Source organism: Bidens hawaiensis, unplaced genomic scaffold (assembly GCF_021521415.1).
Source record: "Bidens hawaiensis isolate Kalapana, Puna unplaced genomic scaffold, B.hawaiensis_p1.1 tig00002553_1, whole genome shotgun sequence".
Classification (NCBI taxonomy): Eukaryota; Viridiplantae; Streptophyta; class Magnoliopsida; order Asterales; family Asteraceae; genus Bidens; species Bidens hawaiensis.
Window position 1 is genome coordinate 485,174 of NW_027491139.1, and position 144,179 is coordinate 629,352.

General features: G+C 36.9%; 4 protein-coding genes, 1 non-coding gene and 7 pseudogenes across 7 annotated transcripts; 6 read left to right on the plus strand and 6 right to left on the minus strand.

The window, feature by feature from the left end:
* The first annotated feature begins 15,652 nt into the window (after positions 1-15,652).
* On the plus strand, positions 15,653-19,001 carry LOC143620314 (serine/threonine-protein phosphatase PP2A catalytic subunit-like). Its single transcript, XM_077092014.1, has 11 exons — positions 15,653-15,800; positions 16,261-16,317; positions 16,859-16,942; positions 17,047-17,118; positions 17,214-17,285; positions 17,367-17,407; positions 17,636-17,702; positions 17,787-17,978; positions 18,173-18,262; positions 18,349-18,456; positions 18,549-19,001. The coding sequence occupies exons 1-11, from the start codon at positions 15,708-15,710 to the stop codon at positions 18,612-18,614; spliced, it is 942 nt and encodes a 313-aa protein (XP_076948129.1). The 5' UTR covers positions 15,653-15,707; the 3' UTR covers positions 18,615-19,001.
* A 739-nt stretch (positions 19,002-19,740) lies between these two features.
* LOC143620313 (phytoene synthase 2, chloroplastic-like) lies at positions 19,741-22,388 on the minus strand. Its single transcript, XM_077092013.1, has 6 exons — positions 21,878-22,388; positions 21,728-21,778; positions 21,164-21,336; positions 20,702-20,937; positions 19,977-20,169; positions 19,741-19,900 (listed from the first exon to the last, which is right to left on the minus strand). Exons 1-6 carry the CDS (start codon positions 22,188-22,190, stop codon positions 19,742-19,744), a joined length of 1,125 nt encoding a protein of 374 aa, XP_076948128.1. The 5' UTR covers positions 22,191-22,388; the 3' UTR covers position 19,741.
* A 2,459-nt stretch (positions 22,389-24,847) lies between these two features.
* On the plus strand, positions 24,848-24,919 carry TRNAG-UCC (transfer RNA glycine (anticodon UCC)). Its single transcript has one exon. It is a non-coding gene; the product is annotated as a tRNA-Gly (tRNA).
* Positions 24,920-29,245: 4,326 nt separating this feature from the next.
* On the plus strand, positions 29,246-39,877 carry LOC143620235 (putative polyamine transporter At3g13620 pseudogene; annotated as a pseudogene).
* LOC143620140 (uncharacterized) lies at positions 31,114-32,615 on the minus strand. Its single transcript, XM_077091891.1, has 3 exons — positions 32,570-32,615; positions 31,614-32,499; positions 31,114-31,120 (listed from the first exon to the last, which is right to left on the minus strand). The coding sequence occupies exons 1-3, from the start codon at positions 32,613-32,615 to the stop codon at positions 31,114-31,116; spliced, it is 939 nt and encodes a 312-aa protein (XP_076948006.1).
* Positions 39,878-40,369: 492 nt separating the features above from the next.
* On the plus strand, positions 40,370-43,343 carry LOC143620154 (receptor-like protein EIX2; annotated as a pseudogene).
* Positions 43,344-56,519: 13,176 nt separating this feature from the next.
* Positions 56,520-58,104, minus strand: LOC143620156 (putative polyamine transporter At3g13620 pseudogene; annotated as a pseudogene).
* Positions 58,105-59,492: 1,388 nt separating this feature from the next.
* On the minus strand, positions 59,493-63,776 carry LOC143620315 (lysine--tRNA ligase, chloroplastic/mitochondrial-like). Of its 2 annotated transcripts, XM_077092016.1 has the most exons (13): positions 63,509-63,776; positions 62,575-62,793; positions 62,381-62,492; positions 62,179-62,287; positions 62,034-62,091; positions 61,867-61,935; positions 61,685-61,792; positions 61,498-61,590; positions 61,291-61,395; positions 60,218-60,424; positions 59,962-60,147; positions 59,729-59,893; positions 59,493-59,655 (listed from the first exon to the last, which is right to left on the minus strand). In XM_077092016.1, the coding sequence occupies exons 1-13, from the start codon at positions 63,749-63,751 to the stop codon at positions 59,563-59,565; spliced, it is 1,767 nt and encodes a 588-aa protein (XP_076948131.1). In that variant the 5' UTR covers positions 63,752-63,776; the 3' UTR covers positions 59,493-59,562. The 2 variants fall into 2 exon arrangements, with proteins under 2 accessions (XP_076948131.1, XP_076948130.1); XM_077092015.1 differs by having other exon boundaries at positions 62,179-62,492.
* A 5,044-nt stretch (positions 63,777-68,820) lies between these two features.
* Positions 68,821-71,793, plus strand: LOC143620157 (receptor-like protein EIX2; annotated as a pseudogene).
* A 29,310-nt stretch (positions 71,794-101,103) lies between these two features.
* Positions 101,104-102,688, minus strand: LOC143620158 (putative polyamine transporter At3g13620 pseudogene; annotated as a pseudogene).
* Positions 102,689-104,052: 1,364 nt separating this feature from the next.
* Positions 104,053-108,358, minus strand: LOC143620159 (lysine--tRNA ligase, chloroplastic/mitochondrial-like; annotated as a pseudogene). The gene is made up of 13 exons (XR_013151298.1): positions 108,091-108,358; positions 107,134-107,353; positions 106,940-107,051; positions 106,738-106,846; positions 106,593-106,650; positions 106,426-106,494; positions 106,244-106,351; positions 106,057-106,149; positions 105,850-105,954; positions 104,777-104,983; positions 104,521-104,706; positions 104,289-104,452; positions 104,053-104,215 (listed from the first exon to the last, which is right to left on the minus strand). The product of XR_013151298.1 is annotated as a lysine--tRNA ligase, chloroplastic/mitochondrial-like (transcript).
* A 14,761-nt stretch (positions 108,359-123,119) lies between these two features.
* On the plus strand, positions 123,120-125,904 carry LOC143620236 (receptor-like protein EIX2; annotated as a pseudogene).
* Positions 125,905-144,179: the final 18,275 nt, after the last annotated feature.

Here is a 144,179-nt window from a genome sequence, read left to right on the forward strand (position 1 = left end):
TTCAACCATCGTTATCATCGCCGCCACCGCTCCTCCTACCCCGGCTATCATTACTGTCGCCAACACTGTAACCCCCACCTCGTACCACTACCACAATCCCTCGATCATTGTTGTCAACTTTGCAACTAAAACATTCATCAAATACCTTAAACCTAGGCTCTAATAGCTACTTGTAACATTATTTAAAAGACTATATATTATAACGAAAGAGTGGAGTTTGTTCCTAGATCTTTTTAAATTTGATCGCATATACATAATGAGTTTACTTACAAAATATTAACCTTGTATATTAACCTTACTTCATAATCCAACAAGGTCAGTCAAGCTTAATCATGTGTAACAACTAGGGCTGTCACTTTTACCCGAAATCCAAAACCCAACCCGAAAAAACCTGTACCCGAACCCGAACTAACCCGACTCGAAGAACCCGAACCCGAGAAAAGACTAACCCGAACCCGAACCGAAGTAATTCGGGTTGGTTCTCGGGTTTGATTTAGAAGATTTGGGTCAACCAGAAAAACCCGAATAAACTTTTAGTTTTGAAATTAAATATATTTTTATGTATAATAGGCTAAGTCTTAGTAACTAAAGTTATCAAAATCTGGCTCTAATCGACTGTTGACATTCTAACCATTATGGATCGATTGCTTATTAATAATTTATGAATTCCGTTTATTACTTATAGAGTTATAGCAACCATAATCGAACAACCAAATCACGCCCGATTGAATACGATTATGGTTCGAGTTAGTTTTACTCTTCTTTTGAATTGTTTTAACAAGTTAGGTTAATTTATTATTTGATTATATGTGTTATAAGCAAAGAAGACTATTTTGTTTTAATTTTAGCATTTTAGTTTTTAATTTTTTTTTGTTTTGTGTTTTTTTCTAGGATACACGAAACCCGATTAACCCAACCCGAAAAAACCCGAACCCTAAAAACCCGTGAGAGATTTGGGTCGGGTTTCGGGTCAAGATTTAAAACTTTGAAACCCGAATTACCCGAACCCTAAAAACCCGTGAGAGATTTGGGTCGGGTTTCGGGTCAAGATTTAAAACTTTGAAACCCGAATAACCCGAACCCTAAAAACCCGTGAGAGATTTGGGTCGGGTTTCGGGTCAAGATTTAAAACTTTGAAACCCGAATAACCCGACCCGAAAAACCCGAAACCCGAAGAACACCCCTAGTAACAACACCCCTCGTATACAAAAGACGTGTTCAACCCACCATCCCGATACCCAATCATGAACAACCTTTGGTTTTCGATATATTGCATAAAAAATTATATGTCAAATAGCATACCATAAAATTATTAAGCAATGCTGCTTATTATTAACCCAAACTATAACCATAAACTAAAAAACTAACGACCAAAATTTTAACAAAGACCTAATACGACGTTACGGGCTTATTTTAGTGTATAAGCAGTGTACAACAAAAACTTTCAACGTATACATGCCAACATGTGGTAGCCCAGTTGATGCTTATGCACATGTTATATGTCACTTTGGCCTACTCTCCATCTTTAAGCTTGTTAACATCAATCCCAAACATAAACAACACACGTGATAATATTTATAACACCATTATAAGTTATAAATCAGTTTGTCGCAAACACAATGATTTTATTCAATTAGAAGTGACCGCTAAAGATTGCTTGGCTTGAATTTGAACCACATTTGAAAAAGAAAAAAAAACACGACCTTTATCTCTTTACTCTTTACATCTCCATCGATTTTTATCTTCCCCGTTTTTCTTATTCAAAACACATTCATCTCACACTTAACCAAAGCTTGCCAACATTGAAGATACGTGGCTTACTATTTGAGATTTTGAGTCACTAACTCAGTTCACTTCTCCACTTTTAATTAGCCCCCCCCACTTGCAATACAATAAATTTTGTGTCTCCAAGTTTGGAATTTGTCTACATCCTCGTACTATTTAAATGTTATACTTAAACCCGACTTCAATAATAACAAACCACGTATTTCAACAAATCACCAAACACTACCGAAACTGGATGCAAGACATGCAACAATCGTTCGGGTAATTGGACAGGTATCTTTAATGTCTAGCCCGTTTGATACCAACAATATATATTTAAACCAATCTCATAGCCGACAATGAGTAGTAGGATATCCAACTCCTTTGATTGAATTGTCTCACAATTTTTAAAAGACGTCAGACAATTTTATATAAAGGAAATAAATTGAACTATTTCCAATTCATTTGCTAACTAACATATTTAAATAAAACTTAGATTCAAGTTCTAATTAACAAATTATATGAAACAAACACAATGAGAAATAACATTCAAATTTCAATCTTATTGAACTTACAAGCCGAATGCATATTGAAGAGGTATGTACCCGCCTCAACACCGAGCAAGGCGGGTCAACCCACAAGATAAACACATTATGAAGGCACAAAGCCAAAACCTATGCGCATGGCGCATACAAAACATGCTCAGGCATCATATGCCCAGGCACACATATGCTCGCGCATCACATATGCGCGCGGCGCATATCACATGCTTGTGCATATCACATCTGCCCAGGCACACATATGCTCGCGCATCACATATGCGCGCGGCGCACCAGCGCGCGGCGCATATCACATGCTCGTGCATATCACATCTGCGCATGAAATATCTGCGCGTGAGAATAAAGAGAAGACCTCGCGCATCCTCAGGATGGGCGCATATCACACATGCACATAATCGACCTCGTCCTTATCCAAATCAGGATTAGGGCAACCTTGATTGTGCACGTCAGACAACCTTCCAGAAGGCATCTTTTTAAGGAATAAGAATATGCTGATGTTGACAGCTGCCAAATGAAAGGTCGACAACTCAGCATGACACATGTGCTACCACGTGATTACAACCAACGAGAAAGCGCCAGGTGTCCCAGAGGACACGTGGCGCAGTGCAATTGGAGGAGGCCAACGAGGTTGAGCCTAATCAGTGGAAACCCTAGCACTATAAATACAGCATCAACTCCACTTTGATGGACACATTCATACTCAATCATTGACAGTTACAGACACATTGATTCACATTGAAGCATATTCAATCGCACAATCATACAGAGTAACATACAGTATTCAGCTATTAAGCAATACTCTCCCAATTCCCTTACTCACACATTATTATCTTCTCCTACACATACTTATTCTCACGCCGGAGGGTTACCCCAAAGAGGACCCCTCTGTCCCTTTCTGAGGGGTAAGTAACGGCGCTGTTCATTTTGTAGGTGGAAGAACACTGATCCAGAAGAACCATCGGTGAAATAGTATAATCACACCCGAGGAAAGTAGATCTGCTACCAGTGAGTAGATCCACGTTTCTTCATTGGCGCCATCCACTGTTACATCGGCAATCAGATCTAATCAGATCTACAAAAAAAATCAATCACCATGGTTTCTGGCATTCGTAACGTTGATCAAGCTCTGGAGGATATTGAACGTGAGGGTGTTAACGACGGACAGCAGGTTCTGAGGGTTCCGCGTGATTCTACGCGTACCACCAGCAACCGTCCCTTCGTCACAACCCCTCACGGCCAGACTGAAACTCCTCCAGACGATCTCGCGTTACAAAATATGGCCGGCGCGAAACTGAAAGGACCAATGGGTCCAGAAGAAGAAACAAATGATCCGAATGAATGGCTCATAAAAGAGCAGCGGCGTCTGATGGAAAAATACAACGAAATGGTCAAACAGAAGAAGCTAGCCGACCAAACACAAAGGCAAGCGTTTGATAAGCAGACTACAAAGAGGCCGCGCGCGCCGGAAGAAGGACATTCTGTTCACACTGCACACACTGAGTTCAGTGATGAAGAAGTGCATAGCATGAGGAAGACGCGGGATACTCATGCAGGAGGCTCACAGCTCCGCGCGCCTGTGAACATGGCGCCTGGAGCCAGAGCAGATCTGGATCTGCACATGCCATACAGCCCACCGGTCAGAGGGCAAGTGGACGTAACCACACCCTACAGACCAGCCATCTTGGTAAAACACTCAAAGTTTACTGCGCGCATCGCGCAGGCTCCCATCCAGCACAAGACCAAGATGCCAAGTGGTCTGGGCAAATATGATGGCACAACAGATCCAGATGACTTTTTGCAAGGTTTCTATAACACGGGAAACCTAGAGAGCTGGACGATGCCAACATGGTGTCATATGTTTGCTCGCTGCCTCACGGGCGCAGCGCGGGTATGGTTCGAGAGCTTGCCGACTGGGCAAATTGATGGGTTCGAGGAACTATTAGAAAAGTTCCAAGCCCACTTCGTACAGCAGCGCAGGCACACGCGCGATCCTGATGACATCATGCACTGCGTACGCAGGAATGATGAAACGATTGAAGATTACATCACTCGTTTCAATCAGGAGTCCCTGGCAATCGGGGGTATAACTGAGCAGCTCCTGCGCGTGGCCTTTATACAAGGCGCGCGCAGTGATCAACTCCGCCGAGCTCTCGTAAGCAAAGATGGTATGCCCACCACTTGGGCAAAACTAATGGAAGCCTCGCGAGTCTTTGCGAGAAATGAAAAACAGATTGCCCAAGATAGGGCAAGAGAAAGAGCGCATCAGGCTGAATCACCGCGCAGCAAAGAGAAGAGGGCCAAACAGAACTCTGTATGGTCCAGGTTGCAGCCAACAAGTTTTTCTTCCGCAGAAAAGCAAGCGCAACCAAGCTCACCCCAGCCCCAAAAAGATGCTCGTAATCGCGGGGATGGTGACAAGAGGGAGGGCGGCAGAGATCCTAGCAGACCTCTGCCAAGAATATGGACTCCACTCACTAAAACACCTTCACAGGTGTTAAGTACTGAGAATGTTCAATTCAAGCCCCCCAAGCAACTACACTACAAGGGACCGCAAAACAGTGGCAAATATTGTGAATTTCACAGGTCCCCGGGCCACAACACCGACGCATGCCATCATTTAAAGGATGCGATCGAGAAGGATGTAAAATCAGGCAGGCTGGCTCACTTGGTGAAAAACCAAAGAATAGAAGATGAGCAACCGGAAGGTGCCTCTGCCAGCAAGAAATACAAAAGAATCTGTGTGGCTGAGGGGGGACGACAAGGGCAGACGTCAAAAAAGAGAAGCGCGCAAATCCACGGAGATTGGCGTGAGCAGCAAGTCATCTTCCCAAGAATCAGGGGAGGCCCTTCAATAAGCAGTCCTCTCGTCATCACCACACACATTGCTCATTACGAAGTGTCAAAGGTCCTGGTGGACACTGGAAGCGAATCTGACATTATGTATGAGCAATGTTTCAGAAAGTTAGACCCGGCAGACCAAGCGCGGCTAGAAATTGTGAACGCACCAATCTGTGGTGTCTCAAATGAAATCATCCATCCCCTAGGCCAGATTCAGTTTGAACTAACTATGGGGGATGATGAGCACAAGCGAGCCGAAGTTGTCAACTTCTTGGTCTTGCCCACCACGTCATGCCACAATATGATCCTGGGTAGGGGAACGATTGCCCAATTTAATGCTGTACCGTCGCCAGCGCACGGCGCATTGGGGTTCCCTACACCAACAGGCGTAACATTTGTTTACCGCGATCATTTGTGCGCAGTGACAAGTACGCCGCGGGAAGGGAGAATGAAACTTCCAATGGCTGACAATGCGCCAGAGAAGTGGATTTTAAACCCAAAATTCCCAGAGCAAACGGTCACAATTGGCGCTACCATTTCAGACGAAACGAGATTGAGAATGAAAAAGTTGCTCACAAAATACGCGTCGGTTTTCGCGTGGCAACACTCCGATATGACGGGGGTCCCGCAAGACTTGGCGCAACATTCTCTTAACACGTTCAAGTCGGTGGAGCCAATTGCTCAGAAAAAGAGAATCATGGGGGATGAAAAGGCGAAGGCCATGAATGAGCAAGTGGAGGACCTGTTGCGCGCAAACATCATCCGCCCGATCCGATACCAGACGTGGGTAGCCAATCCTGTGATGGTAAAGAAAAGCAACGGGTCATGGAGGATGTGTATTGACTTCAAGGACCTCAACAAAGCATGTCCGAAAGACTGTTACCCCCTCCCAAACATCGACGCAAAGGTGGACTCCGTGGCGCCATTCAAGCTCAAATGTTTCTTGGATGCCTACAAAGGCTATCACCAGATTCAAATGGCACCACAGGACGAAGACAAGACTGCCTTCAGAACCGACAAGGGTGTTTTTTGTTACACAAAAATGCCCTTTGGTTTAAAGAATGCGGGCGCAACCTATCAGAGACTTATGGATTCGGTTTTCAGTGAACAAATCGGAAGAAATCTAGAAGTCTACGTTGATGATTTGGTGATCAAGAGCAGGGAGGAGAGACAAATGCTCAAAGACATCGAGGAAACTCTTCAGCGCCTAACGGAAGTTAACATGAAGCTCAACCCGAGCAAATGTACTTTCGGCGCGGAAGAGGGGAAATTTCTTGGTGTAATGGTTACTAAGGATGGTTTCAAGGTGAACCCTGAAAAGGTGGAAGCCATCCTTGACATGCCTTCACCATCCACCATGAAAGAGGTTCAGAAGCTGAATGGTAGATTGGTGTCAATCAACAGGTTCCTAGCGAACCACGCCAGCAAATCTACTCCATTCGTTAACACTTTGAGGAACTGCTTGAAGAAGAGCCAATTCAAGTGGACGCCTGAGGCTGAGCAAGCTTTCAGTGAGATAAAAGAATGTCTCATAAAGCTGCCCGCGCTCACAGCTCCACTTCCTGGCGAAACCCTTACATTGTACTTGTCAGCTGGAGACCGCGCCATCGGCGCAGTATTATTGGTGGATCGCAAGGGGATCCAAACGCCAATATACTATGTGAGTCGGGTGCTGACAGACCCTGAGACGCGATATTCCATCATGGAAAAGTTAGTTTTGTCACTAACACACGCGTCGCGCAAGCTTCACAGATACTTCAATGGTCATCCGATTGAAGTTCTGACAGGTTACAACATCCAGCAAGTCTTGCGACGCCCCGCGCTCTCCGGAAGGCTGACAAAGTGGGCGCTGGAATTGGGTGAACACACGATCACTTATAAGCCCCGTCCAGCAATAAAGGGTCAAGTTTTGGCGGATTTCATCACGGAAATCCCAGAGGGAAAGATTGAAGAAGCTCAGCGCGAGGTAGACCCTCCGCGAGCAAATGATGAAGAAGATGTTTGGAGGCTATTCACTGATGGAGCCTCCAACAGCGAAGGGTCCGGCGCAGGCCTCAAACTGGTGGACCCTGATAATCATGAATATACTTATGCTATTAGGTTGGACTTCAAGAGTACCAACAATGAGGCTGAGTATGAAGCCCTGCTGGCTGGTCTGCGCATTGCGCGCAAGTTTGGAGTTAAAAGGCTAGAGGCACATGTTGATTCTTACTAGGTAGCTGCGCAGGTCAATGGCCTTTATGATGCCAAGGAGAACACCATGCCTCTATATCTAGAGCAGGCAAAAAAGCTCGTTGAGCAGTTTGACTTCTTCAAAATCATACACATCTCGCGCAGCGAAAACAAGTCCGCTGACGCGTTGAGTAAGATGGCATCAACTAATTTTGATCACTTTGGCAAAGATGTCAGGGTGGAAGTGATGAGCAACCCGTCAGTGCAAACGCAATCGGTCCTTGTAATTCATACAACCCCTTCATCCTGGATAACTCCAATAATGGAATTCCTGAAGGAGGGGACGTTACCGGACGATCGCGCACAGGCGAGAAAGATAAGACACAAGGCGCAGAACTATGAACTACTTGATGGTACATTATATCGACGCTCTTATCTTGGACCGCTCATGAAATGCCTGGATGCTGAAGAAGCAAGCTATGTGATTAGGGAGATTCACGAAGGAATCTGCGGCATACACGCTGGCCCGCGCATGGTGGTTGCCAAGGCAATGAGCTCGGGCTACTATTGGCCAGGCATGTACTTGGATGCGCTAACAGAAATACAAAAATGCAAGGCATGTCAGAGCTACGCGCCAAACACCATGCGGCCAAAGAACAACTTGATTCCGGTGACCTCTGCATGGCCTTTCCACAAATGGGCCATTGATATCGTGGGGCCCCTGCCGCAAGCGCAAGGGCGAGTGAAATTTTTGGTAGTGGCGATAGACTATTTCACAAAATGGGTTGAGGCCAAGCCACTAGCAAAAATCACAGCTGATGCGATGAAGCAATTTATCTGGAGCCACATCATTTGCCGTTTTGGCCTTCCTATGGAAATTGTGAGCGACAATGGCAAACAATTCACTGACAGGAAGATATCCAGCTGGCTCAAAGAATTGCACATCAACCAAATCTTCACTTCGGTCTACCACCCTCAGGGGAATGGCCAAGTGGAGTGCGCGAATCAAAGTTTGTTAAATGGGCTGAAGAAAAGGTTGGAGGGAGAATCCCATTCTTGGGTCGAAGAGTTACCTAATGTCCTGTGGGCGCACAGGACATTAAGCAAAACTAGCAATGGCGAATCCCCGTTCAGCCTAACCTATGGGACAGAGGCTATGATCCCAGCAGAAATTGGATGCCCATCCCATAGGGTACTCATGATGAGCAAGACTGATAACGAGCGCGAAAGAAGATTGGACCTTAACTTGCTTGAAGGGCGCAGAGAAGCGGCTATCATCAATGAAGCCAGATACAAGAAAAAGCTGGAAAAATATTATAATCAGCGCGTGAAAGAGTGCCACTTCAAGAAAAATGATTTTGTCCTTCGAAACAATGAAGCTAGCCGCGCAATACCCCCAGGAAAAATGTCCCCCAATTGGGAGGGACCTTATCAAATTTCAGAAGATTTCGGGAAAGGCGCGTACACTTTAAAAGATTTGAATGGAAAAAAGATACCGCGCGCGTGGAACGCGGCACAACTTAGAAAATGCTTCATGTAAAAGTTCAAATATGTAATCAAGGCTTTTAAGCCATCATGAATGATGATTCGCGCTATCTTTCAATATTTGTTCTATTACCTTTGCATACATGTTTCACACTTCCTTTATTAATTTGGAGCAATATGACAACACTATATTGACTTCAAAACGAAATAAAACGAAGTAAAACATACATGCGCGAGCCTTAGCTCAAACGCGTTAACGAGTCTTAACTCTAAAACGTCAGGGCCTTAGCCCAAACCTACGAGCCTTAGCTCAAACACGTTAATGAGTCTTAACTCTAAAAACGTCAGGGCCTTAGCCCAAAACAAAGAGCCTTAGCTCAAAACACTCACAAACATCCATCTTACATCCCGCGCAGCCTGATCATAAAAATCCTTAAACACAACTAAGGCAAAGTACATGCCATATCATAGTTGTTAAGGTCTCAGGTCGAGGTCGCGCGCGGAATCATAGTGGATATCTGAGTAACACATGCTGACATGTAATGGCTAAAACTCATACTTCCATATTAAAACCGCGCGACCTCGACGCGCAAAAAAGGAATTGAGAAAAGATATCGCGCATGTCAGCATAAACAAGATACTGCGAAACCACTTACAAAATAGGACTATGGTTAAGTGAATAATTTCCTTACAACCTTGTTCTTATTTTAACGTGCAAGCATATCTTATATCTATACAAGCAAACATGAAGAGATGAATGGAAATGCGCAAGATGTGAAAAAGGGAAAACAAGTTTCATTCCATAGCATTGAAATTTACAAGTATGATGGGTTACAAATTACAAGTATAAAAAATAAAAAAAAAAAACTAGAAAGATGAAGGGCTTCTCAGGTCTCCACGTCGACGTCAGCCACTTCATCACCCTCATCATCTCCCTCAGCATCCGGCGCGGCCCGCTCCTCATCTCCGAACTGACCATAGTCAAGTTCTTCCTCCTTAATGGAGTCTTCTATCACGACGGTGTCAGGAGCAGATTCTTTCGCCGCGCCAGAGCCGCTGGCAGGGGCAACATCCCCCGCGCCACCATCATCGCCACCAGCCCTCTCGCACTCATCGAGCAACTTCTTTAGCGCGCCGAGGTCGGGCTGGTCAGCAAGCGCAGCAATCTGCAAATCAATAGAAAAGTATTGAGTACAAAACACTTGAAAAATTAATCAAGTAAAACTCATTAAGGTCAAGGTACCTGCATAAGGATGGGGATGGGAGTATTCATATACTTCTCCCCCACCGCGGCCATGTCCGCGCAGGCCGCGTCGCTCTTGTAAGGGTACTCGGATGGGTTCTTCTTCAACATACCATATTCGTACCCATCCGTAAACCCTTCAGCTCGACCCACCAAGCGAGCGGCAGCATTGCAGTCCATCACAAGGGCCTGAAACTCGGCGGAATATTTCATCGCCAAAGCGCAACGAGTCATGCCCTGTGACACCAGCCATTGGCGATCCTGCGCGAGGCCAGCAACAGACGTCTCGAGGGCAGGAACCTGTGAGTTTAATAACTCAACAGTTTCCTTGGTCTTTTTTAGCTCCTCTTTATCAGACGCTGCTGCCGCCAATATTTTTTCTTTCTCCGCCTGCGCAGCATCAAGTGCTTCCTGGCTGGACGCTGCCGTCGCCAAGGCCTCATCTCTATCGTCCTGCGCGGCCGCCAACTCCTTCTTTAGGCGCGCGACCTCACTCTCCAGTGATGATTTCTCAGTGATACTCTGGACGATAGCTTGGTCACGCGCCTTAGCCTGCTGTTCCAAGACACGCACTCTCCGCGCGTACTTGGCAACTTCGGCCTCCGCCACCTGCTGCTTCTCCCGCGCAGCCTGGAGCTCATGCCCGCGCTTAATAAAGGCGGTGTTGGCACTTGCTCTATTTTCGCTGAGCTCCGCCTGGAGTTTCTCAGCTCGTGCGCGAGCATCAGAAAGGTTCCAGGCAGCCACCTTAGCCTCTTGCTGGGCTGCCACAAGAGCATCGCGTACTTTAATATAATCGCGATGAAGCTCTTGGGAGGCAGCAAAGAAAGCTGACCCAGCGAAAATGTGATCGTTGAGCAAGTCAGCGCGGGTGCGCTCCTCCTGATACCTCCTTTCAGTAGGAGGCACGGCTTGAGCCCAGAAGTCCTCGCATACGCCCATGGATTGGAAGGAACTGTCTTCATTAATATTCCATCTCGGGCGGTAAACGTGGTCACCTTCCTGCAAAACACAAGAAATGTTTTAAGTCATAAAACATACTTATATGGAGGTACGCGCAGCGGAGCAACAAATTAAAACATACCTGCGGGGATGAAGCAGAAAAGTCAGCGCCAGCCCCACCAGAAGTCTGCGCTGCGAAGTCTTGTGGCATCGCAGGGCTGGCGCGGTCTCCCAAGGAGTCTTCAGCTCGAGCCCCCTCATCCTCCTCATCTTCTTCAATAGGCCTCTTCTCCTGCGACCTGGAGGGCTCCAAACCAGCCTCGCGGAGAGGGCTGCGCGTAGGAGGAGGCGAGGGAGGTCTCGACGCCGCCAGTTCGGCGCGCAATACGGCTTCCTGCTCCTTTGTAATCCCAATAAGGGGAGACTCAGCACTAGCAGGAGCAGGACCAGAACCAGCGGCGCCGGCAACGGCGCCAGGAGTGTCGCCAGCAACTTGTACGCCAGCTACAACTCCTATGAACAAATCAACAAGGAAAATTGGTTTACGACTGGATCCAAAAGAAAAAATTCAGGAGACAAATGTGCAAAACATACCTTGGCGCAATTTTGTTCGCGCGGCGAACATCGCCATAAAGTTCATTCTACCCTTCTCAGAGGGTAGAACGGGGGACTTCGAAGCAGACCCCGGCGCAGCCTCAGCACCTTGTGGCGCCTGCGGCTGATCTGCAACCGTCGCCGGTCCTGCAAACATTCAAAGGAGCAGAGGTTTAATAATAATTCAATCAGATGAAGATAAGCAAACTATACCTGTCGCAGGCGCGGCACTGCTTCTCTCTTCAGCCGCGCGAACGGAGGAGGTGACGCCACCATACCTCAAGTGGACAGGAGGTCTGCCCACTTTTACAGGCAGGGAAGCTAAAGAACCCATGGTGGTAAACACCTGGGTTTCCTTAGGTCCCTTCGTTTGAGCATGGGGATGAGCGACAGGGGTGTCATCTTTCTTTTGTCTCTTACTGCCCCCTGCGCCTGATTTCCCCTTAGCTTTGCGCTTTAGTAGGGGCGCCTCCTCTACCTCCTCCTCCTCCTCCTCCTCCTCCTCCGCGAGCTCCAGCTCGTAGTTCTCCAGCTCATCTACAATACATGTAACACAAGTGTTAGCAAAATTTGGTATTCTCAAGGAATAAACATAAGTGTGAAGGCTTACCAGGCGCGTCGCCATCAAAGTCAAATTCCAGATCCACTGGGATGAACATGTCATCGAAGCGATCTGGGAAACCAACCTCCCCAGCGCCAAGCGCGACGGAGCCACCCTCCACTTGATCATCATAAGCGGCGTGGATATAATCCTTGGTGACTGCGCAAAAACAAGTCAACTGATATCAGAAAAAGAATTATGTTCGCGCGGAAAAAGAAATAAAGCAATGAAATAAACTTACACAACCCGTCGACTTGGATAACGGGCTCAAGCGCGCTGTCGGCCCATAGCTTACTCATGCCGACCCCCACCAGCGCCTCCTCGCAAATTTTCTTCGCGGGGGATGGTTCATCGGTCAGTTTCTTAACCCAGGCGCCAGTTGGGTTCTTGAGGACACCCACATCCGCAGGCGCAGAAGAGATGGAGCGCATCGTCATGCGGATGGGGATTACACCAGCCCTGATGTAGAAGAACCTCTCAGACCAGTCATGAAGGCTCTTGAATGAAACAGTGGAGCACTTAACCTTCTGACTGCGAGGAATAAAGGAGATCCAAGAATCTTGGATCTTGGGCTTGTAAAAAAATTGAAAGCGCCGAGGGGTGGGCTCCTCGCGCTGTGATTTGCACATGAACTCGAAATGAGTCATGCGCACAAGTCCAAACGGATGGACTTGGGATATATGAATCCCGAAAAAACGTAACACCGCGCCTACAAACCTTGTCATCGGAAGACGAAGGTTGCAGTGGGTGAAAAAATGGGTGTACAGTGAAATATAGCCGGGAGGCGGGTCCGCCGCCGTCTGCCCGGCCACAGGCAACATGCAGCCAAACAGGGTGGGAAAACCCTGAGAGGCGATGAGGCTGTCGAGATCGACCTGCCTCAATTTGCAGGGGATTTCATTCCACCTTTTGGTGGCCTTGGTCCTCCCTACTTCCTCCGATGTGGTCTCAACAACCCTCTTCCCCTTCCCCTTTTGCTTCAATGTCGACATTACCACAGATTTCACACGGCGTCTTCGAGAGGCAATAGAGGTGATTGAGGGGCTAGACGAGTCTGAACTATCAGACATACAACTGCAGCAGCAGATAATCGAAGTTTCGAAACGATGAAAACACTCAATTCAGAATATGAAAGACAGAAATTCGAAAATTAGCAACAATGAAGATGAAGATAAAAAATTTTTCCTAAGGGCCTGCTTTTATAGGCCCAGGAGAGAGAAAAGTGGTAACTGATCGGATTTCACGCGCCCCCACTCGCAGGTGCAAGCCAACGAGAGCGCGGCACGTGTCCCTAACACTGTTGAGGGGACATAAAAATGTAACCGACCTGCCACGGAACAGAGACGCGCCCCCACTCGCAGGTGCAAACCAATGCGAGCGCGACACGTGTTCCAAACAGCTGTGCGAGGGGACATGAAAGGCAACTGTAGCACCTCGAGCACACGAAACGTCTGACACGTTTACGGCGCACGTCACCACCAACCAACCACGTGTTTGGATCCTTCGTTTCAACCAAATGGATAGAACTTCGCGCAACGATGAAAACAACCAAGAAAACGACAAAACCCCTTTAAAAGACCAAATCAGTAAGTCTAATATCTATCTTACCGCGCTCGCGCGAGATAAGACACACATTAGACTGGGGGGGCTTGAAGAGGTATGTACCCGCCTCAACACCGAGCAAGGCGGGTCAACCCACAAGATAAACACATTATGAAGGCACAAAGCCAAAACCTATGCGCATGGCGCATACAAAACATGCTCAGGCATCATATGCCCAGGCACACATATGCTCGCGCATCACATATGCGCGCGGCGCATATCACATGCTCGTGCATATCACATCTGCCCAGGCACACATATGCTCGCGCATCACATATGCGCGCGGCGCACCAGCGCGCGGCGCATATCACATGCTCGTGCATATCACATCTGCGCATGAAATATCTGCGCGTGAGAATAAAGAGAAGACCTCGCGCATCCTCAGGATGGGCGCATATCACACATGCACATAATCGACCTCGTCCTTATCCAAATCAGGATTAGGGCAACCTTGATTGTGCACGTCAGACAACCTTCCAGAAGGCATCTTTTTAAGGAATAAGAATATGCTGATGTTGACAGCTGCCAAATGAAAGGTCGACAACTCAGCATGACACATGTGCTACCACGTGATTACAACCAACGAGAAAGCGCCAGGTGTCCCAGAGGACACGTGGCGCAGTGCAATTGGAGGAGGCCAACGAGGTTGAGCCTAATCAGTGGAAACCCTAGCACTATAAATACAGCATCAACTCCACTTTGATGGACACATTCATACTCAATCATTGACAGTTACAGACACATTGATTCACATTGAAGCATATTCAATCGCACAATCATACAGAGTAACATACAGTATTCAGCTATTAAGCAATACTCTCCCAATTCCCTTACTCACACATTATTATCTTCTCCTACACATACTTATTCTCACGCCGGAGGGTTACCCCAAAGAGGACCCCTCTGTCCCTTTCTGAGGGGTAAGTAACGGCGCTGTTCATTTTGTAGGTGGAAGAACACTGATCCAGAAGAACCATCGGTGAAATAGTATAATCACACCCGAGGAAAGTAGATCTGCTACCAGTGAGTAGATCCACGTTTCTTCACATATCAAACACAGTTTGCTTTAACTATGCCACATAATACACCGTTTATCATGCATTGTTTCTAACTTTTATCAAACACCATATATGCAAATCAATAATGTAGAAGAAAAAAAATTAAAAGACCAATATTATCTATTACAATAATTTATTGTACATATTCAAAAACAATACAATCAATAAGCCTTAACTCAACTGATATTTGATGAGAAAAATAAAGATTTGGACCGAGACCATAGGGTTTCAAGTTCGAATCTGATCACAATCAGGTTTTATTTCGGATGGTGAGAAACAAGAGATGACATGCTTGAGTAACCCAACATTGTCTGTGATCATAAACGTATAAAATTGTCTTCTGCCACAGGGTTACCTAGGACGTTAAAAAAAACTACGCAAACAACCACCACCATGGATGAGATCGGTGCCGATCAATACAAGTACCGAAAACCCCAATCCCGAAAATCACAATTCTTGGTACTGGACCAAAATTTTTGGTTGGATACCAATATGATACCGATATTTAAGATGAAATTCATGAAATACCGATACTGAAACTCAAACCTTTATTACCGATTCAATATCAATATCAATATCAATATCAGTAACGAATTTGCTCTTCCCTATATCCCTAACCGCCACCGTTGATGAATGATACATACAAATCCACTTTATTTTCCCAATTTCGAAATATTTAGAAAGTTGAAAAAGGTAGTGGCGATCGAAGGCAGAAAAATGGCAAAATAACCCACTGTCTGTCTTCTTCATTCTTTTTCTTTTTGGGTATTATTGTTATTATTATGTTTCCCCCCACACAATTAAATTAATTAATTCATTTCCATCAAATCCATCAATTTGCCCACAAGATGAGCTCGGATCCAGTCACGCAGCGCGTTAATCACAATCTTGACGAACATATCGCTCAGCTCATGCAGTGCAAACCCTTGTCCGAACAAGAGGTTATTAATTCATTCATTAATTACCTTTCAATTTGATTTCTTTTGTAATCCATCTGGTGATTTACGGGTTAATTGATTCGATTTTGGCAGATCTGTTATCGTCAGATCTATAGCGATAAATTATATTTGTGTTTCTGCTAGTTATGGTGGATTTTAATTCTGGGTATATAATCTTGGACAGAATTAATTTAGGGTCAAAATTGGTTTATTTAATTTGTTTAGATGTATGATTTGAAAGCAAAGGTTTGATTTGATTCAATTACAGTTATTTAGTTAGTTAGTTAGTTATTTAGGTGTAATAAACTTTACCCTTTATACATACACTTGTGTTTGGGGATAAAGCTTGCAGCTTTTCACTTAATTGATAATTTTATTGTGAGATGAATGTAACAGACAGTCGAATGCTTCGGTTTTGTTGCTTTTCCGTTTAACATTTTAAATCTTGTCATAATGATTTTAGGTTAAGTCGTTATGTGACAAGGCGAAGGAGGTCCTGATGAAAGAAAGCAATGTGCAGGTATATTCCTTTTATTGTTATCAGATTTACGCTTGGGTGTAAACGAGCCGAGCCTGTATTTTTTGAGATATATTTCTAAAGCTCGAGCTTGGTTCATGAGTAATTTTTCAAGCTCGGGTTGAGCTCGTTATAATTTATTAATTAATTTATGTATGTTCATAATTGTTTTTATATATCTTTTTGTTATAATTTTTATATATAAGTATATAACATTATACACACACACATATATTAATTAGCTATTTATATCATATTAATATGTAAATATGTTTTTATTAAATAAAATTAAAATATATGAATAATAGACTCGATTGGGCTCTCAAGCTTATTTTTAGGCTCGAGTTGCTTGTTTAAGCTCGGTTCGGTTTGAGCTTTTAGCTAGCCGATCTCAAGCAGCTCATGAGCTGCTTGGCTTGTTTACACCCCTAGATGTACATGAATATGGTTGAAGTAGTGGACAATGTGTACTTTCATTTTATGATACTATCACAAAATTGCAATTTTGTACAAATAAGTCACCTTTTGCACATTTTTATTTCAGCCTGTTAAAAGCCCCGTCACAATCTGTGGGGATATTCATGGGCAGTTTCACGATCTTGCAGAGCTTTTCCGGATCGGTGGGAAGGTGTGTTTTCATGCTTCTTTTATCATATCAACATTTTTTATTTTTACGTCAAATAAAATTGTGATCATTTTAGCTAATCATGTTGCCCTCTTTTCTTTATTTAGTGCCCGGATACAAATTATTTATTCATGGGAGATTATGTTGATCGTGGTTATTACTCAGTTGAAACCGTGTCTGTAAGTGTCACAACTTACAACACCATCTGAACTCGGTGTATATGTGCTTTATTTTTTAATTTTGCATAAAAAATGTTTTGAAATTGTCATTTCAGCTTTTAGTGGCTCTCAAAGTGCGTCATCCACAAAGACTTACAATTTTAAGAGGAAATCATGAAAGTCGCCAGGTACATTTTCAGAATATATGATAATAACTTTCAAGAATTATTAAAATAAAAATAACAGTAACCACAATGTTGTTTCTGCAGATCACTCAAGTTTATGGGTTTTATGATGAATGCCTAAGAAAGTGAGTTTTCACGACATTCCTTTAATATTTGACTTGCGCTTAGTACAGTCAACTGTTTGACTTTCTTTCAAATGTCTAATATACCCTTATCAAGAATGTCAATATTTTGTGAAGATGACGATATTCAGTTTTTATTTGATGGAAGGGGTAACACTTATCTTGTTTATTTTCAGTTTTTAACGTCTATGATTATAGTTTTCTTCACGGGTCAACGGTTGGCTTTTGCAGATATGGTAGTGCTAATGTTTGGAAGACATTTACTGATCTATTTGATTATTTTCCCCTCACCGCATTGGTTAGTAACATTTGAACTATTTACCCCTATGTTTTACTGTTTGACAGTTTAACCCTCGTGATTTAATGGTCTTTTGTTTCATAGGTTGAATCTGAAATTTTTTGTCTTCATGGTGGATTATCGCCTTCGATTGAAACACTTGATAATATAAGGAATTTTGACCGTGTTCAAGAAGTGCCACATGAGGGGCCCATGTGTGATCTTTTATGGTCTGATCCCGATGACCGTTGTGGTTGGGGTATTTCACCTCGCGGTGCTGGATATACATTTGGTCAAGTATATATCTCTCTCGCTAAATATAAATATTTTTTATTTTTATTTACGGTTAATGGCATGAAAAATTAGCCAACTTTCTTTAATTTTCTGTTCTAGGTAAAAATATCATATTCTTACTTGTAAAAAGGTGCATAATTTAAAGTTGTTATATTATTGTGTTACTAATTTTCTTTTGTTTTTATATTGTAATTCAGGATATATCTGAGCAATTTAATCATGCAAACAGCTTAAAGCTCATTGCTAGAGCACACCAACTGGTTATGGAGGGATATAACTGGGGCCACGTAAGCATTTTATTAATTTCGTTCTTTGTTGGTGTAATTATGGTTTATAATTGTTTTTAAACAGATTATTCAATCGGTTATAACAGGAACAAAAGGTGGTTACAATCTTTAGCGCACCTAATTATTGTTACCGCTGTGGAAATATGGCTTCGATTCTTGAAGTAGACGATTGCAATGGTCACACTTTCATTCAGGTAAAATTAAAAATATATTAAACATGCGCGCTTGCATGTGTGCATCTCTCTAGACATACAGCGTGTCAACTAATAATAATATTAAATCACAGTTTGATCCGGCTCCAAGAAGGGGAGAGCCAGATGTGACACGCAGGACGCCGGATTATTTCCTATGATGCTGACATGGCAGTTTACATCGGCCCTGCATGGTGCTTGTGGAAAATAACGAGGGCAAAAAGGGAATATATGAAGCTTGAAAATGTGGCAGTGATGGTGGAGCACAAACATGAATTTGGTGATCTTATATTGTTTGTTCTGTTTGTAGAGGAAAGACAGTTAAAATGTTGGATTGGTGTCTTTCCTTTTCATGTTTTGTTTTTGCTGTTATAATTCTTTTTGACATTAGTTAAGAATTAAGAATGAATACTCTATTAATTTGTTATTAAGATTCTTTTGAAGAAATTTGTTGGCTTGACTCTTGGTCATTTAGAGCTCTTAAACTAGGCAATTACATGTGTAATTGTATATTGCGTGGACATGTAATAGATCTACCCGGTTTGATAAGTAGGCCGTGTGCGAGTTGATTTGTTTAATTCACAGAATGGTTTGTTTATGATTTGTTAAAAAAATTTATCTCAACCAACCAAGATATATGTGACTTGTTTCATACGTTCACAACTTGATTACAACCCACTAACCTGTATATGACTTGTCAACGTGTTTGATGTATTTAGACTATAAATAAGTAGATTTAAGGCAAAATTACCTTAATAGCCATTTTATTTTCTTAAATTTTATATATGAATTTCTTTTTCTAATTAAAAAAATGGTACCTGATGGAAGGAAGTCCGTTGAGTTAGATTGAAATCTGTTGCGCTAATATGATAAATACCACGCTCTGGTTGATCTCTAATTTCTAAAAGTCTTGGCAATTTTGTTTATTATTTTGGTCAACATGATTATTTTGGTGATTTTACCGTTGTCTAAAGAGCTGGTTTGGTTCATACGATTTTAAGCAAGTCCAGGCCAGAGTTGATGAGTTTCCGACGAATAGTCATAGTCATACGGGTTGTGTTACTGTTCAACGATTTAACTCGCCAACCCATCGACTTGACACGATTGCCACCGGCCACCGCTAGTCAAATACAAGAAAACAACTATGCTAAAGTACCAAAGTAGTCCATTGAGGCTAATTTCTTGTGTTGAAATTTGAAAGATCATTATGGCCAAATATACATTAAATAAAATAAAATTTATGTATAACATCAAGTTATCAACACATATTTTGCACTGCATAAATCTTTTAGAAGGCAAAACTGGTCGAAACAGATCTAGTGTACGATAAAGGCAACATAAGTAGTTTCTTAGTTCTACCAACATAAGCTCTCTTGGTCAAGTTATCATAGTCATTCTCCTCAATAGCATCCAATATGTTGCGGTACAACAACAACGATGACCAAACCTGTAATTACAATGCTCGCTTTTAGACGAAATGATTTCGTTTAAAATATAAATTTGAAATCTAGATATGAACATACCGGCCAACGACTATCTTTATCAAGCTTAGAAGCTCCTTCTTCTGCCTGGTTGAAGTAGAACCGAGCGCGCGTGATCTGGCCTTTCATGAATTCTCTCCAGTTATCGGTTACTCGCCTTGAGTAAACATCTTCGTCACATAGCCCGAATTGCGATAGTTCGTCTTGAGGAAGATAAACTCTACCTCTTAATGCACTGAGAGAAAGAAAGATGGGATTAGTTTAAGATACACACAACGCAAAATTTATCAAACCAAAATAAGTTATGTATAACTTATATATATATATATATATATATATATATAGGGTTTGTATCAAATACAAATGAAATTAACGTGCTAAACTTGAGAATCAAGTAGAGTACTTATATAATTATATAATAGAATAATTATGTAATTACTCTATGATGTAATACATAATTACTCTACTTGTATATATAATTTTACTACTTGATTCTCATGTTTATCACGTTAATTTCATTTGTACGTTAACCTTCCCCTATATATATATATATGTTAAAACTTGGGTTGTAATTAATCTATATTAAAATTTGGGCTTTAGTTTGCAAGAGCCAAACGAGCTAGCCAGCGAGCAAGGTTACCTTGGCTCTGGCTCGGGCTTGGTTCATTTACATACTTCACCAACGGATAACCGACAACAGCATCACTGTTTGAACGATGGATATATTCGACATAATAACAATGAAACGATTTAGAGGAATAACTTACTCTTCTCCAACATCTCTAAGGATATTTGTGAGCTGATTTCCAATGCCAAGACTAAGAGCCGAGTTATAGATGTTTGGTGCATCATATGATGACTCCGGTGCAATACCCATGACCGGAACACTCATCAGACCAACTGTCCCAGCAACATAGTAACAATACAAGTAAAGTTCTTGAAAGTCTTCGTATCTACTTTTCTTGATATCCATTCTCATTCCTTCAATCATGTCTCTAAACGGCTGAAAACCGAAAAAGTAATATTTTAGTACGCATATATGAATAATATGGACTTTTAATCAAGAGTTCAATTATCGTAAGGGTTTTCCTATATAGTTATACGGGCCGTGTAGTATGACTTTTGCATAACACACCACGGTCACATCAGACCTTTTTCTCATATCATACAGGTCGTATATTATCGTGTGAGTGATGTCACCTTAATTAATTATCAAGGTATGTATGTACCTTGATGTCTAGTGGGAACTTTTGAACTGTGTGAGTTAAGGCAGCATCAAGCATGTCAAAGGGCCGGCCATGAAAGAGATCATGGAGTCTTTCTTCCCATCTGTCAAGAACCGCATCACTCATGTGGATCGCGTTCGGCCCATCAACGAGTTCATCTGTTCTCCTACACCAAACTGTAAAGTGCCGGAAATCAGACCCAAGAACACGAATTTCGATCTTAACCAAGATCAAATCATTCGGTTTATTATAAATCTTGACACTAACTACACACCCCTAACCATCTAGCTAGTTATATCAAATATCTTCCTAATTAACATACCATGACTTAAACTTCTAATATATGGTCATTCAAACAACTAGATAAAATTATTAGACCAATAAACAAGCTAATAAAATTAAACTATATTGACTCTTTTACTGTTCACCCTATTTGACTTTCACTCAGTAATTAATAAGGATCCCTATGCCTTAGGATTAACTTCCAAAATATAAATCAAGTAATGTTAATTTTGATCCTATAAAAACATATATCATATCTTATTATACATTGTAGCATGAACTTACCATATATAGCCCATATTGCTTTCTGTCTTTCTTCAGTCATTAACCTTGTTCCTGTCAAATTCCAAACCAAACTCATCACTCATCACCAAAACTAAATAAAACTTTCCATTTTAGGAAACTTATTAAGTTAGCACAAATCAAGAATTTTACCTAGATAAAAAGTCTTTGCATATTCAGCACAAATATCTCTACACCGATCATACGCCTCTTCAAGAAACTCCGGATGGAATTCAGGCTTTCCACAACCAGAATAATCATCGCGTCGTGTTTGCAACTGTCTCTGAACAATCTCTCGAACACGTAGATCCGTTTGAGGAATTCCTTCTAATGACAATTCAGGCAAATTCGGTTTCTTTGGCGCTACAACTCTAGCTGTTACCATGAATTCTCGACGAGAGTTCCTGTGATTGTTGATCACTGATCCTATACAAGGATTACCTAAAATAGAAACTGCAGATGCCATTTGGAAATCCTTATTGAAACCCAAAATTTATTATCAAAATCTTTCTAAAAAGATTCTATCTTTTTTTTGGGATACTTTGATACTCTCCAAGAAGTGGCTTTGAGACCTTGTTGTAATAAGTTGTATGTATATATATATAGAACTTGTCACCTTTTATACAAGAATTTGAAAGTGAAGTGGGACCGAGGTTTTTGAGTTAAGATTAACATATCTTTGTAGATGATCTCACTGTTGTCATGATCTCTTTTAATATGTTTCATGAATTTGGAAGTGCCGGCAATGACAACTACTTGTGGCCCTTGTGGATATATAACTAATCAAACAACTGCACATGCCTACGTATCTACTCACATGGTGACTTTTCTATTTGTAATACACGTATTTGACACCCAACACGTGTTTTTACCATTTACATTTGATCCTTTTTTTTCCTAGCTTTTGAGGTTGTGGAGCTACTTAGTCGTGTCAAGTAGATCATGCATAGTAATGTTATGAGTTTATGACCCAACAATCTGTGATTTTATTTTTGTTATCCAGAAAAGACTAGAACTACAGCATGTTGCTCGTTTTCCCCTTGTATCAATATAACACTACCTAATTTGAAAGATTCTTTAAAGTGAATTCAATTTTGATTTGGAAAAATTGTAAACTCAGGAAAAATAGAAGTGACAATAACGATAACGAAATACCCCCCCCCCTCTTATTACAAGTGTCCACATTTTTTTTATTTGTCCCATTATAATTGTCCACTTTTAAAATTTATTAGCCAATTTCCAAGTTTACCCTTAAACACACACAACTAACATTAATAAACAATATTGATTGACTCACTTTTCAATGACATTATTGTCATTTGGTAAGAAAAAAAAGTAATCATTCAATCCATCTTAAATTTTGTGTTTTTCAAACATGGACACTTATAATGACACGAAGGGAGTATATAATAGTGGATCAAATATGTATGTGCTTAAAAAATAATTGTTTACATATGTTATGTCTGTTTTTTGAGCAATCAATTTTTTTAACTATATCATATAATCTTGATGTTAGGTGAGTCGAATAATGAATACCAGTATATGTATTTATTGTCATAAAGTGTATAGTATAATTGAAATTTTACATTTTCTTATCGAATATGTTGTGTTAACTAAAATTATATAACATGCACTATACAACATTCGAACTCTCTTCATTTACCGACTCACAAGAAATATAAAAATAATTTGAAATACATAAAAAGTGTAATTTTTTAAGTGTAAATCCGCTGGTAATTATCATAATCAACTTGTTATATATGTTCACAAAATTTGTTTTATACCATGCATATTCCGTAATTTACCGTTTTCAAAAAAGTACGACATCTTCCTAATTAAGGTTTTGGCTTTACTAGACGAGGAAGCATGTTTTTATATGCGAACCGAATGAAGGATCTTGTAACCAATGATTCCCCTTGTTTCCCTAAGGTGCTTTACATTGGATTTGTCGTCATCTAACCTTTGTCATTATTTTCCAATAAAAAAAATCATATATATATATATATATGTATTTTATTTTCTAAAGAACTAATTTTAATAATCTTCAAGCAATATAGAAAGGCAACTACGCAAAATTTGTCATAATTTAACTACTGATTAATTATCCTGTATTAAACCAATATCACACGTTTGTTCTTGGGGGTCAGTTTTTATATTATTTTCAATATGAACAATTAAAATAAATGATTTGATTCCTTTGATATCTTGTAAGTTGTAACATTCTGTATTCATACGAACAATTTATAGTGAAGCATCTTTGCTCTTTTATAGTCAAGTATCCATGCTATGGAAGAACGGCGTGTGATTTTCCTAAATAACCACACTTATATGTTTTAATCATAAAAACATACACAAAACATACAAATACACTTTAAAAACTAGGTTTGTTATTCAACTAATTACTAAATACAAGCAACTTAGTATTTTTCCGTTATTTATTAAAGCGCTAACCTGTAGCATAGTAAGTAAATTTTTTAAAAGTGTTCAAATTAAATTATTCAAGTTTAAAAACTGTTTCAGTTAAGAAACTTAACTTTCATATTTTATTTAATTTATAGGTTTTACATGTTTTTTTTTCAATTGTAAAATCTTTTTTTTATGTTGATGTGGAACGGTGATGTGAATTTTATTTTCAATATTTAATATAATTAAGGCTTTTTTTATTTTATTAAATTATAAATACATATATTGCAAATCTCTACCACTACATGTCTACATCTTTCCTCCACTGCTTTCTTAATGCATAAAAAACCGACGAGGCTCGATTTAAAGATCTAATAACTCGATTTGACCAAAAATTACATGAGTGATCTAATTAAAATACTTTTGAAACTTTATTATTTGTGACATTTTTCCTTTATTGAATAAAATGGACTTTCATCACATTTAATATCTTATAATTACTTGCATTTAGCTTTACTATATAAACAAAATAATATTAATTCTGATACATATCATTAAATTAAATAATATTTAGTCAAATACGCACTCATCATATCAACAGTAACTAATTATTATAAAAGTAAAAGTAAAGATTGTTAACTCGTTTTCTAAAAGTATAGTCTTTGTTAAAAAAACAACAAATAGACACATATAGGATAACTTAGAATCTTACTCAACCAAGCGTTTGTAGTCCAACGGTTAGGATAATTGCCTTCCAAGCAATAGACCCGGGTTCGACTCCCGGCAAACGCATGTATGCGTTTTTGTAACAAATTTTATTATTTACCTTTTATCTAAACAAACAATAATTGATAAAAATGGGCAGTATCCATAAAAACAAGAAGAAATGCCATTGCCGACTTACCACCTCAATATCATCCAAAATAATATAAGGACTTATCCGTCTTAACATCATACTAAACGATAAAACATAACAATAATAAAACACTAATGAAAACGATAAGATGTATAACCTGGAGTAGACATATATCCGTTTTGTTATCATTATTAGTAAAGACATTTGCTAAAACCCAAATTAAGAGATGTACAAGGAAAGACACTTGATAAGTTGATAAGAAGACCCAAAGAAGTGTTACAAAGCAACTTTGTGTTAAAACTCTGCCTTGTAGACTTTGGGCATCATACCATTTATTTACAGTAGTTCACATGCTTGTGGTTGGCAAAGATGTTCTTGTCACCAGCAAAGTTGGTTTTAGATATAAAGTTTTATTTCATTTTATAAGAACACATAATTTTATATGGATAGATAGGTATGTATTTTTAAATAACAACTTAATATATCTTCATAATCAATCTGACTCATTCATATTTTTTGATCCTATAAAATTATTGATTAGATAAACATGTATAATAGTTTTTTTTCTCATTTAGTTAATTAAACTTTAGGTAATTGACTATAGCCTTATTGGAAATAAAGAGATGAAAAAGGAGGAGATGAAGCTTCATGACTGAGAAGAAGGTCAAAATAAAAAAGACTTTAGTGATTAGTGGCAACCATAGGTCGAAATCTTAAATCTCATATCAGATGGCATATTTCAGTAAAAAGTTTTTTACCAACTTTGAATCTTTGATCATAAATAATTGTATTATGAGTTATATAGATAATTATTTTTGAGATTTTCTTTTACTATGTGAGAGCTTTGCAACAAACCAAAAGCATGTAGTGCAGTTGGGTGTCAGACTAGCACGAGTACATGGTACCACCATTCATGTGTGAAAAAGAGTGTCTTGAAAATAAAGGAACAACTCACATGAACAAGACCTAACTCTACATACTAAATTGGTTATTATAATAAATAAAATGGTTATAAAGAACAAATATATAAGTTTGTGAAAATGTAAGGAATTAAGGATGTTTGTGGGATAGAATGATTTATTGTAGAAAAGTGGTGATGTTTGTATTTGTTAGTATATCAAATACACCACTAAGTTAACGTTGAAAATAGATGGAGCTAAGGATTTGAATGAAATTGAGAAGACACGTGAACTGTGAAGAGTCCAATTGAAAGAAAAAAAAATATGTTAGCTGAAAGTGTAAAAAATGATTAACCTTAGGGACAATTCAGGATACGTTTTCAAACACTAGAAACAAGTTATTTACGATCTGAAAACACAATATTAGATGATTACTTAATTTGCCAAACACCCACTTATGTATATACAAATATAATAGAAAAAAACACGATTCTACGGATTCTATGAATAATCGGGTTGCATAACCTAATGGTCTAGTGATATGGTGTCTGCCTTTTTAAAATAGAGGTAATGAATTGAAATCTTTGTAGGTACAAGGTTAAAGATATTTTGATAGAATAAATTTGTTGTTAAAAAAAATGTGGCACATCATTTCTATTTTCGAAGGTAAAAATAACAATCCTTTCCTTGGATCGGATCTGAGTCCAAATGCTAAGCCCGTTGGCTTCTAACCATAATAATATTGTTGGTGTTGCTTAATGGACTACAGTCTACAACAGTACAACCCATGAATAATAATTTTGTATTATTGTTGGTGTCTTGGTGAAGTGTTATATATGACAAAAATAAAATTTGATTCGATTGTACTGAATAAACCTAGCTTGTACACATGTTTCGTATGCGTTTGTAATTCAGTAACTATATAACATTCAACTACTTTAACTTACCTAAGTGAATAGAAATTGTAACACACAAAAATTTAAACAAACCAACAGGTTTAACAACACGTTGGCGCGGAAATAGGTCAGAGTTTTTTCCATTTGAAAACGATATAATATAAAGTTCAGTAATCGTAAACGACCTTTTTAACTCATTTGTAAAACCAACTATTGGGACACAACCCACTTCGTAACACGTTATCTAGTTAAGCTACTACTTAAATGACAACTCCAAATGTAAAGTAATCATAAAACAAAATAAGTTCAATATTGGAGGTGTAATCCATGAGTCACTCTAAGCTCTTGATCTTCAAACAATGAAACCCCACAAACTAGACCACCATATAAATGTAAACTAAAAACAACAAAAATATACATCTTTAGATTACCACCGTATAAAAGCCAGTTTTAATGGTTTTTTTTGTTGATTTCCAATGATTTTGTAATAACTATAAAGTTTATGTTAAAAGACTGTTTTTTGCAATTCTATCAAACTTTAATTACTCCATATTTTATTATAAAACACCGAAGAATAGTAGATGTAAATTATAAGTACTTACCTTAGTTGAGATGTCCTTATGTTGTGTTCTGTTGGTTCAACCCTTTGACATCATGATCCATATGTTAAGTTGAGATGTCCTTATGCTGTGTTTCATTGTTCAGTGACGGATTCAGGAAAACAAATTATAGGGGTCAGAAGAGGGTCAATGTCAAAATTTCATAGGGGTCAATCGCAACTGCCGTTGTTAATCACCATATTTAGTATCTTGCAACACAAATATTTGGTGTACAAGAAGCATTGACTCATATTCATTGTCTCAAATTCATATGTTCTTTTTCATACTCATCAACATCACCACATAGGTAAAAATCACTCTACACTTATTTTGTCCCGTTTAGTTAATACAACGATTTAGTTGTAAATCAACATACGTGGTTACACTAAATCATATAGATTCACATTTGGCCAAATGTAAAGTTTTAATTCTACCAAGCATAAACTTTAAAATACCATGCTTTGGTCTTCATCTACACAATTCATCTTAATCCTACATAATTTATAATAATTAATTCCTAATATTTAACTAAACATAAACCTCAACAGTGACATCATGGCATTTTAAACATGGACACAAGCTAACCCATCATTATGTTTTAGTAATGAAGATTCACACTTAAAAGCAAACAGATTATCATGTGATTTCCAGCCCTAATAATCTATGATCATATAGTGAATCACATATTGAAATCCAGTTTATTCATGAACCCTTATATTCTCAAATAAAGAACAATTATGCTAATTAAAAACTTGAAACTCACAAGAGACATGATAGGAACGAGCATTAATCCTTCATATTCCAACCACTCTACTAAAATCCTCTAGTTCTCAACTTCTCATAGTTCACTAATTATGAACTTTTGATGTGCAGTTTAGTATGTTTCAAAATTAGGACAACTTTAGCTCCCTACCTTTTGCGTCTCGCCACGATAGATTCAAAAAGCATATACAAAGTGAATCACGTAATTCTCCACCATAATATTATAAATCAATTTTACAATATCCAATGGTGAAGTTTAGTGAGGGCCCGATCCCTCCTGTTTTTTGCGTATCAGTGTAAACTTATTTGTTTTCGCCCGAAAATTTGTATACGCGGTGTAAATTTACCCAATTTTGACAGAGAATTTTAGCCCGCCCCCTCGTTTTTGATTTTTTTTAATACATTTTGACACAATATCCAATGGCGAAGCTCAGCGAGGGCCTAACCCGCCCCTTTTTTTGCGTAGTAGTGTACAACTGTCCGTAGTGTATATTTTTTCGTTTTCAACGAAATTTTGAGCCCGGCTTCTCTTGTTTATGATATATTTAATACATTTTGAGTCCGGCATCTCGACGAACTCATCCATACTTCGCCACTGACAATATTATATTAGAATATTTCAGTATATATAAAACTTGTTTCAAAACAAATATTTATATTAAAATATATATTTTAATTTCTATAGAAATCGTGATGAAACACAAACATGTGTTTTTTAATTCTTAATTAAGTAACCATAAAACAATCAACTACATTTAACTAAACCAAAAATATAAACTAACCGCCCCCTATACCAATGTACTTTGGACATATAAATTTTATTAAACTTAAATTTGTTACAAGTAATCTAAAAACTTACATAAATTATTATTGTTATTATTAGTATAATTTAAAAAATAGATAACTCTAACTCAAAATTCAAACTTAAAACCTCTTCAACACATTGAGATAATCTCGGAATTAAGGTATCCCAACTTGTATACAACACATTCTATGACCTCTATATAAAGTATAAACAAACCTCAAAAACATTCTTAAACTTAAAACCATAAACCTTCCTATACACATTCTCAATCTCATTCTTAATCTCTCAACCTTTGTCGACAATGCCGCAACCGCCGTCCACAACCACCACCACGGACATCCTCCCAATAATAAACCCATCCACCCCCACCAAAAACACCCACAAGAAACTCATCCTCATCCCCCTCGTCTTCCTAATCTACTTCGAGGTCGCTGGAAGGCCCTACAGCGAAGAGCCCGCGGTCAAGGCCGCGGGCCCCCTCCTCGCGATCCTCGGGTTCTTAATCTTTCCCTTCATATGGAGCATTCCCGAGGCCCTAGTGACCGCGGAACTCTCCCACCACTTTACCCGGGAATGGAGGCTATATTATTTGGGCCCACAAGGCCTTCGGCCCATTCTTCGGATCTTTAATGGGCACGTGGAAGTTTCTCACTGGTGTCATTAATCTCGCTGCTTTCCCAATATTATGCATTGACTATTTAGAAAAATTGTTTCCGGTTTTCACATCCGGGTTACCAAGAACCGGTGCAATAGTAACAGCTAATGTTGTCCTATCTGTTATCAACTTCACGGGTTTAAATATCGTCGGGTACGCCGCGATCGCTCTAGGCGTGGTCTCACTGGCCCCGTTCGGGTCATGTCCGCGATCGCGGTCCCGAAGATTAAGCCACATAGGTGGCTTAGCATGGGACAAAAAGGTGTCACAAAAGATTGGAATTTGTTTCTAAACACATTGTTTTGGGACTTAAATTTTTGGGACACTGTTAGTACTATGGCGGGTGAAGTCGAAAACCCGAAGAGGACTTTCCCGTTAGCATTGTTTAACGCGGTTATTTTAACGTGTGTATCTTACATGTTACCGCTTTTAGCAGTCACGGGTGCGGTTCCATTGGACCAGAATGCATGGGAGAGTGGTTACATGGCGGTAGCAGCCGAGTTGATCGCGGGGAAATGGTTGAAAATTTGGATTGAAATCGGTGCGGTTTTGTCAGCCATTGGGTTGTTTGAGGCCTTGTTAAGTAGCTGCTCGTTTCAGATACTCGGAATGGCGGGTTTGGGGTTTCTACCGAGGTTTTTCGAGCATCGGTCGAAGTGGTTGGATACTCCTTGGGTTGGGATATTGGTGTCTAGTTTGATTGCTATATGTTTTTCGTTCATGCATTTTACGGATGTGATATCTTCCGCTAACTTTTTATATAGTTTGGGGATGTTGTTGGAGTTGGCTTCGGGTTAAGTTTCCGAACTTGAAGCGGCCGTTTAAGGTGCCCGGGAATGTTGGGGCAATGGTGGCATGTGTTTGGTACCCGCGGCTTTCTTGGTGGTTATTATGGTTATTGCTACGAAGATTGTGTATTTGATTAGCGGAGTATTGACAGTTGGTGTTTTATGGTATTTCTTGATGAAGTTTGTCAAGTCAAAGAAGTGGTTTAGTTTCAAAAATGGCGGTGAAATTTTAGTTGGTGAGGAAGAGTAGATTGATTTGATTATGTTCTTTTGATTTGTATAAATGTTTTTAGGAAAAAATTTTATATGTTTATAGTATTTTTATTGCTCGTTTACCTTCTGTTTCGAATCCAATGTAATAGATTACATATATCATGGAAAGAATTATCTAGCTAATAGAAGTTTTTGTGATGCTTCATTGTGTATATCTTTTAATTGGTAAACTATTTGATCTATTTTATGTGGTCAGTTTTTAATAAATTTTATTTAATATAGCTAACTTATCGAGAATAGTGGGATCAATTGGTTGACCTTGTATTGTTTTAATCATATGTATAGAAATTTTTAGTGTTTTATTTTGTGTTTTAGATGATTGTGAAAATAAATGTAAGCATCCATGTATGAATCACTAATGGTAGTTTTCGAAGTTATGATAGTTCTTTGCAATTATAAAATTGATTAAATAAGCTTTTTAATTGACGGAATAGTTTTAATATTTTTTAGTTTTTACAAGCTACAAAATCAAACATCCTTAAATCCTTAATAATAGTTTTTTTTACAGTTTTAAGGCCCATTATAGACAGTTCCTAGTTTGGTCCGGACTAGTGGGTCAAGCTTTTATCAAAAAGGCCCATCAAAGTTTTAGGTCCAACATCCACAATCCAATTGGCCCCCTCTTCCCAATCCCAACTCCTAGCGTAAGGCGATGTGTAGTGGAGGGGCTGTAATTGGGGGCGAATTGTGACACGTGGCGCCCAGTCAGCATGGAGTGGAAATTTGTTATTGGGGTGTAACGGTGTAGGGGCTACAAGTTAGGCCCACAGTGTGTTTTTTTATTATTTTCTTTTTATAACTAAACTAATTAAATAAAAACCAATTTATTTAAATAATTAAATAAAAATGTATTAAAATTAAAAAATAAATACAAAAAAATACATAAATTAAAAAAAATACACGAATAATAAAAATAAATAATAATAACAAAACACACCAAAATAAAAATATACATAAAAAAACTAATATGTTCGTCTTCGTCCCCGTCGTCGTCATTGTCCTCCTCCTCGTCTTCGTCTTCGTCCTCGTACTCATCTTCGTCCTCCTCAACGGGACGATTATCCCACATGTGTTGAACCAAATCCGCTTTCAGTTGGTTATGTATATCACTTGATGTGAGCTGGTGAATGTTATACGTTCGTTGGTCTTGGGTTAGTTCAGGGAACTGTTCTGGAACGCTTCCTGGTATATAGTGTTGACATATTGCTTTTCCCTCGTCTTCTAAAATCATATTATGCAATATGATACACGTATACATGGCATCGCTCATTTTTGCCAACGTCCATACACGACAAGGGTTTTTCACATAATGCCAACGTTTTTTTAGAACCCCGAAACACCTCTCGATATCCTTTCTCGCGGACTCTTGCTTCTTCTTAAAATAATCTCTTTTTTCTTCGATAGGGTCTTGAAACATCTTGACGATGATCGAGTACTCTGGATATATCCCATCTCCCAAATAGTATCCGTGACGATAGAAGGTATCATTGGCATAAAACGGTAAGACCGGTATGCTACGGCTGATGTAATACTCTAACACGGGTGACACGTTGAGAACGTTTATGTCGTTATTGGACCCGACTAAGCCGAAGTAGGCTGACCAAATCCAAAGTTCTTGTGAATAAATGACTTGAAGACTAACCGTTGGCACTCCATGGTCACCACGAGTGTATTGACATATCCATGCCGTTGGACAGTTGGCCCACTCCCAATGCATGCAATCTATACTCCCGATCATGCCTGGAAAAGAATGTTTGCTTTCGTGTACATCATATATGCGAGTCAGGTCGTTTGAAGTAGGAATCCTCAGATAACGACGAGAGTATAATTGTATTATCCCTATACAAATAAATTATTAAACAATATTTATATTAAAAACAATAGTTAACACAAACAATTTAAATATTACCGATGCAAAAATTCTCCAACGCATCTCTCGTTGTTTTCTCAGTCATCTTGAAATGCTCGTCATTGATATCGGTCCTGTTGCCGTATGCGAGGATGCGTATAGCCGAAGTACACTTTTGGATGGCGGAAAATCCTAAATATCCTCTTGCATCGGGTTTCTGTTGAAAATACTCATACTCCCGCTCCATATCTCCAACAATGCGCAAAAATAAACGCTTGGACATCCGAAAACGACGTCGAAACATAGCGTCGTTAAATGTAGGTGTGTTGTCGAAGTAGTCCTTCATCAAACGAGTGTTCGCTTGCGTACGATCCCGAATGATATATGACCGTCTACGTGGTTCCGTAGATGGATCAGAGCCGGACACCATGTTATTGGCTACGGCCCGAACCTCGTTCGTGACCTCTAAATGATCTTCCGCCACTTGTCGGTGAATCTGATGAATCCTTCGACTCTCGTTTATTAATTGATCCAAAATCTCGACAGAGTTCGTGGAATCCGGGGAACTCATTGGGTTTGAAGAAGTATGGAAATAATAAAAATGATTGGTATTTTTATGTTTGAGTTTGTGTATGATAGGGTGAAAATGGTTAGATAAAGTTTGATATATATATATATATATATATATTAAGTTTTTAATTTTTTTTATATTTAACCGTTACCCAACGGCATTATTATTATTATTATATTATTATTTCTCTGTCTCGCAGGCGATAAACTATTCCCGCCCCCCGCCCCATTTCGCCCAGGGGGGCGGTGTTCCACCATAAAATCGCCCCAAATTCGCCCTTTTCCTCGCCCACTACACTCGGCCTAAAAGAACTCTATATATTCTCCCTACACTATAAGAGTGTTCTCTATGGTGGGGGACATCAAAGCCTTTTCATAATGTCACGTCAGCGTCACATGAGCATCAAGGAACATCGAAGCCCCAACCTATAATGTCTCGTTGTGGTTTAAAGCCCTTTGGGGCCTCATTATATGTATATATACATATGTATGTGTGTGTGAGATGGAGAGAGAGAGAGAGAGAGGGCCCACCAAAATAACCCAAGCGCGCCCATCGTTGTGAACCCCCCCCCCCCCCCCCCTAACAAACAAATGTGCCCCTATGCGGTGTGAAGGGGCCCAATGGCGTCTATAGCGACCTGTCTAGCACAATATTTTGGGGATATACCTGTGATCAATTATCGTTAAAACTCTGCCTAGGCGTCGAATAAACTCTAAGTAATAGTTAGTTGGAATGCTACCGACCTTGTCAACTAACAGCTATTTGGCCAATTTTGAAAATTTATATATAAAATTTGCTATATATATAACAGTTACATATAAATTTCAATATAATTAATCTGAATTAATAGTTAGTCCCTACCTCACCGCCCGACCAACGTCTAATGATTTCTACAACACACATGCTGATACTTGTTGATTTTGTCTACACATAATAGACTAGAGCATCCGAAAGGTTTAACAACTAATGTTTTTTACAATGAAAACTAATCTTTAATTCAGTCAGTCTCCTTAAGAAGAACCTTAAACAAGGATATTGAAATCCTCATAAAATTAGACAAAATAGTTGGAAAATAATAGATGATATGATATTCTTTAAAAAATAATATGTATTGAGAAGTGCTTTTGAATCACGTGGTTAGACAACTAGTACCTCCATATTGTGGTAAAGTTTACTCTTTAAAGACCAATCTTGTTAATTAATAATTATTTTGATTTGGCAGGCGTGACAAGTTCCTAGTCCATAACTTTTGAAGGGAAAATTCTCAAAATAGGTATTTATGATTATATTTTTCAGGTTTTAGATGCCATTTTCAACATATTCCCAAAATATGTATTATAAACTAGTCGTGACGAATAGTTTATGATTATTCACGAGTAGTTTGTATAACCAATTAAAACTTGTCACGTGTCTATAAACTAACCGTAACGACCAGTTTCACTAATAATCTACTCGTAAAGATTATATAAGTTTAAACCCTCGTAATCAGCGCCACACGAGTAAATAAGATATTCTTTAGTCGCGACGAGCAGATTATAAAACCTTAAGAGTCGCGAGTATTTTATCAAACTAACCACGACGATGAGTTTGACTACCAAATGCATCTAACTGGTTTGTTTTACAAAACATTAACCGGAATGGTTAGTTTGTTTGCTTAACTTGTCTTTACGAGTAGACACTAGTCAACGACTACTTTATATCCGTTAAACTAGTATTTTGTTGGTAACTAACTCGTCTCGATAAGTTTATCCGGTAAACATTACGCTTACGAGTAGTTTATTTGTGGTTAACTCGTCGTGACTAGTTTACCTTGTTTATATTCCCGATACGAGTATTTTATTGTTAATAAACTCGTTCTGATAAGTTACCAGATTTAAATTAACCAGACGAGTAATCTATTGGTAGTTAACTCGTCTTGTCTATATCTTGCTATAAACTAGTCGTGACTAGAAGTGCACAAATCGGGTTTTTTAAATACCCGGGTTCGGGTATGGAACCGGGTTCGGGTATTGAGAAAACCATAGTAATGAGTTTTTTCGGGTACTGATAGGGAATGCATTTTGGCACTAAAACCCGAACCCGAACCAGGCCCGATTTGTATCCGGTAATACCCGAAAACCCGAACCGGGTTTTCCAAAACCCGAAACCGAGTATTTCAAATGCCCGATGTATACCCGAAAAATACCTTAAAAAGTGCAAACTTTTAAAAAATCCAATTTATTCCCGAAAAAACCTCGGAAAAAACCCGAAAAAACCGGAACTGGGTTTTTCCAAAACCCAAAATTGGGTTTTTCAAATACCCGATCTATACCCAAAATTACTCGCATAATACCTGAAATATACCCCAAAAAAGTGCAGCACTTTAAAAAACCCAATCTATAACTAAAAAAAACGCAAAAATAAGGTTTTTTCAATACCTGAGAATATAGGGTATCAAAATACCATGTTTTCGAACACCCGGTTTCATACACTACCCAAATCCTAATGCGTATGGTATGGTTTTTAGATACAATACCAGGACCCGAACCTGATCTAGATATGGTTAATACCTGATTTTCTAATACCCAATTGTACCCGAAACCAGGTACTAGTCAACCCGATTTGTGCACCTCTACACTTACTTACCCGGTAAGAAGAAGCAGGCTCTTATCTTTCTTCCTAATGGGCCGGGCCTTCCCTCTCAATTCAAAATAGTGGTCATGCCTCTCTCTGCTATTGAAAACAGGAAGATGAAACCTACAGCAGTTTCAATGAAGTCCGGCAACAGTGAACTCAAGAGAGAAGTTAGCCATAATAATAATAAGCCCCAATTCCGTCCGGCCACTGACGATACGAAGCTCCTTCTTCAAGATCCGGTACCACTCTCTTTCTTTCTTTCTTTCTTTCTCCTTGAATTATTATTCTTATTATGATATAACAATGAATTTGAAGCTTCTGTTGTTGGTTGTGTAGATTCTAAGATCAGATCCAATCGAAACCGAGGAAGCTGTTATCCGATTGCCTCCGGTTAACTTCACTTTTAATTCATGATTTCCTGCCTACTCTTGCAACGTATTCATAATAATTACTAGTATTATTATTATTATTATTATTGACCTTAATGTAATGAACTTGTTAAGAAATGCTGCTGCTGCTGATTTAGGTCATACCAGATAAGGGCAACTTAGTCAATTAGGTTTCTCTTAATGTACCGGAAAATATGGAATTGCAATGTTTATAATCAATGTATTGTGTTTCTATAAGCTCATGCATTTTGCACCTACTTCGCGTTCTATAACGTGTTTTTTGAACACTAACAATGTTTATAAGAAGAGCTTGTAGAAGTGATCTGAAAGTTACAATGGCGTCACTAAAACACTCGTTATTGTGGTTCACGTGATGAGAGTTTGAGTCACATGGTCAAACTTGCATTCGCGCTTGCAAAGAAGACTTCCTCGCAGGTTGTCATCATATGTTTGAAGCATTGTTTAATAATAATTACGGGTTGGATTTGGTAAGTTCAAAACGCGCTTAATAATATATTGATCAAAGTGTAGGCGGAAATTTCAGCCCTAACTATGACAGTTAAGTTTTGAACATGGCTTGATGTCATGGCAGGTGTGTTATTACCTCGCTCACTCCATCTTTGTACAATCGGTTTGGTCTTGAATCATCTTTCTCCATTCTCCCCACCAGTAATTTCTTTCTATTTTTTGTTTCAAACATTTCAATGAGATACCCGGCCAAAGTGTGACCATTTGTTCCACAAGCTCCCATGGGATTCGTTTTAATCAACCCTCAAATTTTGCCGTCTGGACCGTTTCACTCTTTCAGATTAGATTTTTGTAAAGCCCACTGGCAATTTGTGCGTCTTTCTCACTATAAATGTGTATGTGACTATATTTGCTCCGTTTGTGGAGTTTCGTTTTTGGATGCTATATGTGTTACGCATGCCAGAGCTCTAAATGTTGCGCTTTTCATGTTCAAGGTTGGCGAAGATGCTCATAATTAGTGATGAAACCCTAAACTTGTTAATCTCAAGCACACTGATGAGCGATAAACTCTAGTTTTAGTGCTTATTCTAAATTCGAATGCATGCTAGAGCTCTAAATGTTGTGCTTTTTCATGTTCAAGGTTGGCGAAGATGCTCATAATTAGTGATGAAACCCTACACTTGTTAATCCTAGGCATTGTGATGAGCAATAAACCCTAGTTTTAGTGCTTCATATAAATTCAAATGCATAATCTCTTTCTCTCTCACACATAAAAAATAGTTACAAATGTTACAAATTCTTATATACAAAACTTTTACAAAATTGTCATAAATTTTGGTATAACTAAAGGTTTACTTAGAAAATGAGAAATAAGAGAAGGAAACAAATGTGTGACTAGTGGTCTAACAACAATATCTATAATATATATAAACGAACACATAAAAATCTTACGTGTCGCGATGTAGTCGCTCCCCCCTTTTTGGAGTCATCAGATTTGCTTGATTTTTAAATGGAGGCTTCTCATGCATTTGACCCGAATTCATGGGTATGGGTCTTACCAAACCCAGATACTCCTTAAACGGGTTATAACATCTCATTAAATTAAAAATTATTCTCACCAAATTATTTATGTAAAAATCCTATAAAATAGAATATAATAAAAAATAATATCTTATTTATTTTAAAAAAGATATATATTATTTAAATTAAAAAAAACCAATTTGATAGTAAAAAAAATAAATGGGTCTCGGGTCTCATCAAACCATAAGTATATTATTAACTTTCATAAATATTATTTATAATTAAAAAACCAATTTCATAGTAAAAGAAATAAACGGGTTTTGGGTCTCATCAAAACCTTATAGCTTTTAAACCGAGTTATAACATCTCATTTATTTGTTAAACAATTTATTATCAAACCATAAATATATTATTAACTTTCATACAATAAAAAAAATATAAATTAAAAAATAAATAAATATTAAAACAAACAATATAAAACAACCCCTCGTAATACAGGGGATTTTACTTTCTCTCTCTATATATATAAATAAAACAATAAAACAATAATATATTTATTTATTCAATAAATAAAGCCTTACGGGGTTATTTTATATTGTTTGTTATAATATTTATTTATTTTTTGAATTTATATTGTTTTATTGTATGAAAGTTAATTATAAATTTATGGTTTGATGATAAATTGTTTCACAGTTTAATAATCAAACTAGTGAGCGTCACCTACTCGCCTAGTCTCTAATTTGCACCTAATGCCGTTGAAAACTAAATAACGAGGATATGAATCGTGCATGAATCACATAAAACACTACGTCTCTCTTCCGTAATCACTCTACCACCTGCAAATTTTCGATATTAAATCTCACCGGTCTAACATATGTTTCAGGCTTATTTTTATTATCATAACCTGCTTTTGAAACAAAATATTAAATATCACCCACCTTTATGAAACATAAATAAAGTAAAAGAAAAAAGAATATAAATGGCTCTACAATAAATGAAGCCAAGTATATCTCCATGACAACAATTTATCCTATTCATTGCCTATACATAAAGTAATAAAGTCGGACCAAAATATATATAAAGAAAAGGTCGATAACTATGTTAATAGCGTCATTCCTCTTTTCACGGCACAGATTCTTTGAATTTTTTTTCATTGGTGGGTTTAATAACTCATCGATACCTCTTGGTATGCAACGTTCACAACGTTAGTCCTTAGTGTATTGTATTTGCCTTGTTAGTTGCGCAAATCATCTATTAACTACATGACTGTTAGTGTGTGTGTGTGTTGATTTAAGTTTGATTTCTATATATGTTAAAACTATGACTAGCCACAAAACACGACTAACTAGTGACAGTATAGTTTTACAACCCGTATTCTTCCTACAATTGGTTGAAAATATGATAATTTGGGATATCTTTATTTAAAGACTTGAAATTATAAAAAAAATGGAATTATTAGAATAAAACATATGTATTTGATTTTTAAAGTTGGTTTGGGAGTTGAGGTTGAGATTTTGGATCGGGTTTTAGGTGACGGGAATTTTAATAAATAACTTTTATCCACCTATAATTAAAGCATAAATGGTATACCCGAAACTGATAGGAAAATCTGCAAACATGAAGCGTTATGAGTTACCATATATAAGATGCAACTTTATAATCATATATAAACTGAGATTACATTAGTCACACCGTAATCACCTATTAATATTTCACATATACTTCTTGAAATTCAATGTTACATTTAACTATCTATTCTTTTAGTAATTCATCTCTTATAAAATGTCAATTCATCTTAGAGTATAAAAACTGTATGAATTGTTGTAAGACCTAAAGACCGTGTATAGTTCTTTCTGTTTCATTTACTTGCATATTTCATTGACAATTTTCAAATAGAAAATATATAGTTAAATAGTTATTATATTTTAAAAATAATTTGTACGTCTTTCATTATTCCAAAAATAAGTTATTGTACGTGGATAATTAACTTGTATGAAAACAGACAGAATAAAAGTATTATTACTATAAAAATTGGATTCCATTGGGATCGACATTGGAAAAGAGACATTACCCTAAAAAGAAATAGAAAATGAAAAGCTTAGTTTGAAAGTAAAGGCCTGAACTTTTACATACACGCAAACATGGTATGTTTATGAATGTGTAATTATATTTAGCAAAGGGCACATTTGTGGGTTGACCCTTTTATAATTTAAGTAATGTATGTCGTACTTAAATAAAATGGTATTTTATGTCAAAATTCAAAAAGATAAAGATGAGCTTGATAATTTACTACTAGAAAACTAAACTTTCACAGATTCAAAATCTTCCATTGATGAAATTCATCCCGATGAGCATCCTTTGGTGAAGCTCCTTCGATATAGTGCTCGTGTGACATTTTCTTTCCTATGGATTGCCAAATTCCCGTCACAATGCCGCCAATACTGTACAATTTTGTTGAGTGTGGCCGGTTTTAATCAAATTTAAGTCGCCTAACGAGAAACTATAACCAAATCAAAAAATAATCAACGTACATTTATGATTTACATATGAACTTCAAAAGCCAAAAGGTAAGCTTTTGTTAAACCATTGGTTCATTTTAGTTGATTATAACCTCATAGCTTTCGAATAGTTATAATAATACGAGAACGACTTTTATATTAATTAGTTACTGACCCATAGTTTGCGACTAAACATGGTACATAGTTTTGAAAAGTATGGTCATCCAAGCATAAAAAATTACAGTAGTGGTCTACTCGAATTAAACCTTCACTGGGGCATGTTCAGTAGTCATGAACACCAAGATTTGCATTTCTTTCAAGCATCCTAAAATGTTATTTATTTTCTCACTTCTCTTGCTACCCCTTCAAGCTACAACTACCAACCAACTGGTAGCAGTTGGAGGTGACAGCAACGCTACTGTTGTTGTCAATAAGATATGCATCGGACAGGAGAGACGTGCTCTCCTTGATTTCAAAGCTCGTGTTCAAGACCCTAACGGCGTTTTAACTACATGGACGAATGAAGAAGAAGAAGGCGACTGTTGTAAATGGACGGGAGTCACGTGCAACGACACAACAGGTCATGTCACACGACTTCAGCTATCCTACAAGTCAGTCGTAGGTGAGTTTAGCCCTTCGTTGATTAACTTGACCTACTTGAATTATCTTGACCTTAATCTTGGTTCTAATAGCTATAGTGGAACTATCCCCAACTCCATTGGTTCCTTGACTCAATTAAGGACCCTTAACCTTGATGTTTACTCTTTTAATGGAATCATTCCTCCAGAGATAGGAAACTTGACCAACTTGGAGTGGCTTTCACTTAGATGTATCGAAAGATGTGTGATCGAAAACATAGACTAGCTTGCTAATCTTTCTAATTTGGAGACACTTGGTATGGAAGGAATTTTCATAGCTAAAGCAAATCATTGGGTAGATGTATTTGAAAGTCTAAAAAAACTGCCTTATTTACGTCTATATAGATGTGACCTCTCACAAGTCATGTATCCCGCATATTCTTCAACATTTGTCAACTCTTCTTCATCATCTATTGTTAGACTTGAACTCTCAAACAACAATCTCAACTCATCCATGTATCATTGGCTGTTTCCATTAACTAGCATCAGGCTCTCTAGGCTTGATCTCTCGCAAAACATGCTAGATGGAATACCCAAATATCTTGGAAATCTTTGCAGTTTAACCTCATTAAAGTTCCATGGCAACTCTGCATCTGTCAACTTTCCCGATTTTCTACACAACTTGTCTGGATGCACGTCGGCTACATTATCGTATCTGCTTGCTCCAAGCAGCCAACTTACAGGGCCATTTGCTGATGAGATCCATACATTTTCATCCCTAATGTATTTGTACCTATATGATAATCAGTTAAATGGGACTATAAGTGAGAAACTATGAGAACTACCTTTGCTTGAAATTTTTTTTTTCTTCTTCTAATTTTCTTAGAGGTGCCATCTCTGAAAACATTGGAAAGTCGAAAATTATGAGGTTGAATCTTTCAAACAACTCACTCGAGGGAGTTTCTGATCGTTCCATAGACCATATGTTAAACATTTCTTATGTAGAGTACATTGATTTGAGCTCTTGCAAACTAGGGCCTCACTTCCCCAAATGGATTCAAAAACTCAAAAATCTTACTCGTCTTGATATTTCCAATGCTGGAATTTCAGATACAGTTCCTCCGGAGTTTTGGGGTACGTGGCCATCAAAATTAAAATATTTGAATCTCTCTTTTAACAGCATCACCGCGAACGTACCCGATCTATCATCAAGTTTTGATAATAGTTCCATAATAATAATAGATTTGAGTTCTAACAACCTTTATGGTCCGATACCAAATGTTCCTTATTCCACTATGAGATTATTAAATCTTTCTGGAAATAAATTCTCTGGAGGAATCTCCTTTTTATGCCAAATTGTTGGCGGGGTTTTAGAATTTCTTGATCTCTCCAATAAACTTTTAACCGGACAAGTTCCAGATTGTTTATGGAATTTCAGAGAACTAAAGATCCTTAATCTAGGCCACAACAAACTGTTTGGAACGCTTCCTGCTTCGATCTGTTGAATCTTTGATCAAACTCGAGGTGTTGTATTTATACAATAACGAGTTTTCGGGAGAATTGCCTTTGTCTTTAAGGAATTGCACAAGTTTAAACTTTCTGAACTTGGGGGCCAACAATTTTTCTGGCAATGTGCCTGTCTGGATTGGCGAAAGCCTATCAAGATTGTATGTTCTTAGCCTAAGATCAAACAACTTCTTTGGAACCATTCCGTTACAATTGTGTCAACTAGTTAATCTTCAACTTCTAGACTTGTCAAAAAACAATCTGTCCGGAAACATCCCATCATTCCTAAGTAATCTTACTACCATGGTTCAAGAGGGAGTTGTTCAGTCCCAAACCGTGCATCTTTTTGAATTTCTATGGTATGGTTCACGAACCGCTCCTCCAGATTACATTTATGATCAGTACATTGACCAAGCGACCATCGAATGGCAAGGAAATGTTCGTGAGTTCAGTAGAATTCTTGGATTGTTGAGGATCATTGATCTATCAAGCAATAATCTAACAAGACAATTTCCATATGAGCTCACAGAGCTCCATGGATTGATTGCATTAAACTTGTCCAAGAACGCTCTAAGCGGAGAGATTCCATTGAAAATTGATGAGATGAAGAAACTCTTAACTTTGGATATATCAAGAAACAACTTTTCAGGAGGGATACCATCAAGCATGGCTCAGATGACTAAAATAAAGTACCTAGACGTGTCGTATAATAACTTGTCAGGGAGGATTCCAACTAGCACTCAACTCCAGTCCTTTGAACCATCAAGATATAATGGAAATGCAGGACTATGTGGACCTCCCATTACAAAAACCTGTATTGAAGATGAAGAGTCAGAAGTACCACCAACGATTGGTGAAAGTGAAGGTGGCGGGGAAGATGAACTTCAAAGATGGTTTTATATTGGCGGGGGCATTGGTTTTGGTACTGGATTTTGGATAGCATGTGGCACGTTAGTTCTCAACCATCATCTGAGACATGCCTTTTTTTCACTTTCTTGATCACTTGAAAGATTGGGTTTATGTGAAGATGTTGGTGTCCATTGCAAAATTGCGAAGGCCTGCACATCCATAGTTTCCAATTTTAACTCACATCTACATGAACTTATCATGCATTCTTGTACCTAAATGCATGCATCTTTTCATTCTAGAACACGAGTTCGCACTCTTTAACGTGTTTTTTTAATACTATTGATGTTTTAAAAGAACTTGTAAAAGTAATATGGCAAGTTACAATGATGTCACACGATGAGAGTTCGAGTCACATGGTCAAACCAGCACACACGTTTGCAAAGAAGAGGCCGGATTAATTATCAATTGCAGGCTAACAATTAATGCAGCAATGAGCACATATTCAAAGAAAATTATATGAAATGGATCTAAGATATATAAATACATACTTTTATTGTAATACAAACAATACACAACAATGTTCAGTTGTTTACAAGTGAATTCTTTATATAGTAATCTATAGGCTACCAACCATTACACCTTTTCAATGGTGATGGTTGGATGTGTGACACTGTGACCATACTTATTTAATATACTTAGGAACTATACTAACAATAATCATCATTTAGGTTAAGCCCAGATTACATAAATTTTAACACGATCCATATGAGATTTTAAAAGATTACTGAAAAGCCTTTCCAGTTCTTCAATCTCTCGACATTCATGGCTGGTTTGATATTACCTAGCTCACTCCATTTTTCTACAATCGGTTTGGTCTTGAATCACCTTCCTACTCTTGATCTCCCTACCACTAATGTCATTCAGTCGTTTGTTTCAAACATATCAATGAGATATCTGGCTTAATTGAGACCATTTTGTCCACAAGCTCCCAGAAGATTCGTTTTAAGACGATGCACCATTTTATCCAAACAAGTTGTTAATCTATATCTTCTAATGCCGCTTTTTAACCCCCAATTTTTGCTGTCCGGACTGTTCCGCTCTTCATCAGGTTAGATTTTGTAGCCCAGCTGTGCTTCTTTATCACTATGAATGTGTATGAGTGTATGTTTGCTTCATTGGTGTGTGTTTTATATTTCTTTTAGGTTGTTGCCTATTGAATGTGTTATGCTTGATTGCTTGCTAGAGCTCTAGATCATGTTGTACTTTTCGTGTTCAAGGTTAGTGTGATGACACCCTATAGAAACTTATTAATATTACACATTATGATGAGAGATGAACCCTAATTTGAGTGCATCCGCTACATTCGAATGGATGAGGTGATGCATTTGAAAATATCTGTCTTCTAAAGTTCTAAGACGAAAAAAAAATTGTGGTTTTATGTTTTAAGAATCATAAATGAACTTCTCCTTTTACTAGATAGTTTGAACTTAGTGTCAAATCCTTGTCCTCCTGAGTATCACTTGAGAGCCTCGCGAGTCGTTGTTCATTGGCCGCCCGAGCCATATGATTTATTTCCCAAGAGACGTGTTCCATGAGCTAGAGCTAGTAAGAAAGTGGCGAAATTAAGAGACGCCGTTTCTTGGAAAACCTTGCCATGATCTCAACAATATTAATGTTTTATATTGTTATTATGTACGAGGCAAGTGGCTTTGGGGACCTTGTGGATAATGAAGGGTGATAATAATTGTCATTGTTACGTGTACGTAATATACAAATAACGAAGACCAAATACTTGGATCATATGAGTCTTCTAAGACACCAAAGTTATAACCATTTATTTCAGTTCTTCATCTTTTGTCTCCTAGTTTCTTTCAAATTGCACGTTTTCACTTATAAATTTTTTTAAGAAAGGCAATTTGGCTATATAAAGTAGAATTTGCATGAGAAGTGCGCCGATGCCCAAAAATGTGTTTGGATCTTTGAAAGTTTTCAATGGTTAAATTTAAGGCGGCAATACAGTTAAAGTTAAAATCAATCGAAAGGATGAGAAATTTGAAAGAAGCATCCTAAGAGTTGAGTAAAATATTTAACACAAATCTGTTAACATGACACGACACATATGTTAACAAGTTTAGGTTTGAGTTTAATATGTTTGTGTCTTATACAAAGCGACCTATCTAAGGCTAGCTTTTGTGTTTTATATAGGTCGAATTGTTTAAGACATGTTTAAATTTGTGTTCTAACAGGTTAAACATATGTTAACAACTTAATAACTTGTTAATAGTTTGCTTATATGTTTAATCCAAATAATAAATATATATCTTTATTAAAGTATGTTATGTATTATTGAAGAATTTTTGTTTTAAATACGTTAAGGATTATTATGTTGAGGATTATGTATTTATGTATTATAATTGGGACTTTCTAATTTTTTTTGGCAATTTTTGTTTCAATACATATGTATTATTAATCGTGTCCTCAATAGGTCATGTCATGTTAAGTTGTTTCTAATTAATTAAAAAGATTCATTCGTGCTCGTGTTTAAAAAAAATTACACAATTTGTTATCGTGGTGTGTTAGTGTATAACACCTCAAGCAATCATGTCTTATTGTGTTGTATTTTATCGTGTTAAGTATGACATGTTATGCCAAGCCTAGAATGAAACAGAAGACATGTCTTTTGAAAAGTACTAAAATGTAAGGATGCTTGGAACGTGACATTTGTTTCCACTTTGAAGGATCTATAGTAAAAATTAATTACTTTCCTATATTTTCAAATATAACTCCTTAAGATAATTGGAGTAAACGTGTTTCAGAGCTATACAAGAAAACTAATAAGCCATCTTACATATTTACTGCTCAGACTGGTTAAACCAAAAATTAGAACTAAAGGACGTTATAAATAAATAAATAATACAAGGCATGAAATATAGAGAACGTGATGACATCATAAATATTAGTAGAAAAGGCAATAAATAAGAGATAAGAAGTCGAAAACCCGGAAATACAAATAGAGCCGAATAGTAATAACGACTTCGGATTGGGTTTTTGATATGTTATGTGGATCCTTATACGAACCGAATTTCGAAGTCGTTTTTTAATCAACTAATAACGCATGAATTTCACAACGACCAAGTTAATCGAATATGACTTATATAATTGTTAAATTACAAAAAAAAAACAAATATATTTTATAATTATTAGTGATGAAAAAGAAAAAAATTTAAGACTCACTCGGAGATGTTTCAAACTCGCACCTATACGTGTAGGAGTGTTCATCAGACCGGATAACGGATTTTTCGGTTTGGGATATTCGTATTTTAAAATTTTTGGACTATATCCTAAATCCGATCCGATACGAATTAGGAATATTCATATCCGATCCGAATCTATCCGAATTCAATTCGGATCGGATTCGGATAATATTCGAAAAATCCTAAAAAAACCTAAAAAATCTTCCTAATTTTTTGTTCCTAACATTTAATAGTTTAGAATCACAATAAACATATAAACCGGAAAATACGAATTACTCTTAACACAAATTTAAAGTTCAAACTTCAAATAATAGTCTAATAAATATACCAAACCGGAAAATATCAACAAAACATGTTTTTTATTCGGATTAAACGGATATCCGAATACTCCGAACAATTCGAATTTTTTAAAATACCATATCCAAATCCGATCCGAATTAGTTATTCGGATATCCGGATTGATCCGATCCGAATAAGAATTAGGATCGGTTTATTTGGGTTTCGGTTTTTTTTTGAATTTCGGATTTCTTGAACACCCCTAAATATGTGTGTAGGTGATTCAAGACACATGATTGATAAACATTTATTATTGCAAGATATAATGATTCAAGAACTCGTTATAGTAATTTTGTATTGATCAAACATTTAAACCCTCTACTCATGCCCATATTTATAGATCTACTAACATAACTTAGTAACCAAGACATTACCATAATAATTATATTATAATTCGGAAACTAAACCAACTCAACTTAGATCATTCCATATTTACCGATCATGAAGACGATCCAGGATTACCAATAGGACTTTTCGCCATTAATGGGTTGAATATGCAAGAGAGACATTTAGAACATACATATGGCACACCTAACCAACTTGGAAAAGTTACTTTAGATAGGAGGTGGCGGCAAACTATTTACGTTTCTAATTACTGGTATTAGATTTTCTTTTCTTTTAGAACGATGTCTATTATTTCCGTATTTAGCACTCATTTTACTGGTAAGAGGTAAGGAGTTCAAACCTTATTATCACTAATTTACACTACTAGAAAAATAGCCTTTAATGACACACAAAAAACGACAAACAAGGTGCGCGTCATTGTTTAGTGACGAAAATAAAAAAAAACACTGGAGACACCTATGAATGTCATCTTTGTAATGTCACATTCTCATTCCATGTTGCACCCATAGACGGATTTATTCATGCTTCAGGGGGAGGATAGACCCCCACTGAAATTAGCCCATTAAACTTAATATGTTAGTGAAATCCAAGAAAAAATCCACATGCCCATGGGGGATATATAGAGATAATTATGGATATGTATACCAGGAGCACAACGAGTATGCTCTCGCCCATGGGGGATACTGATTTTTTCCCCGTAGAGGTAGGACTTCACCAGGGGTCAGCGTTGAGTCCGTTTCTTTTTGCAGTAGTCTTGGATGAGTTGTCAAAGTCGATTGAGGGGACGCTCCCGTGGTGCATGATGTTCGCAGACGATATTGTGTTACTTGCGGAGACAAAACAAGATCTAAACATGAGGTTAGAGGAGTGGCGATCAACCTTAGAGACAAAAGGTTTAAGGATTAGTCGCTCTAAGATGGAGTACCTCCACTGTGATTTTGGGGAGATAAATGACAATGATGACACAGAGATCACCATTGAAGGGCAGGTGGTACCGTAGGTAAAGAAGTTCAAGCATCTAGGATCATTTGTTCAGAGCGATGGGGATTAGACAGTGATGTGACCCATCCAGTCCAGGTAGGATGGTGTAGATGGAAAGCAGCCACAGGTATATTGTGCGACAAGAGTTTCCCAATTAAAATAAAGGGAAAATTTTATAGGGTCGCAGTTAGACCTGCAATGCTATATGGAACAGATTGCTGGGCCATCAAGAAGGCACAAGTGCGGAAGATGGAGGTAGCAGAAATGAGAATGCTACGATGGATGTGTGGGCACACAAGGTTAGACCGAATAAGAAATCTTGTGTTTCGGGAGAGATTAGGGGTAGCGAACATATCAGACAAGATACGAGAGTGGAGATTGAGATGGTTTAGACATGTGAAGAGAAGACATTCGACGAATCCTGTTAGATCCGTAGAAAACATGACTATAGAGGGGATGAGGGGTAGAGGACGACCTAAATTGACTTGGGATGAGAGGATTAGGCGGGATTTGATAGACCTAAACCTCTCCGAGGACATGGTTGGAGATAGGAATTCTTAGAGAAGTAGGATTAAAGTTAAAGATTTTTAGGGACAAATGAGCACCTTAAGGCTTCTATTTACCTTATTTTGCTCACACATCATATATTATTATTATTACTATTATTGTTTTATTATTACTATTTTTATTAGTATTATTATTATTAATACTATTATTATTATTATTATTACTATTTCATTTACTATATATTGCCTCATACATATGTATTACAGAGTTGATGGTCTCTCTGAAAGCCACCTCTTTATCCAGTTGGATAGAGGTACGGTGTGCCTACATCTCACCCTCCCCAGACCCTACTTATAGTTTTGCTGTTGGTGGGCTAAACTGGGTATGATTGATTGATTGATTGATTTTTTGCTCCATAATAAGCATAAGGATGTTTTCGATATTGCATTTGATTCTTCATGTACACTAAGAGCAGCCACAATGCAACCCCTTTTGAGGGGTTTGTGGAAAGATCAACCCCCCCCCCCCCCCCCCCCGGGGGGGGTCTACTGTGGTGGAGGGAAGTTTGTGAAAATGGGTTTGTGGGGAGGACCTCTCCACGAGCATGATGTCACCAAATTAGTGGGGCCATCATCTCTCTCTCTCTCTCTCTCTCACACACACACACATACACACACACATATTATAATATTTTTAATGGAGTTTGTGGATATTTGGTGTCGAAGAAATTTGTGATTTTTGAAAAAAATTGTAATCTGATATGAGGCTGATACGATGGTTTGCCGGGTACTAGCGTTGTTGGTGCTCTTAATATTTCACACCCACTTTCTACAGCATTCATTTCATCACCCACATTTAATGTTCGAACACTCTATTCTTCACCCACACAATCACACTTAATGTTCGAAACCAACTATCTCATGATATTAATGCTAACAATGAAAGCTCCTCACGTAACTTATTCAAATCAGGTGTTTTTTGATCGTCACTCAAGTTAGGTACGTTTTTGTTTACCCCATTTTTGTGTATTTTTATTTGAATTTCTGACTCATAATTTTTTTTCTAAGTGTTCCCATGTTTTTGTGTGTATTAGAACAACCAGACCTGGACAATTTATACGGAAAACAACGGAGGATTTTCTCATATGCTTTTTGTTAATTTGTTGAAATCCATCATTGCTGATTTCCCAACTTTTTTACTTTTTGGTCCTTCAATACCCAATTACATGAATTTCAAATAGATCAGCTACAATAGCAAATGTCACATTACATATCTATTACACATATAAGGTTACATATAATATATTTGTTTGGAATATATACTATTAAATTAAATCAGAAAGATTACATACGCATACGAATTTACATGCACGTACTATGTAACAAACATGTCAACATGTAAGTGTGTAAGAGCATTCTCATCCCATTCCTCATCCTTATATCTATAATTATAATAAAAAACACCACATTTCTCTCACCTATTCAATTAAATAATATTTTTTATACCTTTATCATTACAGTTTTCTCTCTCCTCTACTCACAACCAATTCAACAAATATTAAAAAATAAATAGGGGCAAACAATGTTTCCCAAATGTTTCCCCAAATTTACAAAAAATCACTACATTTTTCTATTCACCCTATAATTTACACTCACAATCACTCAAAACCTCATCCTATAATTTACATACTCTCCTCACATAGATTTAGAGGATGGGATGTGAATGCTCTAACATGAGACAAAAATGTGTGGATACCATTTTGCTTTTCAGTATACACTGCCACATCATACCGCATTTTTCTTTTTTGGAACGACCAACTAAGTAACGCCGGATAATTCGTACGCGGCCCCCATTGGCTAAAGGTAGCCCAAGCCAGCCACGAGTCCGGACGGACGGAGCCCCTAGCGTTCCATATACTGAGGGATTCTCCGGATAAAACCTGATCCCCACGCCCGTCAAACGGCACGACAGCGAGGAACCGGTAAAACCGGGTGAGATCAGGACTCGAACCATGACAAATTAGGGTCATCCCTCATATCTCTCATATAAATTGGTGATAGTGAGGTTTGAACACCATATATCTCACTAGTAAAGTGAGTGCTCTACCATTGAGCCACATCCAATTTACAAGATTGCCACATCATACCCCACTTCATTCCCTATCTTTCACACTACCATGAAAACGCTCACTAATTCATCATTTTTCTCTTTTTTTTTCAAATAAATTAATAATGTTTATATAACTAAAATTAATTTTATAGCTAAATTTAAAATCACATGAAGAAAAAATGACCGAACTCAACTCGTCACATAGAATACATTCTTTGCCTTTGGGGTTTAATAGTGTTAATATAACAAAAATAAAACATCAAATTATATATCAGGTGTAAAAACACTTTTGTGTTTTAACAAAAATAATAACATTAGTTTTAATATATGAGTATAATTAATATAAAACTTAAAATAATACTAGATTTTTAATAATATAAACTAGCATTCGAAACCTGCGCGTTGCAACGGGATTGCTAAAAAGTACCGAAAACAAACGTGAAAACGTTAAACTGTCAATACACGTTGGGCGTGTAAATTCGCGAGTCGTGAGTTAAGATATGTTAAAATGTGAAACAAATTTAGATCAAAATGTTAAAACTACCCACACACACTGGTTGTGTTGTCTGGCACTTTTACACATTTAGTTTGCAAATGAATTTTGTTTTGTATTTATGATAAGACATTTCTTATTAATGAATATCGTTTGATCCACATTTAATATAAGATTTTTAACACAACACAACAGATAAGAAAATTAAAACTTAATACAAAATTATATATATTTTTTTGTTGGTAAATTATAAACTTTGTTTGGACAAATATTGTAACACCTCAACGCAGAACAGGCTGACGTGTTACTATTACAAATATCATAACATAATTTATAAAAGCCTAATTCAAATTAAAATTTAATTAACTGAAAACGAAAAGTATTTAAAATTTTTTTGAACTTCATTACTCTCTCATCACTAAGGGGCTGTTTGTTTTTCCTCAAAACCTCTTCCTGACCACTTTTGTCTGCGCCACGCAGACCACGCGCAGACATTGTGGTCTGCAGTGTGTTTGTTTTTCCGAAGACATTTCATTAAAAAACCTCTGCGCGTCCTCTTCTCCTAGAAGTGTTGTTCATACTACATCTCATCACTTCTCCCCCTCTTCTTTTTTCTTCATCTCCTTCATCAGACACTCTCCAAAGTCCAAACCCTAACCATCTTTTCTCCTCTCCAACCCTCCACTCCTCCACCCCTGCAACCGCCGCCCTCCTCCACCCCCGCAACCGTCGGCGGCCTCCACTCCTCCACCGCCGCCGCTCCACTCCTCCACCGTCGCCGCTCCACTCCTCCACCGCCACTCCTTTTCTGTCCAGTTTTTAACAAAAAACTCTTGCTTTTCTTATCAGAGAGTGGAATTAGTGACTGTGACTGTGGGCTTGGTGCATCTCTTCCCAAACTGTATGTGGTTGAAAGTTTTCTCTCTATACCTTCTCGTTCTTTCACCAAATCCCCGAGTTTTTCTAGCATTTCATTGCTTGGTGATCCCTCGGCTGTTTTTTTCTCCAGCTCGGTTATTGTTCTATCACATACCTTCTTTTGAAGCCGAAGCGAACGGTTTTAGGGTGGACGAGAATGGTGTTGATATGATTAAGGTGTTAGGTGTTTTTGTTAATTTTGTTAGATTTTGATTAGTTTGTAGAATGTTTAGGTTTGTTGAATATTGTTATTAGTTTGTTGTTGAATAAAGTTTGTAGTTTTTTTGTTAATTGTTAAAGGTTTTTGTTAGTTTTGTTAGTTTTTGATTAGTTTGTAGAAAGTTTAGGTTTGTTGAATATTGTTAATTGTTAAACGTTTTTGTAGTTTTCAGTTTATTTTAGCAGTCTGCAGATTTTAAAAAACAAACAGTCTTCTTGTTGCAGACTGTAGATGTTTGGTCCACCTCTTCTGCTACAGATGTCTGCAGATGTGGTCCGCAGACTGCAATCATTTTACCTCTGAAAAAACAAACAACACCTAAGGTGCTGTTTGTTTTTCTAAAAAGGATATGCGCAGCCTCTTTTGTCTGCACCGTGCAGATCACACGCAGACATTGTTATCTGCAGACTGTTTGTTTTCTTGAAAACGTTTTATTAAAAAACGTTTGCACAAGCTCTTCTTGGTGCAGACTTGGCCCATCACTTCTGAGATCTTATAAGGTCTACAAAAGATTAAAACACCACCCCCTTCCAACACCCAATGTCCACCATCACCCCACCCACCGCCCACCCACCACCCACCGTCTGCCACCATCACCGCCACCCAATGTTCGCCACCACCACCGCCCACCGTCTGCCACCATCACCGTCCACCCCACCACCACCGTCCGTCGCCGCCACCGTCTACCTCCACCACCCACCACCGCCTTCTTGTAACATCCTAAAATTTATAATGTTGAATAAAGAAAGTTACGTTTAGTGATTTCGCGTTATTAATTAATATCGAGTAAAGAACGGATCATGGATTTAGATTAATTGAGATGGGTTAAATGAGAATGGGTCTTAGGTCCATGGGCTTTAAGGGATATAAATATCCCCTAAACCAACCTAAAACCCTAAACCCTCATTTCATTTCCATCATAATCTCTACACACTCCAAACACACACACACCATAAACGAGCAAGATCCGAGAGAGAGTAAACGTTAGTTGGTATTAGATCTTATTACACGAGATCTAGAGTGCATAAACAAGCTAACCAAGATCGAACGAGCGCTAAAGGTATGTTCTTGACCTTTAAAGTTTACGTTTTATTGAACGTTTAGCCTTTCGAATGTCCTTAAGCTTAAAGATCCAAGCTTTATAGTATATACGGGATATATATACGACCGAAATGGTTAGGGAACGTTATTGGGTGATGTCGAACCATAACAAGGGTATTAAAATCGCCAAAATGCGTGAAAATTTTAATAATCAAACCTTTAAAAAATAATAGATGATATGATATTCTTTAAAAAATAATATGTATTGAGAAGTGCTTTTGAATCACGTGGTTAGACAACTAGTACCTCCGTATTGTGGTAAAGTTTACTCTTTAAAGACCAATCTTGTTAATTAATAATTATTTTGATTTGGCAGGCGTGACAAGTTCCTAGTCCATAACTTTTGAAGGGAAAATTCTCAAAATAGGTATTTATGATTATGTTTTTCAGGTTTTAGGTGCCATTTTCAACATATTTCTAAAATAAGTATTATAAACTAGTCGTGACAAATAGTTTATGATTATTCACGAGTAGTTTGTATAACCAATTAAAACTTGCCACGTGTCTATAAACTAACCGTAACGACCAGTTTCATTAATAATCTACTCGTAAAGATTAAATAAGTTTAAACCCTCGTAATCAGCGCCACACGAGTAAATAAGATATTCTTTAGTCGCGACGAGCAGATTATAAAACCTTAAGAGTCGCGAGTATTTTATCAAACTAACCACGACGATGAGTTTGATTACCAAATGCATCTAACTGGTTTGTTTTACAAAACACTAACCGGAATGGTTATTTTGTTTGCTTAACTAGTCTTTACGAGTAGACACTTGTCAACGACTACTTTATATCCGTTAAACTAGTATTTTGTTGGTAACTAAGTCGTCTCGATAAGTTTATCCGGTAAACATTACGCTTACGAGTAGTTCATTTGTGGTTAACTCGTCGTGACTAGTTTACCTTGTTTATATTCCCGATACGAGTATTTTATTGTTAATAAACTCGTTCTGATAAGTTACCAGATTTACATTAACCATACGAGTAATTTATTGGTAGTTAACTCGTCTTGTCTATATCTTGCTATAAACTAGTCGTGACTAGAAGTGCACAAATCGGGTTTTTTAAATACCCGGGTTCGGGTATGGAACCGGGTTCGGGTATTGAGAAAACCATAGTAATGAGTTTTTTCGGGTACTGATAGGGAATGCATTTTGGCACTAAAACCCGAACCCGAACCAGACCCGATTTGTATCCGGTAATACCCGAAAACCCGAACCGGTTCTATACTCTGAACCGGGTTTTCCAAAACCCGAAACCGAGTATTTCAAATGCCCGATGTATACCCGAAAAATACCTTAAAAAGTGCAAACTTTTAAAAAATCCAATTTATTCCCGAAAAAACCTCGGAAAAAACCCGAAAAAACTCATTACTATGGTTTTCTCAATACCCGAACCCGGTTCCATACCCGAACCCGGGTATTTAAAAAACCCGATTTGTGCACCTATGGTCACGACTAGTTTATAGCAAGATATAGACAAGACGAGTTAACTACCAATAGATTACTCGTATGGTTAATTTAATTCTGGTAACTTATCAGAACGAGTTTATTAACAATAAAATACTCGTATCGGGAATATAAACAAGGTAAACTAGTCACGACGAGTTAACTACAAATGAACTACTCGTAAGCGTAATGTTTACCGGATAAACTTATCGAGACGACTTAGTTACCAACAAAATACTCGTATAACGGATATAAAGTAGTCGTTGACTAGTGTCTACTCGTAAAGACAAGTTAAGCAAACAAACTAACCATTCCGGTTAGTGTTTTGTAAAACAAACCAGTTAGATGCATTTGGTAGTCAAACTCATCGTCGTGGTTAGTTTGATAAAATACTCGCGACTCTTAAGGTTTTATAATCTGTTCGTCGCGACTAAAGAATATCTTATTTACTCGTGTGGCGCTGATTACGAGGGTTTAAACTTATTTAATCTTTACGGGTAGATTATTAGTGAAACTGGTCGTAACGGTTAGTTTATAGACACGTGACAAGTTTTAATTGGTTATACAAACTACTCGTGAATAATCATAAACTATTCGTCACGACTAGTTTATAATACCTATTTTGGGAATATGTTGAAAATGGCACCTAAAACCTGAAAAATATAATCATAAATACCTAATTTAGGAATTTTTCCCAACTTTGAAATGTGCACACCACACATATATATATTTATATATCCAATTGAACTAGAATAACATAATTCCAAAGACATGTAGGTTCGATTTCAGACGATATCCGTACATACATAAAGTCATGAATAAGCTACTGGTGGTGCATTTAAGAATATATTCCTTCTTTAAAAAGTTACAATTATGCATAGAATCATATCAAAATTCTTCTAATCACAAGTTCTGAACCAACAATGTAACGAGAATTTATTCAACCCATGGTATCATTTATGCTCTCTTTTGTCACTTGTGCATATGAATTGGATTCCCTTGTGAAACTTAGGTCAGGCGGTTGGATCCCATAACGAGCCATAACGAGTATTGATCAAAATATGTTGTAGGGTTGTTCACGAGTCGAGCCCGAGTCGAGCCAGGGTGGTTTCAAGCTCGGGCTTGAAATTAAATGAGGCATCTCAGCTAAGGCTCTAGCTTGATTTTGAAGCTAAACGAGATTTAAATCGAGCCAACGAGCCAAGCCATGATCGAGCCGAGCTTGATTACAAAAATGAGCCAACTTAATTCAGAATGTTTCAAATCAAGTTTTTTTAGCTAGTTTTATTCGAGTTTTTATCGAGCGAGTCACGAGCCCGAGCTTCGAGCCTCGAGTTTTTGAACATATTCTAAATAATTACCAATTCGATTTGGGTCAAAACTTGGTGTACCAAAATAAGTTAAGAGTTTATTCTGGAATGAAGGTAACAAGCATAAATAAAAAATAATAATTGTAACAACTATTTATTATCATTATTCAGACGTTTGGAAGAGAGATGAGACAATCTAAAAAAGGGAGGGCAAAATATACAAAAAAGAGGGCATGACAGACATATTTTATAAAAAAACGTTAATTTTTTAAGCAAAGACGTGCATTGTAAGACGCTTTTAAACGCTTTTTAAAGATGGATTTTACTATAACTTTGTGAGACAAAATGTCGACAAGATGACAAATATGATTACTTATTATTAGTAAAGCCAATTTTGAAGCTCATTGTGATGTTGTTCTAAAGATATAAAAATTATGATATATATAGTAAATCGTTTGGATGTTTCTATGAAATATAAAATATGCCAATATATATAGTAAAATATATAAAACTAGTACAAACTTGAGGTTGACCGATAATGACTTCATCTAAACAAACCTACACTACATACAGCCCAACCATGTAAGCCTTAACTAACCACCAACCATGAGCCACTCAGTCAACTCAACACCCCACCGGACTCAAAACGTCCAAACAAATGATTATCAAGATGACAACGTTTCTTTGTCACCATTTTCAAACTTAAACCATTGCTTTGACTTGCAATAATTCATCAAAAAATACCACAAAACAGCCCCAACAGTCATCAACCCACTAACCAAATAAACAATCTTGGTAGCAATAACCATAATAACCACCAAAAACGCTGATGGAACCAAACACATCACCACCAGCCCTGGCAACCGTAGCGGCACCTTATACGGCCGCTCCAGCCGCGGAAACTTCCTCCGCAGCCACAAAAACGACGAAAACTCCAACAACATCCCCAAACTGTATAGAAAATTCGCGGACGCCACAATATCCGTAAAATCCATTTGAGAAACACCAAGGGTAATCAAAGTCGATATTAATATCGCCACCCATGGAGTATCGAACCACTTCGACCGAACACCGATAAACCTCGGTAAAAACCCGAGTTCCGACATTCCGAGAACCTGATACGCGCAGCTGCTTAACTGAGCTTCGAATAAACCGATACCCGATAACACCGCTCCAATCTCGATCCAAATCTTTAACCATTTACCCGATATTGTTTGTGCTGCGACTGCCATGAACCCGGACTCCCATTCGTTTTGGTCGACTGAGACCGCCCCGGTGACTGCCATTAATGGGATAATGTAAGCGAAACACGTCAAGACGACTGCGCATAATAGTGCTTTCGGGAACGTCTTTTTCGGATTTTCGACTTCTCCAGCCATTGTACTGACTGTGTCCCAGAAGTTTAAGTTCCAGAAAAGTGTGTTGAAATATAAATTCCAGTCTTTTTTGACACCTTTTTGGCCTAAACTTAACCACCTGTGTGGATGAATTTGAGGTATAGCTATTAATGACATGACTAGGAATGGAGCTAGGGATATGACTCCAAGACCGATCGCTGTGATTCCGACTATGTTTAACCCGGTGTAGTTAACGAACGAAAGGAATACGGTGGATAATAATATTGCTAAAGTTCGAGGTAAGCCCGATGAGAATACTGGAAACAGTTTTTGCATGTAATCTATGCAGAGAATTGGGAAGGCAGCTATATTGATCACTCCTGTCAGGTACTTCCAGCTGCCCATCAACGAGCCCGAAAACGGGCCGAACGCTTTGTCGGCCCATATGACGAACCCGCCGTTTCCCGGGAAGGTAGTGGACAGTTCTGCAGTGACTAGAGCTTCTGGGATACTCCATATGAATGGGAATATTAGGAACCCGAGGATGGCAAGGAGCGGGCCTGCGGCCTGGACTGCGGGCTCTTCACCGTACGGGCCGCCGGCAACTTCGAAGTAAATTAAGAAGATGAGGGGGATGAGAGTGAGTTTTTTGCGGGTGGTGACGGTGGTGGCCGGTGGTGCATTTGGTGGTGATTTTGGTTTTTCCGTTAGGATTTCCAGGCCCATGATTGTGATAAGGCTGGAGAGAGTATAGGTTAGAATATTAGAATGAACATTTTTTTCAATGGGTTTACTGCTATTTATTATATAAGAAAATAATATAAATAAATGAATCTTTTTAGTATATATATCCTATACTGTAAACAAGTAAACATTAGTAAATTTCAAATAAATATTCGGTTTATTTTCATGTATCAGCATTTATTCTTTGAAAGTACAATAACTATTTTGGCGTATAAACTTTCCAGGTATCTATTTTATTTTATCTTGAAAATTAAGTATTTTTGTAGTTCACTTTACAGTTTATGAAATTCACGTGACATAATTTAGTGCAAGGTAAAGGTATACCTAACTCTATGTATTATTTTGTTGAGATAAATATGAAAGTTGACTTCTGTGTTGAATTTAATAGGAGTATGTCATCAATTTTTATACTAACTTTTAATTTGGACAGAATTTTTAAATGATGTTTTGATGGGTAAGCTTTTAGCACGCTGTCCTTGATTTTTTATGTCAACAATATCCTAAAATCAGGGATCTAAAAGGATTTACTTATCATATTTTAGTATATATGATTGTTGTTTCGATATATATGCACATGTTCATTGTCTTCATAAAAAATCTTATGCTCTGTTTTTTTAGAACTGACACACAGTCTGCTTATAAATATATACCAATGTCTATTATAGGACTCCAATTCTTAGGTGGTGTTTGGCCTAGCTTTTTTAACAAAGCTTATAGCTTTTTTAGCTTTTTTCTACAAAATAAGCTTAATTTGGTGTTTGGCCTAGCTTTTTAAGCTTATGTTTATTAGCTTATATAAGCTCATTTGAAGAAGCTTATTTGAATATGGTTTTTTAGCTTATTTGATAAAGCTTATTTGTTTAAGGGTGTAAATTACTCATTTGTCCTCAAATGATGGTGGATTAGTAATTATTACTCTTAACAAATTAGAGAATGTTGGATTTAACAATTTATTAAGACACTTAATTAACTTGTAGAATATAAGCTAATCCAAACACTTAAAAAGAGCTTATCAAATAATAGAAAATAAGCTATAAGTAAGCATAACCTTGAAAATAAAAGCTTGGCCAATTACACATCATGATATCATTAGATGATATCATTAGGCTAGAAGTCCTTTGGTACGAAAATCTATGGTTAATGTTCAATATGTGCCATATTACGCACCCTCCAATTTACGATCCAAGTTTTTTCATCTTTACTACAAAACCCTTCATCGGCGTTCGATTAGTTGAATTGGAATCTTAATTCATTCCTATATTTTCATTATAAGAATATAAAGTTATGTGTAGCATATTACATTTAAAAAACTACTACAAAATTATGCGTTAAAAAAGATGGTCTCACTCAAATTACATATGCACCCAGTACTGAGCAATTGAAGATATCAATAAATGTCATCACATATCATTGCTTAAAATTAAAACAAACCTGAAATTTAAGAACTTCAATATATTATTGTTGAATCTTAAGCACAGGGAAGGCAATAACATCTCTGATACTGGCTGAATTTGTCAGAAGCATCACAAGCCTGTCTATCCCAAGTCCCTAAAATCAAAAATTACTCCATTAATAACATTTAACAAAATGTATTAAATTATTAAGTGAGGTAGAAATGTACCATTCCTGATGCCGGTGGCATCCCATATTCCAAAGCTGTTAAAAAATCTTCATCAAGCGTCACTTCATATGACACGTCATCTTCGCCTTTTGTGTCCGAGTCTTTTGAACTTGCAGCTTCTTTCTTTAGATTATGCTGCTTCACTTGTTCTTCCAACCGACTTCTCTGTTATAACTTATAAATTGTTAGTTATATAACGAGTAAATAATATCGAAATAGTGATAATAACATACTTGGTCCAAAGGATCAGTTAATTCAGAAAACGCGTTCCCTAACTCACGACCGCAAATAAATAATTCAAATCTCTCGGTTAAACCTGGATGCCTCCGATGGGGTTTAGCCAAAGGGGATACCTCAACAGGATAGTCCAACACAAATGTCGGTTGCACTAGTGTTGGTTCAACTACCATCTCAAAGATCTGAAAACACAAACTATTGTTGTTAGTATTTGGCATAAACTTAATATTAATAAGAATTATTGAAATCGACCTCATTGAGCACGCGACCAACTGAGGAACATGCTTCAATTAAATGTCTTTCTTGACTATTTGGACCCAAATTAAGCTTGACAAAAGTTGCTTCTTTTAGAGCATTAAGATCATTTCCAAATTCATTAATATCAATCCCTGTAGCTTCTTTGACTAAATTGTGCATTGTTTCCCTCTTCCAAGGTCTTTCTAGATTAATTTCTACACCCTGGATGCAAATAAATAATTAACTGAAAGTAGAAATGACACATTAATCGCAAGGTTATGTGCAGTAAATATTAACTGAAAACAGTGGAAAAGAAAACGTGAAAGTAGTTAAGAAAAAAAGTACTTAACGACTTAACATTTAGATCCACATTTTTGAGGTTAACAATATTACATGTATATGATTATTATCACTGCGAGTCTGTGACAATAAATTAAAAATCATTTATTGTTTTGATATATACATACACGTTACAATATTAACAAAATTATATACATATTGTTATTATGATGGCGGTAAAAAACTCTATTTATAAGACACACACACAACAGTAGATTAACAATAAGTCAATAACAATAATACATATAAAGTTAGTGTTATTGTGACAATAAAGTAAATGAACACAGATATTACAAGTTTCATCTCTAATACTTTAAGTTACCACTCCCAAAATGGCAAAAATATTGGATTATTCACTACAAAGTATATAACAAGCTTCTGTGCCTCTAATTTGTTTTATGTAAATTGAGAAGTTTTTTAAATCCAGTGAACTAATCAAATTATGAACTAACATTGAGAAATAAATTAAAGCTTAGTGAAATCATTTTAATATTCAGTAATCAGTAATTTGAAACTATACTTTCATTGTTCAACAATTATGTGGAAATTTTAAAATATGACAAGGGTACAAATTAAGAAGATTTTAATCAAATATATTATATTAGTACTTCTAAAAATTTGGTATAAAATGTTATGGGCAATAGCGTTACACCAAATTTGTTCTGTTGCATACATCAAAGATGATACCAGTTTCAATAAAAAACGCTCCAATGTTAGATAAATATATATAAAAAAACTTAACACCTTACCTGATAGTCAACAGTAAGCTTCCCATTAACTACAAGAGCACATTGAGTTGCAATTTCTTCTGCCATGTTCATCATACTTTCATAGTCTGAATACGCTTCATATATCTGGATCATTTTATTTACAAAACCAATAAACCCTGATTAGTGATTACAAGAACACAAAATCTTGCAATATACAATTATAAAGAAAAATGTTGCATTTATTACTTCAATTGTCGTGAATTCTGGATTATGACGAGTCGAAATGCCTTCGTTTCTGAATATTCTTCCAATTTCATATACCTTTTCAAATCCCCCAACCTATATTGCAAAACATTTATATAAAAACATAAAATAAAATGCTAACTGTACCAAGTTTATATATTTATTAAAGATATAATATTTAGAATCTCACCAACATTCTCTTCAAATGTAGTTCAGTAGCAATTCTCAAGTAAAGATCCCTACCAAGAGAGTTATGGTGTGTAATAAACGGTCTAGCTTCTGCACCACCAGCCGCTCCCTAATTAATAAAAATAATTTAAAAATCCAGATCCAACTAAACAAAGTTTACACCTTTATGGATGATTACAAAACCTGAAGAACCGGAGTATCAACTTCAATAAATCCCACATTTTCAACAGTCTGGCGTATGACTGATACAATCTACTGAAGTGAAGCAGAAATAAACATACTAATTAAGTAATTATATTATTATATAAGAAATAACGAGATTATAAAAATATGCAATGTTTCAAACCTACCTTTGCTCTCTTGCGAAACACGTCAGCTACTTCAGGATTTGCAATCATGTCAACATATCTGAACAAATAAATATTACCGCTTACAATAATACTATAACAGTTGTTGCATACACACATTTCCCATGAAAGATATTAGAAAACTAACCGTTGGCGGTAACGCTTATCCACGTCTGTTAGACCATGAAACTTATCCGGGAGTGGAAGCAAAGACTTTGTGAGAATCAAAAATGAATTCACACATACAGAAAGCTCCCCTGAAAATACATTAAAAATTGCATATATTGTGGTAATTAATACTGAACAATGTTTTATCCTAAAGTAATGTTGGCTAGCATAGAGAATCAAACCTTTCTCGGTTCGTTTAATTGAACCACGTGCACCCAATATGTCACCAATATCAACAAGGCTTTTTAACTGCTCAAATTGATCATTTACAAGCCTTTCTTTCTCACAGTAAAGCTGAAATCATAAGTACACATATAAGTAATTAAATATTAGTAATAGTGACAAAATCATGTTCATTTAGTTATGCAGACAATACCTGAATTGTCCCAGAATCATCCCTCAAAGTCAAGAAAGCAAGTTTTCCAAAAGCCCTACGCGCCACAATTCTTCCTGATATTGAAACTTGATCATCCTCACCATTTGACTCTTCACCATTTTCCAAATGTTTATAAAGATCTTGCAACTGGTTAGCAGAATGAGTTCGGTCCCATTTGTAAGCATAGGGCTCAAAACCCTTGCTCCTCAACTCTTCTACCTATAAAATTAAAGCATACATTACACAACTTTTCACTATAAAATTTTAAAAACCTTAGATATTATGTATTATTAATCAACTATCTAATCAATAACATCTCCTAGACATGATAACAATAAACCTAGGGCTGTAAGCGAACCGAACGTTCAGCGAACAGTTTGTGAACCGTTCGGTGGGAAGCCGGGAAGTTCGTTTAATAAATGAGCGAACATGAACAGAGATTGTGTCCGTTCATTTGTGTTCGTGAACGTTCGGTATCGTGTCATTTATGTTAGTTTACGTTTGTTTGTTTAACTTCATTTAAAAGATTTGTTTCATATTTTTATTTGTAATAATTAACCCAACATTCAAGTTTTATAGTTTTATTGCCTATGTTCAGTTCGTTTCATTAATGATTTGTTTTATAAAGTCTTGCTTTAACAAACAACAAATCTAACCCGTGCTTCTCCGTTGACATTATCAGAATAAAACCACCGAGTAGGGGATTATTATGTTTATATTATTATCTCAAGCAGTCAAGTGCTTAACTTTATATTTAATTAAAGTGATTATGTCTAATGTTTTGGATTAAGAACGTTGCAATTCATCACTAAATAAACCCTAATAATAACATATACTCTCTAATATTCACATGTTCAAATGTTCAATCAAGCAGATTTGACCTAAATTATATGAAAGGTTAATATTAATATTAATGAATATTATCGAGGCGAACCTTTTTGAGGCGGATAGCGTGAATAGCGTCTCGGTCGGAAGTTGAGGTTGCGGTTGAATTGGCTGGTTGTCGCCTGCCTCTGCCGCCTTGTTTGGGCACGGCGGCGGTGGTGGAAGAAGAAGAAGAACAGCAGCGGATAAAGGAAGAAGAGAGGTGTGATTTGGAAGTAGGGAGTGGAGGTAAGGAAGCTAAATGGAAGAGGTGTCTTAGAGGCCGTGACGACCAGACCTTCAATGCCTCCATTGTTGTTATCTCGAGTTAACTGATAATAATCTTGCGGGTTCGATCTTAATCTGACCCAAACTTATTATGCTAAAACCTTAATGTACCGGAAATGCTAGTATAATAATTACTAGTATTATTATTATTATTATTATTATTGACCTTAATAATAATAACTAAAAAAAACGCAAAAATAAGGTTTTTTCAATACCTGAGAATATAGGGTATCAAAATACCATGTTTTCGAACACCCGGTTTCATACACTACCCAAATCCTAATGCGTATGGTATGTTTTTTAGATACAATACCAGGACCCGAACCTGATCTAGATATAGTTAATACCTGATTTTCTAATACCCAATTGTACCCGAAACCAGGTACTAGTCAACCCGATTTGTGCACCTCTACACTTACTTACCCGGTAAGAAGAAGCAGGCTCTTATCTTTCTTCCTAATGGGCCGGGCCTTCCCTCTCAATTCAAAATAGTGGTCATGCCTCTCTCTGCTATTGAAAACAGGAAGATGAAACCTACAGCAGTTTCAATGAAGTCCGGCAACAGTGAACTCAAGAGAGAAGTTAGCCATAATAATAATAAGCCCCAATTCCGTCCGGCCACTGACGATACGAAGCTCCTTCTTCAAGATCCGGTACCACTCTCTTTCTTTCTTTCTTTCTCCTTGAATTATTATTCTTATTATGATATAACAATGAATTTGAAGCTTCTGTTGTTGGTTGTGTAGATTCTAAGATCAGATCCAATCGAAACCGAGGAAGCTGTTATCCGATTGCCTCCGGTTAACTTCACTTTTAATTCATGATTTCCTGCCTACTCTTGCAACGTATTCATAATAATTACTAGTATTATTATTATTATTATTATTATTATTGACCTTAATGTAATGAACTTGTTAAGAAATGCTGCTGCTGATTTAGGTCATACCAGATAGGGGCAACTTAGTCAATTAGGTTTCTCTTAACGTACCGGAAAATATGGAATTGCAATGTTTATAATCAATGTATTGTGTTTCTATAAGCTCATGCATTTTGCACCTACTTCGCGTTCTATAACGTGTTTTTTGAACACTAACAATGTTTATAAGAAGAGCTTGTAGAAGTGATCTGAAAGTTACAATGGCGTCACTAAAACACTCGTTATTGTGGTTCACGTGATGAGAGTTTGAGTCACATGGTCAAACTTGCATTCGCGCTTGCAAAGAAGACTTCCTCGCAGGTTGTCATCATATGTTTGAAGCATTGTTTAATAATAATTACGGGTTGGATTTGGTAAGTTCAAAACGCGCTTAATAATATATTGATCAAAGTGTAGGCGGAAATTTCAGCCCTAACTATGACAGTTAAGTTTTGAACATGGCTTGATGTCATGGCAGGTGTGTTATTACCTCGCTCACTCCATCTTTGTACAATCGGTTTGGTCTTGAATCATCTTTCTCCATTCTCCCCACCAGTAATTTCTTTCTATTTTTTGTTTCAAACATTTCAATGAGATACCCGGCCAAAGTGTGACCATTTGTTCCACAAGCTCCCATGGGATTCGTTTTAATCAACCCTCAAATTTTGCCGTCTGGACTGTTTCACTCTTTCAGATTAGATTTTTGTAAAGCCCACTGGCAATTTGTGCGTCTTTCTCACTATAAATGTGTATGTGACTATATTTGCTCCGTTTGTGGAGTTTCTTTTTTGGATGCTATATGTGTTACGCATGCCAGAGCTCTAAATGTTGCGCTTTTCATGTTCAAGGTTGGCGAAGATGCTCATAATTAGTGATGAAACCCTAAACTTGTTAATCTTAAGCATACTGATGAGCGATAAACTCTAGTTTTAGTGCTTATTCTAAATTCGAATGCATGCTAGAGCTCTAAATGTTGTGCTTTTCATGTTCAAGGTTGGCGAAGATGCTCATAATTAGTGATGAAACCCTACACTTGTTAATCCTAGGCATTGTGATGAGCAATAAACCCTAGTTTTAGTGCTTCATATAAATTCGAATGCATAATCTCTTTCTCTCTCACACACAAAAAATAGTTACAAATGTTACAAATTCTTATATACAAAACTTTTACAAAATTGTCATAATTTTTGGTATAACTAAAGGTTTACTTAGAAAATGAGAAATAAGAGAAGGAAACAAATGTGTGACTAGTGGTCTAACAATATCTATAATATATATAAACGAACACATAAAAATCTTACGTGTTGCGATGTAGTCGCTCCCCCTTTTTTGGAGTCATCAGATTTGCTTGATTTTTAAATGGAGGCTTCTCATGCATTTGACCCGAATTCATGGGTATGGGTCTTATCAAACCCAGATACTCCTTAAACGGGTTATAACATCTCATTAAATTAAAAATTATTCTCACCAAATTATTTATGTAAAAATCCTATAAAATAGAATATAATAAAAAATAATATCTTATTTATTTTAAAAAAGATATATATTATTTAAATTAAAAAAACCAATTTGATAGTAAAAAAAATAAACGGGTCTCGGGTCTCATCAAACCATAAGTATATTATTAACTTTCATAAATATTATTTATAATTAAAAAACCAATTTCATAGTAAAAGAAATAAACGGGTTTTGGGTCTCATCAAAACCATATAGATTTTAAACCGGGTTATAACATCTCATTTATTTGTGAAACAATTTATTATCAAACCATAAATATATTATTAACTTTCATACAATAAAAAAAATATAAATTAAAAAATAAATAAATATTAAAACAAACAATATAAAACAACCCCTCGTAATACAGGGGATTTTACTTTCTCTCTCTTTCTTTCTCTCTCTATATATATAAATAAAACAATAAAACGATAATATATTTATTTATTCAATAAATAAAGCCTTACGGGGTTATTTTATATTGTTTGTTATAATATTTATTTATTTTTTGAATTTATATTTTTTTATTGTATGAAAGTTAATTATAAATTTATGGTTTGATGATAAATTGTTTCACAGTTTAATAATCAAACTAGTGAGCGTCACCTACTCGCCTAGTCTCTAATTTGCACCTAATGCCGTTGAAAACTAAATAACGGGGATATGAATCGTGCATGAATCACATAAAACACTACGTCTCTCTTCCGTAATCACTCCACCACCTGCAAATTTTCGATATTAAATCTCACCGGTCTAACATATGTTTCAGGCTTATTTTTATTATCATAACCTGCTTTTGAAACAAAATATTAAATATCACCCACCTTTATGAAACATAAATAAAGTAAAAGAAAAAAGAATATAAATGGCTCTACAATAAATGAAGCCAAGTATATCTCCATGACAACAATTTATCCTATTCATTGCCTATACATAAAGTAATAAAGTCGGACCAAAATATATATAAAGAAAAGGTCGATAACTATGTTAATAGCGTCATTCCTCTTTTCACGGCACAGATTCTTTGAAATTTTTTTCATTGGTGGGTTTAATAACTCATCGATACCTCTAGGTATGCAACGTTCACAACGTTAGTCCTTAGTGTGTTGTATTTGCCTTGTTAGTTGCGCAAATCATCTATTAACTACATGACTGTTAGTGTGTGTGTGTGTTGATTTAAGTTTGATGTCTATATATGTTAAAACTATGACTAGCCACAAAACACGACTAACTAGTGACAGTATAGTTTTACAACCCGTATTCTTCCTACAATTGGTTGAAAATATGATAATTTGGGATATCTTTATTTAAAGACTTGAAATTATAAAAAAAATGGAATTATTAGAATAAAACATATGTATTTGATTTTTAAAGTTGGTTTGGGAGTTGAGGTTGAGATTTGGATCGGGTTTTAGGTGACGGGAATTTTAATAAATAACTTTTATCCACCTATAATTAAAGCATAAATGGTATACCCGAAACTGATAGGAAAATCTGCAAACACGAAGCGTTATGAGTTACCATATATAAGATGCAACTTTATAATCATATATAAACTGAGATTACATTAGTCACACCGTAATCACCTATTAATATTTCACATATACTTCTTGAAATTCAATGTTACATTTAACTATCTATTCTTTTAGTAATTCATCTCTTATAAAATGTCAATTCATCTTAGAGTATAAAAACTGTATGAATTGTTGTAAGACCTAAAGACCGTGTATAGTTCTTTCTGTTTCATTTACTTGCATATTTCATTGACAATTTTCAAATAGAAAATATATAGTTAAATAGTTATTATATTTTAAAAATAATTTGTACGTCTTTCATTATTCCAAAAATAAGTTATTGTACGTGGATAATTAACTTGTATGAAAACAGACAGAATAAAAGTATTATTACTATAAAAATTGGATTCCATTGGGATCGACATTGGAAAAGAGACATTACCCTAAAAAGAAATAGAAAATGAAAAGCTTAGTTTGAAAGTAAAGGCCTGAACTTTTACATACACGCAAACATGGTATGTTTATGAATGTGTAATTATATTTAGCAAAGGGCACATTTGTGGGTTGACCCTTTTATAATTTAAGTAATGTATGTCGTACTTAAATAAAATGGTATTTTATGTCAAAATTCAAAAAGATAAAGATGAGCTTGATAATTTACTACTAGAAAACTAAACTTTCACAGATTCAAAATCTTCCATTGATGAAATTCATCCCGATGAGCATCCTTTGGTGAAGCTCCTTCGATATAGTGCTCGTGTGACATTTTCTTTCCTATGGATTGCCAAATTCCCGTCACAATGCCGCCAATACTGTACAATTTTGTTGAGTGTGGCCGGTTTTAATCAAATTTAAGTCGCCTAACGAGAAACTATAACCAAATCAAAAAATAATCAACGTACATTTATGATTTACATATGAACTTCAAAAGCCAAAAGGTAAGCTTTTGTTAAACCATTGGTTCATTTTAGTTGATTATAACCTCATAGCTTTCGAATAGTTATAATAATACGAGAACGACTTTTATATTAATTAGTTACTGACCCATAGTTTGCGACTAAACATGGTACATAGTTTTGAAAAGTATGGTCATCCAAGCATAAAAAATTACAGTAGTGGTCTACTCGAATTAAACCTTCACTGGGGCATGTTCAGTAGTCATGAACACCAAGATTTGCATTTCTTTCAAGCATCCTAAAATGTTATTTATTTTCTCACTTCTCTTGCTACCCCTTCAAGCTACAACTACCAACCAACTGGTAGCAGTTGGAGGTGACAGCAACGCTACTGTTGTTGTCAATAAGATATGCATCGGACAGGAGAGACGTGCTCTCCTTGATTTCAAAGCTCGTGTTCAAGACCCTAACGGCGTTTTAACTACATGGACGAATGAAGAAGAAGAAGGCGACTGTTGTAAATGGACGGGAGTCACGTGCAACGACACAACAGGTCATGTCACACGACTTCAGCTATCCTACAAGTCAGTCGTAGGTGAGTTTAGCCCTTCGTTGATTAACTTGACCTACTTGAATTATCTTGACCTTAATCTTGGTTCTAATAGCTATAGTGGAACTATCCCCAACTCCATTGGTTCCTTGACTCAATTAAGGACCCTTAACCTTGATGTTTACTCTTTTAATGGAATCATTCCTCCAGAGATAGGAAACTTGACCAACTTGGAGTGGCTTTCACTTAGATGTATCGAAAGATGTGTGATCGAAAACATAGACTAGCTTGCTAATCTTTCTAATTTGGAGACACTTGGTATGGAAGGAATTTTCATAGCTAAAGCAAATCATTGGGTAGATGTATTTGAAAGTCTAAAAAAACTGCCTTATTTACGTCTATATAGATGTGACCTCTCACAAGTCATGTATCCCGCATATTCTTCAACATTTGTCAACTCTTCTTCATCATCTATTGTTAGACTTGAACTCTCAAACAACAATCTCAACTCATCCATGTATCATTGGCTGTTTCCATTAACTAGCATCAGGCTCTCTAGGCTTGATCTCTCGCAAAACATGCTAGATGGAATACCCAAATATCTTGGAAATCTTTGCAGTTTAACCTCATTAAAGTTCCATGGCAACTCTGCATCTGTCAACTTTCCCGATTTTCTACACAACTTGTCTGGATGCACGTCGGCTACATTATCGTATCTGCTTGCTCCAAGCAGCCAACTTACAGGGCCATTTGCTGATGAGATCCATACATTTTCATCCCTAATGTATTTGTACCTATATGATAATCAGTTAAATGGGACTATAAGTGAGAAACTATGAGAACTACCTTTGCTTGAAATTTTTTTTTTCTTCTTCTAATTTTCTTAGAGGTGCCATCTCTGAAAACATTGGAAAGTCGAAAATTATGAGGTTGAATCTTTCAAACAACTCACTCGAGGGAGTTTCTGATCGTTCCATAGACCATATGTTAAACATTTCTTATGTAGAGTACATTGATTTGAGCTCTTGCAAACTAGGGCCTCACTTCCCCAAATGGATTCAAAAACTCAAAAATCTTACTCGTCTTGATATTTCCAATGCTGGAATTTCAGATACAGTTCCTCCGGAGTTTTGGGGTACGTGGCCATCAAAATTAAAATATTTGAATCTCTCTTTTAACAGCATCACCGCGAACGTACCCGATCTATCATCAAGTTTTGATAATAGTTCCATAATAATAATAGATTTGAGTTCTAACAACCTTTATGGTCCGATACCAAATGTTCCTTATTCCACTATGAGATTATTAAATCTTTCTGGAAATAAATTCTCTGGAGGAATCTCCTTTTTATGCCAAATTGTTGGCGGGGTTTTAGAATTTCTTGATCTCTCCAATAAACTTTTAACCGGACAAGTTCCAGATTGTTTATGGAATTTCAGAGAACTAAAGATCCTTAATCTAGGCCACAACAAACTGTTTGGAACGCTTCCTGCTTCGATCTGTTGAATCTTTGATCAAACTCGAGGTGTTGTATTTATACAATAACGAGTTTTCGGGAGAATTGCCTTTGTCTTTAAGGAATTGCACAAGTTTAAACTTTCTGAACTTGGGGGCCAACAATTTTTCTGGCAATGTGCCTGTCTGGATTGGCGAAAGCCTATCAAGATTGTATGTTCTTAGCCTAAGATCAAACAACTTCTTTGGAACCATTCCGTTACAATTGTGTCAACTAGTTAATCTTCAACTTCTAGACTTGTCAAAAAACAATCTGTCCGGAAACATCCCATCATTCCTAAGTAATCTTACTACCATGGTTCAAGAGGGAGTTGTTCAGTCCCAAACCGTGCATCTTTTTGAATTTCTATGGTATGGTTCACGAACCGCTCCTCCAGATTACATTTATGATCAGTACATTGACCAAGCGACCATCGAATGGCAAGGAAATGTTCGTGAGTTCAGTAGAATTCTTGGATTGTTGAGGATCATTGATCTATCAAGCAATAATCTAACAGGACAATTTCCATATGAGCTCACAGAGCTCCATGGATTGATTGCATTAAACTTGTCCAAGAACGCTCTAAGCGGAGAGATTCCATTGAAAATTGATGAGATGAAGAAACTCTTAACTTTGGATATATCAAGAAACAACTTTTCAGGAGGGATACCATCAAGCATGGCTCAGATGACTAAAATAAAGTACCTAGACGTGTCGTATAATAACTTGTCAGGGAGGATTCCAACTAGCACTCAACTCCAGTCCTTTGAACCATCAAGATATAATGGAAATGCAGGACTATGTGGACCTCCCATTACAAAAACCTGTATTGAAGATGAAGAGTCAGAAGTACCACCAACGATTGGTGAAAGTGAAGGTGGCGGGGAAGATGAACTTCAAAGATGGTTTTATATTGGCGGGGGCATTGGTTTTGGTACTGGATTTTGGATAGCATGTGGCACGTTAGTTCTCAACCATCATCTGAGACATGCCTTTTTTCACTTTCTTGATCACTTGAAAGATTGGGTTTATGTGAAGATGTTGGTGTCCATTGCAAAATTGCGAAGGCCTGCACATCCATAGTTTCCAATTTTAACTCACATCTACATGAACTTATCATGCATTCTTGTACCTAAATGCATGCATCTTTTCATTCTAGAACACGAGTTCGCACTCTTTAACGTGTTTTTTTAATACTATTGATGTTTTAAAAGAACTTGTAAAAGTAATATGGCAAGTTACAATGATGTCACACGATGAGAGTTCGAGTCACATGGTCAAACCAGCACACACGTTTGCAAAGAAGAGGCCGGATTAATTATCAATTGCAGGCTAACAATTAATGCAGCAAAGAGCACATATTCAAAGAAAATTATATGAAATGGATCTAAGATATATAAATACATACTTTTATTGTAATACAAACAATACACAACAATGTTCGGTTGTTTACAAGTGAATTCTTTATATAGTAATCTATAGGCTACCAACCATTACACCTTTTCAATGGTGATGGTTGGATGTGTGACACTGTGACCATACTTATTTAATATACTTAGGAACTATACTAACAATAATCATCATTTAGGTTAAGCCCAGATTACATAAATTTTAACACGATCCATACGAGATTTTAAAACATTACTGAAAAGCCTTTCCAGTTCTTCAATCTCTCGACATTCATGGCTGGTTTGATATTACCTAGCTCACTCCATTTTTCTACAATCGGTTTGGTCTTGAATCACCTTCCTACTCTTGATCTCCCTACCACTAATGTCATTCAGTCGTTTGTTTCAAACATATCAATGAGATATCTGGCTTAATTGAGACCATTTTGTCCACAAGCTCCCAGAAGATTCGTTTTAAGACGATGCACCATTTTATCCAAACAAGTTGTTAATCTATATCTTCTAATGCCGCTTTTTAACCCCCAATTTTTGCTGTCCGGACTGTTCCGCTCTTCATCAGGTTAGATTTTGTAGCCCAGCTGTGCTTCTTTATCACTATGAATGTGTATGAGTGTATGTTTGCTTCATTGGTGTGTGTTTTATATTTTTTTTAGGTTGTTGCCTATTGAATGTGTTATGCTTGATTGCTTGCTAGAGCTCTAGATCATGTTGTACTTTTCGTGTTCAAGGTTAGTGTGATGACACCCTATAGAAACTTATTAATATTACACATTATGATGAGAGATGAACCCTAATTTGAGTGCATCCGCTACATTCGAATGGATGAGGTGATGCATTTGAAAATATCTGTCTTCTAAAGTTCTAAGACGAAAAAAAATTGTGGTTTTATGTTTTAAGAATCATAAATGAACTTCTCCTTTTACTAGATAGTTTGAACTTAGTGTCAAATCCTTGTCCTCCTGAGTATCACTTGAGAGCCTCGCGAGTCGTTGTTCATTGGCCGCCCGAGCCATATGATTTATTTCCCAAGAGACGTGTTCCATGAGCTAGAGCTAGTAAGAAAGTGGCGAAATTAAGAGACGCCGTTTCTTGGAAAACCTTGCCATGATCTCAACAATATTAATGTTTTATATTGTTATTATGTACGAGGCAAGTGGCTTTGGGGACCTTGTGGATAATGAAGGGTGATAATAATTGTCATTGTTACGTGTACGTAATATACAAATAACGAAGACCAAATACTTGGATCATATGAGTCTTCTAAGACACCAAAGTTATAACCATTTATTTCAGTTCTTCATCTTTTGTCTCCTAGTTTCTTTCAAATTGCACGTTTTCACTTATAAATTTTTTTAAGAAAGGCAATTTGGCTATATAAAGTAGAATTTGCATGAGAAGTGCGCCGATGCCCAAAAATGTGTTTGGATCTTTGAAAGTTTTCAATGGTTAAATTTAAGGCGGCAATACAGTTAAAGTTAAAATCAATCGAAAGGATGAGAAATTTGAAAGAAGCATCCTAAGAGTTGAGTAAAATATTTAACACAAATCTGTTAACATGACACGACACATATGTTAACAAGTTTAGGTTTGAGTTTAATATGTTTGTGTCTTATACAAAGCGACCTATCTAAGGCTAGCTTTTGTGTTTTATATAGGTCGAATTGTTTAAGACATGTTTAAATTTGTGTTCTAACAGGTTAAACATATGTTAACAACTTAATAACTTGTTAATAGTTTGCTTATATGTTTAATCCAAATAATAAATATATATCTTTATTAAAGTATGTTATGTATTATTGAAGAATTTTTGTTTTAAATATGTTAAGGATTATTATGTTGAGGATTATGTATTTATGTATTATAATTGGGACTTTCTAATTTTTTTTGGCAATTTTTGTTTCAATACATATGTATTATTAATCGTGTCTTCAATAGGTCATGTCATGTTAAGTTGTTTCTAATTAATTAAAAAGATTCATTCGTGCTCGTGTTTAAAAAAAATTACACAATTTGTTATCGTGGTGTGTTAGTGTATAACACCTCAAGCAATCATGTCTTATTGTGTTGTATTTTATCGTGTTAAGTATGACATGTTATGCCAAGCCTAGAATGAAACAGAAGACATGTCTTTTGAAAAGTACTAAAATGTAAGGATGCTTGGAACGTGACATTTGTTTCCACTTTGAAGGATCTATAGTAAAAATTAATTACTTTCCTATATTTTCAAATATAACTCCTTAAGATAATTGGAGTAAACGTGTTTCAGAGCTATACAAGAAAACTAATAAGCCATCTTACATATTTACTGCTCAGACTGGTTAAACCAAAAATTAGAACTAAAGGACGTTATAAATAAATAAATAATACAAGGCATGAAATATAGAGAACGTGATGACATCATAAATATTAGTAGAAAAGGCAATAAATAAATAAGAGATAAGAAGTCGAAAACCCGGAAATACAAATAGAGCCGAATAGTAATAACGACTTCGGATTGGGTTTTTGATTTGTTATGTGGATCCTTATACGAACCGAATTTCGAAGTCGTTTTTTAATCAACTAATAACGCATGAATTTCACAACGACCAAGTTAATCGAATATGACTTATATAATTGTTAAATTACAAAAAAAAAACAAATATATTTTATAATTATTAGTGATGAAAAAGAAAAAAATTTAAGACTCACTCGGAGATGTTTCAAACTCGCACCTATACGTGTAGGAGTGTTCATCAGACCGGATAACGGATTTTTCGGTTTGGGATATTTGTATTTTAAAATTTTTGGACTATATCCTAAATCCGATCCGATACGAATTAGGAATATTCATATCCGATCCGAATCTATCCGAATTCAATTCGGATCGGATTCGGATAATATTCGAAAAATCCTAAAAAAACCTAAAAAATCTTCCTAATTTTTTGTTCCTAACATTTAATAGTTTAGAATCACAATAAACATATAAACCGGAAAATACGAATTACTCTTAACACAAATTTAAAGTTCAAACTTCAAATAATAGTCTAATAAATATACCAAACCGGAAAATATCAACAAAACATGTTTTTTATTCGGATTAAACGGATATCCGAATACTCCGAACAATTCGAATTTTTTAAAATACCATATCCAAATCCGATCCGAATTAGTTATTCGGATATCCGGATTGATCCGATCCGAATAAGAATTAGGATCGGTTTATTTGGGTTTCGGTTTTTTTTTGAATTTCGGATTTCTTGAACACCCCTAAATATGTGTGTAGGTGATTCAAGACACATGATTGATAAACATTTATTATTGCAAGATATAATGATTCAAGAACTCGTTATAGTAATTTTGTATTGATCATACATTTAAACCCTCTACTCATGCCCATATTTATAGATCTACTAACATAACTTAGTAACCAAGACATTACCATAATAATTATATTATAATTCGGAAACTAAACCAACTCAACTTAGATCATTCCATATTTACCGATCATGAAGACGATCCAGGATTACCAATAGGACTTTTCGCCATTAATGGGTTGAATATGCAAGAGAGACATTTAGAACATACATATGGCACACCTAACCAACTTGGAAAAGTTACTTTAGATAGGAGGTGGCGGCAAACTATTTACGTTTCTAATTACTGGTATTAGATTTTCTTTTCTTTTAGAACGATGTCTATTATTTCCGTATTTAGCACTCATTTTACTAGTAAGAGGTAAGGAGTTCAAACCTTATTATCACTAATTTACACTACTAGAAAAATAGCCTTTAATGACACACAAAAAACGACAAACAAGGTGCGCGTCATTGTTTAGTGACGAAAATAAAAAAAAACACTGGAGACACCTATGAATGTCATCTTTGTAATGTCACATTCTCATTCCATGTTGCACCCATAGACGGATTTATTCATGCTTCAGGGGGAGGATAGACCCCCACTGAAATTAGCCCATTAAACTTAATATGTTAGTGAAATCCAAGAAAAAATCCACATGCCCATGGGGGATATATAGAGATAATTATGGATATGTATACCAGGAGCACAACGAGTATGCTTGCGCCCATGGGGGATACTGATTTTTTCCCCGTAGAGGTAGGACTTCACCAAGGGTCAGCGTTGAGTCCGTTTCTTTTTGCAGTAGTCTTGGATGAGTTGTCAAAGTCGATTGAGGGGACGCTCCCGTGGTGCATGATGTTCGCAGACGATATTGTGTTACTTGCGGAGACAAAACAAGATCTAAACATGAGGTTAGAGGAGTGGCGATCAACCTTAGAGACAAAAGGTTTAAGGATTAGTCGCTCTAAGACGGAGTACCTCCACTGTGATTTTGGGGAGATAAATGACAATGATGACACAGAGATCACCATTGAAGGGCAGGTGGTACCGTAGGTAAAGAAGTTCAAGCATCTAGGATCATTTGTTCAGAGCGATGGGGATTAGACAGTGATGTGACCCATCCAGTCCAGGTAGGATGGTGTAGATGGAAAGCAGCCACAGGTATATTGTGCGACAAGAGTTTCCCAATTAAAATAAAGGGAAAATTTTATAGGGTCGCAGTTAGACCTGCAATGCTATATGGAACAGATTGCTGGGCCATCAAGAAGGCACAAGTGCGGAAGATGGAGGTAGCAGAAATGAGAATGCTACGATGGATGTGTGGGCACACAAGGTTAGACCGAATAAGAAATCTTGTGTTTCGGGAGAGATTAGGGGTAGCGAACATATCAGACAAGATACGAGAGTGGAGATTGAGATGGTTTAGACATGTGAAGAGAAGACATTCGACGAATCCTGTTAGATCCGTAGAAAACATGACTATAGAGGGGATGAGGGGTAGAGGACGACCTAAATTGACTTGGGATGAGAGGATTAGGCGGGATTTGATAGACCTAAACCTCTCCGAGGACATGGTTGGAGATAGGAATTCTTAGAGAAGTAGGATTAAAGTTAAAGATTTTTAGGGACAAATGAGCACCTTAAGGCTTCTATTTACCTTATTTTGCTCACACACCATATATTATTATTATTACTATTATTGTTTTATTATTACTATTTTTATTAGTATTATTATTATTAATACTATTATTATTATTATTACTATTTCATTTACTATATATTGCCTCATACATATGTATTACAGAGTTGATGGTCTCTCTGAAAGCCACCTCTTTATCCAGTTGGATAGAGGTACGGTGTGCCTACATCTCACCCTCCCCAGACCCTACTTATAGTTTTGCTGTTGGTGGGACTAAACTGGGTATGATTGATTGATTGATTGATTTTTTGCTCCATAATAAGCATAAGGATGTTTTCGATATTGCATTTGATTCTTCATGTACACTAAGAGCAGCCACAATGCAACCCCTTTTGAGGGGTTTGTGGAAAGATCAACCCCCCCCCCCCCCGGGGGGGGTCTACTGTGGTGGAGGGAAGTTTGTGAAAATGGGTTTGTGGGGAGGACCTCTCCACGAGCATGATGTCACCAAATTAGTGGGGCCATCATCTCTCTCTCTCTCTCTCTCACACACACACACATACACACACATTATAATATTTTTAATGGAGTTTGTGGATATTTGGTGTCGAAGAAATTTGTGATTTTTGAAAAAAATTGTAATCTGATATGAGGCTGATACGATGGTTTGCCGGGTTCTAGCGTTGTTGGTGCTCTTAATATTTCACACCCACTTTCTACAGCATTCATTTCATCACCCACATTTAATGTTCGAACACTCTATTCTTCACCCACACAATCACACTTAATGTTCGAAACCAACTATCTCTTGATATTAATGCTAACAATGAAAGCTCCTCACGTAACTTATTCAAATCAGGTGTTTTTTGATCGTCACTCAAGTTAGGTACGTTTTTGTTTACCCCATTTTTGTGTATTTTTATTTGAATTTCTGACTCATAATTTTTTTTCTAAGTGTTCCCATGTTTTTGTGTGTATTAGAACAACCAGACCTGGACAATTTATACGGAAAACAACGGATGATTTTCTCATATGCTTTTTGTTAATTTGTTGAAATCCATCATTGCTGATTTCCCAACTTTTTTACTTTTTGGTCCTTCAATACCCAATTACATGAATTTCAAATAGATCAGCTACAATAGCAAATGTCACATTACATATCTATTACACATATAAGGTTACATATAATATATTTGTTTGGAATATATACTATTAAATTAAATCAGAAAGATTACATACGCATACGAATTTACATGCACGTACTATGTAACAAACATGTCAACATGTAAGTGTGTAAGAGCATTCTCATCCCATTCCTCATCCTTATATCTATAATTATAATAAAAAACACCACATTTCTCTCACCTATTCAATTAAATAATATTTTTTATACCTTTATCATTACAGTTTTCTCTCTCCTCTACTCACAACCAATTCAACAAATATTAAAAAATAAATAGGGGCAAACAATGTTTCCCCAAATTTACAAAAAATCACTACATTTTTCTATTCACCCTATAATTTACACTCACAATCACTCAAAACCTCATCCTATAATTTACATACTCTCCTCACATAGATTTAGAGGATGGGATGTGAATGCTCTAACATGAGACAAAAATGTGTGGATACCATTTTGCTTTTCAGTATACACTGCCACATCATACCGCATTTTTCTTTTTTGGAACGACCAACTAAGTAACGCCGGATAATTCGTACGCGGCCCCCATTGGCTAAAGGTAGCCCAAGCCAGCCACGAGTCCGGACGGACGGAGCCCCTAGCGTTCCATATACTGAGGGATTCTCCGGATAAAACCTGATCCCCACGCCCGTCAAACGGCACGACAGCAAGGAACCGGTAAAACCGGGTGAGATCAGGACTCGAACCATGACAAATTAGGGTCATCCCTCATATCTCTCATATAAATTGGTGATAGTGAGGTTTGAACACCATATATCTCACTAGTAAAGTGAGTGCTCTACCATTGAGCCACATCCAATTTACAAGATTGCCACATCATACCCCACTTCATTCCCTATCTTTCACACTACCATGAAAACGTTCACTAATTCATCATTTTTCTCTTTTTTTTTCAAATAAATTAATAATGTTTATATAACTAAAATTAATTTTATAGCTAAATTTAAAATCACATGAAGAAAAAATGACCGAACTCAACTCGTCACCTAGAATACATTCTTTGCCTTTGGGGTTTAATAGTGTTAATATAACAAAAATAAAACATCAAATTATAAACTAGCATTCGAAACCTGCGCGTTGCAACGGGATTGCTAAAATGTACCGAAAACAAACGTGAAAACGTTAAACTGTCAATACACGTTGGGCGTGTAAATTCGCGAGTCGTGAGTTAAGATATGTTAAAATGTGAACCAAATTTAGATCAAAATGTTAAACTACCCACACACACTGGTTGTGTTGTCTGGCACTTTTACACATTTAGTTTGCAAATGAATTTTGTTTTGTATTTATGATAAGACATTTCTTATTAATGAATATCGTTTGATCCACATTTAATATAAGATTTTTAACACAACACAACAGATAAGAAAATTAAAACTTAATACAAAATTATATATATTTTTTTGTTGGTAAATTATAAACTTTGTTTGGACAAATATTGTAACACCTCAACGCAGAACAGGCTGACGTGTTACTATTACAAATATCATAACATAATTTATAAAAGCCTAATTCAAATTAAAATTAAATTAACTGAAAACGAAAAGTATTTAAAATTTTTTTGAACTTCATTACTCTCTCATCACTAAGGGGCTGTTTGTTTTTCCTCAAAACCTCTTCCTGACCACTTTTGTCTGCGCCACGCAGACCACGCGCAGACATTGTGGTCTGCAGTGTGTTTGTTTTTCCGAAGACATTTCATTAACAAACCTCTGCGCGTCCTCTTCTCCTAGAAGTGTTGTTCATACTACATCTCATCACTTCTCCCCCTCTTCTTTTTTCCTTCATCTCCTTCATCAGACACTCTCCAAAGTCCAAACCCTAACCATCTTTTCTCCTCTCCAACCCTCCACTCCTCCACCCCTGCAACCGCCGCCCTCCTCCACCCCCGCAACCGCCGGCGGCCTCCACTCCTCCACCGCCGCCGCTCCACTCCTCCACCGCCACTCCTTTTCTGTCCAGTTTTTAACAAAAAACTCTTGCTTTTCTTATCAGAGAGTGGAATTAGTGACTGTGACTGTGGGCTTGGTGCATCTCTTCCCAAACTGTATGTGGTTGAAAGTTTTCTCTCTATACCTTCTCGTTCTTTCACCAAATCCCCGAGTTTTTCTAGCATTTCATTGCTTGGTGATCCCTCGGCTGTTTTTTTCTCCAGCTCGGTTATTGTTCTATCACATACCTTCTTTTGAAGCCGAAGCGAACGGTTTTAGGGTGGACGAGAATGGTGTTGATATGATTAAGGTGTTAGGTGTTTTTGTTAATTTTGTTAGATTTTGATTAGTTTGTAGAATGTTTAGGTTTGTTGAATATTGTTATTAGTTTGTTGTTGAATAAAGTTTGTAGTTTTTTTGTTAATTGTTAAAGGTTTTTGTTAGTTTTGTTAGTTTTTGATTAGTTTGTAGAAAGTTTAGGTTTGTTGAATATTGTTAATTGTTAAACGTTTTTGTAGTTTTCAGTTTATTTTAGCAGTCTGCAGATTTTAAAAAACAAACAGTCTTCTTGTTGCAAACTGTAGATGTTTGGTCCACCTCTTCTGCTACAGATGTCTGCAGATGTGGTCCGCAGACTGCAATCATTTTACCTCTGAAAAAACAAACACCACCTAAGGTGCTGTTTGTTTTTCTAAAAAGGATATGCGCAGCCTCTTTTGTCTGCACCGTGCAGATCACACGCAGACATTGTTATCTGCAGACTGTTTGTTTTCTCGAAAACGTTTTATTAAAAAACGTTTGCACAAGCTCTTCTTGGTGCAGACTTGGCCCATCACTTCTGAGATCTTATAAGGTCTACAAAAGATTAAAACACCACCCCCTTCCAACACCCAATGTCCACCATCACCCCACCCACCGCCCACCCACCACCCACCGTCTGCCACCATCACCGCCACCCAATGTTCGCCACCACCACCGCCCACCGTCTGCCACCATCACCGTCCACCCCACCACCGTCCGTCGCCGCCACCGTCTACCTCCACCACCCACCACCGCCTTCTTGTAACATCCTAAAATTTATAATGTTGAATAAAGAAAGTTACGTTTAGTGATTTCGCGTTATTAATTAATATCGAGTAAAGAACGGATCATGGATTTAGATTAATTGAGATGGGTTAAATGAGAATGGGCCTTAGGTCCATGGGCTTTAAGGGATATAAATATCCCCTAAACCAACCTAAAACCCTAAACCCTCATTTCATTTCCATCATAATCTCTACACACTCCAAACACACACACACCATAAACGAGCAAGATCCGAGAGAGAGTAAACGTTAGTTGGTATTAGATCTTATTACACGAGATCTAGAGTGCATAAACAAGCTAACCAAGATCGAACGAGCGCTAAATGTATGTTCTTGACCTTTAAAGTTTACGTTTTATTGAACGTTTAGCCTTTCGAATGTCCTTAAGCTTAAAGATCCAAGCTTTATAGTATATACGGGATATATATACGACCGAAATGGTTAGGGAACGTTATTGGGTGATGTCGAACCATAACAAGGGTATTAAAATCGCCAAAATGCGTGAAAATTTTAATAATCAAACCTTTAAAAAATAATAGATGATATGATATTCTTTAAAAAATAATATGTATTGAGAAGTGCTTTTGAATCACGTGGTTAGACAACTAGTACCTCCATATTGTGGTAAAGTTTACTCTTTAAAGACCAATCTTGTTAATTAATAATTATTTTGATTTGGCAGGCGTGACAAGTTCCTAGTCCATAACTTTTGAAGGGAAAATTCTTAAAATAGGTATTTATGATTATGTTTTTCAGGTTTTAGGTGCCATTTTCAACATATTTCTAAAATAAGTATTATAAACTAGTCGTGACAAATAGTTTATGATTATTCACGAGTAGTTTGTATAACCAATTAAAACTTGCCACGTGTCTATAAACTAACCGTAACGACCAGTTTCATTAATAATCTACTCGTAAAGATTAAATAAGTTTAAACCCTCGTAATCAGCGCCACACGAGTAAATAAGATATTCTTTAGTCGCGACGAGCAGATTATAAAACTAACCACGACGATGAGTTTGATTACCAAATGCATCTAACTGGTTTGTTTTACAAAACACTAACCGGAATGGTTATTTTGTTTGCTTAACTAGTCTTTACGAGTAGACACTTGTCAACGACTACTTTATATCCGTTAAACTAGTATTTTGTTGGTAACTAAGTCGTCTCGATAAGTTTATCCGGTAAACATTACGCTTACGAGTAGTTCATTTGTGGTTAACTCGTCGTGACTAGTTTACCTTGTTTATATTCCCGATACGAGTATTTTATTGTTAATAAACTCGTTCTGATAAGTTACCAGATTTAAATTAACCATACGAGTAATTTATTGGTAGTTAACTCGTCTTGTCTATATCTTGCTATAAACTAGTCGTGACTAGAAGTGCACAAATCGGGTTTTTTAAATACCCGGGTTCGGGTATGGAACCGGGTTTGGGTATTGAGAAAACCATAGTAATGAGTTTTTTCGGGTACTGATGGGGAATGCATTTTGGCACTAAAACCCGAACCCGAACCAGACCCGATTTGTATCCGGTAATACCCGAAAACCCGAACCGGTTCTATACTCTGAATCGGGTTTTCCAAAACCCGAAACCGAGTATTTCAAATGCCCGATGTATACCCGAAAAATACCTTAAAAAGTGCAAACTTTTAAAAAATCCAATTTATTCCCGAAAAAACCTCGGAAAAAACCCGAAAAAACTCATTACTATGGTTTTCTCAATACCCGAACCCGGTTCCATACCCGAACCCGGGTATTTAAAAAACCCGATTTGTGCACCTATGGTCACGACTAGTTTATAGCAAGATATAGACAAGACGAGTTAACTACCAATATGTGACATCTGCCCCATCCGACCCGACCCAGGTACCCGTTTTCTGATCCGATTCTTTTTATGATTTAAAATTTAATTATTTTCTTTTAAAACTTGACATTTAAAATATATATATATTACTAATAATATTTTCCTTCCCGCCTCTTCCTCTCTCTTCCTTTCCGCCGTCCCTCTTCTTCTGTTTCTTTCCGCCTTCTTTTCCCTCTTGTTGCCGTCCCGCCTCTTTCTCTCTCTTGTCGTCGTTCCGCCCTTAAGCCTTGAACCCCCCCTTCTCTTTGTTTGTCCTTTGTTTCTTCCCGCCTAAGGTTGTCTGCGCAGCTCCACGCGCCCAGACTCCTTACAAGGAAGCCTGCGTGAAGACCATCTGTTGCTGCGATACGCGAGGCGAACTGTCCCCGCGACGCGCTAAGGATTATAGTTCTTCCCGCAGCGCGCTTAGAATTGTAGTTCTTCCCGCAACGCGCTTAGAATTGTAGTTCTTCCCGCAGTGCGCTAAGGTTTGTTCTGTCTGCCTTCGCGCTCTCGCGCTCGATGCCTTCTCGCGCTAAACCCTTTGAGTCTTCTGTTTAATCTAGCCGTTTACTTTTGTGATGTCTTATCTTCTGTGCTGTTGACCTGACCTATCTTATGTCTGAAAAGTTACTTTCGGCGCAGCATGCGCACCAACCCCATTGGTTGACAGAAAAAGTGACTGACATTATCTTTTGAGATCTGCTTTTCCCATGCTTGACCAGTACCTTTATCTGACCCTCCCATGCCTGTTTACTGTTACCTGTCAGCTTTTCCTTGTCCCCTGCAGCTGCCATATCTTTTGATATCTTTTGCTTTTGGATTCTTATGCTTTTTGATATCTTTTGCTTTTTGGAGATCTTTTCCCCTTTTCTAGGGATTTTGTGTTCCCTAGGGTTTCCCTATAAATAATAATGCTATTTTCTTAACACTACACACACAAACACTTATTATCTTCCTTGCTCTCTGCCTTCGTCCTCTCTCCTGTTCTGCCCTGTTTTCCGGTAATCTATAATATATAATAATTTGTTTAAGTTACTTATTAATTATGCTAACTTATAATCGAGACTTAAAACCATTCGTTAAAACAATAATCTTTAATTATATGTTAACTTGTGCTTGTTTAAAGTTGGTTCTTGCTTTATCTTTCACCGCACCGTTTATCAAGTGAGTAATCTCGTACCTAATCCCTTTTTATTTTTAATGTTTTGGGTTGTTCATGTGCTCATACAAACTTAGAGTCTTAAACTTGTTTATGAACTTTAGTCGCGCAGTATCCCATGTGTTGAGGACGTAGACTTGGCTGTTTATTTGTATGTGTGGATCATTAACCGTCTTGTCGGTCTATTCCGCAGTTTTCATGGTACCATTAGATGAACACGGGAGAACTATCGTTTATGATTTTCTCTTTTGTTTACACTTGCACAGTTTTCTTGTTTTTATGCTCAATTGGGAGCACAGATTGACTATGAGCTATGAATCTTAGACTTGATCCCGATCTGATTACACCCTTGTTGAAAACCAGACATACACATGTTGCGCGCAGATTTATTGTTATCTATTATCTATTAAACTTGATTTCTCACCAACACGCAAGTGTTTGACGTTTTATTTTAACACATGTTCAGGTTTGATGTAGCTACATTTGGAGCTTGTGGACACGTAGGACGTTTTTACTTTTGGACCTAGATTAAAATGTATCAAGACAAGTTATTGTTGTTCGAATATTTTGCCTTATAATATAATGATTTATGTTGATTTATGTTATCTTGTGCTTGCGTTGCGCGTGCGCGAATGAATATATTTATTAAATATTGACACCCAATAGTGTCACGAGTAATGAAACAATATGTGGCGCCCCGATGTATAATCCGCCTTTGGTCGGGGTGTGACAGATTGGTATCAGAGCTCCGTGACTTTAGGATAGGTGGTTAGACGTAACGGCCTAGAATACCTAAGAGTCCCTTCTCGCGCATGAGAGAAATCTCATGTTTGCGCGCTTATTGTTAATTGCTCGTTATTTATAAATATGCTTGCGCAGACGCAGCGTATGGTTTTATGTTTTATTTCGCGATATTTCGATTTTTGCTGAATTTCGATTTTTATTGATTTTACTTACATATTCGTTTGTTGGGATTGAAAATCCAAAAAGTCATGGTGGTACATGAATAGTTGATTTTCAAATTCCATTTACGATTATGTTCTGAGGTTGGAGACTTGAAAAGTCATGGTGATACATGAATTGTCAACCTCCAATACTCATTTTCTTGTATATTTTATATTGAGGATTGAAAAGTCATGGTGATACATGAATCGTCAATCTCCAATACTCGTTTACTAGTCATTTTAAATTGAGAATTCGGAAAGTCATGGTGATACATGAATTGTCGATTCTCGATTCGAATTTGTTATCTGTACTAAGTTTGCATTCAAATTCGTGTTTTACTTTAACTGTTGATGGTATCTAACCCCGCGAAACCAAGCTTTATAAGATTATACTTTGCGCTAAGATATTAACAAAAATTAAAACTTTTATAGAATGCCTCCGCTATCTCGCCGTCATCAGAGGAGAGAAGCCTCGCACAGGCGTAGACAGCAACGTTCACAGGAAATGGCCGCCGCAATAGCCCAAGCCTTAAACCAAAATAATCCCAACTCCTCCGGATACAATATTAAATCCTTCAATGCGGGTAACCCTCCAAAATTCACAGGGCTTGAAGGAGCCACCGTGATGCTCCAATGGCTCGAGAAGATTGAAAACACTTTCCTCCATACCCAATGCCCTCCTGACCGACGAACCCTATATGCTTCCAGTGTCCTGGAATCTAGAGCGCTTACATGGTGGAATGGAGTAGCTCATGCGCGTGGCGCAGAGGCTGCTTCCAGCATGCTCTGGGAGGAATTTAAGGATCTCTTGACGCGAGAGTTCTGCCCTCCCAACGAAGTTAAGCGCCTGGAGGAAGAATTTTGGAACTTGAAGCAATACAGTGGCGAAGCGCGCGAATACGCGACGCGCTTCCATGAACTAAGCCTGCTTGTCCCTCACCTTGTTACCCCTTCCCGCCGAGCTATCGAGAAGTTCCTTGGGGGTCTCCCCATGGGAATTCAAGATTCTGTATGGGCCAGAAACCCAGCAACCCTCTCTGACGCCATCGAGTTGGCCGCTGTGCTCAGCGACAACCATGTCAGAGCAGGAACCCTGTTCCTGCGGGGAGCTGAGAAGACCAAACCCACCAAGACTGCCCCTGAACCAACAGAAACCAAAACAGAACCCTCAAACCATAACAACCCGAAGCGTAGGCGCAGACAAGTTTACACGCTTACCAACCCGCCCATTGTCCAGCAACCCTACCTACCTCCAGTATACGCCCCTACCCCACTGTCAGCCTACCCAACTCCCCCTATAGTCCACAACTATGCCTTAACCAATCCCGAACTCCCTGCCCCGCCACCTAAGAAACCTTACACAGGAAACCACCCCTTCTGCCCAACCTGTAGATTTCATCACCCACCTCAAGCCCCATGTCGACTTTGTCACCGATGTGGCCGCGCTGGTCACATGGCAGAAAACTGTAGAGTTCTTCCCGCCAACCCGATCGCACAAACACCACCAACCTACCCGCAAAACCCTCAACCAACTTACCTTACTCCACGACCCAGGTCGTGCTTTAACTGCGGTGATCCCAGTCATTTCCGGAACGCGTGCCCGAGACTACAAGTGCAAATCACACAAGCGAATCCGGTGAACCAAATCTCGAACCAAGTGACGCGCGGCCGAGCTTTTAATATAACCGCGCACCAAGCGCAAGCGAATAATGACGTAGTTAATGGTACATTTTTACTTAACGGACATTATGCATCCGTACTTTTTGATACTGGCGCCGATAGAAGTTTTATTTCTCGCGCGTTTGAGCAGAAGCTTGCGCGACCGCGCGATAACTTAAAAGAAAATTTTTCAGTTGAATTGGCTAATGGTGAAACTGTTTTAATTAACTCCGTGATTAAGGATTGCACGCTTAACCTTAACGAAAACGATTTTCTAATCGACCTCATCCCCATGCCTCTTGGAAGTTTCGATGTTATCATTGGTATGGACTGGCTCTCGAATAATCGCGCCGAAGTTATTTGCGCCAAGAAGTTGATTCGCATTCCTCGAGAAAACGGTGATCTTCACATCTATGGCGAGAAACCCTCCAGTGGTCTTAAGCTTATGTCGTGCGCCGAAGCCCAAAGACTCATGCGGAAGAAGTGTATTGCATTTTTAGCCCATGTGGTTAAACCCGATGAAGGAAAGAAGAAACTTCGCGAAATCCCTATTGTGCGTGACTTCCCTGAAGTTTTTCCCGATGATCTTCCTGGTATCCCTCCCGCTCGTGAAGTCGAGTTTCGTGTTGATCTTGTCCCTGGTGCTTCCCCCGTAGCCAAATCTCCATATCGTCTTGCACCCGCTGAAATGCAAGAATTGGCAAGTCAACTTCAAGAGTTGACCGCTAAAGGATTCATTCGCCCTAGCTCTTCGCCCTGGGGTGCTCCGGTGTTGTTCGTTAAAAAGAAAGATGGTACGTTTCGCATGTGTATCGATTACCGCGAGTTGAACAAACTCACCATTAAGAACCGGTATCCCTTACCGCGCATTGACGACCTCTTTGATCAACTCCAAGGTGCCTCTTGTTTCTCCAAGATCGATCTCCGTTCTGGCTATCACCAGTTGCGCATCCGCGATGAAGATATTCCCAAGACTGCTTTTCGAACTCGTTATGGCCACTTTGAATTCTTGGTCATGTCCTTCGGTTTAACCAACGCACCCGCCGTTTTCATGGATCTAATGAATCGGGTGTGTAGGCCTTTCTTGGATAAATTCGTGATTGTGTTTATCGATGATGTTCTGATTTATTCCAAAACCAAGGCCGAGCATGAGCAACATCTTCGGTTGGTGTTGCAAAAGCTTAGAGCCGAGCAGCTCTTTGCCAAGCTCTCCAAGTGTGAATTCTGGTATGATGAAGTACAGTTCCTTGGCCATATTGTGAACAAGATGGGTATTCATGTCGACCCATCCAAGATTGAAGCAATCAAGAACTGGATTACGCCATCCACTCCTACCGAAATCCGTTCCTTCTTGGGCTTAGCTGGTTACTACCGGCGATTTATTTCGAACTTCTCAAAGATCGCATTGCCTTTAACATCTCTGACGCACAAAGGTAAACCGTATATTTGGGGCTCGAAGCAAGAAGAAGCCTTTCTGACGCTCAAGCGTTTGTTGTGTGAAGCTCCTGTCCTTGCGCTACCTGAGGGTAATGAAGATTTTGTCGTGTATTGCGATGCATCCAACCAAGGTCTCGGTTGTGTTCTTATGCAACGAGGCAAGGTTATCGCTTACGCATCAAGGCAACTCAAGGTTCATGAAAAGAATTATACAACTCACGACCTCGAACTAGGCGCAGTGGTATTTGCCTTGAAGATCTGGAGACACTACCTTTATGGTACTAAGTGTATCCTCTACACTGACCATAAAAGCCTTCAGCACATCTTTGATCAAAAGGAACTCAACATGAGGCAACGCCGATGGAACGAACTCATCAGCGATTACGATTGTGAGATCCGGTATCATCCTGGTAAGGCTAATGTGGTAGCCGATGCGCTCAGCCGCAAACCCAGCCAACTTAACTGTATCTTGCCGCGCACGCAGCTTCACTTTGCGCCGATTCAGAGCAATCTCGAATCACGCATTCGTGACGCGCAGCGCGCATCCATCAGTAATGGTAACCTTCGCGCCGAGTTAGCGTGTGGCGCGTAAGCTCACTTTGTCCCTAATCTGAGTGGGATTCTCTGCTATCTCAATCGCATCTGGATTCCCTTTGATGAGAATCTTCGCGCTGATATCCTGAGTGAAGCGCACAAATCTCGGTATTCTATTCATCCCGGCGCTGATAAAATGTACAAGGATTTGCGCATTACTTATTGGTGGCCCGGTATGAAAAAGGATATTGCTGTGTTCGTAGCTAAATGCCTGACTTGTTCTAAGGTAAAATCTGAACACCAACGCCCATCTGGTTTGCTAGAACAACCAGAAATTCCTGCGTGGAAATGGGAATGTATAGCGATGGACTTTATTACCAAGTTACCTTTGACAGCAAGCAAACATGATAGCATTTGGGTAATAGTGGATCGATTGACTAAGTCTGCTCACTTTCTGCCCATTCGTGAAAACTACCGTGTTGAGCAACTCGCGCAGCTTTACGTCAAGGAAATTGTCTGCCGCCATGGTACTCCTTTGAGCATCATATCCGATCGCGATGGCCGTTTTATATCCCGCTTTTGGAAATCTCTCCAATCTGCGCTAGGAACTCGCTTGGACATGAGTACTGCATATCATCCTCAGACTGACGGACAGTCTGAGCGAACCATTCAAACCCTTGAGGATATGCTTCGATCTTGTGTTCTTGATTTTGGAGGTAATTGGGATTCACACCTACCTCTGGTCGAGTTCTCTTATAATAACAGCTATCATTCCAGCATCGGTATGGCCCCATTTGAAGCACTTTACGGTCGAAAGTGCCGTTCACCGATTTGTTGGAACGAATTGGGTGAAGTTCAAATCACAGGACCCGAACTAGTTCAAGAGACAACCGATAAAATCGCCAAGATCCGTGATCATCTGCTGACTGCCAGAAGCCGACAGAAGAGTTACGCAGATCGCAGGCGAAAGCCTCTCGAATTTCAAGTTGGTGATCTTGTTCTCCTCAAAGTGTCGCCCTGGAAAGGTGTTGTCCGCTTTGGGAAGAAAGGTAAGCTTGCTCCTCGTTATGTTGGTCCATTCAAGATTCTCGTGCGTGTGGGAAAAGTTGCCTACAAACTAGACCTGCCGCCCGCGCTCAGCAATGTGCATCCAACGTTCCATGTTTCCAATCTCAAGAAATGTTTAGCTGACGAGAACCTTCACATTCCACTTGATGAAGTTCAAGTTGACGAATCCATGCATTTCGTTGAGAAGCCTGTTGAGATTTTGGATCGCGAGGTTAAGAAAACCAAGCGCAGTCGCATCCCTATCGTGAAAATTCGCTGGGAGTCCAAGCGCGGAGCCGAGTTTACATGGGAAAGGGAAGATCAAATGAAGATCAAGTACCCGCACCTGTTCTCTGCGCAGCCTACTTCGAGATAAATTTCGGGACGAAATTTCTTAAAGTAGGGGAGACTGTGACATCTGCCCCATCCGACCCGACCCAGGTACCCGTTTTCTGATCCGATTCTTTTTATGATTTAAAATTTAATTATTTTCTTTTAAAACTTGACATTTAAAATATATATATATTACTAATAATATTTTCCTTCCCGCCTCTTCCTCTCTCTTCCTTTCCGCCGTCCCTCTTCTTCTGTTTCTTTCCGCCTTCTTTTCCCTCTTGTTGCCGTCCCGCCTCTTTCTCTCTCTTGTCGTCGTTCCGCCCTTAAGCCTTGAACCCCCCCTTCTCTTTGTTTGTCCTTTGTTTCTTCCCGCCTAAGGTTGTCTGCGCAGCTCCACGCGCCCAGACTCCTTACAAGGAAGCCTGCGTGAAGACCATCTGTTGCTGCGATACGCGAGGCGAACTGTCCCCGCGACGCGCTAAGGATTATAGTTCTTCCCGCAGCGCGCTTAGAATTGTAGTTCTTCCCGCAGCGCGCTTAGAATTGTAGTTCTTCCCGCAGTGCGCTAAGGTTTGTTCTGTCTGCCTTCGCGCTCTCGCGCTCGATGCCTTCTCGCGCTAAACCCTTTGAGTCTTCTGTTTAATCTAGCCGTTTACTTTTGTGATGTCTTATCTTCTGTGCTGTTGACCTGACCTATCTTATGTCTGAAAAGTTACTTTCGGCGCAGCATGCGCACCAACCCCATTGGTTGACAGAAAAAGTGACTGACATTATCTTTTGAGATCTGCTTTTCCCATGCTTGACCAGTACCTTTATCTGACCCTCCCATGCCTGTTTACTGTTACCTGTCAGCTTTTCCTTGTCCCCTGCAGCTGCCATATCTTTTGATATCTTTTGCTTTTGGATTCTTATGCTTTTTGATATCTTTTGCTTTTTGGAGATCTTTTCCCCTTTTCTAGGGATTTTGTGTTCCCTAGGGTTTCCCTATAAATAATAATGCTATTTTCTTAACACTACACACACAAACACTTATTATCTTCCTTGCTCTCTGCCTTCGTCCTCTCTCCTGTTCTGCCCTGTTTTCCGGTAATCTATAATATATAATAATTTGTTTAAGTTACTTATTAATTATGCTAACTTATAATCGAGACTTAAAACCATTCGTTAAAACAATAATCTTTAATTATAGGTTAACTTGTGCTTGCTTTATCTTTCACCGCACCGTTTATCAAGTGAGTAATCTCGTACCTAATCCCTTTTTATTTTTAATGTTTTGGGATGTTCATGTGTTCATACAAACTTAGAGTCTTAAACTTGTTTATGAACTTTAGTCGCGCAGTATCCCATGTGTTGAGGACGTAGACTTGGCTGTTTATTTGTATGTGTGGATCATTAACCGTCTTGTCGGTCTATTCCGCAGTTTTCATGGTACCATTAGATGAACACGGGAGAACTATCGTTTATGATTTTCTCTTTTGTTTACACTTGCACAGTTTTCTTGTTTTTATGCTCAATTGGGAGCACAGATTGACTATGAGCTATGAATCTTAGACTTGATCCCGATCTGATTACACCCTTGTTGAAAACCAGACATACACATGTTGCGCGCAGATTTATTGTTATCTATTATCTATTAAACTTGATTTCTCACCAACACGCAAGTGTTTGACGTTTTATTTTAACACATGTTCAGGTTTGCTGTAGCTACATTTGGAGCTTGTGGACACGTAGGACGTTTTTACTTTTGGACCTAGATTAAAATGTATCAAGACAAGTTATTGTTGTTCGAATATTTTGCCTTATAATATAATGATTTATGTTGATTTATGTTATCTTGTGCTTGCGTTGCGCGTGCGCGAATGAATATATTTATTAAATATTGACACCCAATAGTGTCACGAGTAATGAAACAATATGTGGCGCCCCGATGTATAATCCGCCTTTGGTCGGGGTGTGACAGATTGGTATCAGAGCTTCGTGACTTTAGGATAGGTGGTTAGACGTAACGGCCTAGAATACCTAAGAGTCCCTTCTCGCGCATGAGAGAAATCTCATGTTTGCGCGCTTATTGTTAATTGCTCGTTATTTATAAATATGCTTGCGCAGACGCAGCGTATGGTTTTATGTTTTATTTCTCGATATTTCGATTTTTGCTGAATTTCGATTTTTATTGATTTTACTTACATATTCGTTTGTTGGGATTGAAAATCCAAAAAGTCATGGTGGTACATGAATAGTTGATTTTCAAATTCCATTTACGATTATGTTCTGAGGTTGGAGACTTGAAAAGTCATGGTGATACATGAATTGTCAACCTCCAATACTCATTTTCTTGTATATTTTATATTGAGGATTGAAAAGTCATGGTGATACATGAATCGTCAATCTCCAATACTCGTTTACTAGTCATTTTAAATTGAGAATTCGGAAAGTCATGGTGATACATGAATTGTCGATTCTCGATTCGAATTTGTTATCTGTACTAAGTTTGCATTCAAATTCGTGTTTTACTTTAACTGTTGATGGTATCTAACCCCGCGAAACCAAGCTTTATAAGATTATACTTTGCGCTAAGATATTAACAAAAATTAAAACTTTTATAGAATGCCTCCGCTATCTCGCCGTCATCAGAGGAGAGAAGCCTCGCACAGGCGTAGACAGCAACGTTCACAGGAAATGGCCGCCGCAATAGCCCAAGCCTTAAACCAAAATAATCCCAACTCCTCCGGATACAATATTAAATCCTTCAATGCGGGTAACCCTCCAAAATTCACAGGGCTTGAAGGAGCCACCGTGATGCTCCAATGGCTCGAGAAGATTGAAAACACTTTCCTCCATACCCAATGCCCTCCTGACCGACGAACCCTATATGCTTCCAGTGTCCTGGAATCTAGAGCGCTTACATGGTGGAATGGAGTAGCTCATGCGCGTGGCGCAGAGGCTGCTTCCAGCATGCTCTGGGAGGAATTTAAGGATCTCTTGACGCGAGAGTTCTGCCCTCCCAACGAAGTTAAGCGCCTGGAGGAAGAATTTTGGAACTTGAAGCAATACAGTGGCGAAGCGCGCGAATACGCGACGCGCTTCCATGAACTAAGCCTGCTTGTCCCTCACCTTGTTACCCCTTCCCGCCGAGCTATCGAGAAGTTCCTTGGGGGTCTCCCCATGGGAATTCAAGATTCTGTATGGGCCAGAAACCCAGCAACCCTCTCTGACGCCATCGAGTTGGCCGCTGTGCTCAGCGACAACCATGTCAGAGCAGGAACCCTGTTCCTGCGGGGAGCTGAGAAGACCAAACCCACCAAGACTGCCCCTGAACCAACAGAAACCAAAACAGAACCCTCAAACCATAACAACCCGAAGCGTAGGCGCAGACAAGTTTACACGCTTACCAACCCGCCCATTGTCCAGCAACCCTACCTACCTCCAGTATACGCCCCTACCCCACTGTCAGCCTACCCAACTCCCCCTATAGTCCACAACTATGCCTTAACCAATCCCGAACTCCCTGCCCCGCCACCTAAGAAACCTTACACAGGAAACCACCCCTTCTGCCCAACCTGTAGATTTCATCACCCACCTCAAGCCCCATGTCGACTTTGTCACCGATGTGGCCGCGCTGGTCACATGGCAGAAAACTGTAGAGTTCTTCCCGCCAACCCGATCGCACAAACACCACCAACCTACCCGCAAAACCCTCAACCAACTTACCTTACTCCACGACCCAGGTCGTGCTTTAACTGCGGTGATCCCAGTCATTTCCGGAACGCGTGCCCGAGACTACAAGTGCAAATCACACAAGCGAATCCGGTGAACCAAATCTCGAACCAAGTGACGCGCGGCCGAGCTTTTAATATAACCGCGCACCAAGCGCAAGCGAATAATGACGTAGTTAATGGTACATTTTTACTTAACGGACATTATGCATCCGTACTTTTTGATACTGGCGCCGATAGAAGTTTTATTTCTCGCGCGTTTGAGCAGAAGCTTGCGCGACCGCGCGATAACTTAAAAGAAAATTTTTCAGTTGAATTGGCTAATGGTGAAACTGTTTTAATTAACTCCGTGATTAAGGATTGCACGCTTAACCTTAACGAAAACGATTTTCTAATCGACCTCATCCCCATGCCTCTTGGAAGTTTCGATGTTATCATTGGTATGGACTGGCTCTCGAATAATCGCGCCGAAGTTATTTGCGCCAAGAAGTTGATTCGCATTCCTCGAGAAAACGGTGATCTTCACATCTATGGCGAGAAACCCTCCAGTGGTCTTAAGCTTATGTCGTGCGCCGAAGCCCAAAGACTCATGCGGAAGAAGTGTATTGCATTTTTAGCCCATGTGGTTAAACCCGATGAAGGAAAGAAGAAACTTCGCGAAATCCCTATTGTGCGTGACTTCCCTGAAGTTTTTCCCCGATGATCTTCCTGGTATCCCTCCCGCTCGTGAAGTCGAGTTTCGTGTTGATCTTGTCCCTGGTGCTTCCCCCGTAGCCAAATCTCCATATCGTCTTGCACCCGCTGAAATGCAAGAATTGGCAAGTCAACTTCAAGAGTTGACCGCTAAAGGATTCATTCGCCCTAGCTCTTCGCCCTGGGGTGCTCCGGTGTTGTTCGTTAAAAAGAAAGATGGTACGTTTCGCATGTGTATCGATTACCGCGAGTTGAACAAACTCACCATTAAGAACCGGTATCCCTTACCGCGCATTGACGACCTCTTTGATCAACTCCAAGGTGCCTCTTGTTTCTCCAAGATCGATCTCCGTTCTGGCTATCACCAGTTGCGCATCCGCGATGAAGATATTCCCAAGACTGCTTTTCGAACTCGTTATGGCCACTTTGAATTCTTGGTCATGTCCTTCGGTTTAACCAACGCACCCGCCGTTTTCATGGATCTAATGAATCGGGTGTGTAGGCCTTTCTTGGATAAATTCGTGATTGTGTTTATCGATGATGTTCTGATTTATTCCAAAACCAAGGCCGAGCATGAGCAACATCTTCGGTTGGTGTTGCAAAAGCTTAGAGCCGAGCAGCTCTTTGCCAAGCTCTCCAAGTGTGAATTCTGGTATGATGAAGTACAGTTCCTTGGCCATATTGTGAACAAGATGGGTATTCATGTCGACCCATCCAAGATTGAAGCAATCAAGAACTGGATTACGCCATCCACTCCTACCGAAATCCGTTCCTTCTTGGGCTTAGCTGGTTACTACCGGCGATTTATTTCGAACTTCTCAAAGATCGCATTGCCTTTAACATCTCTGACGCACAAAGGTAAACCGTATATTTGGGGCTCGAAGCAAGAAGAAGCCTTTCTGACGCTCAAGCGTTTGTTGTGTGAAGCTCCTGTCCTTGCGCTACCTGAGGGTAATGAAGATTTTGTCGTGTATTTCGATGCATCCAACCAAGGTCTCGGTTGTGTTCTTATGCAACGAGGCAAGGTTATCGCTTACGCATCAAGGCAACTCAAGGTTCATGAAAAGAATTATACAACTCACGACCTCGAACTAGGCGCAGTGGTATTTGCCTTGAAGATCTGGAGACACTACCTTTATGGTACTAAGTGTATCCTCTACACTGACCATAAAAGCCTTCAGCACATCTTTGATCAAAAGGAACTCAACATGAGGCAACGCCGATGGAACGAACTCATCAGCGATTACGATTGTGAGATCCGGTATCATCCTGGTAAGGCTAATGTGGTAGCCGATGCGCTCAGCCGCAAACCCAGCCAACTTAACTGTATCTTGCCGCGCACGCAGCTTCACTTTGCGCCGATTCAGAGCAATCTCGAATCACGCATTCGTGACGCGCAGCGCGCATCCATCAGTAATGGTAACCTTCGCGCCGAGTTAGCGTGTGGCGCGGAAGCTCACTTTGTCCCTAATCTGAGTGGGATTCTCTGCTATCTCAATCGCATCTGGATTCCCTTTGATGAGAATCTTCGCGCTGATATCCTGAGTGAAGCGCACAAATCTCGGTATTCTATTCATCCCGGCGCTGATAAAATGTACAAGGATTTGCGCATTACTTATTGGTGGCCCGGTATGAAAAAGGATATTGCTGTGTTCGTAGCTAAATGCCTGACTTGTTCTAAGGTAAAAGCTGAACACCAACGCCCATCTGGTTTGCTAGAACAACCAGAAATTCCTGCGTGGAAATGGGAATGTATAGCGATGGACTTTATTACCAAGTTACCTTTGACAGCAAGCAAACATGATAGCATTTGGGTAATAGTGGATCGATTGACTAAGTCTGCTCACTTTCTGCCCATTCGTGAAAACTACCGTGTTGAGCAACTCGCGCAGCTTTACGTCAAGGAAATTGTCTGCCGCCATGGTACTCCTTTGAGCATCATATCCGATCGCGATGGCCGTTTTATATCCCGCTTTTGGAAATCTCTCCAATCTGCGCTAGGAACTCGCTTGGACATGAGTACTGCATATCATCCTCAGACTGACGGACAGTCTGAGCGAACCATTCAAACCCTTGAGGATATGCTTCGATCTTGTGTTCTTGATTTTGGAGGTAATTGGGATTCACACCTACCTCTGGTCGAGTTCTCTTATAATAACAGCTATCATTCCAGCATCGGTATGGCCCCATTTGAAGCACTTTACGGTCGAAAGTGCCGTTCACCGATTTGTTGGAACGAAGTGGGTGAAGTTCAAATCACAGGACCCGAACTAGTTCAAGAGACAACCGATAAAATCGCCAAGATCCGTGATCATCTGCTGACTGCCAGAAGCCGACAGAAGAGTTACGCAGATCGCAGGCGAAAGCCTCTCGAATTTCAAGTTGGTGATCTTGTTCTCCTCAAAGTGTCGCCCTGGAAAGGTGTTGTCCGCTTTGGGAAGAAAGGTAAGCTTGCTCCTCGTTATGTTGGTCCATTCAAGATTCTCGTGCGTGTGGGAAAAGTTGCCTACAAACTAGACCTGCCGCCCGCGCTCAGCAATGTGCATCCAACGTTCCATGTTTCCAATCTCAAGAAATGTTTAGCTGACGAGAACCTTCACATTCCACTTGATGAAGTTCAAGTTGACGAATCCATGCATTTCGTTGAGAAGCCTGTTGAGATTTTGGATCGCGAGGTTAAGCAAACCAAGCGCAGTCGCATCCCTATCGTGAAAATTCGCTGGGAGTCCAAGCGCGGAGCCGAGTTTACATGGGAAAGGGAAGATCAAATGAAGATCAAGTACCCGCACCTGTTCTCTGCGCAGCCTACTTCGAGATAAATTTCGGGACGAAATTTCTTGAAGTAGGGGAGACTGTGACATCTGCCCCATCCGACCCGACCCAGGTACCCGTTTTCTGATCCGATTCTTTTTATGATTTAAAATTTAATTATTTTTTTTTAAAACTTGACATTTAAAATATATATATATTACTAATAATATTTTCCTTCCCGCCTCTTCCTCTCTCTTCCTTTCCGCCGTCCCTCTTCTTCTGTTTCTTTCCGCCTTCTTTTCCCTCTTGTTGCCGTCCCGCCTCTTTCTCTCTCTTGTCGTCGTTCCGCCCTTAAGCCTTGAACCCCCCCTTCTCTTTGTTTGTCCTTTGTTTCTTCCCGCCTAAGGTTGTCTGCGCAGCTCCACGCGCCCAGACTCCTTACAAGGAAGCCTGCGTGAAGACCATCTGTTGCTGCGATACGCGAGGCGAACTGTCCCCGCAACGCGCTAAGGATTATAGTTCTTCCCGCAGCGCGCTTAGAATTGTAGTTCTTCCCGCAGCGCGCTTAGAATTGTAGTTCTTCCCGCAGTGCGCTAAGGTTTGTTCTGTCTGCCTTCGCGCTCTCGCGCTCGATGCCTTCTCGCGCTAAACCCTTTGAGTCTTCTGTTTAATCTAGCCGTTTACTTTTGTGATGTCTTATCTTCTGTGCTGTTGACCTGACCTATCTTATGTCTGAAAAGTTACTTTCGGCGCAGCATGCGCACCAACCCCATTGGTTGACAGAAAAAGTGACTGACATTATCTTTTGAGATCTGCTTTTCCCATGCTTGACCAGTACCTTTATCTGACCCTCCCATGCCTGTTTACTGTTACCTGTCAGCTTTTCCTTGTCCCCTGCAGCTACCATATCTTTTGATATCTTTTGCTTTTGGATTCTTATGCTTTTTGATATCTTTTGCTTTTTGGAGATCTTTTCCCCTTTTCTAGGGATTTTGTGTTCCCTAGGGTTTCCCTATAAATAATAATGCTATTTTCTTAACACTACACACACAAACACTTATTATCTTCCTTGCTCTCTGCCTTCGTCCTCTCTCCTGTTCTGCCCTGTTTTCCGGTAATCTATAATATATAATAATTTGTTTAAGTTACTTATTAATTATGCTAACTTATAATCGAGACTTAAAACCATTCGTTAAAACAATAATCTTTAATTATAGGTTAACTTGTGCTTGTTTAAAGTTGGTTCTTGCTTTATCTTTCACCGCACCGTTTATCAAGTGAGTAATCTCGTACCTAATCCCTTTTTATTTTTAATGTTTTGGGTTGTTCATGTGCTCATACAAACTTAGAGTTTTAAACTTGTTTATGAACTTTAGTCGCGCAGTATCCCATGTGTTGAGGACGTAGACTTGGCTGTTTATTTGTATGTGTGGATCATTAACCGTCTTGTCGGTCTATTCCGCAGTTTTCATGGTACCATTAGATGAACACGGGAGAACTATCGTTTATGATTTTCTCTTTTGTTTACACTTGCACAGTTTTCTTGTTTTTATGCTCAATTGGGAGCACAGATTGACTATGAGCTATGAATCTTAGACTTGATCCCGATCTGATTACACCCTTGTTGAAAACCAGACATACACATGTTGCGCGCAGATTTATTGTTATCTATTATCTATTAAACTTGATTTCTCACCAACACGCAAGTGTTTGACGTTTTATTTTAACACATGTTCAGGTTTGCTGTAGCTACATTTGGAGCTTGTGGACACGTAGGACGTTTTTACTTTTGGACCTAGATTAAAATGTATCAAGACAAGTTATTGTTGTTCGAATATTTTGCCTTATAATATAATGATTTATGTTGATTTATGTTATCTTGTGCTTGCGTTGCGCGTGCGCGAATGAATATATTTATTAAATATTGACACCCAATAGTGTCACGAGTAATGAAACAATATGTGGCGCCCCGATGTATAATCCGCCTTTGGTCGGGGTGTGACACAATAGATTACTCGTATGGTTAATTTAATTCTGGTAACTTATCAGAACGAGTTTATTAACAATAAAATACTCGTATCGGGAATATAAACAAGGTAAACTAGTCACGACGAGTTAACTACAAATGAACTACTCGTAAGCGTAATGTTTACCGGATAAACTTATCGAGACGACTTAGTTACCAACAAAATACTCGTATAACGGATATAAAGTAGTCGTTGACTAGTGTCTACTCGTAAAGACAAGTTAAGCAAACAAACTAACCATTCCGGTTAGTGTTTTGTAAAACAAACCAGTTAGATGCATTTGGTAGTCAAACTCATCGTCGTGGTTAGTTTGATAAAATACTCGCGACTCTTAAGGTTTTATAATCTGTTCGTCGCGACTAAAGAATATCTTATTTACTCGTGTGGCGCTGATTACGAGGGTTTAAACTTATTTAATCTTTACGAGTAGATTATTAGTGAAACTGGTCGTTACGGTTAGTTTATAGACACGTGACAAGTTTTAATTGGTTATACAAACTACTCGTGAATAATCATAAACTATTCGTCACGACTAGTTTATAATACCTATTTTGGGAATATGTTGAAAATGGCACCTAAAACCTGAAAAATATAATCATAAATACCTATTTTAGGAATTTTTCCCAACTTTGAAATGTGCACACCACACATATATATATTTATATATCCAATTGTACTAGAATAACATAATTCCAAAGACATGTAGGTTCGATTTCAGACGATATCCGTACATACATAAAGTCATGAATAAGCTACTGGTGGTGCATTTAAGAATATATTCCTTCTTTAAAAAGTTACAATTATGCATAGAATCATATCAAAATTCTTCTAATCACAAGTTCTGAACCAACAATGAAACGAGAATTTATTCAACCCATGGTATCATTTATGCTCTCTTTTGTCACTTGTGCATATGAATTGGATTCCCTTGTGAAACTTAGGTCAGGCGGTTGGATCCCATAACGAGCCATAACGAGTATTGATCAAAATATGTTGTAGGGTTGTTCACGAGTCGAGCCCGAGTCGAGCCAGGGTGGTTTCAAGCTCGGGCTTGAAATTAAATGAGGCATCTCAGCTAAGGCTCTAGCTTGATTTTGAAGCTAAACGAGATTTAAATCGAGCCAACCAGCCAAGCCATGATCGAGCCGAGCTTGATTACAAAAATGAGCCAACTTAATTCAGAATGTTTCAAATCAAGTTTTTTTAGCTAGTTTTATTCGAGTTTTTATCGAGCGAGTCACGAGCCCGAGCTTCGAGCCTCGAGTTTTTGAACATATTCTAAATAATTACCAATTCGATTTGGGTCAAAACTTGGTGTACCAAAATAAGTTAAGAGTTTATTCTGGAATGAAGGTAACAAGCATAAATAAAAAATAATAATTGTAACAACTATTTATTATCATTATTCAGACGTTTGGAAGAGAGATGAGACAATCTAAAAAAGGGAGGGCAAAATATACAAAAAAGAGGGCATGACAGACATATTTTATAAAAAAACGTTAATTTTTTAAGCAAAGACGTGCATTGTAAGACGCTTTTAAACGCTTTTTAAAGATGGATTTTACTATAACTTTGTGAGACAAAATGTCGACAAGATGACAAATATGATTACTTATTATTAGTAAAGCCAATTTTGAAGCTCATTGTGATGTTGTTCTAAAGATATAAAAATTATGATATATATAGTAAATCGTTTGAATGTTTCTATGAAATATAAAATATGCCAATATATATATAGTAAAATATATAAAACTAGTACAAACTTGAGGTTGACCGATAATGACTTCATCTAAACAAACCTACACTACATACAGCCCAACCATGTAAGCCTTAACTAACCACCAACCATGAGCCACTCAGTCAACTCAACACCCCACCGGACTCAAAACGTCCAAACAAATGATTATCAAGATGACAACGTTTCTTTGTCACCATTTTCAAACTTAAACCATTGCTTTGACTTGCAATAATTCATCAAAAAATACCACAAAACAGCCCCAACAGTCATCAACCCACTAACCAAATAAACAATCTTGGTAGCAATAACCATAATAACCACCAAAAACGCTGATGGAACCAAACACATCACCACCAGCCCTGGCAACCGTAGCGGCACCTTATACGGCCGCTCCAGCCGCGGAAACTTCCTCCGCAGCCACAAAAACGACGAAAACTCCAACAACATCCCCAAACTGTATAGAAAATTCGCGGACGCCACAATATCCGTAAAATCCATTTGAGAAACACCAAGGGTAATCAAAGTCGATATTAATATCGCCACCCATGGAGTATCGAACCACTTCGACCGAACACCGATAAACCTCGGTAAAAACCCGAGTTCCGACATTCCGAGAACCTGATACGCGCAGCTGCTTAACTGAGCTTCGAATAAACCGATACCCGATAACACCGCTCCAATCTCGATCCAAATCTTTAACCATTTACCCGATATTGTTTGTGCTGCGACTGCCATGAACCCGGACTCCCATTCGTTTTGGTCGACTGAGACCGCCCCGGTGACTGCCATTAATGGGATAATGTAAGCGAAACACGTCAAGACGACTGCGCATAATAGTGCTTTCGGGAACGTCTTTTTCGGATTTTCGACTTCTCCAGCCATTGTACTGACTGTGTCCCAGAAGTTTAAGTTCCAGAAAAGTGTGTTGAAATATAAATTCCAGTCTTTTTTGACACCTTTTTGGCCTAAACTTAACCACCTGTGTGGATGAATTTGAGGTATAGCTATTAATGACATGACTAGGAATGGAGCTAGGGATATGACTCCAAGACCGATCGCTGCGATTCCGACTATGTTTAACCCGGTGTAGTTAACGAACGAAAGGAATACGGTGGATAATAATATTGCTAAAGTTCGAGGTAAGCCCGATGAGAATACTGGAAACAGTTTTTGCATGTAATCTATGCAGAGAATTGGGAAGGCAGCTATATTGATCACTCCTGTCAGGTACTTCCAGCTGCCCATCAACGAGCCCGAAAAAGGGCCGAACGCTTTGTCGGCCCATATGACGAACCCGCCGTTTCCCGGGAAGGTAGTGGACAGTTCTGCAGTGACTAGAGCTTCTGGGATACTCCATATGAATGGGAATATTAGGAACCCGAGGATGGCAAGGAGCGGGCCTGCGGCCTGGACTGCGGGCTCTTCACCGTACGGGCCGCCGGCAACTTCAAAGTAAATTAAGAAGATGAGGGGGATGAGAGTGAGTTTTTTGCGGGTGGTGACGGTGGTGGCCGGTGGTGCATTTGGTGGTGATTTTGGTTTTTCCGTTAGGATTTCCAGGCCCATGATTGTGATAAGGCTGGAGAGAGTATGGGTTAGAATATTAGAATGAACATTTTTTTCAATGGGTTTACTGCTATTTATTATATAAGAAAATAATATAAATAAATGAATCTTTTTAGTATATATATCCTATACTGTAAACAAGTAAACATTAGTAAATTTCAAATAAATATTCGGTTTATTTTCATGTATCAGCATTTATTCTTTGAAAGTACAATAACTATTTTGGCGTATAAACTTTCCAGGTATCTATTTTATTTTATCTTGAAAATTAAGTATTTTTGTAGTTCACTTTACAGTTTATGAAATTCACGTGACATAATTTAGTGCAAGGTAAAGGTATACCTAACTCTATGTATTATTTTGTTGAGATAAATATGAAAGTTGACTTCTGTGTTGAATTTAATAGGAGTATGTCATCAATTTTTATACTAACTTTTAATTTGGACAGAATTTTTAAATGATGTTTTGATGGGTAAGCTTTTAGCACGCTGTCCTTGATTTTTTATGTCAACAATATCCTAAAATCAGGGATCTAAAAGGATTTACTTATCATATTTTAGTATATATGATTGTTGTTTCGATATATATGCACATGTTCATTGTCTTCATAAAAAATCTTATGCTCTGTTTTTTTAGAACTGACACACAGTCTGCTTATAAATATATACCAATGTCTATTATAGGACTCCAATTCTTAGGTGGTGTTTGGCCTAGCTTTTTTAACAAAGCTTATAGCTTTTTTAGCTTTTTTCTACAAAATAAGCTTAGTTTGGTGTTTGGCCTAGCTTTTTAAGCTTATGTTTATTAGCTTATATAAGCTCATTTGAAGAAGCTTATTTGAATATGGTTTTTTAGCTTATTTGATAAAGCTTATTTGTTTAAGGGTGTAAATTACTCATTTGTCCTCAAATGATGGTGGATTAGTAATTATTACTCTTAACAAATTAGAGAATGTTGGATTTAACAATTTATTAAGACACATAATTAACTTGTAGAATATAAGCTAATCCAAACACTTAAAAAGAGCTTATCAAATAATAGAAAATAAGCTATAAGTAAGCATAACCTTGAAAATAAATGCTTGGCCAATTACACATCATGATATCATTAGATGATATCATTAGGCTAGAAATCCTTTGGTACGAAAATCTATGGTTAATGTTCAATATGTGCCATATTACGCACCCTCCAATTTACGATCCAAGTTTTTTCATCTTTACTACAAAACCCTTCATCGGCGTTCGATTAGTTGAATTGGAATCTTAATTCATTCCTATATTTTCATTATAAGAATATAAAGTTATGTGTAGCATATTACATTTAAAAAACTACTACAAAATTATGCGTTAAAAAAGATGGTCTCACTCAAATTACATATGCACCCAGTGCTGAGCAATTGAAGATATCAATAAATGTCATCACATATCATTGCTTAAAATTAAAACAAACCTGAAATTTAAGAACTTCAATATATTATTGTTGAATCTTAAGCACAGGGAAGGCAATAACATCTCTGATACTGGCTGAATTTGTCAGAAGCATCACAAGCCTGTCTATCCCAAGTCCCTAAAATCAAAAATTACTCCATTAATAACATTTAACAAAATGTATTAAATTATTAAGTGAGGTAGAAATGTACCATTCCTGATGCCGGTGGCATCCCATATTCCAAAGCTGTTAAAAAATCTTCATCAAGCGTCACTTCATATGACACGTCATCTTCGCCTTTTGTGTCCGAGTCTTTTGAACTTGCAGCTTCTTTCTTTAGATTATGCTGCTCACTTGTTCTTCCAACCGACTTCTCTGTTATAACTTATAAATTGTTAGTTATATAACGAGTAAATAATATCGAAATAGTGATAATATCATACTTGGTCCAAAGGATCAGTTAATTCAGAAAACGCGTTCCCTAACTCACGACCGCAAATAAATAATTCAAATCTCTCGGTTAAACCTGGATGCCTCCGATGGGGTTTAGCCAAAGGGGATACCTCAACAGGATAGTCCAACACAAATGTCGGTTGCACTAGTGTTGGTTCAACTACCATCTCAAAGATCTGAAAACACAAACTATTGTTGTTAGTATTTGGCATAAACTTAATATTAATAAGAATTATTGAAATCGACCTCATTGAGCACGCGACCAACTGAGGAACATGCTTCAATTAAATGTCTTTCTTGACTATTTGGACCCAAATTAAGCTTGACAAAAGTTGCTTCTTTTAGAGCATTAAGATCATTTCCAAATTCATTAATATCAATCCCTGTAGCTTCTTTGACTAAATTGTGCATTGTTTCCCTCTTCCAAGGTCTTTCTAGATTAATTTCTACACCCTGGATGCAAATAAATAATTAACTGAAAGTAGAAATGACACATTAATCGCAAGGTTATGTGCAGTAAATATTAACTGAAAACAGTGGAAAAGAAAACGTGAAAGTAGTTAAGAAAAAAAGTACTTAACGACTTAACATTTAGATCCACATTTTTGAGGTTAACAATATTACATGTATATGATTATTATCACTGCGAGTCTGTGACAATAAATTAAAAATCATTTATTGTTTTGATATATACATACACGTTACAATATTAACGAAATTATATACATATTGTTATTATGATGGCGGTAAAAAACTCTATTTATAAGACACACACACAACAGTAGATTAACAATAAGTCAATAACAATAATACATATAAAGTTAGTGTTATTGTGACAATAAAGTAAATGAACACAGATATTACAAGTTTCATCTCTAATACTTTAAGTTACCACTCCCAAAATGGCAAAAATATTGGATTATTCACTACAAAGTATATAACAAGCTTCTGTGCCTCTAATTTGTTTTATGTAAATTGAGAATTTTTTTAAATCCAGTGAACTAATCAAATTATGAACTAACATTGAGAAATAAATTAAAGCTTAGTGAAATCATTATAATATTCAGTAATCAGTAATTTGAAACTATACTTTCATTGTTCAACAATTATGTGGAAATTTTAAAATATGACAAGGGTACAAATTAAGAAGATTTTAATCAAATATATTATATTAGTACTTCTAAAAATTTGGTATAAAATGTTATGGGCAATAGCGTTACACCAAATTTGTTCTGTTGCATACATCAAAGATGATACCAGTTTCAATAAAAAACGCTCCAATGTTAGATAAATATATATAAAAAAACTTAACACCTTACCTGATAGTCAACAGTAAGCTTCCCATTAACTGCAAGAGCACATTGAGTTGCAATTTCTTCTGCCATGTTCATCATACTTTCATAGTCTGAATACGCTTCATATATCTGGATCATTTTATTTACAAAACCAATAAACCCTGATTAGTGATTACAAGAACACAAAATCTTGCAATATACAATTATAAAGAAAAATGATGCATTTATTACTTCAATTGTCGTGAATTCTGGATTATGACGAGTCGAAATGCCTTCGTTTCTGAATATTCTTCCAATTTCATATACCTTTTCAAATCCCCCAACCTATATTGCAAAACATTTATATAAAAACATAAAATAAAATGCTAACTGTACCAAGTTTATATATTTATTAAAGATATAATATTTAGAATCTCACCAACATTCTCTTCAAATGTAGTTCAGTAGCAATTCTCAAGTAAAGATCCCTACCAAGAGAGTTATGGTGTGTAATAAACGGTCTAGCTTCTGCACCACCAGCCGCTCCCTAATTAATAAAAATAATTTAAAAATCCAGATCCAACTAAACAAAGTTTACACCTTTATGGATGATTACAAAACCTGAAGAACCGGAGTATCAACTTCAATAAATCCCACATTTTCAACAGTCTGGCGTATGACTGATACAATCTACTGAAGTGAAGCAGAAATAAACATACTAATTAAGTAATTATATTATTATATAAGAAATAACGAGATTATAAAAATATGCAATGTTTCAAACCTACATTTGCTCTCTTGCGAAACACGTCAGCTACTTCAGGATTTGCAATCATGTCAACATATCTGAACAAATAAATATTACCGTTTACAATAATACTATAACAGTTGTTGCATACACACATTTCCCATGAAAGATATTAGAAAACTAACCGTTGGCGGTAACGCTTATCCACGTCTGTTAGACCATGAAACTTATCCGGGAGTGGAAGCAAAGACTTTGTGAGAATCAAAAATGAATTCACACATACAGAAAGCTCCCCTGAAAATACATTAAAAATTGCATATATTGTGGTAATTAATACTGAACAATGTTTTATCCTAAAGTAATGTTGGCTAGCATAGAGAATCAAACCTTTCTCGGTTCGTTTAATTGAACCACGTGCACCCAATATGTCACCAATATCAACAAGGCTTTTTAACTGCTCAAATTGATCATTTACAAGCCTTTCTTTCTCACAGTAAAGCTGAAATCATAAGTACACATATAAGTAATTAAATATTAGTAATAGTGACAAAATCATGTTCATTTAGTTATGCAGACAATACCTGAATTGTCCCAGAATCATCCCTCAAAGTCTAAGAAAGCAAGTTTTCCAAAAGCCCTACGCGCCACAATTCTTCCTGATATTGAAACTTGATCATCCTCACCATTTGACTCTTCACCATTTTCCAAATGTTTATAAAGATCTTGCAACTGGTTAGCAGAATGAGTTCGGTCCCATTTGTAAGCATAGGGCTCAAAACCCTTGCTCCTCAACTCTTCTACCTATAAAATTAAAGCATACATTACACAACTTTTCACTATAAAATTTTAAAAACCTTAGATATTATGTATTATTAATCAACTATCTAATCAATAACATCTCCTAGACATGATAACAATAAACCTAGGGCTGTAAGCGAACCGAACGTTCAGCGAACAGTTTGTGAACCGTTCGGTGGGAAGCCGGGAAGTTCGTTTAATAAATGAGCGAACATGAACAGAGATTGTGTCCGTTCATTTGTGTTTGTGAACGTTCGGTATCGTGTCATTTATGTTAGTTTACGTTTGTTTGTTTAACTTCATTTAAAAGATTTGTTTCATATTTTTATTTGTAATAATTAACCCAACATTCAAATTTTATAGTTTTATTGCCTATGTTCAGTTCGTTTCATTAATGATTTGTTTTATAAAGTCTTGCTTTAACAAACAACAAATCTAACCCGTGCTTCTCCGTTGACATTATCAGAATAAAACCACCGAGTAGGGGATTATTATGTTTATATTATTATCTCAAGCAGTCAAGTGCTTAACTTTATATTTAATTAAAGTGATTATGTCTAATGTTTTGGATTAAGAACGTTGCAATTCATCACTAAATAAACCCTAATAATAACATATACTCTCTAATATTCACATGTTCAAATGTTCAATCAAGCAGATTTGACCTAAATTATACAATTCATCAGAAATTGAATTATGAAAGGTTAATATTAATATTAATGAATATTATCGAGGCGAACCTTTTTGAGGCGGATAGCGTGAATAGCGTCTCGGTCGGAAGTTGAGGTTGCGGTTGAATTGGCTGGTTGTCGCCTGCCTCTGCCGCCTTGTTTGGGCACGGCGGCGGTGGTGGAAGAAGAAGAAGAACAGCAGCGGATAAAGGAAGAAGAGAGGTGTGATTTGGAAGTAGGGAGTGGAGGTAAGGAAGCTAAATGGAAGAGGTGTCTTAGAGGCCGTGACGACCAGACCTTCAATGCCTCCATTGTTGTTATCTCGAGTTAACTGATAATAATCTTGCGGGTTCGATCTTAATCTGACCCAAACTTATTATGCTAAAACCTTAATGTACCGGAAATGCTAGTATAATAATTACTAGTATTATTATTATTATTATTATTATTGACCTTAATAATAATAACTAAAAAAAACGCAAAAATAAGGTTTTTTCAATACCTGAGAATATAGGGTATCAAAATACCATGTTTTCGAACACCCGGTTTCATACACTACCCAAATCCTAATGCGTATGGTATGGTTTTTAGATACAATACCAGGACCCGAACCTGATCTAGATATAGTTAATACCTGATTTTCTAATACCCAATTGTACCCGAAATCAGGTACTAGTCAACCCGATTTGTGCACCTCTACACTTACTTACCCGGTAAGAAGAAGCAGGCTCTTATCTTTCTTCCTAATGGGCCGGGCCTTCCCTCTCAATTCAAAATAGTGGTCATGCCTCTCTCTGCTATTGAAAACAGGAAGATGAAACCTACAGCAGTTTCAATGAAGTCCGGCAACAGTGAACTCAAGAGAGAAGTTAGCCATAATAATAATAAGCCCCAATTCCGTCCGGCCACTGACGATACGAAGCTCCTTCTTCAAGATCCGGTACCACTCTCTTTCTTTCTTTCTTTCTCCTTGAATTATTATTCTTATTATGATATAACAATGAATTTGAAGCTTCTGTTGTTGGTTGTGTAGATTCTAAGATCAGATCCAATCGAAACCGAGGAAGCTGTTATCCGATTGCCTCCGGTTAACTTCACTTTTAATTCATGATTTCCTGCCTACTCTTGCAACGTATTCATAATAATTACTAGTATTATTATTATTATTATTATTGACCTTAATGTAATGAACTTGTTAAGAAATGCTGCTGCTGATTTAGGTCATACCAGATAAGGGCAACTTAGTCAATTAGGTTTCTCTTAATGTACCGGAAAATATGGAATTGCAATGTTTATAATCAATGTATTGTGTTTCTATAAGCTCATGCATTTTGCACCTACTTCGCGTTCTATAACGTGTTTTTTGAACACTAACAATGTTTATAAGAAGAGCCTGTAGAAGTGATCTGAAAGTTACAATGGCGTCACTAAAACACTCGTTATTGTGGTTCACGTGATGAGAGTTTGAGTCACATTGTAACACCCGTAAATTTAAGTTTTTCAAAATATGATATATTAATGTTTATATAATAATAATAATAAAATAATGGAACAAACTTATAAAAGATAAAGCAGGAGGTTTAAAATCAATTTAATATATTATCTCATATGTTCATTTGAATTTCCAAAATCTCAGCTAGTCATCTACGCAATTCACTCAACTTTGCCAATTATTTTGGAAAAAACTCCGAAGCCTCCGGACCACTCATTATAAAATCCAAATCCCTTGAACCCTAGGAGAACTCCTCACAACCATATTATCTGCTCACTCTCCCCGCCTATATCTCCGTGTGATCCGGCACTGCTCCTGCTACAAGTGGCCGCCGGAGACTCCATTGCCGACGAACCGTTACGAACCGACAACTTAGCAATCTAGTTTCTTCCTGTTCACGACACTAGGTAAATAAACAAACCATATTCTAAGTCAATTGGTTCATACATCTTAGTTTTAATGTAAATTCTTGCTATACTCAGTTTCAAACTCGGACGACGTACGCCACCACCGCCGCGCATAGTAACTGTTACCGCTGTTTCTGTTTCACCTCTCCGATTCGTTCCTGCTCGTCCATTGAGGTAAGGATCTTCATTCCGCGTTTACAACTCTTGAATATTTAGCTTCGGTACGACTGATTGGTTCCGGCGACTAAGACGAAATCTGAAAACTTAACTTCGAAGAAAACTTATAAAAGCTTGTGTGTTCTTTTGCTCTTGATGCATGATCCACACGTCATTAAATGACAAAGAGTCATGCAAGATATTATTATTATTATTATTATTATTATTATTATTATTATATCTTTGACAGTTTGGCCCATCAAACAATTGAATTTAAGGACTTTGAATTGGTATTTATTTCTTTCATTGAAGTATACTAAATTATATATAAGTGAACTCAATAATTAATAACCCTGAATAAGATTTGTTTATGGTAAAGACTCATGCTTCCGATTGTAAATTCGTTGAGGATAATTAATAACCTTTCCTTCCAGATTATTAAAATAGGTGTACCATATTAAACGCCATGAGTCATTCGTTGCCGGAACAATCACTAAACTTTAAACTGCGTAACACAATTTAAGTAACTTAATTCGGTGTATAATCAAAATGTAGGCTCTCAACTTGTTGAAGTTATCTTAATCATCTTTGCTTTCCTAGGCTAAGGTACGGATTCTGTTTTTCTTCACTCATAGTATTGGTTCTAGTCCATTTTATATTCGATGTCCGTCACTTCGTAGTGCGGATTTTTGTTATCTAGTTCGGTTTATTCGTATGATATGGTTATATTAATTTTATAGCATGCAATAGGTTATATATATTTTGAATTCATTATTGCATGTTCCTGTTTAAATATCTTTTAGTTATACGACTTTAGTTCAGTACTCTGTTACCCGAGCATTTCTGACTTGTCGTTGGGGCGTCAACGACATGGCACTTATCGTGACAGTGCGTAATCAAAGTTCACGGCGTCTCTGAAAGTACTCATGTAGTACCTTGGCCACTTAGAGGCGTATAGATCGATCTTAGCTCCGACTCCTGACTCCTGACTCCTGACATGGCACTTATCGTGACATTGCGTAATCAAAGTTCACGGCGTCTCTGAAAGTACTCATGTAGTACCTTGGCCACTTAGAGGCGTATAGATCGATCTTAGCTCCGACTCCTGACTCCTGACTCCTGACTTCTGTTTGAGATGGAACAATGTGTGCACGCCACCCACACCGTCTCTTTGGTGCATGGACTAGCTAGCTGTGTACCCCTCTGTTTAGGCTCTGGGTGTTTCCGTATTACACGACCTATTTATTTTTAACATCATCGTCGTGTATTTTAGTAATTATATTTTGTGTTTCGCTATATTTCTGGTCCGTTTCGATATGTGTATATGCATTTGGTTAAATTTGAGTATATTCAGATTACGTTCCGATAGTGTATCGGATTATGTTTCGCATCTAATTATAGTTCGGTCTAAAACGTGGTTTTATATCCGCAATAGTTTCAGTTTTACTTCAGTATGTGTTTTGTCTTATGTGTGCCTTTACCTATACTATTGTTCTTTCCGTTACTGGGCAATTTTTGGCTCAGCCGTATTTTCTTGTTTGTGTCTGTCTTATTTGCTATAAGGTAATTCGGGAAATCGGGGAGATCAGTGATGAGAGTAAAATGAAGCTCAAGAATAAGGACTTGATTTAATTTTCTTTAAGCATTAAATAAACTGGACTTAGAATTTCTTTCAGTGTTTTTAACACTTTTGGTTGCTGTGGGATTCTTTTCATTTCTTTTAAATGGTTTTTGTTTGGTCTATGATATCTGTAATAGTAACACGTCAGCCTGCTCCGGGTTGGGGTGTTACAGTTATGGTATCAGAGCCCAGGCTCTTTCTTGTAGAAAACTTACACGAAAATAATTAAAAATGTGAGTTAATGGGTAGACGTCGGGTTAGGATTTTCCTTTTCGTCTTTCGCGTATTCCGTAAATCTTTATCGTTCAATTCATACGTTATCTTACTTTCAGATGCCTCCTAGAAGACGTGTTAACCGCCAAAACGGGAATGATGCTGGAAACGACCCACCTCTTGCGACCCTTGTCGCTAACGCCGTCAATGCGGCTATTGCTGCGGCAGTCCCTAACATCATACAACAGTTGCAGCAGAACAATGCCGGTGGCAACAATGTCGGTGGTAACAACGCCGGTGGCAACAACGCCAGTGGAAACAATGCTGGAGGCAACAATCATCCTGTTGGTATTCATGTCTGGCTTGAGCGTTTTCAAAAGCAAAAGCCAAAATCCTTTAGTACTGCTAGTTCTCCAGTAGAAGCTGAAAACTGGATCGCGCACATCGAGAAACTGTTTGAAGTGCTGGGTGTTGAAGATGTGTTTAAGGTTCGATTAGCTACTTACAAGCTCGAAGATGACGCTCACAGATGGTGGAAGACACTGAAAGCTGCCCGTGGTGGAGACAATTATGCTGCTACACTTCCTTGGAATGAATTCCGTACTTTGTTTTACCAACAGTACTTCACTGATGCTGATCGCAGTGAATATTTGAGAGAATATTCTTCAATTATTCAGGCTAATGATGAGCCCATCGTTGAGTTTAAAAATCGTTTCAGTCGATTGGTTAGTTTTCTTGGCCCAACTGTAGGCACGCAAGAACAACAGACCAACCATTTCAAGTGGGCCATTTGTGACCGAGATAGGAAGTTTATCTTGAACCTCCGTTTTAATGACATAAATGAGATAGTCGATGCGGTTAAGAACCTTGATAATGATAAGAAACACCGCCAGAAATCTTTTGATGAAAGTCGTAAGCGGCCTAGAGAAAATAATCAGGGTCAATCGTCTTCTCAAGTTGGAACCGAACAGTCCCTTGTACCCCGAGACCGTAGACAGCGTACTGATAGGAATTTCAACAATCAGCCACGAAATGGGGGAAATCGAAATCAGAATCATAGGCCCGCATAGAATAATATGCAACAACATCATAACCCCACCAGAGCTCAACCACTAAATCAACAAAACCGAAATACTCCTCTGTGTGGCACGTGTGGGAAACGTCACGGAGGTGCTTGTCGTCGAGCTGAAGGTCGTTGTTTTAGATGCGGAGATGCAGGACACATGATCAGAGACTGCCCTCAGCGGGACCCTAGGGCTAATACTAGGGAAGATGCTAGATCTGCTGCAGGAGGACGAGTTTTTACACTTACAGCTAAAGATGCAGCTAATGCCCCAGGTATGGTTTCCGGTAATTTACAAATTGGTGATCGTGATACGTATGTTTTATTTGATACTGGTGCGACACATTCTGTGGTATCACTCTTATTTGCTAAACATTTAATGACTATGCCTACTGCCTTAGAGTACCCTTTAGTGATATCTACTCCTCTGAGAGACACCACTGTTATCTCTCACGTTTATAACGAGTGTCCAATCCGAATCAATTCAGTTATCCGTGCCGCAGACTTGTATCCTATGCATATGAGCGACTTTGACGTTATTCTGGGTATGGACTGGTTATCGCAACATAATGTTACGATCGAATGTCAGACTCGTCGTGTTTTATTTGGAAATCCTCAGTGTCCCGAAATTATCTATCAGGGTACCCAGCCTCGAAAATCTTTAAAAATTATTTCTGCGCTTAAGGCTCATAAGTTTCTATCGCACGGTTGTACGGGATTTCTTGCTTCAGTTAAAGCTACATCTTCTAACGAACCCAAAATCTCTGATTATCCGACTGTTTGTGATTTTCCGGACGTTTTTCCTAAAGAATTGCCTGGACTTCCACCAGATCGCGAGGTAGAATTTACTATTGATCTTGTCCCTGGTGCCGAGCCGATTTCTAAGGCACCCTATCGTATGGCACCTTTGGAGCTTAAGGAGCTCAAAGAGCAGCTACAAGAATTATTGGAACTGGGTTTTATTAGACCGAGTGTCTCTCCTTGGGGTGCACCGGTCTTATTTGTGAAGAAGAAGGACGGTTCATTAAGACTCTGTATTGACTATCGGGAGTTGAATAAAATCACCATTCGAAATCGTTATCCTTTGCCTCGTATCGATGATCTATTCGACCAGCTTCAAGGCGCCAAATGTTTTTCTAAGATTGATTTGAGATCTGGTTACCATCAGCTTAAGATCAAAGATTCAGATGTTTCTAAGTCAGCCTTTCGTACTCGTTATGGCCATTATGAATTCTTGGTGATGCCGTTTGGGTTAACCAATGCCCCCGCCGTTTTCATGGACTTGATGAACCGAGTTTTTCGAGAATTTCTTGATAAGTTCGTGATAGTCTTCATCGACGATATTCTAATTTATTCTAAAAGTAAAGCGGAACATGAGGATCATCTTCGTATCGTACTCGAGATTTTACGTAAAAAGAAGCTGTATGCAAAATTCTCAAAATGCGAGTTCTGGCTAAGCATGGTAGCATTTTTGGGTCACGTTGTGTCGGCCGAAGGCATTTCAATGGACCCGGCTAAAATCGAGGCAGTCACTAATTGGCCTAGACCTACCTCAGTCTCAGAAGTCCGTAGTTTTCTCGGCCTTGCCGGTTATTATCGCCGATTTGTTGAAGGTTTTTCCGCCATCGCCCTACCCCTCACGCAACTGTTAAGGAAAGGGGTTAAGTTCTCCTGGAATGATGATCGAGAGAAAAGTTTTGAAGAACTAAAGAAGCGATTGGTTTCTAATCCGATTCTTACACTTCCTTCAGGCTCGGGTGGATACCAAATTTATAGTGATGCTTCTAAGAAAGGTCTCGGCTGCGTTTTAATGCAGCATGGTAAAGTCATTGCATACGCCTCACGACAGTTGAAACCTTACGAGGTTAACTATCCGACGCATGACCTCGAACTCGCTGCAGTTATTTTCGCGTTGAAAATCTGGCGTCATTATCTTTATGGAGAGACTTGCGATATTTTCACTGATCATAAGAGCTTGAAATATATCTTCACTCAGAAGGAACTGAACATGAGACAGAGACGTTGGTTAGAACTTCTAAAAGATTACGACGCTATCATACAGTATCATCCGGGGAAGGCAAACGTTGTAGCCGATGCTCTTAGTCGGAAGAGTTCCGGAACGATAAATTCTTTTCAGCTGCAACCTCATATCCTCAATGATCTGGATAGATTGGGTATTGGTCTCCATTTTGGTGATACCAATGGATATCTAGCCAGATTTCAGATTGAGCCTGATCTAATTTCTCGAATCAAGAGTGCGCAATATGAAGACGGAGAAATTTGGGCAATTATACAGAATTTGGAGGTTGGTAAACAGTCAGAATTCAGAGAAGACGAGCATGGCGTAGTTTGGTGTGGGAAACGGTTATGTGTTCCTAGCGATTCCACCCTACGGGAGTCGTTGTTAGCCGAGGCTCACAGTTCACCGTTCTCAATCCACCCCGGATCCACAAAGATGTATAGAGATCTTCGTCAACATTTTTGGTGGAGCGGTATGAAAGAGGACGTGGCCAGTTATGTCAGCAGATGCCTTACTTGTCAGCAAGTTAAAACTGAGCATCAAAGAGCTGGGGGTTTACTTCAGACACTTGACATTCCGGTATGGAAGTGGGATGATATCTCAATGGATTTTATTACCGGACTACCTAAAACGTTCAAAAGAAATGATGCTATTTGGGTTGTAGTCGATCGATTGTCAAAATCGGCTCACTTTCTTCCGATTCAAAAAGGATTCTCAGTCAGTAAGTTATCCGATATTTTTACTCGAGAGATTGTGAGACTCCATGGCACCCCCGTCTCTATTGTTTGTGATCGAGACCCACGTTTCACTTCGCGTTTTTGGAAAGGGTTGCAGGCCGCATGGGGTACTAGATTGAGATTCAGTACCGCGTTTCATCCTCAGACTGACGGTCAGTCAGAACGTACCATTCAGACACTCGAAGATATGCTTCGAGCATGTGCTTTAGAGTGGAGTGGAAACTGGGACGAGTATTTAAGTCTGGTTGAGTTTGCCTACAATAATAGTTGGCAAGCTAGCATCGGTATGGCGCCATTCGAGCTTTTATATGGTCGTAAGTGTAGAGCCCCTAATTGTTGGGATGAGGTTGGTGAGAAAATTATTGAAGGGCCCGAGTTGATACAGATTACAAATGAGAAAGTTACCATTGCTCGTGAGAAGCTAAAAGAGGCTCAGAGTCGACAAAAGAGCTATGCAGACCGACATCGTCGAGCTTTGGAATTTAATGTCGGTGATCGGGTATTCTTGCGAGTTTCACCTTGTAGAGGCGTTCAACGTTTTGGAATCAAGGGAAAACTTAGCCCAAGATTCATCGGACCGTTTGAAATTCTTGAAAGAGTTGGCGAAGTCTCTTATCGTTTGGCTTTACCACCTCAGTTATCTCATGTGCATAGGGTCTTTCACGTATCTCTTCTTAGGGGGTATAATTATCACCCGTTACATGTTGTTACCTATCCGCTCCATCAGATTCGCGAGGATTTATCTGTTGAAGAAGAACCTGAAGCTATTCTTGATCGTCAGGAACGCATTATGCGAAAGAAAACTATTCCATTCGTTAAGATTCTTTGGAAGAACCATTCTGAACGAGAAGCTACATGGGAAATGGAGGATACAATTCGTTCCCAATATCCGTATTTATTTCCGTTTTAGCACTTGGTGATTTCAGTTTGGATGGTTTTGATTTCATATGAATTCTGTTTTATTTGTCCTAATATTTGTTTCCAAGACTTTGCAATTGTCATGTCTGAATTTATGAAAGTTTGAAGTTGTGTTTCGTATAGGTTATGTCAAACTTCGTTGGTAATTAGAAATTTCGAGGATGAAATTTTTTTTTTAGGGTGGAAGAGTTGTAACACCCGTAAATTTAAGTTTTTCAAAATATGATATATTAATGTTTATATAATAATAATAATAAAATAATGGAACAAACTTATAAAAGATAAAGCAGGAGGTTTAAAATCAATTTAATATATTATCTCATATGTTCATTTGAATTTCCAAAATCTCAGCTAGTCATCTACGCAATTCACTCAACTTTGCCAATTATTTTGGAAAAAACTCCGAAGCCTCCGGACCACTCATTATAAAATCCAAATCCCTTGAACCCTAGGAGAACTCCTCACAACCATATTATCTGCTCACTCTCCTCGCCTATATCTCCGTGTGATCCGGCACTGCTCTTGCTACAAGTGGCCGCCGGCGACTCCATTGCCGACGAACCGTTACGAACCGACAACTTAGCAATCTAGTTTCTTCCTGTTCACGACACTAGGTAAATAAACAAACCATATTCTAAGTCAATTGGTTCATACATCTTAGTTTTAATGTAAATTCTTGCTATACTCAGTTTCAAACTCGGACGACGTACGCCACCACCGCCGCGCATAGTAACTGTTACCGCTGTTTCTGTTTCACCTCTCCGATTCGTTCCTGCTCGTCCATTGAGGTAAGGATCTTCATTCCGCGTTTACAACTCTTGAATATTTAGCTTCGGTACGACTGATTGGTTCCGGCGACTAAGACGAAATCTGAAAACTTAACTTCGAAGAAAACTTATAAAAGCTTGTGTGTTCTTTTGCTCTTGATGCATGATCCACACGTCATTAAATGACAAAGAGTCATGCAAGATATTATTATTATTATTATTATTATTATTATTATTATTATATCTTTGACAGTTTGGCCCATCAAACAATTGAATTTAAGGACTTTGAATTGGTATTTATTTCTTTCATTGAAGTATACTAAATTATATATAAGTGAACTCAATAATTAATAACCCTGAATAAGATTTGTTTATGGTAAAGACTCATGCTTCCGATTGTAAATTCGTTGAGGATAATTAATAACCTTTCCTTCCAGATTATTAAAATAGGTGTACCATATTAAACGCCATGAGTCATTCGTTGCCGGAACAATCACTAAACTTTAAACTGCGTAACACAATTTAAGTAACTTAATTCGGTGTATAATCAAAATGTAGGCTCTCAACTTGTTGAAGTTATCTTAATCATCTTTGCTTTCCTAGGCTAAGGTACGGATTCTGTTTTTCTTCACTCATAGTATTGGTTCTAGTCCATTTTATATTCGATGTCCGTCACTTCGTAGTGCGGATTTTTGTTATCTAGTTCGGTTTATTCGTATGATATGGTTATATTAATTTTATAGCATGCAATAGGTTATATATATTTTGAATTCATTATTGCATGTTCCTGTTTAAATATCTTTTAGTTATACGACTTTAGTTCAGTACTCTGTTACCCGAGCATTTCTGACTTGTCGTTGGGGCGTCAACGACATGGCACTTATCGTGACAGTGCGTAATCAAAGTTCACGGCGTCTCTGAAAGTACTCATGTAGTACCTTGGCCACTTAGAGGCGTATAGATCGATCTTAGCTCCGACTCCTGACTCTTGACTCCTGACATGGCACTTATCGTGACAGTGCGTAATCAAAGTTCACGGCGTCTCTGAAAGTACTCATGTAGTACCTAGGCCACTTAGAGGCGTATAGATCGATCTTAGCTCCGACTCCTGACTCCTGACTCCTGACTTCTGTTTGAGATGGAACAATGTGTGCACGCCACCCACACCGTCTCTTTGGTGCATGGACTAGCTAGCTGTGTACCCCTCTGTTTAGGCTCTGGGTGTTTCCGTATTACACGACCTATTTATTTTTAACATCATCGTCGTGTATTTTAGTAATTATATTTTGTGTTTCGCTATATTTCTGGTCCGTTTCGATATGTGTATATGCATTTGGTTAAATTTGAGTATATTCAGATTACGTTCCGATAGTGTATCGGATTATGTTTCGCATCTAATTATAGTTCGGTCTAAAACGTGGTTTTATATCCGCAATAGTTTCAGTTTTACTTCAGTATGTGTTTTTTCTTATGTGTGCCTTTACCTATACTATTGTTCTTTCCGTTACTGGGCAATTTTTGGCTCAGCCGTATTTTCTTGTTTGTGTCTGTCTTATTTGCTATCAGGTAATTCGGGAAATCGGGGAGATCAGTGATGAGAGTAAAATGAAGCTCAATAATAAGGACTTGATTTAATTTTCTTTAAGCATTAAATAAACTGGACTTAGAATTTCTTTCAGTGTTTTTAACACTTTTGGTTGCTGTGGGATTCTTTTCATTTCTTTTAAATGGTTTTTGTTTGGTCTATGATATCTGTAATAGTAACACGTCAGCCTGCTCCGGGTTGGGGTGTTACACACATGGTCAAACTTGCATTCGCGCTTGCAAAGAAGACTTCCTCGCAGGTTGTCATCATATGTTTGAAGCATTGTTTAATAATAATTACGGGTTGGATTTGGTAAGTTCAAAACGCGCTTAATAATATATTGATCAAAGTGTAGGCGGAAATTTCAGCCCTAACTATGACAGTTAAGTTTTGAACATGGCTTGATGTCATGGCAGGTGTGTTATTACCTCGCTCACTCCATCTTTGTACAATCGGTTTGGTCTTGAATCATCTTTCTCCATTCTCCCCACCAGTAATTTCTTTCTATTTTTTGTTTCAAACATTTCAATGAGATACCCGGCCAAAGTGTGACCATTTGTTCCACAAGCTCCCATGGGATTCGTTTTAATTAACCCTCAAATTTTGCCGTCTGGACTGTTTCACTCTTTCAGATTAGATTTTTGTAAAGCCCACTGGCAATTTGTGCGTCTTTCTCACTATAAATGTGTATGTGACTATATTTGCTCCGTTTGTGGAGTTTCTTTTTTGGATGCTATATGTGTTACGCATGCCAGAGCTCTAAATGTTGCGCTTTTCATGTTCAAGGTTGGCGAAGATGCTCATAATTAGTGATGAAACCCTAAACTTGTTAATCTTAAGCACACTGATGAGCGATAAACTCTAGTTTTAGTGCTTATTCTAAATTCGAATGCATGCTAGAGCTCTAAATGTTGTGCTTTTTCATGTTCAAGGTTGGCGAAGATGCTCATAATTAGTGATGAAACCCTACACTTGTTAATCCTAGGCATTGTGATGAGCAATAAACCCTAGTTTTAGTGCTTCATATAAATTCGAATGCATAATCTCTTTCTCTCTCACACATAAAAAATAGTTACAAATGTTACAAATTCTTATATACAAAACTTTTACAAAATTGTCATAAATTTTGGTATAACTAAAGGTTTACTTAGAAAATGAGAAATAAGAGAAGGAAACAAATGTGTGACTAGTGGTCTAACAACAATATCTACAATATATATAAACGAACACATAGAAATCTTACGTGTCGCGATGTAGTCGCTCCCCCTTTTTTGGAGTCATCAGATTTGCTTGATTTTTAAATGGAGGCTTCTCATGCATTTGACCCGAATTCATGGGTATGGGTCTTACCAAACCCAGATACTCCTTAAACGGGTTATAACATCTCATTAAATTAAAAATTATTCTCACCAAATTATTTATGTAAAAATCCTATAAAATAGAATATAATAAAAAATAATATCTTATTTATTGTAAAAAAGATATATATTATTTAAATTAAAAAAAACCAATTTGATAGTAAAAAAAATAAACGGGTCTCGGGTCTCATCAAACCATAAGTATATTATTAACTTTCATAAATATTATTTATAATTAAAAAACCAATTTCATAGTAAAAGAAATAAACGAGTTTTGGGTCTCATCAAAGCCATATAGCTTTTAAACCGGGTTATAACATCTCATTTATTTGTTAAACAATTTATTATCAAACCATAAATATATTATTAACTTTCATACAATAAAAAAAATATAAATTAAAAAATAAATAAATATTAAAACAAACAATATAAAACAACCCCTCGTAATACGGGGGATTTTACTTTCTCTCTCTTTCTTTCTCTCTCTATATATATAAATAAAACAATAAAACAATAATATATTTATTTATTCAATAAATAAAGCCTTACGGGGTTATTTTATATTGTTTGTTATAATATTTATTTATTTTTTGAATTTATATTTTTTTATTGTATGAAAGTTAATTATAAATTTATGGTTTGATGATAAATTGTTTCACAGTTTAATAATCAAACTAGTGAGCGTCACCTACTCGCCTAGTCTCTAATTTGCACCTAATGCCGTTGAAAACTAAATAACGGGGATATGAATCGTGCATGAATCACATAAAACACCACGTCTCTCTTCCGTAATCACTCCACCACCTGCAAATTTTCGATATTAAATCTCACCGGTCTAACATATGTTTCAGGCTTATTTTTACTATCATAACCTGCTTTTGAAACAAAATATTAAATATCACCCACCTTTATGAAACATAAATAAAGTAAAAGAAAAAAGAATATAAATGGCTCTACAATAAATGAAGCCAAGTATATCTCCATGACAACAATTTATCCTATTCATTGCCTATACATAAAGTAATAAAGTCGGACCAAAATATATATAAAGAAAAGGTCGATAACTATGTTAATAGCGTCATTCCTCTTTTCACGGCACAGATTCTTTGAAATTTTTTTCATTGGTGGGTTTAATAACTCATCGATACCTCTAGGTATGCAACGTTCACAACGTTAGTCCTTAGTGTATTGTATTTGCCTTGTTAGTTGCGCAAATCATCTATTAACTACATGACTGTTAGTGTGTGTGTGTTGATTTAAGTTTGATGTCTATATATGTTAAAACTATGACTAGCCACAAAACACGACTAACTAGTGACAGTATAGTTTTACAACCCGTATTCTTCCTACAATTGGTTGAAAATATGATAATTTGGGATATCTTTATTTAAAGACTTGAAATTATAAAAAAAATGGAATTATTAGAATAAAACATATGTATTTGATTTTTAAAGTTGGTTTGGGAGTTGAGGTTGAGATTTGGATCGGGTTTTAGGTGACGGGAATTTTAATAAATAACTTTTATCCACCTATAATTAAAGCATAAATGGTATACCCGAAACTGATAGGAAAATCTGCAAACATGAAGCGTTATGAGTTACCATATATAAGATGCAACTTTATAATCATATATAAACTGAGATTACATTAGTCACACCGTAATCACCTATTAATATTTCACATATACTTCTTGAAATTCAATGTTACATTTAACTATCTATTCTTTTAGTAATTCATCTCTTATAAAATGTCAATTCATCTTAGAGTATAAAAACTGTATGAATTGTTGTAAGACCTAAAGACCGTGTATAGTTCTTTCTGTTTCATTTACTTGCATATTTCATTGACAATTTTCAAATAGAAAATATATAGTTAAATAGTTATTATATTTTAAAAATAATTTGTACGTCTTTCATTATTCCAAAAATAAGTTATTGTACGTGGATAATTAACTTGTATGAAAACAGACAGAATAAAAGTATTATTACTATAAAAATTGGATTCCATTGGGATCGACATTGGAAAAGAGACATTACCCTAAAAAGAAATAGAAAATGAAAAGCTTAGTTTGAAAGTAAAGGCCTGAACTTTTACATACACGCAAACATGGTATGTTTATGAATGTGTAATTATATTTAGCAAAGGGCACATTTGTGGGTTGACCCTTTTATAATTTAAGTAATGTATGTCGTACTTAAATAAAATGGTATTTTATGTCAAAATTCAAAAAGATAAAGATGAGCTTGATAATTTACTACTAGAAAACTAAACTTTCACAGATTCAAAATCTTCCATTGATGAAATTCATCCCGATGAGCATCCTTTGGTGAAGCTCCTTCGATATAGTGCTCGTGTGACATTTTCTTTCCTATGGATTGCCAAATTCCCGTCACAATGCCGCCAATACTGTACAATTTTGTTGAGTGTGGCCGGTTTTAATCAAATTTAAGTCGCCTAACGAGAAACTATAACCAAATCAAAAAATAATCAACGTACATTTATGATTTACATATGAACTTCAAAAGCCAAAAGGTAAGCTTTTGTTAAACCATTGGTTCATTTTAGTTGATTATAACCTCATAGCTTTCGAATAGTTATAATAATACGAGAACGACTTTTATATTAATTAGTTACTGACCCATAGTTTGCGACTAAACATGGTACATAGTTTTGAAAAGTATGGTCATCCAAGCATAAAAAATTACAGTAGTGGTCTACTCGAATTAAACCTTCACTGGGGCATGTTCAGTAGTCATGAACACCAAGATTTGCATTTCTTTCAAGCATCCTAAAATGTTATTTATTTTCTCACTTCTCTTGCTACCCCTTCAAGCTACAACTACCAACCAACTGGTAGCAGTTGGAGGTGACAGCAACGCTACTGTTGTTGTCAATAAGATATGCATCGGACAGGAGAGACGTGCTCTCCTTGATTTCAAAGCTCGTGTTCAAGACCCTAACGGCGTTTTAACTACATGGACGAATGAAGAAGAAGAAGGCGACTGTTGTAAATGGACGGGAGTCACGTGCAACGACACAACAGGTCATGTCACACGACTTCAGCTATCCTACAAGTCAGTCGTAGGTGAGTTTAGCCCTTCGTTGATTAACTTGACCTACTTGAATTATCTTGACCTTAATCTTGGTTCTAATAGCTATAGTGGAACTATCCCCAACTCCATTGGTTCCTTGACTCAATTAAGGACCCTTAACCTTGATGTTTACTCTTTTAATGGAATCATTCCTCCAGAGATAGGAAACTTGACCAACTTGGAGTGGCTTTCACTTAGATGTATCGAAAGATGTGTGATCGAAAACATAGACTAGCTTGCTAATCTTTCTAATTTGGAGACACTTGGTATGGAAGGAATTTTCATAGCTAAAGCAAATCATTGGGTAGATGTATTTGAAAGTCTAAAAAAACTACCTTATTTACGTCTATATAGATGTGACCTCTCACAAGTCATGTATCCCGCATATTCTTCAACATTTGTCAACTCTTCTTCATCATCTATTGTTAGACTTGAACTCTCAAACAACAATCTCAACTCATCCATGTATCATTGGCTGTTTCCATTAACTAGCATCAGGCTCTCTAGTCTTGATCTCTCGCAAAACATGCTAGATGGAATACCCAAATATCTTGGAAATCTTTGCAGCTTAACCTCATTAAAGTTCCATGGCAACTCTGCATCTGTCAACTTTCCCGATTTTCTACACAACTTGTCTGGATGCACGTCGGCTACATTATCGTATCTGCTTGCTCCAAGCAGCCAACTTACAGGGCCATTTGCTGATGAGATCCATACATTTTCATCCCTAATGTATTTGTACCTACATGATAATCAGTTAAACGGGACTATAAGTGAGAAACTATGAGAACTACCTTTGCTTGAAATTTTTTTTTTCTTCTTCTAATTTTCTTAGAGGTGCCATCTCTGAAAACATTGGAAAGTCGAAAATTATGAGGTCGAATCTTTCAAACAACTCACTCGAGGGAGTTTTTGATTGTTCCATAGACCATATGTTAAACATTTCTTATGTAGAGTACATTGATTTGAGCTCTTGCAAACTAGGGCCTCACTTCCCCAAATGGATTCAAAAACTCAAAAATCTTACTCGTCTTGATATTTCCAATGCTGGAATTTCAGATACAGTTCCTCCGGAGTTTTGGGGTACGTGGCCATCAAAATTAAAATATTTGAATCTCTCTTTTAACAGCATCACCGCGAACGTACCCGATCTATCATCAAGTTTTGATAATAGTTCCATAATAATAATAGATTTGAGTTCTAACAACCTTTATGGTCCGATACCAAATGTTCCTTATTCCACTATGAGATTATTAAATCTTTCTGGAAATAAATTCTCTGGAGGAATCTCCTTTTTATGCCAAATTGTTGGCGGGGTTTTAGAATTTCTTGATCTCTCCAATAACCTTTTAACCGGACAAGTTCCAGATTGTTTATGGAATTTCAGAGAACTAAAGATCCTTAATCTAGGCCACAACAAACTGTTTGGAACGCTTCCTGCTTCGATCTGTTGAATCTTTGATCAAACTCGAGGTGTTGTATTTATACAATAACGAGTTTTCGGGAGAATTGCCTTTGTCTTTAAGGAATTGCACAAGTTTAAGCTTTCTGAACTTGGGGGCCAACAATTTTTCTGGCAATGTGCCTGTCTGGATTGGCGAAAGCCTATCAAGATTGTATGTTCTTAGCCTAAGATCAAACAACTTCTTTGGAACCATTCCGTTGCAATTGTGTCAACTAGTTAATCTTCAACTTCTAGACTTGTCAAAAAACAATCTGTCCGGAAACATCCCATCATTCCTAAGTAATCTTACTACCATGGTTCAAGAGGGAGTTGTTCAGTCCCAAACCGTGCATCTTTTTGAATTTCTATGGTATGGTTCACGAACCGCTCCTCCAGATTACATTTATGATCAGTACATTGACCAAGCGACCATCGAATGGCAAGGAAATGTTCGTGAGTTCAGTAGAATTCTTGGATTGTTGAGGATCATTGATCTATCAAGCAATAATCTAACAGGACAATTTCCATATGAGCTCACAGAGCTCCATGGATTGATTGCATTAAACTTGTCCAACAACGCTCTAAGCGGAGAGATTCCATTGAAAATTGATGAGATGAAGAAACTCTTAACTTTGGATATATCAAGAAACAACTTTTCAGGAGGGATACCATCAAGCATGGCTCAGATGACTAAAATAAAGTACCTAGACGTGTCGTATAATAACTTGTCAGGGAGGATTCCAACTAGCACTCAACTCCAGTCCTTTGAACCATCAAGATATAATGGAAATGCAGGACTATGTGGACCTCCCATTACAAAAACCTGTATTGAAGATGAAGAGTCAGAAGTACCACCAACGATTGGTGAAAGTGAAGGTGGCGGGGAAGATGAACTTCAAAGATGGTTTTATATTGGCGGGGGCATTGGTTTTGGTACTGGATTTTGGATAGCATGTGGCACGTTAGTTCTCAACCATCATCTGGGACATGCCTTTTTTTCACTTTCTTGATCACTTGAACTTAGTGTCAAATCCTTGTCCTCCTGAGTATCACTTGAGAGCCTCGCGAGTCGTTGTTCATTGGCCGCCCGAGCCATATGATTTATTTCCCAAGAGACGTGTTCCATGAGCTAGAGCTAGTAAGAAAGTGGCGAAATTAAGAGACGCCGTTTCTTGGAAAACCTTGCCATGATCTCAACAATATTAATGTTTTATATTGTTATTATGTACGAGGCAAGTGGCTTTGGGGACCTTGTGGATAATGAAGGGTGATAATAATTGTCATTGTTACGTGTACGTAATATACAAATAACGAAGACCAAATACTTGGATCATATGAGTCTTCTAAGACACCAAAGTTATAACCATTTATTTCAGTTCTTCATCTTTTGTCTCCTAGTTTCTTTCAAATTGCACGTTTTCACTTATAAATTTTAAGAAAGGCAATTTGGCTATATAAAGTAGAATTTGCATGAGAAGTGCGCCGATGCCCAAAAATGTGTTTGGATCTTTGAAAGTTTTCAATGGTTAAATTTAAGGCGGCAATACAGTTAAAGTTAAAATCAATCGAAAGGATGAGAAATTTGAAAGAAGCATCCTAAGAGTTGAGTAAAATATTTAACACAAATCTGTTAACATGACACGACACATATGTTAACAAGTTTAGGTTTGAGTTTAATATGTTTGTGTCTTATACAAAGCGACCTATCTAAGGCTAGCTTTTGTGTTTTATATAGGTCGAATTGTTTAAGACATGTTTAAATTTGTGTTCTAACAGGTTAAACATATGTTAACAACTTAATAACTTGTTAATAGTTTGCTTATATGTTTAATCCAAATAATAAATATATATCTTTATTAAAGTATGTTATGTATTATTGAAGAATTTTTGTTTTAAATATGTTAAGGATTATTATGTTGAGGATTATGTATTTATGTATTATAATTGGGACTTTCTAATTTTTTTTGGCAATTTTTGTTTCAATACATATGTATTATTAATCGTGTCCTCAATAGGTCATGTCATGTTAAGTTGTTTCTAATTAATTAAAAAGATTCATTCGTGCTCGTGTTTAAAAAAAATTACACAATTTGTTATCGTGGTGTGTTAGTGTATAACACCTCAAGCAATCATGTCTTATTGTGTTGTATTTTATCGTGTTAAGTATGACATGTTATGCCAAGCCTAGAATGAAACAGAAGACATGTCTTTTGAAAAGTACTAAAATGTAAGGATGCTTGGAACGTGACATTTGTTTCCACTTTGAAGGATCTATGGTAAAAATTAATTACTTTCCTATATTTTCAAATATAACTCCTTAAGATAATTGGAGTAAACGTGTTTCAGAGCTATACAAGAAAACTAATAAGCCATCTTACATATTTACTGCTCAGACTGGTTAAACCAAAAATTAGAACTAAAGGACGTTATAAATAAATAAATAATACAAGGCATGAAATATAGAGAACGTGATGACATCATAAATATTAGTAGAAAAGGCAATAAATAAATAAGAGATAAGAAGTCGAAAACCCGGAAATACAAATAGAGCCGAATAGTAATAACGACTTCGGATTGGGTTTTTGATATGTTATGTGAATCCTTATTATCACTAATTTACACTACTAGAAAAATAGCCTTTAATGACACACAAAAAACGACAAACAAGGTGCGCGTCATTGTTTAGTGACGAAAATAAAAAAAAAAACACTGGAGACACCTATGAATGTCATCTTTGTAATGTCACATTCTCATTCCATGTTGCACCCATAGGCGGATTTATTCATGCTTCAGGGGGAGGATAGACCCCCACTGAAATTAGCCCATTAAACTTAATATGTTAGTGAAATCCAAGAAAAAATCCACATGCCCATGGGGGATATATAGAGATAATTATGGATATGTATACCAGGAGCGCAACGAGTATGCTTGCGCCCATGGGGGATACTGATTTTTTCCCCGTAGAGGTAGGACTTCACCAGGGGTCAGCGTTGAGTCCGTTTCTTTTTGCAGTAGTCTTGGATGAGTTGTCAAAGTCGATTGAGGGGACGCTCCCGTGGTGCATGATGTTCGCAGACGATATTGTGTTACTTGCGGAGACAAAACAAGATCTAAACATGAGGTTAGAGGAGTGGCGATCAACCTTAGAGACAAAAGGTTTAAGGATTAGTCGCTCTAAGACGGAGTACCTCCACTGTGATTTTGGGGAGATAAATGACAATGATGACACAGAGATCACCATTGAAGGGCAGGTGGTACCGTAGGTAAAGAAGTTCAAGCATCTAGGATCATTTGTTCAGAGCGATGGGGATTAGACAGTGATGTGACCCATCCAGTCCAGGTAGGATGGTGTAGATGGAAAGCAGCCACAGGTATATTGTGCGACAAGAGTTTCCCAATTAAAATAAAGGGAAAATTTTATAGGGTCGCAGTTAGACCTGCAATGCTATATGGAACAGATTGCTGGGCCATCAAGAAGGCACAAGTGCGGAAGATGGAGGTAGCAGAAATGAGAATGCTACGATGGATGTGTGGGCACACAAGGTTAGACCGAATAAGAAATCTTGTGTTTCGGGAGAGATTAGGGGTAGCGAACATATCAGACAAGATACGAGAGTGGAGATTGAGATGGTTTGGACATGTGAAGAGAAGACATTCGACGAATCCTGTTAGATCCGTAGAAAACATGACTATAGAGGGGATGAGGGGTAGAGGACGACCTAAATTGACTTGGGATGAGAGGATTAGGCGGGATTTGATAGACCTAAACCTCTCCGAGGACATGGTTGGAGATAGGAATTCTTAGAGAAGTAGGATTAAAGTTAAAGATTTTTAGGGACAAATGAGCACCTTAAGGCTTCTATTTACCTTATTTTGCTCACACACCATATATTATTATTATTACTATTATTGTTTTATTATTACTATTTTTATTAGTATTATTATTAATAATACTATTATTATTATTATTACTATTTCATTTACTATATATTGCCTCATACATATGTATTACAGAGTTGATGGTCTCTCTGAAAGCCACCTCTTTATCCAGTTGGATAGAGGTACGGTGTGCCTACATCTCACCCTCCCCAGACCCTACTTATAGTTTTGCTGTTGGTGGGACTAAACTGGGTATGATTGATTGATTGATTGATTTTTTGCTTCATAATAAGCATAAGGATGTTTTCGATATTGCATTTGATTCTTCATGTACACTAAGAGCAGCCACAATGCAACCCCTTTTGAGGGGTTTGTGGAAAGATCAACCCCCCCCCCCCCCCCCGGGGGGGGTCTACTGTGGTGGAGGGAAGTTTGTGAAAATGGGTTTGTGGGGAGGACCTCTCCACGAGCATGATGTCACCAAATTAGTGGGGCCATCATCTCTCTCTCTCTCTCTCTCACACACACACACATACACACACATTATAATATTTTTAATGGAGTTTGTGGATATTTGGTGTCGAAGAAATTTGTGATTTTTGAAAAAAATTGTAATCTGATATGAGGCTGATACGATGGTTTGCCGGGTTCTAGCGTTGTTGGTGCTCTTAATATTTCACACCCACTTTCTACAGCATTCATTTCATCACCCACATTTAATGTTCGAACACTCTATTCTTCACCCACACAATCACACTTAATGTTCGAAACCAACTATCTCTTGATATTAATGCTAACAATGAAAGCTCCTCACGTAACTTATTCAAATCAGGTGTTTTTTGATCGTCACTCAAGTTAGGTACGTTTTTGTTTACCCCATTTTTGTGTATTTTTATTTGAATTTCTGACTCATAATTTTTTTTCTAAGTGTTCCCATGTTTTTGTGTGTATTAGAACAACCAGACCTGGACAATTTATACGGAAAACAACGGAGGATTTTCTCATATGCTTTTTGTTAATTTGTTGAAATCCGTCATTGCTGAAATTAAAACTTAATACAAAATTATATATATTTTTTTGTTGGTAAATTATAAACTTTGTTTGGACAAATATTGTAACACCTCAACGCAGAACAGGCTGACGTGTTACTATTACAAATATCATAACATAATTTATAAAAGCCTAATTCAAATTAAAATTTAATTAACTGAAAACGAAAAGTATTTAAAATTTTTTTGAACTTCATTACTCCCTCATCACTAAGGGGCTGTTTGTTTTTCCTCAAAACCTCTTCCTGACCACTTTTGTCTGCGCCACGCAGACCACGCGCAGACATTGTGGTCTGCAGTGTGTTTGTTTTTCCGAAGACATTTCATTAAAAAACCTCTGCGCGTCCTCTTCTCCTAGAAGTGTTGTTCATACTACATCTCATCATTTCTCCCCCTCTTCTTTTTTCCTTCATCTCCTTTATCAGACACTCTCCAAAGTCCAAACCCTAACCATCTTTTCTCCTCTCCAACCCTCCACTCCTCCACCCCTGCAACCGCCGCCCTCCTCCACCCCCGCAACCGCCGGCGGCCTCCACTCCTCCACCGCCGCCGCTCCACTCCTCCACCGCCACTCCTTTTCTGTCCAGTTTTTAACAAAAAACTCTTGCTTTTCTTATCAGAGAGTGGAATTAGTGACTGTGACTGTGGGCATGGTGCATCTCTTCCCAAACTGTATGTGGTTGAAAGTTTTCTCTCTATACCTTCTCGTTCTTTCACCATATCCCCGAGTTTTTCTAGCATTTCATTGCTTGGTGATCCCTCGGCTGTTTTTTTCTCCAGCTCGGTTATTGTTCTATCACATACCTTCTTTTGAAGCCGAAGCGAACGGTTTTAGGGTGGACGAGAATGGTGTTGCTATGATTAAGGTGTTAGGTGTTTTTGTTAATTTTGTTAGATTTTGATTAGTTTGTAGAATGTTTAGGTTTGTTGAATATTGTTATTAGTTTGTTGTTGAATAAAATTTGTAGTTTTTTTGTTAATTGTTAAAGGTTTTTGTTAGTTTTGTTAGTTTTTGATTAGTTTGTAGAAAGTTTAGGTTTGTTGAATATTGTTAATTGTTAAACGTTTTTGTAGTTTTCAGTTTATTTTAGCAGTCTGCAGATTTTAAAAAACAAACAGTCTTCTTGTTGCAGACTGTAGATGTTTGGTCCACCTCTTCTGCTACAGATGTCTGCAGATGTGGTCCGCAGACTGCAATCATTTTACCTCTGAAAAAACAAACACCACCTAAGGTGCTGTTTGTTTTTCTAAAAAGGATATGCGCAGCCTCTTTTGTCTGCACCGTGCAGATCACACGCAGACATTGTTATCTGCAGACTGTTTGTTTTCTTGAAAACGTTTTATTAAAAAACGTTTGCACAAGCTCTTCTTGGTGCAGACTTGGCCCATCACTTCTGAGATCTTATAAGGTCTACAAAAGATTAAAACACCACCCCCTTCCAACACCCAATGTCCACCATCACCCCACCCACCGCCCACCCACCACCCACCGTTTGCCACCATCACCGCCACCCAATGTTCGCCACCACCACCGCCCACCGTCTGCCACCATCACCGTCCACCCCACCACCACTGTCCGTCGCCGCCACCGTCTACCTCCACCACCCACCACCGCCTTCTACTACCACCACTGCCTTCTTCCACCGCCACAATCCACCACAACCACCCACCACTACCACTATCACAATCCAGCGCCACCACCACCCATCACCACCGCATTCTACCACCGTCACCATCCACCACCATCACCCACCATCCATCACCATCACCCACCACTATCACCATCCAACACCAACACCATCATCACCCACTACACAGTTCATACACCACCATCAATTTATTTTAGCAATCTACAGACTTAAACATTTATTTTAACAATCTATATATGTGTTCTCTACATATTACAAATAGTTATGTATGTTTCTGCTAAAGAAATAATGTTATGAAATTTGATGAGAATGACCTAGATTGTAGGATTGGACATTTAGGCTTTTAAATGTTGTTGACATCTAATAATCTTTTTGAACTTAATATTTTACTCAAACGCAAATTTCTTGTATTTTCATCTTTGTTGTATATTTTTATATGTTAATAAAAGAAATAATAGATACAGAAGAATAATTATTCTCAACTTTTATAATCCATCTTCAACATTGTTTTAAGCACAACATCTATCAAATAACATTGTTCATGCAAAGTACGGAACAAGTGATTTAGAAAAATGTTATTGTGATTTTATAAACATTACTTCAGTGTTGTTTTAAATCTATGTTGAATAATTTTTTCATTTAAATTTCAGCTTATTTAAAAATTTTTGTTTGATTTTAGTAGTCTGCAGACGTTAAAAACAAACAGTCTTCTTTTGCAGACTGCAGAGATTTGGTTCACCTCTTCTGCTACAAATGCATGCATATGTGGTCTGGAGACTGCAGACATTTTACATCTGAAAAAACAAACAACACCTTTCACCTGATTTACCTGTCAACAAATAAGAATAACACAACAAAGAATATATGATTGAGCCAAAAATTGCCCGGTAGAGGAAAGGACAATAGTACAAGTAACGACGGACAAAGAAAATAATCTATGAACTTTAGCTCAACTCAAAATCTAACTCTAAACTGAAATAAATACTGAACATACACTGAGGCATAACCTAATACTTAATCGGAACATAACCAAACGCATACATAAGCACATCAGAAACATATCAGAATACATACACACACACATCAAACCACGCGACTACTCATAATTAGAAATAATGTCACGTGAGAAGGAAGCACCCATGAGCCTAAACATCATAAACTAACTAGTCAATCTATGCACCTTTGAGACGGTGAGTATGGCATGTACCCGTTATTCCATCTCCACCCAACAAATGCAAACTCAGAGCTATGATCGATTTATACGCTTCTTGGAGCGAAAGTGCTACACAAGCACAAGGTGGCAACATCGTGAACTTTTATTACGCACTTACACGATAAGTGCATGCCGTTGACGCCCTTACAACATTTTTAGACATGCTCATGTGACAGGTACAAAAGCTAAGGACATGTAAATAATCAACACGCAACAAATGCTACTACCAGAACATGCAATAACTAGTAAAAAATATATAATTCATTGCATGTTACAAAAATAAATTTAAAATAAAACTAACATACCAAGTAAATTAAACTCAAACTCTACCTAAAAATAAACGAAAAGTCCGCACTACAAAGTGACATACACAAAATATAAAATGGAATATAATTAATACTACGAGTAAACGAACATAAACCATACCTTAGTTTAGCATGTAAAGCAAAACAACTCAACTCGTCGTTAACAACAAAGAAAACCTACAATCAGTTACTCTCCAAATTAAAATATACATAGTTCAACATATTTACCTTATTTATTTGTTGAGTGATTTTCCGACGACATAAACAAGAGCTTTTGTTAGTAAATATTATTCATTATAGGTAATTTATTTGAACCAACCAGTTTTGATTAGAACATAACAATAAGGCTTCATCTAGTCAATCCTACTATACTATTAAAACAAATTAGTTTGCCTCCACTTGCCTCTTTCCTATTGGACGATTTCCTTAATTTCCAAATATAAATTCTACTTCTCTATTTTTCTTACCAATTAAATAAATTAAAAATACTAATAATTAAATACTTAACTAAAATAGTTATTGTAACCATTAACCTAAAACCCGGTTTCCAATTTTCTTTTCTTTCATCTTCAATTCAATACACGCTCTCTTTCATACTAAACCTTTTAACCTAATCAACCAAAGCCTCCATTCAATCGTCCATTATTGGATATCAATCGGATAATGATTTCATTAGGTTCTTCATATAAAATCGACACCGGATATCGCATTATAAATTGGGCCATCGACGGTAAAACGAACTGTCCGTTATTTAATAATAACGATTGATTTGATTCGAATAACGTAGTTTGATATTAACCAGGTTAGTATTTTATATTGTTAGGATGGTATGTTTAATTAACCTAGGTTAGTATTTTATATTGTTAGGATAGTATGTTTAATTCTTAATCTTAATTGTTAATGTTAATTGATATTTTTAATTGATAATTGATATGTTTTTTATGGTTAATGGTTAATGTATAATTCATTCCAGATTTCAATTACATTATATGTTAAATGTTAAATTTTTTTGTAACATATATTTTATATTATTAACTTAGGTTAGTATTAAACATTCTTAGGTTATTATGTTCAATGCTTAATGTTTAATTGTTAATCATAATTGATATTGTTAATTGACATGTTTCCTATGTTTAATGTGTCATTGATTCCAATTTTCAATTATGGTATTTGTTAAATTTTTAATTTGTAATTGTTTCCAAATTACAATTATAGTATTTGATTTTTATTGATTCATATCATTAATACCTAACAACTTTTCAAAATCGGAATTTGAATTCATAGTCAACTTAATGTCTAATTTTGTAAACATGGATTATAATATAATTGAATTTATATCAGTCAACTATATTTATTAATCGGTTATTATACAAATCCCTAATTATAGTCTTTAAATTTACTATATTTATTAGTAGCAAAATAAGTTTATATCAATATCAATTACATTTTTAAAAATCCCTAATTGTATTCCCCAAATTAACTGTATTTAGACCTTTCCTTTTTTTTAACAATTCAAACTTTCTAACAAATATTGTTTTATCTATATATACTATAACCTGAATAAAGAGATTCACACACTTCTCACTTACTTACTCATCGATTCATATTTGTATCATTGTCAAGGTTTTTCATTTTCTTTCATACGGATTTTTTTATTTCTAATTTTATTTGTTTATAAGAATTATAAATGTTAATTACTGAATCTTGAATCTTTGATTGAATTTTTTATTTGTTACACAGCAACATGGAAGCATCAAACATTACCATGTTCAACCGTTTGGATGTTTCGAACAACGATTGTGTACTGAAGGTTCGTATACTCAGACTATGGCGTTTAAAGGACAACAATAAACCAGGAGAGGACTGGTCCATAGAAATGATTTTACAAGATGAGATGGTATTATTATAAACAACTATAATTGTTTATATTTCTTTTTTTTTCTTCATTATATAAAATTAATTGTTATAATGTTTGTCTTATTAATAATGTTACAGGGTCATAGAATGCAAGCATATGTAAGGAAAGCTTGCATACCGAAACATGATGTTTGGCTAGCTGAGAATCGGTCATTGATTGTTCGAAAACCTTCACTTGGTGCAAATCTGTCAACATACCGTTATATTGACAGCCCACACAAGCTATGTTTCACATCAGAAACTCGTCTGTCTATTTGCGATGAGTTTAAAGGTCACCTTTATGGATTGTCGTTTGCTACCTTGATGATATCAAATCCAAGAACATACCTCAGAATTGTTATATGTTAGTTTAGACTTTTAAACATTAATAATCAATAATTTCAACCATATTTAAGTTTTTCGATTTCAAATTAAATAGTTAGTTATCGTTTATTTCTTTATTTATTCAATATGTATATTTTGGAAAATTAGTATTAAATTTATAGTTTCACATATAGAAGTTTATTGTATTAAATCATTAGATAATTTTAAATTTTAGCTACTTTTTTTATTTTGAGAGTTACATATAATTTGTAACTCTAACAATCACTTAAATTAGGAATAAATTCATCAATAAATGTAGATTGTTATCTTTTTTTTTATTGTTGACATCTATTAGTTAAAATTGGATTAAATTCATCAATAAATGTAATTTCATTTAAGTTTTTCGTTCAAATTACATCAAAGTTTATGGTAATTAGATTTTATTTATTTATTATGAACAATAATTTTGTTTTACATATGTCATTATTAACAAAAATCTCAGTCATTCCTTTTAATTCGTAATAAATATAGTTGAAAATTAATTTACCAACCTAATCAATATTATAAAAAATACACTATATAGTACAGTATATTCACCCGTATCAAACAAATTAAACAATCATAATGATTATTTCAAAAGAGGAAACTTAATTTATGCAAAATAAAATCCAAGCAAACTTGTCATAACTTATTGAATTATTATTTATATAGAAAGAACGTAATTTATACTAACCATAGAAACTTGGTCTTCCCTTAAAATATTTTTACTATAAACTTTCACACCTAAACTTCAAGCCTATATATTGAATACTTAAGCTTACAAAATATGTCACTCTTAAATTGTCACTCCTAATACTTGGTGGGTTATTAACTCGGAGATTCAATAATTTGGAAGTGTTGATAACATTTTAAGTTGAATGATATTATAAGTTTGAAGGTATGTACGATTTGTTTGTAAAATACGCTACTTTGTATTATCGATATAATTATACATCAGTCTATGTAACTTATTGTTCTCTGCATGATATAAGATTTCTAATTTTTTCACATGTTAATCGTATTTTTTTATATATTTTAGATGTCTTCAAGATCCAAGAGACGCACTAATTCTCAATCATCATTTTCCAATAAGAGGAATAATACAAATGGTTAGTGATTTTAATAATTTAAGGTTACTCTCTAAATACTATGTTATAATAATAATAATAATTTTGTTTGCAAAACGTGCAGTGTCATCATCTAGACAACCATTGCGTATCATATCCAACGGTAATAATTTTTTTATAAACCATAAATTAATTTAAAATGTTAATATTTTATGACTGTCTTGTTTTATTAGATCTAAAATTTTATAAGATATACGGCAAGTAACATTTTTTCTATTCGTCGTGTATTTTAGTGTATTTTACAACGCAATATACTTAATTACTAAAACTAATTTAAAGTAACATATGTTACTTAAAAGGTACATATAATAATATAGTTTTATTAACTTTTTTACGAATTTTATATCAATTTATATATGTTTTTATTATAACATCGAAATATGTCAATCCTTTTACATATATCTGTCGTGATTTTTATATATAATTATTTTAGCATAACACAATAATATAAATGATGCCTACATGTACCTAGATTAAAATGTTTGACTTGAAATCAATAATAATACGTATAACGAAAAATATCATGATTAAAAAACAATATTAAATTTTCTTATTGTAATATTTTTAAAATAATCCAAGCATTTTTTACATATTTCAAACCTAATTGAAACCTTGTATACCTGACATAATTATAAGATGTGTATTTGATGCTATTGTAATTTTTGCATAATCAACTATCGTTACTAGAATTTAAAAAAGGCAATTGAATCAATATTCACTTGTGTTTTAAATATGTATGTTTAATATTATGTTTTTGGTATTTGCAACAAACACAAAATTACTAATTACATCTACCTATACTATTAAAATAATAGAGTTTTTGAACAAATGGCCTCTTCTTATTGATCAATTCCTATTACTTCCATATATATCAAACACTTCTTAGATTTTCTTCACAATTAAATAATTCAAAAATAGATTAAAATACTTTAAATAGGAAACTGTTTCTGTTTTTTCATAACCAATACCCTATTGAATGAATACATTCATTCATCATATTCAAAAATAAATTTAAAAAAGTTACCTAAATCTCTCATATGTTTTCATCCAATCTCTCCCATACTTTTGTTTATTTTATTCTGCTCTTCATTGTCTTCATTAAATCAAACAAAGTTCTAGCCAAATCAAGTTTTTTTCATCATGAATGTTTTATTTTTAAAATAAATCATACCAAAATTTGGTTTGCCACTTAGAATTAATAGTGATAAATACATCAAAAAATTATTAAAAAAGTCATAAATAAAGATTATCATATCAAATAACTGAATTACGTATTACATATCATAATTGTCACGACTCATGGTGGATCTTTAAAACATAATTTATTATTTTTAATATATTTTATAAGCAATATAAATTATAAGCAATTTAGTTAATTTTTTTAACACATAACCATTTTCTTATGCAATGACTCATAATCAAGTTTGAAAATGTTAGATAAAGAACTAATGAATTAGTTGAAGACAATGTTGGATTCTCAAAATCCTTTGGCTCAAGGATACCGGATGGTAAAGGATTGTTTTACAAACGATCCAGCTATGGATTTACAACCTGACAAAATATGTTATACACTATATGTCATATATATGTATATGTAAATCGTTGGTGATATTGGTGACACAACGGATTAGTGCGATATAGTTGTAACAACTCAAAGAAAATCTCTAGCAAGATTTGGAATATTTATGAGAGACCTGTTTTTACTTATGGTCAACTATACGTTGCTTTATCAAAAATGAAAAGTAGAGATTGCATTAAAATGCTTATTTGGATAAGGAGTGTAAAGTTACAAATAAGACAACAAAGATGGTTTATAAGAAAATATTTAGCAGTTTATGAATTTGCATTTTTTAAAGTTTTCAATTATGTTTTCAAACAATGTAAATCTTCTTTTTAGTATATATATTTTAAGTACTTTATTTACATACGATGAATTGTAATTACATCAAATAATTCTCCCAATAAACATATAAAACAAATTTTTGTCATCTTAAATATGTCTTTAGTTGGCGATTTCTATATTTCCACCCGTGTCGTACACGGGTCAATAACCTAGTTAATTAGAATAGTACAACTCATTTAAATATTTAGTCGGTAGGTAGATTTTAATCATTCCAATTAAGTATATTTAATAAAATATTTCAGTGTAAATCAATTTTTATCGTATAACCTGCTAAATGCAACCATGTACATATAAAACACCGATCATGACTACTTATCCTCCTATAGTAACTATGATATACTCCTAATTTGGATTAAAACTTCCTTCATATTTAATTAAAATACTTTGAATGTAAATATAAAGCTTATACGTTATTATAAAGTCATATATATGTACTCTTTATTAAAACTTGGTTTGGGGTTTTAAGTGTGTGAAGCTGAGTAGAAAAGGAACAAACAAAACTTAACTCTTGAGTGACAAAATCATCATGTATGTTAATTTATGTTCTTCAACAAAATCAAATTTAACATCTTAGTCGCGGAAATTACTCGGAATTAACTCAACCAGATTACTCATGCAAACGAATGATTAACAGAGAACCGGCTATTACCTCAATAGCCGCAAGACCGAACACATCATAAGTGAGAGCGGTGGGAGTAAACGGACGCGTGACGGTAGCTGCATAAGTAACCGAATTAATTATAACTTCTGCAACCGGAATTTCATGTAAATATGTTATCAAAAGAACAAAACAAACTCGCGTTGGTACCTATCTCTACAAAAGTAGAGAGTTGAGTTTTCGGCGGAGAAGTAGACGTAAGCTTACTGGTTTCAAATTGGGTTTGAGGAAATGACAACTTTAGTCATTTATTTGATCCTTTTTAATTCATTTTAATATTTTACAAATAACACCCATATTTTACAAAACGTAAACTTTATTACTATTATTTTTATTACTACTACTACTATTATATTATTATTTCGATTACAAGTATTACAAATACATACTACAACCATCAAAATCAATAAAACAAAACCTTTAAAAAAGAAGGGAGGGCAACATTTTCATCGAAAAAATTTCCACAAATTTGCTGCCGGGCAGCACCAACAAGCCTGAGGCAGTGTTCACGGTCGATGCTGCTAGCAAGGTTAGACCTTGGGATGAAAATCGAAGCCCACACCCTTTAGTTTAAGTAACAATAACTAAATTCTAGCAAGTTGAGCAAATCATAGAAACTTATAACATGAAAGAGCATTCTTATTTCTTACTTTGTCTCCAAATCTAAAATTACACTAAAAATTACCGTATTTTCTTTCCATGCTCTATTAAATAATACTTTTTTTATATCTTTATTATTATCTTTTCTTCCTTCTATACTCGCAACCACTCTAAAAAATATTAGAAAATTTACAGGGTGCTCAAATATACTTTAAAACTAGTAATTTTTTTTTATCTCTCATTAATTCTGAGTATAGTATTCTAAATCACTCCTATTATAAAAATCTCACTCACATAATATATGAATATATGATAGAGGGATTAAGAATGCTCTAATATATTTGTAACCTATTTAACAAGGGTTGTAAAGTATTGGTACCACACAAGTAACAGGCCCAAGAAACGAAGACTTAGAATCACGGCTTCTCTAATTATCTTTACAAGTTGATTTTACTAAAGTCAATACTACTCTGGAGTTATGTAATCCAGAATTATTTCAGTGCACCGACCCTACAGGCTGTTGCAATCACATCCATAATTTCCAAGAACAACATGTGGAAGGCGGCGAAGCGGGTTAATTAAATGCATTATATGTTCGAGAGCTACCATGTGTTGTGACGGAAGCGAGGTGCGCAAAAAGTCGGTCAATATAGGATCAATTTTTATAGTAAAAGTTTTGTAGCAAAAACTTCTTATCAATGTTGAGGAGCCAAAAGATAAAGATTTAAGTTGAAAGGACAAAATAGTAAAATATGTGAGATCAAAGTTGAGCTGTTAGAAAGTATGTATGTTACAGCATTCACATCCCGTCCCTTATCCCTATCCCTATAATTATACTACAAAACACTACATTTCTCTTTTCTGTTTAATTAAATAATATTTTTTATCCTTTTATCGTTATAGTTTTCTCTCTCCTATACTTACAACCAATTCAACATATATTAAAAAATAAATAGGGACAAACTTTGTTTCCCTAAATTTACAAAAAGATCATTACATTTCTCTCTCCATCCTATAATTTACACTCACATCCATTCAAAACTACGCCCTATAATTTACCAATTCCCTTCCCATAATTATGAGGGATGGGTTGAGAATGCTCTTAGACTTTTGTGCCAAGAGTCTAATGAGCCAAAGTTTGTAAAAAAAAAGGTTAGGCTAAAAGATCATTTTTTATGGCTAAATTATAGAAAATTAAACTTTTATTCTTATATATTAATTGTGTATATAAAGTTGGAGGCTAAAAAGTATATACATGAAACTTTTGTGACAAAAGTCTAAATAACCAACATTGTAAATAAAGTTAAACTAGCATTGTTATCCATGCATTGCGGCGAAAATATATTTGTATAATTACAAACATTGCCTTTTATTTTGTGCTAATTAGACCATCCGTAACGCCGGCGTTTTCCTCCATAACGCCGGGGAACACTGCCCCTAGGCGTTATGGGGGTGGCACATTTAAAACTATTCAAGCTGTGTACATTACTTCCTTTTTCCTTGGTTTGCAAAAATGTGACGGGTTGTTTTGTCAATTAATTAATATGCTTAGCAAAACATTGAAAACATTTATAAACCATAGCATATTATAAGTTTTTTAAGAGCAAAATACTAAAAAAAATAGTTATAAATAAATTAATAGTTAATTTTAATTAAATGATGAGAGTGATTTCATTTTCTTCTAAAATTAAATTAAATTAAATTAAATGATGAGAGTGATTTTCTATTTTTTTTTAAACAAATTGTAATAAATAAATTTAATACTTAATATGTGAAGGTTATAAAAAAAATTCTATGTGAATTTGAGGGAAACAACTGAATAAACTGCGAAGTGGATAAGGGCAAAACAAAAATAACCAGTGTTTTAAAAACCGGTTTAAATCGGTTGGTTAAACCGGTTTCGCAAAGCATGCTAGTATTTTGAGCCTGGTATTTTTGGCCGGTTTGCTATAACATCCTATCGGTGGTTTTTTTCTGAAATACCGATTTTTACTGGCAAACCGGTTTTAAGTACGAGAAATTTTTATTATTTGCGGCTCATATTTTTTCAAAATTACTTTTAACCCAACAATTAACATTCAAATGTGTAAATTTTAGGACTATTTTTTTAAATTTGAGTGCTTTTGTATTATTTTATTAATATAGAATAACTTTTGGATTATTTTTGTTATTAAATTTACTTTTGGGTTATTTTTGGAGTTTGAAGTTGTATTTATAGAAAATTATAACGTAAACTATTCAACTGATTGAACCTCCCGGTATAACCCGGTTGTACCATTTTTTAGTCAACTCCAGTACAAATAAAATACCGGTTTTTAAAACATTGAAAATAACACTATGAATAAAAAAAATTAGGAAATAGGGTAATCTACATATTCTAATAAAGTAAAGTAATTTAGGACACGTGTCAGTTTGTGGTTAATCCTTACAATTTTTTTCCTCTAAAACTAATATATGTCATAGATCAATAAATATTTACTTTCCTTTTACACTTAATTTATATTATATCTATAACATGATTAAATTATTCGCTTTCTTTAAACTATTTTTATATTATATCTATACACTTTTATAAAAATAAATATTTACATATTATACTACTATACATTGTTAGAAGTATATTTCACTACATACTTTGTGAAATCCAAAAATCAACAAATAACCGTGTTTGTTAAATATTGAAAAGAATATAGTTTTAAATGTTATCAATAACATATTATACTATGTAAATTGTTGAAGGTTGTAAATAAGAAAATAAAATAAAAACTCTAAGTTGCTTTTAATTTACGAAGTATTTTTTTTAATTATTAAATTATAAATATATACACAAAAGTAAATTCATTTTTTTAAAATAAATCCATATATCTGTTGGTTTTTTTGTACATTGTCATATTAATTGATAAATTATAAATATATGATTTAAATCTATTTATTTATTTTTTCGGTTAATTTAGTAAAATATACATATATGTGTTAAATTGTAAGGATAATGTATAACAATACTTTCAAATATGATAAAGTTTATCAAATTTAGTTCTTTGGGCTTTTTTTTTATCAAGGATTGCTTCAGGTTTTCTGTGAAACTTAAATTTGATTATTACATGTTAAAAGTCGGTAAATAGACCGTTTGATACAAATTAACTACATTTGCTCAAATTTGTTAGGGGTAAAAAATAGGTAACCTGAATATTTTTTAAAATTTGGAATGCAAATATATTTATCGTTAAACATGTTACGAGTTCAAAGTTTTGACTTGTATGTAAAACAAATGAAAGTTAAATTTTTAATGTGATTAAGTTTGAAATTTATTTTTAAGGACATTTGGAAATAGTCAAAAAATTCAGGATTTTGTACATTTAGTATTTTTTTCATGACTATTAAAATTTAAGAAAATATGACAAACACTTCCGATATGCCACCTCCAGGCCTATCAATGCTTCTAACTTTTATCAAATTAAAAATATTTGTGTCAGCATTGATTTTTCCTTGAATAGTGATCAGAATGTTGTATGTGAAGTATGTCGTACAAAATTATGTTCATGAGAAGCAAAACATCTACAAAATTGAACGAGTTAACCTGTTATTTGTTTTTGTCAATTGGCAAAGGCGAGAAGCCACTTAAACTTATCAAAATATTTTTCATTATGTAGCTCAAAACTATTATTATATGAGAAGTATTATTTGAAATTGGTCATAACCAAATTTCTTTCATACTGAGAATAAATTTCAATAGATAAAGTGTTCTTAGATATGTTTTTGCATATGCATTATTTTTTTGTATTAAGTTCATTTTTTTTTTGAAAAAATTATTTTGTGATATAAATAAAATCAATTTATGTATAATGATACAAGTATAAATGTAATACATTTTTCTATATACATCATGTATTGCTTTATTTGTAATTTAATTAATTGGATCATCCCACAACAGAATCGCCATCTTCTTCTTCTTCTTCTTCTTCTCACCACCACTACCTCTTTGTTTTAATCGGCGACCCTTGCAATAACACAATCCCCCATTTCAAGTAAAATTTTGATGGATGGAATATCTTGAAACAAATCGAGTTAAATGGGTATCCATTAGATCACGACGTTGTTTGTTCCAAGGACGGCCACTTATTTCCGGAATCGTGGCTCATAATATGCGAATTAACTGATTAGGCGAAACTGGGGTTAGCAATTTTATATTAGGAAATCATTTGTGATGCATTTAAAACATAAATGACCAGAGATGACGTTTTCTACCCTCCGGTAACGGTTATTTACATTGGCAGTTTTCCGGTGAAACGATGCAACAGTTAAACAACGGTTATTTAAATGCTACGTAACGGTTATTTACACCGGCAGTTTTATAACCGCCTGGAACCGGTTTAATTGGTTCTAGTGACACGACAGAATAGTTAAACAAATATCGTTTCTATTCCTTTCTTTTCATATATATCGTATAATAAACTTCATAAAATAGAAATGAAAGCAAGGTGGTTGCATCCGATTCTAAACGCAATAGAGAGAGAATGTTACAAGATAACTTTTGAAATTTATGCGGGTAAAATATTAAAAAGTGAACTTTTATAATTTTCAGGAAAAAAATACACATGATATTCAAGAAAAAAAATCTTAAAATATTATATTTTGATCAACTT

Excerpts from the sequence above, each read along its gene's own strand:
- LOC143620313 (XM_077092013.1), bottom strand. The coding sequence starts at position 22,190 with ATGGCATCTGCAGTTTCTATTTTAGGTAATCCTTGTATAGGATCAGTG. Across the intron at positions 21,337-21,727 it reads AGCAATATGGGCTATATATG|TTTGGTGTAGGAGAACAGAT; the intron begins GTAAGTTCATGC and ends GGCACTTTACAG. Across the intron at positions 20,170-20,701 it reads CTTAGAGATGTTGGAGAAGA|TGCATTAAGAGGTAGAGTTT; the intron begins GTAAGTTATTCC and ends TCTTTCTCTCAG.
- LOC143620314 (XM_077092014.1), top strand. The coding sequence starts at position 15,708 with ATGAGCTCGGATCCAGTCACGCAGCGCGTTAATCACAATCTTGACGAA. Across the intron at positions 16,943-17,046 it reads TTTTCCGGATCGGTGGGAAG|TGCCCGGATACAAATTATTT; the intron begins GTGTGTTTTCAT and ends TTCTTTATTTAG. Across the intron at positions 18,263-18,348 it reads AGGGATATAACTGGGGCCAC|GAACAAAAGGTGGTTACAAT; the intron begins GTAAGCATTTTA and ends CGGTTATAACAG.
- LOC143620315 (XM_077092015.1), bottom strand. The coding sequence starts at position 63,751 with ATGGAGGCATTGAAGGTCTGGTCGTCACGGCCTCTAAGACACCTCTTC. Across the intron at positions 62,794-63,508 it reads ACGCTATCCGCCTCAAAAAG|GTAGAAGAGTTGAGGAGCAA; the intron begins GTTCGCCTCGAT and ends TTAATTTTATAG. Across the intron at positions 59,656-59,728 it reads TGCCACCGGCATCAGGAATG|GGACTTGGGATAGACAGGCT; the intron begins GTACATTTCTAC and ends TTTTGATTTTAG.
- LOC143620140 (XM_077091891.1), bottom strand. The coding sequence starts at position 32,615 with ATGACTGAGAAAACAACGAGAGATGCGTTGGAGAATTTTTGCATCG. Across the intron at positions 32,500-32,569 it reads GTTGGAGAATTTTTGCATCG|GGATAATACAATTATACTCT; the intron begins GTAATATTTAAA and ends TTATTTGTATAG.